Source organism: Physella acuta, unplaced genomic scaffold, assembly GCF_028476545.2.
Source record: "Physella acuta isolate Inbredline_101_S28 unplaced genomic scaffold, ASM2847654v3 ptg000214l, whole genome shotgun sequence".
Classification (NCBI taxonomy): Eukaryota; Metazoa; Mollusca; class Gastropoda; family Physidae; genus Physella; species Physella acuta.
Window position 1 is genome coordinate 34,777 of NW_026731733.1, and position 143,091 is coordinate 177,867.

The 143,091-nt window shown below is 39.3% G+C and overlaps 9 protein-coding genes and 2 long non-coding RNA genes across 11 annotated transcripts; 9 read left to right on the top strand and 2 right to left on the bottom strand.

Moving 5' to 3' along the window:
• The first annotated feature begins 1,030 nt into the window (after positions 1-1,030).
• Positions 1,031-15,799, top strand: LOC131937608 (temptin-like). The gene is made up of 4 exons (XM_059295162.1): positions 1,031-1,145; positions 14,036-14,225; positions 14,698-14,830; positions 15,480-15,799. Exons 1-4 carry the CDS (start codon positions 1,138-1,140, stop codon positions 15,596-15,598), a joined length of 450 nt encoding a protein of 149 aa, XP_059151145.1. The 5' UTR covers positions 1,031-1,137; the 3' UTR covers positions 15,599-15,799.
• On the bottom strand, positions 6,687-7,791 carry LOC131937609 (uncharacterized). The gene is made up of 3 exons (XR_009386240.1): positions 7,768-7,791; positions 7,423-7,480; positions 6,687-7,185 (listed from the first exon to the last, which is right to left on the bottom strand). It is a non-coding gene; the product is annotated as an uncharacterized LOC131937609 (long non-coding RNA).
• LOC131937610 (uncharacterized) lies at positions 7,781-13,621 on the bottom strand. The gene is made up of 3 exons (XR_009386241.1): positions 13,336-13,621; positions 8,287-8,430; positions 7,781-7,868 (listed from the first exon to the last, which is right to left on the bottom strand). It is a non-coding gene; the product is annotated as an uncharacterized LOC131937610 (long non-coding RNA).
• Positions 15,800-17,595: 1,796 nt separating the features above from the next.
• LOC131937612 (Na(+)/citrate cotransporter-like) lies at positions 17,596-30,722 on the top strand. The gene is made up of 14 exons (XM_059295165.1): positions 17,596-17,694; positions 18,547-18,696; positions 19,927-20,042; positions 20,852-21,003; positions 23,286-23,394; positions 23,720-23,950; positions 24,296-24,424; positions 25,319-25,420; positions 26,083-26,187; positions 27,006-27,157; positions 27,811-27,923; positions 28,640-28,801; positions 29,944-30,081; positions 30,506-30,722. Exons 1-14 carry the CDS (start codon positions 17,596-17,598, stop codon positions 30,662-30,664), a joined length of 1,917 nt encoding a protein of 638 aa, XP_059151148.1. The 3' UTR covers positions 30,665-30,722.
• A 5,523-nt stretch (positions 30,723-36,245) lies between these two features.
• Positions 36,246-50,734, top strand: LOC131937613 (Na(+)/citrate cotransporter-like). Its single transcript, XM_059295166.1, has 13 exons — positions 36,246-36,383; positions 36,599-36,714; positions 39,681-39,832; positions 44,147-44,237; positions 45,105-45,314; positions 45,752-45,880; positions 46,029-46,118; positions 46,312-46,416; positions 47,007-47,158; positions 47,986-48,095; positions 48,765-48,926; positions 49,302-49,439; positions 50,528-50,734. The coding sequence occupies exons 1-13, from the start codon at positions 36,264-36,266 to the stop codon at positions 50,675-50,677; spliced, it is 1,725 nt and encodes a 574-aa protein (XP_059151149.1). The 5' UTR covers positions 36,246-36,263; the 3' UTR covers positions 50,678-50,734.
• A 3,234-nt stretch (positions 50,735-53,968) lies between these two features.
• Positions 53,969-73,397, top strand: LOC131937595 (solute carrier family 13 member 2-like). Its single transcript, XM_059295147.1, has 14 exons — positions 53,969-54,064; positions 55,046-55,195; positions 55,832-55,947; positions 58,820-58,971; positions 59,738-59,825; positions 61,359-61,613; positions 62,233-62,361; positions 63,635-63,736; positions 64,676-64,807; positions 65,261-65,412; positions 65,793-65,905; positions 66,672-66,833; positions 71,416-71,553; positions 73,239-73,397. Exons 1-14 carry the CDS (start codon positions 53,969-53,971, stop codon positions 73,395-73,397), a joined length of 1,944 nt encoding a protein of 647 aa, XP_059151130.1.
• A 3,574-nt stretch (positions 73,398-76,971) lies between these two features.
• Positions 76,972-79,942, top strand: LOC131937596 (fibrinolytic enzyme, isozyme C-like). The gene is made up of 4 exons (XM_059295148.1): positions 76,972-76,998; positions 77,389-77,614; positions 78,618-78,731; positions 79,804-79,942. Exons 1-4 carry the CDS (start codon positions 76,972-76,974, stop codon positions 79,872-79,874), a joined length of 438 nt encoding a protein of 145 aa, XP_059151131.1. The 3' UTR covers positions 79,875-79,942.
• A 2,585-nt stretch (positions 79,943-82,527) lies between these two features.
• LOC131937597 (fibrinolytic enzyme, isozyme C-like) lies at positions 82,528-85,693 on the top strand. The gene is made up of 6 exons (XM_059295150.1): positions 82,528-82,564; positions 83,338-83,501; positions 83,836-84,054; positions 84,574-84,799; positions 85,205-85,324; positions 85,674-85,693. The coding sequence occupies exons 1-6, from the start codon at positions 82,528-82,530 to the stop codon at positions 85,691-85,693; spliced, it is 786 nt and encodes a 261-aa protein (XP_059151133.1).
• Positions 85,694-91,832: 6,139 nt separating this feature from the next.
• Positions 91,833-95,009, top strand: LOC131937611 (fibrinolytic enzyme, isozyme C-like). Its single transcript, XM_059295164.1, has 6 exons — positions 91,833-91,902; positions 92,038-92,207; positions 92,462-92,680; positions 93,279-93,495; positions 94,428-94,541; positions 94,866-95,009. The coding sequence occupies exons 1-6, from the start codon at positions 91,869-91,871 to the stop codon at positions 94,940-94,942; spliced, it is 831 nt and encodes a 276-aa protein (XP_059151147.1). The 5' UTR covers positions 91,833-91,868; the 3' UTR covers positions 94,943-95,009.
• A 4,920-nt stretch (positions 95,010-99,929) lies between these two features.
• On the top strand, positions 99,930-102,319 carry LOC131937607 (uncharacterized). Its single transcript, XM_059295161.1, has 5 exons — positions 99,930-100,064; positions 100,394-100,521; positions 100,937-101,106; positions 101,720-101,854; positions 102,105-102,319. The coding sequence occupies exons 1-5, from the start codon at positions 100,001-100,003 to the stop codon at positions 102,262-102,264; spliced, it is 657 nt and encodes a 218-aa protein (XP_059151144.1). The 5' UTR covers positions 99,930-100,000; the 3' UTR covers positions 102,265-102,319.
• Positions 102,320-118,864: 16,545 nt separating this feature from the next.
• On the top strand, positions 118,865-139,041 carry LOC131937598 (solute carrier family 13 member 2-like). Its single transcript, XM_059295151.1, has 13 exons — positions 118,865-119,024; positions 121,631-121,780; positions 123,289-123,404; positions 123,886-124,028; positions 124,474-124,543; positions 125,079-125,297; positions 126,751-126,879; positions 127,860-127,964; positions 128,268-128,419; positions 128,803-128,915; positions 129,235-129,396; positions 137,708-137,845; positions 138,861-139,041. Exons 1-13 carry the CDS (start codon positions 118,920-118,922, stop codon positions 138,993-138,995), a joined length of 1,737 nt encoding a protein of 578 aa, XP_059151134.1. The 5' UTR covers positions 118,865-118,919; the 3' UTR covers positions 138,996-139,041.
• Positions 139,042-143,091: the final 4,050 nt, after the last annotated feature.

Below are 143,091 nucleotides of genomic sequence, written 5' to 3' on the forward strand. Positions count from 1 at the left end.
AGAACATCCGCACTATTGTAACAGTACGAACAACAGGTGCTGACTGGCAGTAACCAAGTATATTGCATTGGCAAGGTGTTACAAGCGACTCCTGCAGGAACACGGTCATCAGGTGTTAACTGACAGTAGCTAGGTAGGCTAAATTAGCAAGGTGTTACAAACTTCTGTAAAAACACGGTCACTAGTATTTAGTTGACTGACAATTTACCGGTCATACGTCCTTAGATCCAGTGGCGTAGGGAGGGGGGGGGGGGTGCGGACCGCACCGGGTGACACCATTTAGGGGGGGTGGGGGTGACACCAAGCCAAAAAATAGCAAAATATATAGAAAAATGATAATTCCACTAAATTAAGTGATTAATTCGAGTGTTAAATAGTCTTTTTAAGAGGTGCAAACGGAAAGTTTGAAGGGGGGTGCAAATCGAAAGTTTGAAGGGGCGTGGGATGCAAATCGAAAATTGAAAGTTTGTCCCCGGGAAGGGTCGATACGCCTCTGGGGGGTGACACCATTAAGTGCTGCACCCGACCTCGCTACGCCACTGCTTAGATCTCAACCCGTCTCTCATTTCTTTACATCAGTTGCATAAGGACGAGGAGGGGGAGTTAGTGACCCCCTCTACTCGCCACCCCATTTCCCATCATGTACTTTTATAACAGCTGTATTTCGTTAGTAAGAACACAGGTGGTGGTACATTTATGTTAAAAAACAAATGAGATCGGAATGTAAACATACCGTTCCTACAGCAAAAGCCTCGCTACGCCACAGTTCAATAATATACTCAACTGAGGCATAAATAAATGATTGTGGGAAAAATCGGGCTACTATATTATAATGATCAAAATATTTCTATAGATGATTCTAAGATTTTTAGAACATTAGCATTACACAATGATATTAAATTTTTGCCAAGCGGTTTCTTACAAAATAGCTCACACCTGCCTCGCTACAATCGATTATAGTTAATTATCGTATGTCCTTTAAACTACTTACTGTTAGCTAAACATAGAGAAAAAAAGTTCACAAAAATCGAACCATCAGCATAGAATATAGGTTAGCGTTTTCTGTGAGTTAATTAATTAATCTTCATTACAGAACGGTCACTGCAGCACGCACAAGGTGTCCAGTCAGCTACCAGTATGTTACGGTAAGTAATTATATACTATATATATATGTAATATAGCCTACATATGTTATATATATATATATAGGCCTATATATACATAATATATATGTCTCTCTCTCTCTCTCTCTCTATCTCTCTCTCTCCAGCCGATCAAACACTATTTTCTATGAAAGACTCAATGAAATTTTCAATGACAGAGTCAATGATAACTACCGCTCTCCTGTATTTTTCTCTTAAGAAACTCAATGATAAAGCGTTAGTAGTTATAAAGAGAGAGAGAGTTTATCAAAACGGAAATAATTCAACTCGTTTAATTAATAAAGCGTTAAACGTAATTATTAATTCTTAATTTCTCAGCGATTGATACAATTGTTTAGGGACAGTTAAACTATTTTTTTAAAATATAGATCCTCGATCTTCATTTATAATTTATTAATTAAAATAAGATTTTTAAAAATAATTAAAACAGGTCTTTGTACTATATTATTAAAAAAAAAACTAATGAATATAATAAATAATTTTGACTATTTCTCATTCTAAACCTATCGAATATCTTTTTTTTTTTAAATGCAAGGTAATCTTTTATAGAACCTACATGTTTAACTTTTCTTCTAATAATAAAAAAAACTCTAAATAAAAACTATAATTCCTACAAATATTAGAGTAGTCTCCCTTGACAGTTTCTATTCGAATGTATTTTGTGTTAATTTTCGTTATGAAATACAGTTGACTTTTTAAATAAATTATATAAGAAAACAATCTATCTCTGTGTATATTTATTTTTAAAAAAATTTATTACAATAATTAGAATAGGTGTTACTGGTTAAATAGCAATTATTCTCATTCTAAATCTTTGGCTATCGAGTTTCATGGGTTTTTAAATTTAAGATTATGAACACATTGGCTTGACGAAAATGATTATATACACTTAAATACATACTAAAATTTACTTTTGTTAATAAACCTACACTATTTTATGCACACATACAAAAAAGAATATTTTAGCGGCAGTTACAACGTCAAAAAAAAAAAAGGAAACTCCTTTATACTGAATAGTTCTACGTAACAACAAAAATGTAAAAATACATAGTCCTAGAGCACACTAACACATACATATATACATACGAAGATATGTGTGTGTGTGTGTGTAAGTAGGATGTGAGGTGTGTAGACAGGCGGGGTGGAAGGAAAGCAGTTTGGCAGGAATAACGGTAGGTAGGAAAGTAGGTAGGCAGACAGCAGCGCAGGCAGGTTAGTAGATAGGTAGGTACGTAGGCAGGGAGTTAGGTATGTAGGTAGGTGGGCGTAGGTAGGAAGGCGCCTCACTCGGTATAGTGAGCGATTATAGTAGCTCATCATATTCATAGCGTTTCGCAATTATTAAAACGAACAAAGGTACCATAGTACTCACGGGAAAACCCGGGGAGCTAAATGGAACCCTGCCAGGGCGCCACCAAATCGAATTTTTTTCGTAGAAACCACCACAGGGGTATTAGCATTAACTTCTCAAATTTGAATGACAAACGAATGAAATCTTTGATAATGCTTAAACAAACAAACCCACATATTCGTTTTTGGGGCGCGGGTTTGTCCACACTGCCGCCTAGACGCACCAAGGCTCACTGTATGAAAGCCTTGAGTGTACGTTAATCAACCTCTGTAATAGTGAGGTAGAACACACATTGGCGACCGCCCATGTGTTAGAGACGCGTCCCTTGGCGCTCCAGGGAGCCACTGGTTATATTTCCGCAGGGGCGCCCCTAATTCGGTTTAATTATAAAATGTCGTGTGCCACCGTGTCCCTATTGTAGGGTGCTCTTTAAGGAGGCACTCTCTGTAGAGCCAGGGGCGCTCGCTGTCGCCAACTGCCGGGGCGCTCGCTGTCGCCAACTGCCAGGGCGCCGGCGGGCGCTCATTATTCTACTTAGTGAACATTTATAGTAGCCCATCTAAACCGTAGGGTCGCCCGAGATGGGTCGTGGCCGCTCTGGGCCACTCAACCGCCGGGGAGCTGGCGGATGAACCTGGTGTAGTTTTATCACTGAATCTCAGAGGCGTAGCACCATTCCTGGCGCCTGGGGACAAATTTTCAATTTGGCGCCCCCCCCCCCTCCCGCCGGAGACAAACTTTCAATTTGGCGCCCCCCCCCCCCCCGTATTTTTTAAATATTTATAATGCAAAACTATAGCTAAAATGAGCTTTTAAATTTTTCCAACCATTTTGGCGCCCCTAGGGTTGGCTCCCGGGGACATATGTACCCCCCGCCCCCCTCGCTGCGCCTCTGCTGAATCTAGTATTACCTATGACCGCAATTGATGAGATAGCCCCTCTGGATTCCCCTCTGGATTCTGAGCTCATAATCGTATAATTAGAAAAATCGAACCCTCCCAGGGTGCCACACTTAAGAATTTTTTTCTTTCTCGAAACCCTTTTCACCAACTACCCAAAATTTTATGACTCTCGTACGAACAGTGTCAAATTGCATCTGGCTTTTATTTTTATGGAGAAAAATTGCATTGCTTCCTGTCAGAGACCCCAGATCGAATGGGGCGCCAAAAGGGGTAGACAATTTTTTAAAAAATCCTCATTCTTCAGTAAAATTTAAGAAAACAGAATTATACATGGCTGATATCCTCAATTATTTTATATAGGGGAGTGTATGTAGGGATGGGCGCCTTTTTGCCAGCGTTTGAATAGGGTTGGCACATAATTGATAGTTCGCCACGGGCGCCGGAATAGGTTGCTACGCTTCTGCTTCCTGCTAGGGTGCCGTCCTGGCGAAATCTTTCGGGGGGGGGGGCGTGCGGACACTGTTAAAATTTTTTTTTTCTATATAAATTCCGTTTCGTTCGGGGGTGGGGGGGGGGTCGGTAGACTTTCTTCGGGGGGTGGGGGGGGGGCTCTGCTTTCCCCCCCCCCCCCTCCGAATAGATTCCTGGAAAAACCTCTGTTCACATAGTTTTATGGCGATCCGATGAAAAAGATGTAGTAATTCATATAGGACAAACAGATAACTACATACTTTCATTTCTATAAAAATAAATAGATATATAGGGCCTACTTTAACTAGTGTCCGCATACCCGCACCCGGAAACTTAGTCACAATTTTCTTTGTTACATTTGAACCCTTTAGGTTAATCAATATTAACAAAATTGAACAAGATGCAACAAATACAGTTAACCAAGAAATTGAAAAAATAAAATTCACGTTATCTTTTTTATTGTTTTTAGATATAGAGTAGTAACAGACTACCTACAGGTCCTAACTCGCGACGAGGTACACATTTGTATTAAAACACACATCTAAGACATTTTCCATTTAGGTGGGTTTTGCAGTACAGTGGTTTCTTAAGTCGTGGACAAGTGATTGCGCTTATCTCTGTTGAGTAGCTATGTATTCTGTCCTATATTAGACACATTTGTAAATATCTGTCACAATATGGGAATAGAGATGATATAACGATAGCTTATCTTTGCGGACGACGCTAAACTTTGGCATCGACACCACGGCCTACAAGTTCAAATTCGGTCCTTCAGAAATGTTTGAAGTCTCTAGATTAAAACTACTTTTCTCTTTTATGTGCCTACTGACCACATCACATGCATTTGTTCTGAAAGTCTAAAAACAGAGGCACAAATATATCGTCTAGACTTGTGAGGTCTACAGATTAGGTATTTTGGCAGTTATCTAAGCCCTTGCCTGTTCTGACTCAAAGCCTTATTCTTTCTCTATCGACGCCTTGCGTAACATGGGATTGGGTTTTTAAGGCGGCATAAAGCTTTATGTTGTTCCTTTTTGAGTACACTAGATTAAAAACTAACGTTTTCAGATGCCTAAAGATGTTTAACCACTAATTAATCAGAATAATGGGTCAAGATTTCAATTCTTGGTTTTGGGACACGTTAGTTGCCGGGGTTGAGCTAATGTCGATAGCATAAGGACTGTACCTTGATGCGGGCGTTTTATTTGTTGCCCGTCGTAATAATTGAATGGTTGATGGGGCTTCTTCAAGGGTTTGATTTGCCGTAATGTTAATGATATCATGTATGTGCGGCTTTTCTAAGAAGAAAATGCGTTTAAACACTTTTTAGTTATGCTTTTTTTAAATAGGCCTATATTTTACGACATTATAATCGTAATGAACAATAAAATGAATTTAAACAACTTTAGAATACACCTGTTTCGGCTAACATGAATGTTATTCTTCAAACTAGTAATGTTAAACGTGTCTTTTTCGCATTTTCGACTTATAAGCAATACAGTAAATTCCGATAACGTCCATATGCATACAAGCAATGGCGTAGGCGAGGAGGGGTTTAATAGTGATTTAATAATGATACTTTCTTAACCCTCTACTGGACATCATGTTTGGTACCTTGCCCCCGGCAACTGGGTGGATTTGGATTACACCCAAGTTTTACTTCATAGTAAATGGCTTCAGTTTTAATTATTGGAGTTGGTAGCAACATTGACACAGTTGAAGGTATTCAGAACAAGGTGGCCAGGAGAAATCACATTAATTAGTATAAAATTTACCATTACTAACAATAGGCCCTACTTAATTGTTTAATGTTGCTGGATATTAAGCCTGGTAGGTATTTATGTTTATTAATTTGTACAGAAACAAAAAAAGGATTCCCAAACAAAGTTTTATTTTTCAGAAATAAAGAAAATGATACAAATCAATAAAGAACAGTTTTCAAAAGAATTTGTATAAAAGTAATTATTATAAAATAAGAATATAGCATTGCATAGATAAAAATAAAATACTTGACACAAACAATATGAGGAATATTTTTTATCAGAGAAGAGAAAAATATATGATGTAGTTTGAAAATAATAATGTACAGAATGTAGCTTTTGCAAATTAAAATGAAAATTCTCATGCCTATATAATTTATTGAGTAAATGAAGCAAGGCCCAAAACAATAGGCTAAATAATATGCATGGGACAGGCATTGAATTCTACAAATTGCATATAGTGAAGGTTACCCTATTTATTGGCTATATCCACAGTAAAGATTTATGGCTTTATTACCTGCTTGTAAAATTGTTAAGGAAAAAGTAAAGTATTGTTAACTTTTTATGGCAGACCAACTACGGCTGTGTTCTGGGAACATGTCATCTGTAAGGGGCATTGTTTTCGGCACATGTTTTCATTTTTTGTGTTCTCGGCACATGTTGCCATTTTGTGTGTTCTGGGCACATAATGACATTTTGTGTGTTCTGGGAACATGTTGTCATTTTGTGTGTTCTGGGCACATAATGCCATTTTGTATGTTCTGGGCACATAATGCCATTTTGTGAGTTCATGAAACATGTTAACATTATCTGGCTGTGTTCTGGGAACATGTTGCCATTTTGTGTGTTCTGGGAACATGTTGACATTATGTGTGTTCTGGGAACATGTTGTCATTTTGTGTGTTCTGGGCACATAATGCCATTTTGTATGTTCTGGGCACATAATGCCATTTTGTGAGCTCTGGGAACATGTTGCCATTTTGTGAGTTCATGAAACATGTTAACATTATCTGGCTGTGTTCTGGGAACATGTTGCCATTTTGTGTGTTCTGGGAACATGTTGACATTATGTGGCTGTGTTCTGGGAACATGTTGACATTATGTGGCTGTGTTCTGGGAACATGTTGACATTATGTGGCTGTGTTCTGGGAACATGTTGACATTATGTGGCTGTGTTCTGGGAACATGTTGACATTATGTGGCTGTGTTCTGGGAACATGTTTGTTTCATTTTTAAATATTATAATAAAACATTTTTAGAAATTCTATATAAGGAATTGTGTATATATATAAATTTATATATTTAATAAGACAATTGGATGAATTATAATAAACAGCAAAAATGATTCAAATAAGTTTAGAAGTATTTGGCTTGCTGTCCTAAAAGTGAACTGTATTCCGAGCTTGTTTCCCTAGTGATAATCCATGTTTTTTGTGCCACCCTTCCAATCAAGTATCCAGCTTTTTCTTGGCCTGTATCAAAATGCTGGTCATAGACTTGCTTGACTTGTGTATCACAATATGATTTTGAATGTTTTTCTGTAAATGAAATAAAGGCAAAATATTTTGATACTTTCTTTTGTGGAACTTGCAAGAGAAATAAATTTCAAATTTATATTACTATCTCTAATATTTCTTTACTATGACTAATTACTTTGAAAATTAAAGCACTGAACATGATGAATAACAAGAAACAATCATTATCAGAAAAGATTATAGATTTAAAATTGTGTTCATTCATATTGAAGATTAATGAAGTAGACTATCAATATTTACCCTCTTGATGGCTGATACTTTGATTTGATGTCTTTACTTTAAGCTTACACATCAGTCTCTGTGTGGTAAAATATGAAATAATATGCTTCAATAAAACTGTTTCAGTATATTAATTACATTAGATAAGTACATAGTTTTGAGCTCTGTAACAATATGTGTTTCAATTATCATTCAAATATAATACCCTCTATGTTATACAACTCACTGATTTATTAGAATTTAAGAAAAGACAATAATTAATACAATATTTTGGATTAAAATCCATTATATTTATTATAACATATAATGCTATCTCTTGCTATAATAATTACTTTAAAAAATGGGTTATGCCTATAGTACAGTTACCTGAGGATGAAACTAGGCACAGTGAGACTGATTAATATCCATTGTAATTGAACATCAGTTGTAGTTATGAAATCTGGATGGCCAAACACACACTCATAGTCCTGAAAAGCAATTTACACATAGATTAGCAAGAATATCTCACTAATTATTAAATTAAAGCTATATATATATATATATTCAGTGTAAATTTGTAAAATTTAGTTATGTCTTGTTGTTATTAAATTTATTTACTCGACTGATCTAAACTCACTTTATTTAAACATAATATAGAGGATAAGTATAGTGATTTTATTATTCAGCAATAAAAAGCAGGCCTAAAATTTTTTAAATAGTAACGTTTGCGAATGAACACATTAAATTCTATGTATTTCAATTTCTATGTCTTTCCCAACTTGATGCATATTACTAACCAAGCACTAAACTATAGTCCTAAATAACCTTGACTCTAATTACTATTTATCGGACAACCTGAATCTTTGCGATACCATGTTATAATATATTATTTTAAAAAGAGCTTACCACTAATTACTAAAATCAATTGTTTTTAGTATTAACTGAGCCGCATACTATCTGCTGCTATTGTCATCACCAGAAATCCAGTATGCTGGCAAGGTTTAGTCTCTAAGTTCCCTGCAACCTCTTTCCTCTCGAGTGCGGAAAACACTGAAATCATTAATCATTATTTCATTATGCCTAATAGTTTAAAGGTAGTATTAAAGTAGTACTAAATAGTACGAGTCTTAGTTACTGTAACTATGGGTCTAATGAATATTATTATTGCGTATGCTTACATGCTTTAAGTTTTATGCACAATATTGGTATATAATATATAGTATATAGCCTAAACTATAGAGTATATATAGGCCTATAAGCCTAAATATAACAGCAGCTTGAATAATGCTCATTAGCATGCATTCACTATAAACTATAAAGATAAACAAATATTTCAATTCAATTTAATTCTAACTTATAATAGTAAATAGTAAATAGGCCTTTTTCTTGTGGTAACAAATTTAAAGTATAGGGCAGTATAGTTGTAGTATAGGGGGTGTGGGGAAATTGCGAGACGCGAAAAGCGAAATGGCGAGGCGGGAAAATGCGAGAACGTAATGCGAGACATACCTGCGGAATTAAGGGGAAATAGCGAGACACTATTTGCGAAAAAAAAAATTTCATGCTTTTTTCATCTTTATTTATTTAAATTATTTTTTGTTTTGTTTTAAAATAAACAAGCATTTAGCCATACCCTTTAACACGAGTGTTGTATGTTGTTATTTTTTATCTAGATTTTATTATTATCGTTATTTATTTAAATTATGTTTATTATTATAGATAGATACTAAGAAGATAGATAGATCTATATCTAGATCTATCTATTTAAAATTCCTAACATCGTTGCTGTGCTACTGTCATCGCCCGCTCTCGTTAGCGAGAGGAAAATCCCGTCTCAGTCGGCATTAATTTTAAAAATCTAGTCCGCTCATGTTTATACAAACGTGAGCTGTGTCATTGTGAATTGGTATAATCTTGTCAGCAGGAGAGATATTCTGCAACATGTATTTATGGATTTTTGTGTAAAAATATAATCAATTCTAAAAAGTGCAATTTATTTTTTTATTATGTAATTTTAATTACAAACAAAATTTACATACAAAATCTTCTGAAACAGTCCTCAAACACACCTCGTGACACCATCTTTCACACATAGTACACCCAACCCAGTTCATTAGACTCCCATTTATACATTTATCTTTTGCTACTTCTTCCAATCCACATTCACAACATTTCACATTCTCCTCGTTCATCCCACAAACAACACTGGCACCCATGTTCTCATCATCATCATCCGCACGCTCAACATCTGTTTTCCGTTTTTTATAATTTGTATTTTTTATCATTTCGGTAATTTTTGCAATTTCTTGATCATTGTGGTCACCAGCCGGATCAACGTCAGCGGGGCGTGGACGTTTACGCCCTGAAGTTTTATCCTGGCGCTTCTTTGCAGCTTTTCTTAGTTGTGTTAGATTTATTGATTTCTTGTTGCTGACTGTTGATAATCCAACTGCCTGTCTGGCCGCCACGATGTGATAGCAATTACCAACGGCCGGACAGGAGCATGTTTCCCTTGGAAACAGGGTGACCACCCTGGGGTCTGTTGACCCTTTAATAGTGAATGTACCAAGTTTATTATTTAAACTTATCAGTTTCATTGTCAATCACGAATTGTGCCCTTTCGGCAACAGTTGAACAAACAGGCAAACAGTCCTTCCCTAAGGGTGCAGTAACTAAAACTGCTTCTTGTAAATTCTCTCGAATTCTTTCCACTATCTCTTCGGGGTTAACTGCAGGTGGAATGACTGTATGCTCCTCCCTATACAGGTGAACAAGATCATCCTTAAGCACCCAATTTCCTCTATACGTTTCTGTGACGTAGAACTGTCCAAGCCTGAAGAGGCTCAGGACCATTGCGTCAACGGGCGCTTCCTTCCAGTTATTCATTCTTTTAAGAACTGCATTGAACGATTCACTTTGGTTCGCTGATATTTCGGAAAGGCCGTAATCTGCTAAGACCCAAGAACCCAGTTTGTTCATTGATGGGTGAACATTTTTGCTGAAATACTCTGTAAAAGGTAAGCTCCATCTGGAAATAAGAGATATGAAGTTATCCTTGTATTCTTCTTCACTTGTTGCCTGCAGAAGGGATTTTACAGTGTCAATATAATATGCCATTTCATCAGATGACTGTACCCCATGGGACCTAAGCCATCGCTTGCAGTCCTGCAGTACATGGTTCCAACACATAAAACGCTGCAGATTTGGAAAACTGCCCTGGATTGCATCAATTATAGACTTTTCCTGGTCTGTGACTATAATGACTTGCTTAGAGGTATTTGTTGTTTTCCTTTCATGAATCATGAAGGCAAGTGGTATAACTGGTTCACTCGTGAATTCCGTTTCACGAAACAAAAGCACGGAGACGTAAAAGTCCCCTAGGCAGAATGTCGTGTCATATGACAACTGTTGGACGCAATTTGTTTTCTTTAAAGTGTCCCGAAATACTTGAATGGTCTCATCCATCCACATTACAAGAGTTAGGTCTGGGTGGGACGTGATGTGGCGTACAAAATTGGTATCCAAGGCAATTTCATGCAAATTATACAAGGCATCCCTTGATAGTCTAAATTTTCTGCTACTTGCCTTCCATGCACAACGGACTTGCTCTTGATCACGAGGGACTGATGTAGAGCTTGACGGGTTTCCTTCCTCTACCAGCGTTTGATAGACCTCACGAGCTGTTCCACTACCCCAGCTTTCTTTGATTTTGTTCAGAACGGCAGGTTGTGTTCTAACATAATTTTTGGTCGATTTGCTGGCATTGCCATGTGCAAAGTCCCTAGCCACTGTTTCGTCGCCCAAGTACTGTATCAGAACAGCTTTTGGATGGTCAGGGTGAAAATGGGCTATTCTAGTGAAGCCTTTGCTCCATTGACCTGGACCGGTGTATATCTTGAAATACTTTTTGGTTATTGTGCTTCGAGTACACGAGCCACCTTGTCTCCATCTGTAACCATCGGCTCTCCAGTCATCTGACAATTACAAGAAATTTATAAGTTAGATACGACAAATAGGTAAGTTAATTTGATACACGGGTGTGTGAAATGGGATAGTGAGGGTTCTATTCTGGACGTCATGAATGAATGTTGTCTGGAATTGAATACATAGATTACTCACCTTTGTTTTTATCTTCTGTCCACGTATAAATATAGGTGGTTCCACTTGGGGGTCTATGTCTTACCAAAAATTCAACAGGTAATGAGTTAAATAACTCTTCCATTTTTCTGAGGAAAAAGATAAACTAAGTTACTGATGTTAATTTATAGCAAAAATACCATTTAATAGCTAAAAGGGGTCATCTATAAATGATGTCACGCTTTTTTGACGATTTTTACCCCCCCCCCCCCCACCTCCGTCACACATCATCACAAAAAACCAGACCCCCTCCCCCCCCCCCCCCCACTAAAATGACACCTCAGCCGACAACCCCTCTCAAAATTGCAGTTGAGTTTTTTAAAACATCGATATTTTCCCACAATCTTGTCTAATTTCGGTCAAAATAGAGTATTTTACTCAATTCCTATTACAATGTATTAAAACAGTTTTATAAAACGCTTTTTTATAGTGTGACTTCAAAAAATCTAACCCCCCTCCTCCCCCTCATCACACATCGTCATAAAATTACAGACCCCCCTCACCCCCCCCCCCTTACGAGTGTGACGTCATTTCTGGAAGACCCCCAAACACCACCACCACCAAAACCAAAAAATTCAGATAAGTTCAACTTGGTTTTAAAAAATATTTGAAGTAGGCCCATAGCTTAAGATATAGCACGAGCAACTGATAATATCGGTGACGTCACTTTTTCCCCCAAACAGTAAGTAAGAGAAAAAAAAACTGGGACATTGAGAGTTCATAAAAGCTTAGGAATAAGCAACACATAAGGGAGGGTTAATCTAGTCCTCACCTTCACATAGGGCAGTAATCGCATACTTAATTTGAGATTATATTATGGAAATAATAAATAATAAATTTTATATATATATATATATATATATATATATATATATATATATATATATATATATATATATATATATATATATATATATATTTATATATATATTTATATATATATATATACAATTAATTAATAAATAATAATATAACATTTATGGGAAAATTCGGAAAAGTCACAACCGTGATATAAAATCTAATATAAATTAGTGTAAAGGAACATTGGAAGAGAAAACACACAGTAAGTAGTTCTTACCTCCAGAATAGTTGAATCCAAATGATGTAGGCATTCCCTTGAGCTTAGATTTATATGGTAAAAAAAAGCTAGAAAAAATCGTAGGCGGCGCGGCGGCTATAATACAAAATTTCTATGCAACAATAGAAAATATGTTTGCGGCGGCAGCGGATCAGGGCACGGCGATCTTCAAAGACGGTGAATCAGGCGGCCTCGGCGTTCTACACAAAAGACAGAAGTTGATCTATCGTCGGCGGTATTTCCGTCGGTTTCGAACAAGGTGATAATCTAAGTCGACACAAAAGATGGGGGAGTTGACAAATCATCAGTATGTCTAGCGACGGAAAAATCGGAAGTTTTAACAATGTAAACGAAACGTCTTTGAAGTCTGGACCAAATACCACTAAAAATCGGGTGCGGTAAATTTTTCGCAGAAATCTTCGCATTTCTTCACCACCCAGCGTAAGTATCGGGTTGTGGGAAAATGCGAGACAAAAAAAGTCACGTGACAGACCGTTTTCGCGCCCTTCTCGCATTTTCCCGCCTCGCCATTTCGCTTTTCGCGTCTCGCAATTTCCCCACACCCTAGTATAGGCATAGTCGATTCTATATTTAAGTATGTGGGCTTTTCATTCCAATGCACCACAATAGATACCACACATGATCAAGCTTGACCTCTGATCTAAAGATTTAATAATTGGGCCTGGCAAACAGTGAAACTACAATAAAAATCATGTAAATTACTAATCTAACCTTCTTACCTCCGCTTCTGCAGATTCCTATTCTATTTCCTTCAAACTTTCTTTTTATGCAGCCGTATGATTAGATTCTAGACTATATTCTAAACTAACCAGAACACTAGATCTAAATTTCTAGATTCTATGCAGTATGTATTAAACCTATAGGCCTAATATTTATTTTAAATTCCTATGCGATGTGTCGTGAACTGTAGGTTTCATGTTATTTTTTAATGGCGGAAATCAGTTTAAAATTTCGTTTCCTTCGCTTTGTCATTCTATTTATAGATTCTATTTATAGAGTCGGAGCAAAGAAAAGATAGGCTTATTAAATTATCATTGAATTAGTCGGGCGATCCACACAGGAAGTGCCCGTATATCTATTAGTTACTCAGTGATCTGATCATTGACAGATACAGAGATAGCCATTCGCATGGGGTGCTCTCTCTCTCTCTCTCTCTCTCTCTCTCTCTCTCTCTCTCTCTCTATATATATATATATATATATATATATATATATATATATATATATATATATATATATATATATATATATATATGCCTATAATACACACACATATATATATATATATATATATATATATATATATATATATATATATATATATATATATATATATATATATATATATATATATATATATATATATATATATATATATATATAACAGGACATTAACATTGTGTTGTGCTCCACGTTAAAGATTGACCCTTGCTGTAGCCCTTCTGGGGTGTGTGACGGCGTTCCCAAACTTCAGGGACGAGATCCCTAATGGACACAACGTCCCCATACCCTGCAAGCCAACTGAGAAGTGGCCGGGGGTTGGTCACTTCAACTTCTACGGCACCAGGGCACAAAACCAGTTTGGACTGGACTTCAAGGCGGCAGGAAATGTAAGTTTTCCAGGAAGTGTTGCATGTGTGAATCTGTTGGGGCTAACCATTAGCTAGAATTTTTCTACCGATAAGGCGATTTTAAGCTGGAATGGTAAAAAAAATTTGTGCACACAGGTACAAAAAATAAATCTTTGACTATATGGATCAGACATGTTTATAGTCATTGAAATATATATTAAAAAGTTTAAAAAAAAAAAGAGTTACACTTTCGAACTTGACGGTCCATAAGGTATGAGAAGCAGAGTTTTTCGGTTTCTGAGATCTCGGCATAAAAAAAGGTAATGTCTGACGTTGAGCTCCGTTTAATCAAGACATTAAATTTACACTTCACTGCAATATGTGTAATAGAGCGAATGTACGTCTTGTTTTAAGAGCTGAGCAACACACACTTAACATACTCATGTTTCCATACACACGCCATTCACTATCGGCTACAGTACATTGAGTAACTCTAGTGTGCACATTTCAGAAATGGACCAAAGAGCTCTGTCAAAAAGATTCCGACAACGACGGGGTGACCAACGGAAACGAACTGGGTGACCCCGATTGTATCTGGACGCCAGGAAAGGAACCCACTCGACGTGACCAAATCACACATCCGGGTACGTGCAGAGTTTCTTTGAGGCAAATATTGGGGGAAACACTTCTGCCTACCCCTCGAAATACATCTAATGCCTCTTCCCCCCCCCCCCCCGGAACGAAATATAATTTATAAAGAAAATATATACTTTTATCAATGTTACCCCCCCCCCCCCTCCCATTTTAGAAAATTGAGTCTCCTCCTGCATACAAAAGTCTGAAAGAAACACTGGGTATGTGTTATTAGTACCTAAAGTAAAAACACTTGACAAGCACTTCCCAATCTGCTAAGTACACGTCTCTAAAACAAATATACTCGTTATACTGAGTAAATAAAAAAAAAATCAGCTTACATTTTTTAAGAGGCTGCAGGTGGACGAGTATATTACATTTGATAAGAATAACATTAATGTTTTATATTTAAAGTTTTAAAATTGTCTTTCCTTATTAAATTAATCTAAATTCTTGATTGCAGCAGTAGGTGTGTATATATATATATATATATATATATATATATATATATATATATATATATATATATATATATATATATATATATATATATATATATTCAAAAATAGATATGTAGATCTATTTATGTAGATAAATTCGGATTTCCATCAAACAATGGCTACTGTGTTCTACTACTGTTGCCCCTCCCCTCACCTCCAGGTATCTGTGACCCCTGGTACTCGCCCACATGTTTCAGCACGGTGCTACCTAGCCAGCTCTACAAGACCCAGGAGGATTGGATGAGGGTCGTCTGCATAGGTGACCCGAGAATCGCCTGACCTCCAAGGCGGCTGACCCCAGTGGCGACTGACCCCAGTGGCAACTGACCCCAGTAGTCTAGTAAGAGGTGGCTGGGCGCTAAGACCTCTGGCGTTGAGGGGTCCACGCATTTTCTCTTATTAACGATAGTAAAAAAATACTTTTCCTAACAATTTCTTGTTGCTTTTTTTACATGTTGAATACATGTCGTAATGTTCAAATCATGGTCTTATTTTTTTTTCTAAATTTAAAAATAAGTATATATTTGTTGTTCTTTTCATGACAAATACACTGTTGTTTCTTAACGGACACGCGCGCGGGTCGTTTAGTTTGAAGTTAAGTTGTCATCGCTTCCTGTAAGACATTGTTTATTTAAAATGACATCTCTTTAAAATAATAAAACGTGAGTCAATGTCAACCAGCACACGTGTTTTGATTGACCCACTTTTGAAAATCTCAAACAGTGAGTAGATTGTATTGGAATTATTGCCTAAATTATCGTACTCCGTCAAAGCAACCAGGATTAAGTGGACAGAGAAATAATTCTACTGTATGCATGGACGGCGTAGGTAAATGGTAGAGCGTTTGGCTGCTTGCTCGAAAGTATAGAGATCGGATCCATGTTCGGATTTGTGATAGTTGGGCGTCTTTGAGTCAACCCAGCTCTGATGGGTACCTGACTTATGTTGGAAAAGTAAAGGCGGTTGGGCATAGTGATGATCGCAATTTCCCTATATAATTATATGCCGAAGTCAAGCAACCTATGAACTTATTTGCCCAATGGATAGCTAGGTCTTAAGAGGAGCTTTACTTTCATTGGATTCGGAGAAGCGCGATATAATCCTTACATAATACACAAGGTCTTAACCTACAGACTGGACCTAGTTTACACCAGTACTTAAAAGGTAGCCTACAATTCAGGAATGGCCCTGATGTAGAGATGCTTGAATAAGATGCACGGAAAAAAATGTTAACACAAATGACGTAATCAAAGTTTACCATTATTGCAGTGTATTCCAATATTAAAACACAGACTCAAGTAAAATGGCGGCAAAGATAAATACAAGATTACAATTCTTAAATTTTTTTTCGAATGTTTTATTTGGTCTTGGTTAAATCAAGTTGATAGAATACTTGACTCAGTAATTAATTGGCGAAGGATAAGTAAATTAATTAGTGGAGGTAATTATTTATGTAACAGGTTATTAGTGTATTGCTGGTTATTGACGAATAAGAAATCTGTTGTTCTAGCTTGTTAATGTTAGGTTTAGCTTAAGGCTTAAGTTAAGGTTTGGTTTGTTTTTAATTTTTTATTTAAGCACGGCAATGCCTTATTTTAGGACTAGGGTTAGGGCAAATATTTGATTTAGAATTCATCGTCTCAGCTTATGTTCTGGGTTGAATTAGTTTGTTTTTGTCAATATTAGATATAACATATAAAATTGTGCGGATATGTTTAACATTCTTGTCTAGGATGACATACGATTGAAATCTCGTATTGTTTGCTAATGACTAAGTGATAGCTTAGGCCAGAGGCGTAGCGAGGGGGGGGGGGGGGCGGGGGTGCGGATCGCACCGGGTGACACCATTTAGTGGGTGACACCAAGGCAAAAAATAGCAAAATATATAGAGAAAAACTTGAAGGGGGGGGGGGGTGCAAATTGAAAGTTTGAGGGGGGTGCAAATCAAAAACTTGAATGGGGGGGGGGGGTGCAAATCGAAAATTTGAAAGTTTGTCCCCGGGAAGGGTCGCTACGCCTCTGGGGGGGGGGGGGGGTGACACCATTAAGTGCCGCACGGGTGACCCCCGACCTGGTTACGCCACTGGCTTAGGCAGACATTATTTCAAATCAGTTTCCTGTAGAAAAAGGCTACATTGTAGTTGTACGAACAATACAAGAATACATAGCCTTATTGTTTATAATATTTGAATCGTAACATATTTCAAGCCCTTTCGGGAGTCTAAGTGGACTGACGCCATTAATTTCGAGCCCGCGTCAGTGGGACCAGTGACTCCATGGCTATCCTCTCCCGTTTGCTACTGTGGAGGCGAGTCATTATACTAATTGCCACACCCATTGCTCTACTGCCCCTGATTACAGTTTTCGACAGCAGCGTAAGTGGTGTAATCATATGCATTAGGTTAATTGGGTGTCTGATGATGATTTTTTTTTATTTTAATTAATTAATTTTAGTATGTCTCATGATTATGAAAATAATTTAAAATGTTCAATCGACTGAAATGTGCCTACTTACTTTTTTTTCCTGAATCATGTTCCCTGAATTATCTTGTCCTGAAATAATTTGTCAAGTAACCAGCGTCCTACCCTATGATCTTGTTGACCGTGAACAACAGATATTAATTCAAGAATACTAACACTGAATGTTAAAAATCAATGTTAACATACAATGCTAAAACCGAACGTTAACAATCAATGTCAACACCTAACCAGAAAACCAAATTCTCCTACATTGTCATTTTGTTCAAATGTTAACATAAAAATAGAATGCTAACAACGAAGGTTAACAATAAATGTTAACATAAAATGCTAACACCGAATGTTAACAAGAAATGCTAACAAAAAGTGCTAAAATGCTAACACCGAATGTTAACAACCAATGTTAACACCTGCCCCAGGAAACCAAATTCACCCACCTTGTGATCTTGTCTAAATGTTAACATAAAATAGAATGCTAACACCGAATGTTAACAATAAATGTTAACAAAAAGTGCTAACACCAAAAGTTAACAATAAATGTTACCATAAAGAGTTAACACCAAATGTTAACAACTTGCTAACACCTGCCCCAGGAAACCTAATTCTCCTACATTGTCATTTTGTTGGCCATCTAACAATAAATATTAACATAAAATGCTAACACCGAATATTAACAATCAATGTCAACAATAAATGTTAGCATAGAATACTAACACTGAATGCTAACAACCTGTTAACACCTGCCGCAGGAAACCAAATGCTCCTACCTGCTGATCCTGATGGCCGTCTACTGGGTGACCGAGACACTACCCGTGGGGGTCACATCCCTCCTGCCCGTCGTCTTCTTCCCATTCTTTGAGATCGTATCGTCTGCCGAGATTTCTGCTCAGTATGTCAACGTACGTACCTGTATATGTACGTATGTATGTGTGATTTTGTGGTGTATTATGATGATAGTATAGTTACGCGGTATGGCTAATCAACAGCCCTAAGTAATCCTACTCAAAGTTTTCTGACCTTTAGATATTAGATCGTGTAATCTAATTTTAGATTACACCCAGTGGTGTCCCAAGGTGAACACCGGGTGACGCCCACTAAGGGGATGAAACCAAAACGAACAAACGTAAAACATACTATCAATACAATTATCCAGTTAAATTAATTATTATAGTAGGGGAAAGGGGTGGCACGAATTAGAAAATGCTAAATGATTGGAAGGACGGGGGGGGGGGGTTATGACACCATCATTCCCCGCACTGGATGACATCCCGGCATAGTGACAAGGCTGAGCACCCAGAAGACTGTTTTAAAATTTTGATAAATACAAGTGGCCATCAGATATAAGCTGCCACAGTTAATTTATTCCCTGTTTTTCTAATTCCGGGAGGGTTTGTTTGAATATTGATACTTTACTAATCTGTTTAATATCCAGAAAAAAACATTAATTCCAAATGAATTGGGTTCAGTTGATTAAAGACGTTGTAGGTTTAATTTAAGACGTTCTAGGCAGAGACGTAGCGAGGGTGGGGCGGGGGGGGGGATATGCGGACGGCACCGGGTGACACCATTTAGGGGGGGGGGTGACACCATGGCAAAAAATTGCAAAATTTACAGAAGAAACATTGATGATTAATGAAAGTTAATTAGTCTTTTAAGTACAAATCGACAATTATTACAAGAGGGAGGGGGTGACACCATGACGTAGACGTGCTAACTATAGAGAAAACAATGCTACATACTATAGATTAACATCGCCACTGCAGTGGTTAAAGCTTATGTACATACATGTACGTGTATGCGGCATATATTTAAATTATAAGCCTATGTAGGCCGAAACACACACACACACACACACACACACACACACACACACATATATATATATATATATATATATATATATATATATATATATATATATATATATATATATATATATTTATTTTGGGGGGGGGGTGACACCACGAAGTGCCGCACCCAGTGACACCCGGCCTAGCTTCGCCACTGGTTCTAGGTTTAGGTAAAGAGTTGTAGGTTTAGTTTGCAGACATTGTGTGAACTAATCTCGCAATGCTGACCTGACAGTTGTACGTCGTCTGGCAATCTGCTGCTTGTGTTGTTTCTTTCAGGACGCCAACATGTTGTTTCTGGGCGGGCTCTTGATGTCTGCTGCCATCGAGTACTGGCAGCTCCACAAGAGGACGGCTCTCAGTATTCTGAGATATGTGGGACCCGAGCCCCGATGGTCAGAAGATTGTCTTGTCTTTTGGTGTACATTTGTAGACTTTCCGCATTAGATGGTCGAAAGATTGTGGTGTCTTTTCTCCAAAAAATTTAAAACTTTCTGCATGGGATGGTCAGAGGATTGTCTTGTCTTTTGGTGTACATTTGTAAACTTTCAGCATTGAGTGGTCAAAAGATTGTGGTGTCGTTTGTATGAAATGTTAAAAATTTCTTAATTAAATCAGAAGATTGTATTTTAATATTTCTTTGATTGTTAGACTTTATGCACAAAGACTGCCTAGTAATTTGTCGTCGATTTGTAAACTTTCTTCATGCGGGGATAAACAACTAAAATAGATCGTCATAACTGAATTTCAATTTTTGTATTATCAAAACACATGTGGGCTTGGTTTAGATTTTAAAACAAGAGATAGGCAGGACAAAGATGGACATAATATTTGTATGGGGTAATTAAAAGTTATTAATTAACATAAATCAATCTATAAATGCACTACCTATGACATTATTCAGCATGTCAAATATTCATGTATTAAAATCGTGAGTTTTAAACCACGCCTGACTTTCAAACACATAATTGTAAATATTATTTTCATCGCCGTTTGAAACATGCATTTCTAGCATCTGCTGACAGAAATGTTTTTGACATTAACCAGAAATATATAGGCCTATTTGGAAAAGAACATTACAAAATATGTGCCCTATCCGAGTGGCCCTAATTTAATTAATTTAATTAAAACAGTTCCCCCTTGTTAGTTAAACTAAGTTATGAAATACATTTTTTGAATGTGTAGTTGTCCAGCTTTTGTACAGGTTACTGCTGGGCATCATGCTGACCACGTGGTTCACGTCCATGTGGATCTCCAACACCGCGGCCACGGCCATGATGGTGCCCATCGTGGAGGCCATACTCATCCAGTTCAAGGACTCGGACATCGAGAGGTCATTGTTCTCGCCCACTCGAGGTCAGTACAGGTAGTAGAACTGTGGGGTTTAACATAGCTGAGGTCAGTACAGGTAGTAGAACTGTGTGGTTTAACATAGCTGAGGTTAGTACAGGTAGTAGAACTGTGTGGTTTAACATAGCCGAGGTCAGTACAGGTAGTATAACTGTGTGGTTTAACATAGCTGAGGTTAGTACAGGTAGTAGAACTGTGTGGTTTAACATAGCCGAGGTCAGTACAGGTAGTAGAACTGTGTGGTTTAACATAGCTGAGGTCAGTACAGGTAGTAGAACTGTGTGGTTTAACATAGCTGAGGTCAGTACAGGTAGTAGAACTGTGTGGTTTAACATAGCCGAGGTCAGTACAGGTAGTAGAACTGTGTGGTTTAACATAGCTGAGGTCAGTACAGGTAGTAGAGCTGTGTGGTTTAACATAGCTGAGGTCAGTACAGGTAGTAGAACTGTGTGGTTTAACATAGCTGAGGTCAGTACAGGTAGTAGAACTGTGTGGTTTAACATAGCTGAGGTCAGTACAGGTAGCATAGCTGTGTGGTTTAACATAGCTGAGGTCAGTACAGGTAGTAGAACTGTGTGGTTTAACATAGCTGAGGTCAGTACAGGTAGTAGAACTGTGTGGTTTAACATAGCTGAGGTTAGTACAGGTAGTAGAGCTGTGTGGTTTAACATAGCTGAGGTCAGTACAGGTAGCAGAACTGTGTGGTTTAACATAGCTGAGTTCAGTACACAAATCAGAACTGTGTGGTTTAACATAGCTGAGGTCAGTACAGGTAGTAGAACTGTGTGGTTTAACATAGCCGAGGTCAGTACAGGTAGTAGAACTGTGTGGTTTAACATAGCTGAGGTCAGTACAGGTAGTAGAACTGTGTGGTTTAACATAGCTGAGGTTAGTACAGGTAGTAGAACTGTGTGGTTTAACATAGCTGAAGTTAGTACAGGTAGTAGAGCTGTGTGGTTTAACATAGCTGAGGTCAGTACAGGTAGCAGAACTGTGTGGTTTAACATAGCCGAGGTCAGTACAGGTAGTAGAACTGTGTGGTTTAACATAGCTGAGGTCAGTACAGGTAGTAGAACTGTGTGGTTTAACATAGCTGAGGTCAGTACAGGTAGTAGAACTGTGTGGTTTAACATAGCTGAGGTTAGTACAGGTAGTAGAGCTGTGTGGTTTAACATAGCTGAGGTCAGTACAGGTAGTAGAACTGTGTGGTTTAACATAGCTGAGGTCAGTACAGGTAGTAGAACTGTGTGGTTTAACATAGCCGAGGTCAGTACAGGTAGTAGAACTGTGTGGTTTAACATAGCTGAGGTTAGTACAGGTAGTAGAGCTGTGTGGTTTAACATAGCTGAGGTCAGTACAGGTAGCAGAACTGTGTGGTTTAACATAGCCGAGGTCAGTACAGGTAGTAGAACTGTGTGGTTTAACATAGCTGAGGTCAGTACAGGTAGTAGAGCTGTGTGGTTTAACATAGCTGAGGTTAGTACAGGTAGTAGAGCTGTGTGGTTTAACATAGCTGAGGTCAGTACAGGTAGCAGAACTGTGTGGTTTAACATAGCTGAGGTTAGTATAGGTAGCAGAACTGTGTGGTTTAACATAGCTGAGTTCAGTACACATATCAGAACTGTGTGGTTTAACATAGCTGAGGTCAGTACAGGTAGTATAGCTGTGTGGTTTAACATAGCTGAGGTCAGTACAGGTAGTAGAACTGTGTGGTTTAACATAGCTGAGGCCAGTACAGGTAGTAGAACTGTGTGGTTTAACATAGCTGAGGTTAGTACAGGTAGTAGAGCTGTGTGGTTTAACATAGCTGAGGTCAGTACAGGTAGCAGAACTGTGTGGTTTAACATAGCTGAGTTCAGTACACATATCAGAACTGTGTGGTTTAACATAGCTGAGGTCAGTACACATATCAGAACTGTGTGGTTTAACATAGCTGAGTTCAGTACACATATCAGAACTGTGTGGTTTAACATAGCTGAGGTCAGTACAGGTAGCAGAACTGTGTGGTTTAACATAGCCGAGGTCAGTACAGGTATTAGAACTGTGTGGTTTAACATAGCTCAGTTCAGTACACATATCAGAACTGTGTGGTTTAACATAGCTGAGGTCAGTCCAGATATCAGAACCGCCTGGTCAAAATTACCTGGTTTAAGATTATGTGTACACCACAGACAGTGTACTGTACAACATCATACGATGAAAGATTGTGTACAGTACAACATCAAATGATGACAGAATGTGATGTGTACGACATCAAACGATGACAGAATGTTTTTTTTTGTTGCCAGATGTTCTAAAGACTCTAAAGGGCGCGTTATCGGGTGACGTCATAACGGTTGGTGACGTGACCGCGTCGACGTCATTCACCACAGCGACACAGACGACATCTACAGGGCAGTAAGTCACGATTTGTTTTACTCATACACCGCTGAGACCCACGTTTTACCGACATTTTCGGGGCTGTCCCGGAACTTCGCAAGTGACAAAATAAGCTGACAGAAAAACATGGGGAATAAAAATGTTGCCCACCTCGACAGTTAAACAGATTATCTACGGTTCTGTGAGTGTGGGAGTGGTAATTTTACCTAACGGAACAATTATTTACTTATTTAGAATAAAATTACCTGTTATAAATCTTTAACGATTGTAGCGTATAAGGATTACAAAGTTTTAGAACACAATTAGCTGTCCTGAGATTTTGAATACATGTAATGTCCCCTAGGTCCAGCGGGGAGAGCGAGGACATTCAAGAAGGGAATGTCCAACAGCTTAGGAATGTCCTACAGGACGTCATACAGAAAGACACACTGTCGGAACCGCCGGAGGAGGACGAAAATTTTGTCCGCTTCGGGAAGGCGTTGTCGCTGTGTGTCTGCTACTCGGCCACGTGCGGTGGTATCGCCTGCATCACGGGGACTGGCACCAACCTGGCACTGAAGGCCTACACAGATGTGTGAGTAGGGGAGGGGGTGGGGGGTAGCGCTGGTGAGGGATCAGGGAGTTTTAGGGAGGTGTGTTACGATTTGTGTTACGATTTGGGGAGGTATAGTGTATTTGGGGGATGTGAGGTTTTTGTGGGGGTTGTAAGAGGTTGAATATGTTGTGTAAATGGGACGTGTGGAATGTGTGTTCGTGTGTGTGTGTGTGATGTGTTGAGTGTTGGATATGCGGTATATTTTTTCCAACTGCTCTGGTTATATGGAAAGTACCCCAAGTGTGTTTTGTAGGTTTAGAAATGTAATGTTTTATTTCATCTACACGCATCAACATTCCATTGCACCTATTTCAACCGTTTCAGACTCTACGCAGCCCACGACCTTGAAAACCCCCTGACCTTCAACACCTGGCTGTGGTTTGGCGTACCCCTGTCGCTGATGGTGCTGTTGATCTGCTGGGCGTGGCTTCAGATGTACTACATCAGCGATAGGTATGTTAATCCAGATGTAATACAAAAGCGATAAGTATGTTAATCCACATGTACTACATCAGCGATAGGTATGGTAATCCAGATGTACTACATCAGCGATAGGTATGTTAATCCAGATGTACTACCTCAGCGATAAGTATGTTAGTCCTCCGCTACATCAGCTTTAGGTTTGTTAGTCCTACGCTACATCAGCTCTAGGTATGTTAGTCCTACGCTACATCAGCTCTAGGTATGTTAGTCCTACGCTACATCAGCTCTAGGTATGTTAGTCCTCCGCTACATCAGCTCTAGGTATGTTAGTCCTACACGTTCTACACAAGCTGTTGTTTCAAGAACATCCATTCGGCCGCTGATGTAATATTTGTTAGATCAAAAGTGTTAGACCACAGCAGGATGAAGAGTCTCACTACTGTTGCAATAGATCAAAGCTGTTTATCAAGGTACACCAGGGCAGAATGAGGAATCTCACTATTGTTGCAAGCCGCTAGAGCTGTGGGTTTACATCAGTCTTTTTTTTCTCCCTGATGCTTCTTACCACCTGGTACGGATATAGGGCTGTTTTATGGAGGGCCCTAAAGACAAGGGTACAAAACAGGTCACCAGCTCGCTTCCTAACGCTGCTACAACTTCCCTGTTCTATTGGTCTTGATTCAAATTAGCGGTTTATAACGCAAAGTCATGTACTGTCCGAATTTCATAACAATTTCTCGAATCTCAGTGAGTCTTGCCAAATCTTCACTCACTCAGCGACTCATCTTCGAGGTGTAAAACGTTCTGATATGGCTGAGACGCATCCAGGACTCAATCGTCGAAGGCGTTGTCCAGGGCTAAGGAAGTGAATAGCATAGTTTACTAAATGTGTGTCCCGTCTCTATTTATAGCACATTGTTTCAGGGAGAACACGAGTGACCTGTCACACGAGCAGTACTACACCAATAAGCTGAAGACGATCAAAGACATCATAGAGAGCGAATACCAAAAGCTGGGCTCTCTCTTGTAAGTTGTCTCTCAATGGGAAACTTTAATTTTCTGAACTTTCTCATTGAAGTCTCATGAAACTGTTGGTAGTTAAAAATGTATCATGCAAAAGTATTTTGTACACAATAGGGCTAGTAAGTAGGTCACCAACCAGTTATATGGCTCATGCAGGTTTTATTGAGCCGAAGAATTGGTTGGTGATCTACTTACCTGCCATATTAGAAAGAAACTTTTTAAAAAAAAAATAAATTTGTAAAGCAACTCTGTTTCATAGAAATAGGACGGCCTAGCCTAGAGGTTGAGAGATAGATTGCTAACCCGAAAGTCCTGAGTTCGAATCCGGGTTCAATTGAGTAGAATTTCCCTGAGTCAACCCAGCTCTAATGAGTACCTAATTCTTGTTAGGGAAAGCAAATCGGCTGGGCATAATGCTGAACACACTATCACTTCATATGCAGAGGTCACTGAAACAGATGAACTCTACTTCATCTGCCCCATGTGTCTTGCGCACAAACTGGCAAAAGAAGAGAGAGAAATGTATGGAGTATTTTTAGAAATCGGAAATATTGATTGTTAAATCATGACTTTGTACAGAAATGTATAGAGAAAATTAGATGTGTTAGAATGTTGGAGAATACAATATTTTAAAATGAAAATTAAAGACACGCTTTTTATTCCAGATTTGGCCAAGTCATGGTGATTGGTCTGTTTCTGATGCTGGTGCTCTTATGGGTGACACGTGATCTAGGAGGCGTGGTCGGTTGGGGAGATTACTTCGATCCACCGTGAGTTATCAACTGGCTAAAGTCAGGTGTGCGGGTGGTTAAAAATTGACTGAGGCTTGTGTGAGACAAACCTATTTCATACCTCAGAAAAGTAATAGCCTGAGATAGTTGAGTTTAAGAAATCGTGTAGGGACATCGTTGTTACGTCCCTTACGTGTAGTGTGTTGTGTGCTCGAACGACAGGTACCCTCTTTTTGTATATAGCTGTAGCCCTTGGTTGAGTGTGTTTACATGGAGTGAGAAGTGTTCACGTAAGTTTGTCAGTTGACAGGTGACAGAGCGTGTGCTAGTGTGTGTGGCATATTGTTGGCGTGTGGTTTTGAAGGAGGACGTGGAGTGTGTTAAGTATTGGGTATCGTTATTTGTGTCGTGAACCTTTTATTATATTATAGGGCTGGTAAGTAGGTCACCAACCAGTTCTACGGCTCAATAAAACCTGCAGGAGCCATAGAACTGTTTATTGACCTACTTACCAGCCCCATTGTAGTATTGTTTATGGGTAATCTACCGTTTTAGGTGCGAAAAATCGGCCGAGGTGAAAAAAAATTGCCTCATTTTTATGGCTTTAATACAAGTATATTGTGATATATTTGTGTCAAATATTATAGATAACTGAATAATAAACCAAAAGCAATGGCTAAATATATCAATATAGGCCAGAAATTAACTTTGAACAGCAGTGTTTGTAAGCAAAATTTAAAAAAAAAAAACAAACAAAAAAAACAACTATTTAACTACTACAGCCGTAAAAAAAAACTTTAGTTAACAATAAGGTATATTTAGGCGTAGAAATGACAATTGACAACCCCAAATTCTAGTGTGAAGGACAGCGCCCCAGCTATTTTTATAGCCGTGTTGTTGTTTTGCCTGCCGTGTACGGCTCCGTGGCTCAAGGCTTACAACGACCCCAACCACCCGGGCAGGTGGAACCGCAGCAAGGGACATTCTAGACACAGGAAGGCGACCAAAAGTAAGTCCACTTGTTGTCCACTAGCGGTGTGGACAGTCGTTTAGTATTAACAGCGTGCCAGATATCTCACGCTCGTAATAGGGCTTGTAAGTAGGTCACAACTTCTCGTTCACGTACTTGCCAGCTAGTAGATTTCGAGAACGTTGACTTACAAGCCCTATACACAACGATGCTAGATTCTATATTATGTTGACCTCAATCAACCAAGTAGAACCGTACATAGGCAGCGTGCGTGTAGTAGATTGGTTCACTTCAACGTTCATGCAACACGCCTCTCTGATGCCCTTTATAGCTCACTGAATCTGTTGTTGTCTATAAAGAGCTAAACATAACTATGGCCATATAACACCTCCTCCAGATATCGTGAAGGCTATACATCACTCCCCTGCTGTATGATAGATACATGGTCCTAATTATTTCTGTCTTCATTAAGTTGTTTATAACTTCATTAAGTTGTTTTTGTCTTCATTATCTTATTTTTGTCTTCAGTAAGTTATTTCTGTGTTCGTTAACTTATTTCTGTGTTCATTAACTTATTTCTGTGTTCATTAACTTATTTCTGTCTTCAATAAGTTATTTCTCTCTTCGTTAACTTATATCTGTCTTCTTTAAGTTATTTCCGTGTTCATTAACTTATTTCTGTCTTCATTAAGTTGGTACGTGGGTGATTCGCCCTTTGTTAACATGGGATGTGGCACAACAAAAAGTGCCCTGGCATATATTCTTGTTGCTGGGTGGAGGATATGCCCTGTCAAAGGGCAGTGAGGTAACAGTACTTTTCAAACTTGATTATTAACTAAATAAGTTTTTTTTACAACTCAAATCGACTGCCTTCTTTATGATTCCGACTTAAGAGTACTGTTTAGTTACATTATAAACCATTCAGAAGCGAACATTCATGGAAATAATTGTGCGTGATGTTAGGCATACATTGAAATTGTATTGTGTAAGGATACGCCTTTAGTAAAATGGCTTTGTTTGAAGCTACGTCTACAGGGCTTGTAAGTCTCTTTGCTTTTCTTACTTAAAATTTGAAATATTGTTAGCCAGGGTCAGGTGAATTCTCAACCTATCATTACGATTTTAAATAACTTAAAAATAGTGTAAGTAACTTTTATTTTTTTTTTACCAATTTAATAAACATATTATGATAAGTATGATAGTATGATAAGAAGTTGGTGACCTACTTACAAGCCCTATAGTGAAAAGGTTTTGTTAGGCTACAACTATGAATCGTAGGGTTGCTCTATACTAAACACATCATGCTCAAATTCGTCAAATGGCGATCACGCAGTATATTTTGTACCCAGCCTAATTCACGTCAGCATTAGCGACTGCAGCAAACATAGCGTAGTCTATAAAATCGGGGTGGGGGGGGGGTTTAGCGATGGGGTGGGTCTACATAACCCCTTTTAGTCCAACTTGCCCCCCCCCCCCCCCCTCCCATGTTGTGCACTGTCTGAGCATTGTTTGCTTCAGCAGAAGTCTGGCCTGTCTACCTGGATCGGCCTTCACCTTGAGAGCCTCAAGGGCTGGAATGAGTGGGGGATGCTCATCCTCATCTGCTACGTCACAGCGGCGTCGACGGAGTTCACGTCCAACGCTGCGGTGGCCACACTTCTGCTGCCCATCATGGCCCAGCTGGTAGGTGCAGAATTCATGGCCCAGCTGGTAGGTGCAGAATTCATGGCCCAGCTGGTAGGTGCAGAATTCATGGCCTAGCTGGTAGGTGCAGAATTCATGGCCCAGCTGGTAGGTGCAGAATTCATGGCCTAGCTGGTAGGTGCAGAATTCATGGCCCAGCTGGTAGGTGCAGAATTCATGGCCTAGCTGGTAGGTGCAGAATTCATGGCCCAGCTGGTAGGTGCAGAATTCATGGCCCAGCTGGTAGGTGCAGAATTCATGGCCTAGCTGGTAGGTGCAGAATTCATGGCCCAGCTGGTAGGTGCAGAATTCATGGCCCAGCTGGTAGGTGCAGAATTCATGGCCTAGCTGGTAGGTGCAGAATTCATGGCCCAGCTGGTAGGTGCAGAATTCATGGCCCAGCTGGTAGGTGCAGAATTCATGGCCCAGCTGGTAGTTGCAGAATTTTAACACGAGCATGGCCCAGCTGGTAGGTGCAGAATTCATGGCCCAGTTGGTAGGTGCAGAATTCATGGCCCAGCTGGTAGGTGCAGAATTCATGGCCCAGCTGGTAGGTGCAGAATTTTAACACGAACATGGCCTAGCTGGTAGTTGCAGAATTTTAACACGATCATGGCACAGCTGGTAGGTGTTAAAACCAGTGTTTCTTCCAGACTTTTTTCTCCGGGGGGGGGGGGGGGGCACTTAAAATTTTCGGGGGGGGGGGGGGGGCGGTAGACTTTCTTCGGGGGGGGGGGCGGACACTGTTAAAAGTATATATTTTCTATATAAATTATAGAAATTTCATTTCGTTCGGGGGGGGGGGGGGGGCGGTAAAAATTTCCGAAGAGATGCCTGGAAGAAACTCTGGTTAAAACGAGCATGGCCCAGTTGGTAGGTGCAGAGTTTGTGTTAACTTGCGAGTTTAAGACAGAATTAATTCCTTTGAAATAAGTTGTGATATTCATCTCTACTGGTATCATATGGTCTCCGAATAAAAAAAGTTTTAAAACTTAGATGCTAAAAAGAAAAATGGTTTTTCCTAAAACCTCATGAACAAAGTTTCTTTTCTTGTAATAGTTTAATTGATGCAATTAATGTGATTATTAATTAAATGCTATTTAATGCCAACTGTAGTTATTTTAATGCTGTGGTCTCTACAGGCCCTGAACACTGGGGTCCACCCCCTCTACTACATGCTGCCCTGTACTCACGCCTGCTCGTTTGCTTTCATGTTACCTGTGGCCACGCCCCCTAACGCCATTGTCTTCTCGTACGGGAGAGTCAAAATATCGGACATGGTAAGTGAGAGATTGAGTGAGCACTTCCTATAAAATGGAACTGTAGTGTATGGGGTACACGTGTAAGCGCCTCTTTCAAAATGTGTATTTTGCTAAAAAATATTACTTGACATTTTTCAATAATAATTTGCCGTATTCCAGACGCCATTTTAACGGTGATATTAAATAAAAAAATACTCAAATTTTACTGAGAAAACGATGCGGGATCTAGTAAATTTAATAAATAATTAGAATTAACGAGAACTTTTCACTCAGAATGGGATGGCACAGTTTATATTTAAAAACAGGTAGTCGCCAAAAGACAGACACAGGGAATTTGGGATATGATATATATATATATATATATATATATATATATATATATTCTGTGGGGGACACCCGACTACCTGGATTTTGCTGACAGCAGTTAAAACTTATTCCCCAGGTGAGAACAGGCCTGGTGCTAAACATCGTGGCGGTGCCAATCCTGATAGCTGTGACAGGGACCATCGGGAACGCTATCTTCGACTTTGACGAGATCCCGCTCGCATTTTACAACGAGAGTTTACTGAGACAAGAGATTCTCAATGACGACACCGCCTGAATGGCTCCTTAGGGCACTCACATACAACAGACGTGTAACAGGGATGGTGTATGGTTTTTGTATTGCATGCTAATTAAAATGAAGTGTAAAATAGATAGTGAATGATATTTATATTGCATGCATATTGAAATGATGTGTAACAAAGAGGATGGATGATTTTTATATTGCATGTATATTGAAATGATGTATAACAAAGAGAGTGAATGTTTTTGTATTGCACGTATTACAAATTGATGTACCACGGAGGGTAGATAATTAAAATTGTTTATTGAGTGAAAGGTTGGAATGTTGGCCTCCTGTCTATACTAGAGCAAAGTATAGCGTTTATGTTTTTGTCCATTTCATGATTATAATGAAATTAAACATGTATTTCTATTGCTATGGTGTGATCATAGATTAAAGCTCAGTTATTTAATTAATAGACTTTTTGAACTCTAACAAAACTTAAGAACGTAGATCACCCACTTATTACTTGCAACTTATAAATTGAAAAAATATTATTTGTAAAAAATGTTTATAAATTTTGCTGTCGTAAAATAAAATGTGTTTATAAATTAGTGCCTCACTTTTAGCTTGCAACCTGACATGTCTTCTGTCTCTGGAACTTGCTGACCACTACGCACAAGACATCAATACAAAACCAGAGGCGTAGCGACCCTTCCCGGCGCCCGGGGACAAACTTTTCAATTTGCACCCCCCCCTCAAGATTTCGATTTGCACCCCCCCCTCGAGATTTCGATTTGCACCCCCTCAAACTTCCGATTTGCGACCCCCCCCCCCTCGAGATTTCCATTTGCACCCCCCTCAACCTTTCAATTTATTTTTCCAACCCATTTTGGCGCCCCCTAAGGTCGGCGCCCGGGGACATATGTCCCCCCCGCCCCCCCCCCTCGCTACGCTACTGTACAAAATTCCTCTAAAGTGTGTCTTAAATGTTTTCGACACTAGATACAAATATAAATACATAGACCCCAACGCAACACACACTACTGCAGTTATCAAATCCAAGGCTCTTTATTTACAAACTAGAAAGAGGACCTTTATGTTTATTCTTCTAAATATGTGATAATAATTTTTATCTAATCACATCATTAAATATCACACAATATGAAAACTCTTATTTGAAAAAGTAGCAATATTTTTTTACCAATGACGTAATCAAAAATTGCGTCTTTGTGCTGTCTTCTGCTAGAAGAAATATTACATACAAATGGCGGCAATTCACTCTCTGCAAAGATTCGCACATTTCATTTTTCTCTTGCGTTAAGTTGTTGCACTAGAGATTTTGAAACAACGTATTTATTGTAACAGGCAAAACAGTTATTATTATTATAAAGATGTTTTAGGTAAATATTATATAGGTTTTCGGTTTAATCGGCTCCTTACAGATCTATAATATTGATCTTGATTCTAATTTCTTTATTTATCTAGATCTAGATCTAGATGCTGCATTCATCTAGTATCTAGATATTAGCTAGATTTTCTAGATGTATATTGTAGATTTAACGAAATCCAGATTCTAGATTTGCCTAGATCTATCAGCATCTAGAATCTAGGTATAAAATTGTGTCTTTATTCTAGAGTTTAATAGTTTAATTCTTCTACAAGATAGTATGAAAATTGTATCGTTTAAATAATTTACTGATCTAACCGTCACGAAAAAAGTGGTTAGATCTAGAAATCTATATCTTTATCGAGAATAAATTATCTTAGTAGGCCTATACTACTAGGCGGCCTTTGTTTAAAGTTTAAAAGCAGAGTTGATATTTGAGCATTGTCTTGCCTCATCTATTGAATGATAAAGACAGAGTTGATATTTTGAGCATTATCTCATCTATTGTGTGAGAACTCTTCAAGTGATACCAAGAAATAAACCCACTTAAAGAAATAATTAAAATGACGTCATTGAAACTACGTTGATAGCTGCGGAAGGCATACAGATCTATTTTACCCCTATAATTTAGTTCAATTTTTTTTTTCAGTGAATGCGAACAACTATTGCATGCTAGAAAAGTCGAGTTAAATTCACTTGAATATTCTATTCATACAAGACTAGACATTTTATAAATAAAATATTTGAAACTCAAAAAATATTCAAATCCTTTTATCAATTAAACTTTGGCTAAATATTACAAATGATGGGTTACTGAAGAAAAAGAACGGATCAACGAATGACTGAAAGGACTGAGAAGAGCCACTGAAAGGACTGAGACGTGCCTCTTAAGGGACTGAGACGCGCCACTAAAGGGACTGAGACGGGCCACTAAAGGGACTGAGACGGGCCACTGAAGGGACTGAGACGCGCCGCTAAAGGGACTGAGACGGGCCACTAAAGGGACTGAGACGCGCCACTAAAGGGACTGAGACGGGCCACTAAAGGGACTGAGACGGGCCACTAAAGGGACTGAAGCCATGAACTTGATCGACCACTTACTTCTTTGGCGAAGGGTTCTAATTTTAGCCATCACGCCTATTGCTGCATCACCGTTGATAATCATATACACCTCAAAGGTGAGTTCAGTTGTAACCCTAGTTAGCTGTAGCATTACAAAAACGTTAGCAATATATATATATATATATATATATATATATATATATATATATATATATATATATATATATATATATATATATATATACAACTGCTTATTGTAGTATTATTAAAGTCGAACGGGGTTAAAAGTTTGACATGATAGTAGATGTGAACACGATCTTATAAAAAATGTCTACGTGAAGCAGGAAAAAAAGGTTTGTCACAGCATGCAGTAAACACGTACGTCATTTTCGTGTGTAAAATCTAACATATTTTGTTTCTTTCCAAAAACACTAAAGCTAGTAACCAAAGACATGTACATTGTTTATCTTCCATATAATAATCCCAAAATGTCATATATGTTTTATGTTCAGCCAAATTATCAAGGGGCAACATGTCCTATGTTTAGGCCCACGAATTTTTTGCAGTTTAAATTTCTTGTCAGTCATCATTTTATATTACTAAGCATTCACTGTTGTTATTATATCACACGCTTTAGTTGTACCCAGCTGGTTCTTTGGTTAGTTGGCTTTAAATTGTGATACTAGGATGCTAGAAATAGTTTTATATTCTGAAGAAATGTTTTATTGTCGAACATTTCGGTGCATGTTTTTAAATATTGGTTGCCTAAAGATTTGAGCATGTTTTTAAATATTGGTTGCCTAAAGATTTGAGCATGTTTTGAAATATTGGTTGCCTAAAGATTTGAGCATGTTTTGAAATATTGGTTGCCTAAAGATTTGAGCATGTTTTGAAATATTGGTTGCCTAAAGATTTGAGCATGTTTTGAAATATTGGTTGCCTAAAGATTTGAGCATGTTTTTAAATATTGGTTGCCTAAAGATTTGAGCATGTTTTGAAATATTGGTTGCCTAAAGATTTGAGCATGTTTTGAAATATTGGTTGCCTAAAGATTTGAGCATGTTTTGAAATGTTCATTGACTAAAGATTTGAGCATGTTTCTAAATGTTCAATAACCAACTATTTGGTGCATTTTTTGAAATGTTTGTTAACTAACAATTGGGTGCATGTTGCAGGTAGCCAAATGCTCATTAACGAACAATTTGTTGCATGTTGAAGGTAGCCAAATGCTCATTAACAAACAATTTGTTGCATGTTGAAGGTAGCCAAATGTTCGTTAACCAACAATTTGTTGCATGTTGCAGGTGGCCAATGCTCATTAACAAACAATTTGTTGCATGTTGAAGGTAGCCAAATGTTCGTTAACCAACAATTTGTTGCATGTTGCAGGTGGCCAATGCTCATTAACCAACAATTTGTTGCATGTTGCAGGTGGCCAAATGTTCGTTAACCAACAATTTGTTGTATGTAGCAGATAGTCCAATGCTCATTAACTAACAATTTGTTGCATGTGTCCAAATGCTCATCAACCAACAATTTGTTGCATGTTGCAGGTGGCCAAATGCTCATCAACCAACAATTTGTTGCATGTGGCCAAATGCTCATTAACCAACAATTTGTTGCATGTTGCAGGTAGCCAAATGTTCATTAACCAACAATTTGTTGCATGTTGCAGGTGGCCAAATGCTCATCAACCAACAATTTGTTGCATGTGGCCAAATGCTCATTAACCAACAATTTGTTGCATGTTGCAGGTGGCCAAATGCTCATTAACCAACAATTTGTTGCATGTTGCAGGTGGCCAAATGCTCATTAACCAACAATTTGTTGCATGTTGCAGGTGGCCAAATGCTCATCAACCAACAATTTGTTGCATGTGGCCAAATGCTCATTAACCAACAATTTGTTGCATGTTGCAGGTGGCCAAATGCTCATTAACCAACAATTTGTTGCATGTTGCAGGTGGCCAAATGCTCATTAACAAACAATTTGTTGCATGTTGAAGGTAGCCAAATGTTCGTTAACCAACAATTTGTTGCATGTTGCAGGTGGCCAAATGCTCATTAACCAACAATTTGTTGCATGTTGCAGGTGGCCAAATGTTCGTTAACCAACAATTTGTTGTATGTAGCAGATAGTCCAATGCTCATTAACTAACAATTTGTTGCATGTGTCCAAATGCTCATCAACCAACAATTTGTTGCATGTTGCAGGTGGCCAAATGCTCATCAACCAACAATTTGTTGCATGTGGCCAAATGCTCATTAACCAACAATTTGTTGCATGTTGCAGGTAGCCAAATGTTCATTAACCAACAATTTGTTGCATGTTGCAGGTGGCCAAATGCTCATCAACCAACAATTTGTTGCATGTGGCCAAATGCTCATTAACCAACAATTTGTTGCATGTTGCAGGTGGCCAAATGCTCATTAACCAACAATTTGTTGCATGTTGCAGGTGGCCAAATGCTCATTAACCAACAATTTGTTGCATGTTGCAGGTGGCCAAATGCTCATCAACCAACAATTTGTTGCATGTGGCCAAATGCTCATTAACCAACAATTTGTTGCATGTTGCAGGTGGCCAAATGCTCATTAACCAACAATTTGTTGCATGTTGCAGGTGGCCAAATGCTCATTAACCAACAATTTGTTGCATGTTGCAGGTGGCCAAATGCTCATTAACCAACAATTTGTTGCATGTTGCAGGTGGCCAAATGCTCATTAACCAACCATTTGTTGCATGTTGCAGGTGGCCAAATGCTCATTAACCAACAATTTGTTGCATGTTGCAGGTGGCCAAATGCTCATTAACCAACCATTTGTTGCATGTTGCAGGTGGCCAAATGTTCATTAACGAACAATTTGTTGCATGTTGCAGGTGGCCAAATGCTCATCAACCAACAATTTGTTGCATGTGGCCAAATGCTCATTAACCAACAATTTGTTGCATGTTGCAGGTAGCCAAATGCTCATTAACCAAAAATTTGTTGCATGTTGCAGGTTGCCAAATGCTCATTAACCAACAATTTGTTGCATGTTGCAGGTAGCCAAATGCTCATTAACCAAAAATTTGTTGCATGTTGCAGGTAGCCAAATGCTCATTAACCAACAATTTGTTGCATGTTGCAGGTGGCCAAATGCTCATTAACCAACAATTTGTTGCATGTTGCAGGTGGCCAGATGCTCCTACGTGCTGGTGCTGATGAGCGTCTTCTGGCTGACCGAATGTCTCCCCGTGGGGATGACGGCACTGTTTCCGGTCTTCCTGTTTCCGGTGTTCGAAATTGTTCCGTCATCGGAAATCGCATCACAATACGTCAACGTGAGTGGGTTTTGTTTACCTGTGTTTACCTGTGTTTACCTGTGTTTACCTGTTTACCTGTGTTTACCTGTGTTTACCTGTGTTTACCTGTGTTTACCTGTGTTTACCTGTGTTTACCTGTGTTTACCTGTGTTTACCTGTGTTTACCTGTATTCACCTGTGTTGATGAAACGTGTAACAACAGAAGATGTTGAAACAGTTTGTCTCTTGTCCAGGACGCTAACATGCTGTTTATTGGGGGTCTGTTGATGGCTGCTGCCGTCGAATACTGGCAGATACACAAGCGGATTGCTCTGAAAATGTTGAGAGGGGTGGGGGCAGAGCCCAAATGGTAAGTGTAAAATGTTGAAAGGGGTGGGGGGTAGAGCCCAAATGGTAAGTGTAAAATGTTGAGAGGGGTGGGGGTAAGCTTAAAATGTGACATTTGTCGTAGTTTTTAACTGATTTGGGGATTTGTAATAAATAAAAGTATTCGTCTTTTAGGGTTCGATTAATCGGGATTTGTATGTCTTGGCGAATAGCAAGACCTAAATTCTCGTATTTTATCATATGATGTTAACATATGACTATTAATATTTAATTTTTTGGGACAGGGTAGTCTTGATATATTTTTTACTTGGGATAAATGTTGGTTAATCTTGGAAATTTTGAGACTTACCATGGTCTAAATATGAGAAGTGCATAGATAATTTCTTAATTGTTTCTGGTAATTGGCGAATATTTGAAATCAATCTAGAAAATTAATGATGGATTAGTCTTAAAAAATTGGAACGTATATGTATACATGTTTTGGTATCTAAATAAGTCGGGAATCTTAAGTAAATTAAAGCTGTAGCTTGTTGTTTGTTTACTCGCCTCTACCCCCATGTGTGATCCATTGTCAGGCTGATGCTGGGCATGATGTTTGTGTCTTGTACCATGTAGGTTGATGCTGGGCATGATTTTTGTGTCTTGTACCCTGTAGGTTGATGTTGGGCATGATGTTTGTGTCTTGTACCCTGTAGGTTGATGCTGGACATGATGTTTGTGTCTTGTACCCTGTAGGCTGATGCTGGGTATGATGTTTGTGTCTTGTACCCTGTAGGTTGATGCTGGACATGATGTTTGTGTCTTGTACCCTGTAGGTTGATGTTGGGCATGATGTTTGTGTCTTGTACCCTCTAGGCTGGGTATGATGTTTGTGTCTTGTACCCTGTAGGTTGATGCTGGACATGATGTTTGTGTCTTGTATTTTGTAGGCTGATGTTGGGTATGATGTTTGTGTCTTGTACCCTGTAGGCTGATGTTGGGTATGATGTTTGTGTCTTGTATTTTGTAGGCTGATGTTGGGCATGATGTTTGTGTCTTGTACCCTGTAGGCTGATGTTGGTTATGATGTTTGTGTCTTGTACCCTGTAGGCTGATGCTGGACATGATGTTTGTGTCTTGTATTTTGTAGGCTGATGCTGGACATGATGTTTGTGTCTTGTATTTTGTAGGCTGATGTTGGGTATGATGTTTGTGTCTTGTATTTTGTAGGCTGATGTTGGGTATGATGTTTGTGTCTTGTACCCTCTAGGCTGATGTTGGGCATGATGTTTGTGTCTTGTATTTTGTAGGCTGATGTTGGTTATGATGTTTGTGTCTTGTACCCTGTAGGCTGATGTTGGGCATGATGTTTGTGTCTTGTACCCTGTAGGCTGATGTTGGTTATGATGTTTGTGTCTTGTACCCTGTAGGCTGATGCTGGACATGATGTTTGTGTCTTGTACCCTGTAGGTGGATGTTGGGTATGATGTTTGTGTCTTGTACCCTGTAGGCTGATGTTGGGTATGATGTTTGTGTCTTGTACCCTGTAGGCTGATGTTGGGCATGATGTTTGTGTCTTGTACCCTGTAGGCTGATGTTGGTTATGATGTTTGTGTCTTGTACCCTGTAGGCTGATGCTGGACATGATGTTTGTGTCTTGTACCCTGTAGGCTGATGCTGGACATGATGTTTGTGTCTTGTATTTTGTAGGCTGATGCTGGACATGATGTTTGTGTCTTGTATTTTGTAGGCTGATGTTGGTTATTATGTTTGTGTCTTGTACCCTGTAGGCTGATGCTGGACATGATGTTTGTGTCTTGTATTTTGTAGGCTGATGCTGGACATGATGTTTGTGTCTTGTATTTTGTAGGCTGATGTTGGGTATGATGTTTGTGTCTTGTACCCTCTAGCTGGGTATGATGTTTGTGTCTTGTACCCTGTAGGCTGATGTTGGGCATGATGTTTGTGTCTTGTACCCTGTAGGCTGATGTTGGTTATGATGTTTGTGTCTTGTACCCTGTAGGCTGATGTTGGTTATGATGTTTGTGTCTTGTACCCTGTAGGTGGATGTTGGGTATGATGTTTGTGTCTTGTACCCTGTAGGCTGATGTTGGGTATGATGTTTGTGTCTTGTACCCTGTAGGCTGATGTTGGGCATGATGTTTGTGTCTTGTACCCTGTAGGCTGATGTTGGTTATGATGTTTGTGTCTTGTACCCTGTAGGTGGATGTTGGGTATGATGTTTGTGTCTTGTACCCTGTAGGCTGATGTTGGGTATGATGTTTGTGTCTTGTACCCTGTAGGTGGATGTTGGGCATGATGTTTGTGTCTTGTACCCTGTAGGCTGATGCTGGACATGATGTTTGTGTCTTGTATTTTGTAGGCTGATGCTGGACATGATGTTTGTGTCTTGTATTTTGTAGGCTGATGTTGGGTATGATGTTTGTGTCTTGCACCCTCTAGCTGGGTATGATGTTTGTGTCTTGTATTTTGTAGGCTGATGTTGGTTATGATGTTTGTGTCTTGTATTTTGTAGTTTGATGTTGGGTATGATGTTTGTGTCTTGTACCCTGTAGGCTGATGTTGGGCATGATGTTTGTGTCTTGTACCCTGTAGGCTGATGTTGGTTATGATGTTTGTGTCTTGTACCCTGTAGGCTGATGTTGGTTATGATGTTTGTGTCTTGTACCCTGTAGGTGGATGTTGGGCATGATGTTTGTGTCTTGTACCCTGTAGGCTGATGTTGGGTATGATGTTTGTGTCTTGTACCCTGTAGGCTGATGCTGGACATGATGTTTGTGTCTTGTACCCTGTAGGCTGATGTTGGTTATGATGTTTGTGTCTTGTACCCTGTAGGCTGATGCTGGACATGATGTTTGTGTCTTGTATTTTGTAGGCTGATGCTGGACATGATGTTTGTGTCTTGTATTTTGTAGGCTGATGTTGGGTATGATGTTTGTGTCTTGTACCCTCTAGCTGGGTATGATGTTTGTGTCTTGTACCCTGTAGGTTGATGTTGGGCATGATGTTGGCCACCTGGTTCCTGTCCATGTGGATCTCCAACACCGCGGCCACGGCCATGATGATTCCTGTAGTCGAGGCCATCTTGAAGAGGTTGAAGGAATCAGAGATAGAGAACAAGATTTTTAGCCCTAGCCTTGGTCAGTTGGTGGTGTAGTGTTTTGGTCAGTTGATGTTGTAGGTTGTAGTGTCTTCATCAGTTGATGTTGTAGTGTCTTGGTCAGTTGTTGCTGTCGTGTCTTTGTTAGTTGTTGCTGTCGTGTCTTTGTCAGTTGATGTTGTAGTTTCGGTCAGGTGATGTTGTAGTGTTTTGGTCAGTTGATGTTGTAGTGTCTTCATCAGTTGATGTTGTCGTGTCTTTGTCGGTTGATGTTGTAGTTTCTTGGTCAGTTGATGTTGTAGTATTTTGGTCAGGTGATGTTGTAGTGTCTTCATCACTTGATGTTGTCGTGTCTTGGTCAGTTGATGTAGTAGTGTTTTGGTCAGTTGATGTTGTAGTGTTTTGGTCAGTTGATGTAGTAGTGTTTTGGTCAGTTGATGTTGTAGTGTTTTGGTCAGTTGATGTAGTAGTGTTTTGGTCAGTTGATGTTGTAGTGTCTTCATCAGTTGGTGTTGTCGTGTCGTGTTACGATACTTACTAAATCTCTTTGTTGCTGTTTTGCAAGAGCTGTAACTCTAATTCAATATTTCTCCTACAGCCTATCTCTGTGTCTGGTTGGTGTAAAACCGGTCACTCAGACTTGACTAGTAGTTCACGAGTTTTTTCAAACTTTCTAGATATGCACTAATCATTGCCGATTACAGAGGAAAAAACCTCCTTTATTCAATCTACTCTGAAATTGAATTAGCCTATTAAGATTTTGCAATCTAATCAGATATAAAAGTAGTCATTAAAATTTATATTAGCGATTCCTATTTCCAACTACAAAAGGGGAGATAATTGTCTTATAAAGATCACCCGCGCAGTCATACGAGACGGACGTTAATAAAGGGCAGTAACTGCTTGTGTACAGTAATTTTTATAAGGACGTTTTACAAATTAATATTGCAGCTAATGAAAATAAATTCATTTTTATTTCCTTTGTTTTTGTGCATTTAGTATTTGCTATTTATTAATTTGTTTTAACCAATAAAATAGATACATATCAAGTAACAATATCATTCAATTAAAATTTTAATTTTATGTTTTACTTCAGGAAAATTTTTCGTGACATAAAAAAAAACAACCTTTTTACTTTCTCGTTTATACGAAGTATAGCAGGGGTCGGCAACCTACGGCTCGCGAGCCGCATGCGGCTCCTTTGATATCAAGATGCGGCTCTCCAGCTCATTGAACAAATACTAATAATCTTAACCAAAAAATAAAATATTTGAAATAAAAATAATGTTATTGGCTCATTAAAACCAGGGAAATTTTGAAAATTGTAACTTTTGGCTCTTCCGCTTCAAAAGGTTGCCGACCCCTGGAAGTATAGAGAAAGTCTTGTAATCGTGCAAAAAAAAAATCGATATTTTTACAAATCTCGACGTTTTACACCTCACTGATACGGAAAAACATAATTTTGCAATCTTGTCCGTATGTCTGTGTGTCTGTCTGTGTGTCTGTCTGTCCGTGTGTAAACACGATAACTTGAGTACCGTTACAGCTAGGTTGATGAAATTTCATATATAAGTATTTTATCAAAATCGTAGATCCGTATCAACTTTTGAGCGATTTCCGATAACCGGAAGTGGTACTTTTCCTACTTTGAATTTTTCAAAAGCCTATAACTTGAGTACTATTTCAGATAGATAAATGAAATTTCACATGTAAGTAAAAGATCTAATTCTCTACCTTCTGTTAAATTTTGAGTAATTTCCGTTGACTGGAAGTAGTACTTTACGCTACTTCCGATTTCTCAAAAAACTAATGTAAATTTTAAAAGTACTAATAATATTGCGCACTATTATGCGCTTTTTTATTTGGCGTTCACTTGGTGTGCAATTAATTTGTCTACGAGATTTTATTCTATTTTTAAAACTTTAAGTATTTAAAATGGATTAAAAATCATGTTTAACCCATATTCTGCTAGCGTCCCACGTCCCACTTATGGGACGCTTGTAAAAAAAATTGCTAAAATTTATTAAAAACTAGTTAAAACACAAATTATGTTTCATTGTATTTGAAAATGGCTAGACTATTGAATTTGTGTGTGTTTTGTGAAAAAAATTAATTTAGAAAAATGTTATAGTGCCGGATTTGTAGGACTTGTCAAAATGGCGGAAAAAAGAAAACATGCGCACAGGAAAATGCATATCTTCTAAAATATTAACATTTTAAGTGCAAAATACATTTGAAACTTGTAGCAGTACCATATTTCTATCTGATAAAAATTTAAGAATAAAAATTGTTTTTTACTACTTGGTTATATCAAGTGTACAACAAGCGTCCCATAAGTGGGACGCTAGCAACGAATGGCCCCATGTAGATTGTTACACAAACGTCACATTTATTTGACACTAGCGAGAAACACATATGCAAATGTTTATGTTAAATTGTTATTTATGGTGAAACAATTGTTGACTATGTTAACTGCTGACTTTGGGGTGTTAAGTACTATTTATAGATATTTAATTATGACCTTGACCTATATTTATGCAGATTGTTACACAAACGTCACATTTATTGGATACTAGCGAGAAACACAGATGCAAATATTTATGTTAAATGGTTAATTATGGTGAAACAATTGTTGACTTTGTTAACTGTTGACTTTAGAGTGTTAAGTAGTATTTATAGATATTTAATTATGACCTTGAGCAATATTTTCTTATATATTATTGTATTAAAACATTGCAAATATTGAAAAACTTACATTTTATTTTTCAGTTTTCAGAATTACGCTTACTGAAGTATTTAATACCATTGAATACAAACTAATTTAGTATTGCTGTAAATTTACTAGCGCGTGATATTAAAATTATAACAAACCAGATTAATAACAATGGCCACTATTGAGGTGAAATGATTCAGTCAAGGGGGTTGGTTAACTCTCTTCATATAAGAGCTCAAGAGCAGAAATTTGAATTAGCTGTGTACTAGTGTCATGCCCCAATAATATTCCCATCCAAAGGTTCCCGATACTAGTTTTACTTCGTTAACTTTTTAAGGAGGTTCCTGGTGTTAGATTGGGAGCTGTTCGCATAGTGAAGTGCATACATGGATGAGAGCCATGAACACTCAATACAAGCCCCCAGAGACGGATCCGTGCCCTTGAAACAAGATGTATGATGTCCTAATGTACGCCTGTGAGGGGGGGGGGGGGAGATAGCGAAGGTAACAAAAGAGAAGATGGCTAGATGACATCTGGGACTGGACCGGATCGTCTTTTGCAAATTCACTGAGGGCAGAGTTTCTTTCAGGCACCATTTCGGATGGGGGGGGGGGGGGGGGGGCTCTGCCCCCAGAACAAAATGGAATTTATATACAAAACATACTTTTACCAATGTCCACCCTTCCCATGAAATTTAAGTCCCCCCCCCCCTGAAAATTTCAAGTACGCCCCCCAAAAAATCAATTATTTATATTTAATTATATTACAGTTTCGATGAATAATAACAATATTTGTGATCATGTGTGTATAATTAGATGTACTAGTCACAGCTTTACTTATTTCCAAGTGTTGTTCACTTTGATGGATGCTAGATTGATAGAAAACTAGACTTTTGAACACAATTTTTGCATTTTAGACCATGGTATGGCTAACCCAATTGATCATTATCATTATTTTTAGCTGTCCTTAACAATGTAATCATTGGTCTAACAATACAAAATCAGTATACAGCTTAATTTTCGCGTGATTAGCCATATGTCGTGATAAATGATTTTATTTTTCAATAAATGTACATGGGGCCGTTCGTTGCTAGCGTCCCATTTATGGGACGTTTTTTAAAAAATCGATATTTAAAAAAGTATTGATTTTAAAAAAATCCATAGCCATTCCTTCATTCAGTGCCCAAAAGCTAAACCATATCAAAAAATTATAAAAATTTGAGACCTTGGGATAATATGGGCTATAGCCCGAGTTCCCATCCCCTGTTATTTTATATAAGAATATTCGAGAAAGTTTAGGGGAGATCACTCCCGGTTTATTTAATAACTATCATGTAATGTTTTCCAGATACCTTTCTCCAATAGTTTGTAAATGCAAAAAATATTAGGTCAGTTTGTGATATGATCTTGGTCTATTTATCAACAAATGTACCTGATCTACGATGTTAGTTATTTTTTAAAAACAAGAATAAACTTCAAAAATCTTTAAAAAAAAAAAAAAAATTAATATCGCAGTGGTGTTCCATTTAGTTTTTAGCGCAATTTCCTTACAGGTCCTTACTAGTCATTTCTGGTTTTGTTTAAAAGTCGTCTCACTAAGTGTGTTGCCTAATCATCAATTTTGTTTTAAATTTACACACAGGTGACCTAACGACCTCGGCAACCGCTGTCATGTCCGTTGAAGAGGGGTCACCAAAAACATCAATTGAGTCCTTAACAACAGTGACTGCAAGGTGGGTTAACTAACAGTTAGCTGGGTAAACTTACCGCTAGGTGGGTAAACTAAAAGTTAGGTGGTTAAACTGACCGCTAGGTGGGTAAACTGACGGGGGGGGGGGAAGATAAACTGACCGATAGGGGGGTAAACTGACGGGGGGGGGGGGTAAACTGACCGCTAGGTGGGTAAACTGACGGGGTGTGGGGGGAAGTAAACTGACCGCTAGGTGGGTAAACTAACAGTTAGGTGGTTAAACCGACAGCTAGGTGGGTAAGCTAACAGTTAGGTGGTTAAACTGACCGCTAGGTGGGTAAACTGACGGGGGGGGGGTGGGTGGTAAACTGACCGCTAGGTGGGTAAACTGACGGGGGGGGGGGAAGTAAACTGACCGCTAGGTGGGTAAACTGACGGGGGGGGGGGAGAAGTAAACTGACCGCTAGGTGGGTAAACTTCTTGGGGGGGGGGGGGGTAAACTGACGGGGGGGGGGGGGGGGGGTTAAACTGAAAGGGGGGAGGTAAACTGACTTATTTTAGGGAAAACTGAAGTCACTACACGCCGGATCAACTGACCGCAAGGGGATAAACTAACAGTTAGGTGGGTAAACTGATCGCTAGGTGGGTAAACCGACGGGGAGGGGATAAACTAATCTCAAGGGGGCTAAACTCACTACAAGGTGGGTAAACATTGAGAGCTAGGTGGGTAAACTTACGGCGTAGGGGGGGGGGGGTAAACTGACCGCAACGAGGGTAAACGACCGCCAGGTTGGTAAACTCACTACAAGGTGGGTAAATTAGCAAATAGGTGGGTAAAGTAAGCGATGTCTCAAATTTTTTCATGTCAGTCAGACTAAAACTGAGCCTTGAATACTTGTCATTTGGTCAGGATAACAGAAGAGTACAAGGAGAGCGAGTTCCCGTCGGTTCTCCTAAAGGAGGAGACGGCGGCTGACGTGGGGCCCGAGGTGGAGGACGAAAACTACGTCAACTTCGGCAAGGCCATCTCCCTCAGCATCTGCTACTCGGCCACCTGCGGGGGCGTGGCCAACCTGACCGGGACGGATCCGAACCTGGTACTCAAGTCCTTCACAGATGCGTAAGGTCATATGTAAAGTGGAGTTATGTGAAGTGTTTTATACGACGTTTTTTTCAGAAAGGTTTTCTTTATTTTCTTTAAGACGTCACATACATTTAAGCTAGCCACCAACACACCGAGTCACCCAACTCATACACACATACAAGTACACACAAGCACACACACACACACACACACACATACATATATATATATATATATATATATATATATATATATATATATATATATATATATATATATATATATATATATATATTTATATATTTATATGCAAAGATATACAAAGACTGAGATCTGTCCTTGGTTCTGATAGAAATTAATTAATCATTCATTATGTCGCATTTGATTTTCAAGTATAAATATTAGCACCATGCCCCTCCCCCCATTGTGTATTTAAACACCGTCTCTCCCCCCCCCCCCCCCCCCCCACCCAGCATCTATTCATCACGTAACCTGAACAACCCAGTGACCTTCTCTACGTGGTTCGCCTACGGTTTTCCCATGTCAGTCGTTATGATGGTCATTACATGGGCGTGGCTACAGGTCACCTATCTTAGCTACAGGTCAGTTCAATTAGTTAATTAGGTTTTTTCAGGTCAGTTCAATTACTTAATTAGTCGCATGCTTCAGACGTCGAGTAATTGGTCAATTCATTTAATATGTGTTGTTTGTGTCTCAAAATTAAAAAGTAATGTAAATTGTTCGTCACAGCGACATTGGCAATGAAAAATACTACAAGATGCGGATGAAGAAAGTGAAAAAGATCCTCGATGATGAATACGATGCTTTGGGATCTATGGTGTAAGCTTGTAGTCTGTATTCATGGTTTATAACTTTATATATTGTATATCAAAGTAGTATACACACTTCATTTACGTATGATTTATAGGATTTATGTCGAATACACATGTAACATATATAAATATTTAGGTCTATTTAATTTTATATTACATGTATCTACACGATTGTACATGTGTTGTATTTATTCACACAGGTTTGGCCAAATTTTGATCATTATTTTATTCGTTTCCCTGGTTCTACTCTGGATGACACGTGATATGGGTGGAGAGATGGGGTGGGGTCATATGTTTTACCCTCCGTAAGTTCCTTAGTGATGTTTTACCCTTCGTAAGTTTTTTAGTGATGTTTTATCCTCCGTAATTGGTCTAGCGGTAGATCGCTGGACTGCTAACCCGTAAGTCTCGAGTTCGAAACCGAGTTCAAGTCAGTAGACCGTCCCTGAGTCCACCCAACTCTGATGGGTACATAACTCACGTTAGGGAAAGTAAAGGCGGCTGGGCATAGTGCTGACCACACTATCTCTTCATATGCCGAGGTCACAGAAACAAGTGAACTCTATTTCACTTGCCCTATATACGGTCAGGTTTGAAAGAGAACTTACCCTCCATAAGTTTCTTTGTGATGTTTTGCCCTCCGTAAGTTTACCTACTCGTGATGTTTCACTCTCCGTAAGTGTCTTTGTGATGTTTTGCCCTTCATAAATTTACCTACTCGTGATGTGATGTTTCACCCTCCGTAAGTTTCTTAGTGATGTTTACCCTCCGTTAGTTATCCTACTAGTTATTGTTTTAATTGTGAGAGAATATTTTTCTTTTGAATACAACTGTAATCATGATGTCGGTAACATTAAGGAACAATAAAAGAAAGATTTGAACCCGTCACTTTCAGCGTGAAAGAAGGTGCTGTGGCTATTTTTGTCGCCGTGTTGCTGTTTGGTCTACCCGCCACACCTCCCTGGGGTAAAGCACCACAACGCACGGCAGCCGACCCGGACAAAAATCTGGACAAAAATAATTCACATAAGAGAGACAAGAAAAAAGGTAAATATTGCTTAATCTGGTGAAAATTCTCACTTAAATACTTTAAATACAATTACATATAGATCTACTTGAAATTTTAAATCGGAAAAAAATAAATTAGGGGTAGGTTGGACGAAGTAGAATTTTTTAGGTACGGTTATGTATCTAGTCTAGACCTACATTAAGGGCGTAACCCCCCTGGCAGGGACGGAGTGGTCTAACGGTAGAGAGCTAGGAATCCGGGTTCAAGCTAGTAGATCGTCCCTGAGGCCACCCAGCTCTGATGGGTACCCAACTCACGTTAGGGAAAGCAAAGATGGCGGGGCATAGTGCTGACCACACTATCCCTTCATATGCCCAGGTAATAGAAACAAGTGAACTCTAATTGCCCCATAGACCTTCAGTTTTGGAAGGGGAACTTAACCTTCACCTGTCAGCAGTGGCGTAGCAAGGTCGGGTGTCACCCGGTGCGGCACTTTATGGTGTCACCCCTACCCCCAGAGGCGTAGCGACCCTTCCCGGGAACAAACTTTCAAATTTTCGATTTGCACCCGCCCCCCCCCCCCCACTCAAACTTTCGATTTGCACCCTCCCTCAAGTTTTTCTCTATATATTTTGCTATTTTTTGCGTTGGTGTCACCCCCCCCCCCCCTAAATGGTGTCACCCGGTGCGGTCCGCACCCCCCCTCGCTACGCCCCTGCCTGGCAGGGATAGTTAGGCTCCATAGTTGTCACTACTTGTAGTGGTGTGTCTTTGTAGTTACCGATTATGGACCAAACTTCAAGGTAAACTTATTTCATTGGAATGTGGTGGTAACTAGTCCTTGACCTTTGACTTGACCTTGCAGGGAACCTGGTGATTCGACCTTTACTCACCTGGTCCATCGCCAACGAGAGGGTGCCGTGGCAGATCTTTTTCCTGTTGGGTGGAGGCTACGCCTTGTCACGTGGTTGTGAGGTAAGGTCTAAATATAGAAACACTGGTTAAATTGTATACAGGCCTACACGGTAACATTGGTTAGGGAAGGTTTTATTACAGGATAATGTTTTGGCTTTAGTTTTTACACACGCATTTACTTTGATAAAGGTAGATTTTGATATAGAAGAATGTCTAGGCTCAGAAGGTTTTGTTATACACGCATATCGATCATAGAAAGTCACGTGGTTGTGAAGTATGTTCTAAATATAGAAACACTGGTTACATTTCATACAGGCTTAAACAGTTACATTGGTTAGGGAAGGTTTTAGTACAGGAATATGTTTTGGCTTTAGTTTTTACACACGCATTTACTTTGATAAAGGTAGATTTTAATACAGAAGATTGTCTAAGCTTAGAAGGTTTTGTTATACATGCATATAGATCATAGACAGTTCTAATACAAATATGAAATGTTTGAATATTATTAAGTTTGTATGAATGTTTGCTTGTTAGCAGAATCGATTAGTTGGCTGAAGTTGCATTATGTTTACATTTGTATGAGACTCTTTGTTAGCAGAATTGTGACTATGATAGTGTTGATTATGTATTTGTTGGCAGACGTCTTACTTTGATTACATTTGTTGACTGACGTCTTACTTTGATTACATTTGTTGACTGACGTCTTACTTTGATTACATTTGTTGGTAGAGATCCGGCCTCTCCCTCTGGGTAGGGCAGCAGCTCGAGACCCTGGGGGAGTTCAACCAGTGGGGGATACTCATCATCATCTGCTACGTCACGGCCGCGGCGACAGAAGTGACGTCAAACAACACAATCGCTACTCTACTCCTCCCCATTCTCGGCCAGCTGGTTAGCAGAATATTTTTTTGGTTGTTTACAGTAAAACTAAAATATTCAAATCACATTTCTTTTTTAGTTTACAATGAAACTAAAATATTCGAATCGATTTTTTGGTTGTTTACATCAAAACTAAATTGTTTAAATCATTTCTTTAGTTTACATTAAAACTTAATTACACAAATCAAATTTTTTGGTAGTTTACAGCAAAATTAAAATATTTAACCCATACACATAGACTTTCCAAATGGGACAAGTGATGTAGGTCTCTAGTCTCTAGGCAATCTAACATTTGATGTCCAAATTTCAACAAGTCAGTCATTTGACAAGGGTCAACCTGAAAGTAGCTGTGGTAGATCTGATTGGTTGATTTTGCTTGTCCCACAGGCCCTGAACACCGGTGCCCACCCCCTCTACTACATGCTTCCCTGTACGTTCGCCTGCTCGTTTGCTTTCATGTTACCCGTGGCCACGCCCCCTAACGCCATTGTGTTTGCATATGGACGAGTCAAAATCACGGACATGGTGAGTGGATTTGCTTTCATGACTTTAGTGTAAAGGACAAGGTGACTTGATGTAAAGAGGACTTTAGTCTATAGGAGATGGTGAGTGCATTTGTTTGCAGAGTTTTAGTCTATAGGAGATGGTGAGTGCATTTGTTTGCAGAGTTTTAGTCTATAGGAGATGGTGAGTGCATTTGTTTGCAGAGCTTTAGTCTATAGGAGATGGTGAGTGCATTTGTTTGCAGAGCTTTAGTCTATAGGAGATGGTGAGTGCATTTGTTTGCAGAGCTTTAGTCTATAGGAGATGGTGAGTGCATTTGTTTGCAGAGCTTTAGTCTATAGGAGATGGTGAGTGGATTTGTTTGCAGAGCTTTAGTCTATATAACATGGTGAGTGCATTTGTTTGCAGAGCTTTAGTCTATAGGAGATGGTGAGTGCATTTGTTTGCAGAGCTTTAGTCTATATAACATGGTGAGTGCATTTGTTTGCAGAGCTTTAGTCTATATAACATGGTGAGTGCATTTGTTTGCAGAGCTTTAGTCTATATAACATGGTGAGTGCATTTGTTTGCAGAGCTTTAGTTTATATAACATGGTGAGTGCATTTGTTTGCAGAGCTTTAGTCTATAGGAGATGGTGACTCGATTTCGGAAGGAGTCTACTTTATAGAAGTTAGTGACTTGATTTAGGATGACTTTGGCTAGATTTGGTCAGTACTTTAGCCTATACAAAATTGCAAGTAACTATAATAGTCAAAGATGAAAACAATAGGATTAGGTTTGTAACTGATTTTGAATGATTTTATAGCATTATGTATGTAGACCACAATTACTTAATGCGTCTTTTTTTAAAAAAAAATCACTAAATGAAACAAATTTAATCTTAATCTTAAACTAAAGGCTTTTGTTACCTTACTAGTAGCCATAAATGCATTATTTATTCTAAACTTTATGTTATTAAAAAACAATACTTGGAAACGTTACTCCAAATTTCTCTTATTTTAACTATCTGCCTGGCAAAGTAGTAATTACATCTTTTTTAAAGAATAAGTTTGTGATTTGTATGTTTTATGTCAATCACCTTATCAACGTATGACTCACCTTGGTCTCAGGCAAGGACAGGTCTGGCGCTCAACATCCTGTCCGTTCCCTGCCTGGTCGCCATGACGGGAACCATCGGGAACATCGTGTTCGACTTTGACGAAGTTCCTGAAGCCTTCTTGAACCGGACCCTGACTGAGGTTTTCTTTGAACACGAATAATTTTTTCGCTGTCTGTGTGGGACTTTCAGGAGCTCAGACTGTTGCTTAACTACTCATCTAGGCGTCCTAGAGGGAATAGACTATGTTGCTTACCGTATATATATATATATATATATATATATATATATATATATATATATATATATATATATATATATATATATATATATATATTCTAGCAGCACGATGAAAGTGATGTAAATATTTGCTTTAGTTGTAAAAGTCGAACGAACGTGATGTGAACTTGCTACAAAGCATGATGTGAAGATTAAATTAGATGTTTTTCTTTGAATGTATCACACTAATTCATTCCTTACCAATTAAAACTTAGTACTGCCATCTTTGTTTTGGTTACATTATTTGATTTTAAATTGAAACTTAATTAGCGACATTACATTATTTGATTTTTAATTAAAACTTAATTAGCGACATTACAGTACGTATTTTGAAACAAAGTATTGTACTATAGGTTACGCTAAAATATAAAAATTAGTATTTAAGTCAAGTCTTGTATAAACTGTTAGAAAGATCAATGACAAATAAATAAAACATGTCAGATCTCCTTGGTACAAGGGTGTATGGCTTTGTTTGTACACGTCATGCCACTGTTTTATATTGTGTCATGCTACTGTCTCATGCCACTGTCTCATGCCACTGTCTCATGCCACTGTCTTATGTTGTCTCATGTCACTGTCTTATGTCACTGTCTCATGCCACTGTCTCACTCCACTGTCTCATGCCACTGTCTCATATTGTCTCATGCCACTGTCTCATGCCACTGTCTCATGCCACTGTCTCATGCCACTGTCTCATGCCACTGTCTTATGGCACTGTCTCATATTGTCTCATGGCACTGTCTCATGGCACTGTCTCATGGCACTGTCTCATGCCACTGTCTCATGCCACTGTCTCATGCCACTGTCTTATGGCACTGTCTCATATTGTCTCATGGCACTGTCTCATGGCACTGTCTCATGGCACTGTCTCATGCCACTGTCTCATGCCACTGTCTCATGCCACTGTCTCATGCCACTGTCTCATGCCACTGTCTCATGCCACTGTCTCATGGCACTGTCTTACTCCACTGTCTCATGCCACTGTCTCATGCCACTGTCTCATGCCACTGTCTCATGCCACTGTCTCATGGCACTGTCTTACTCCACTGTATCACGCCACTGTCTCATGCCACTGTCTCATGCCACTGTCTCATGCCACTGTCTCATGCTACTGTCTCATGCCACTGTCTCATGCCACTGTCTCATGCCACTGTCTCATGGCACTGTCTTACTCCACTGTCTCATGCCACTGTCTCATGCCACTGTCTCATGCCACTGTCTCATGCCACTGTCTCATGGCACTGTCTTACTCCACTGTCTCATGCCACTGTCTCATGCCACTGTCTCATGCCACTGTCTCATGTCACTTTCTCATGCCACTGTCTCATGCCACTGTCTCATGGCACTGTCTTACTCCACTGTCTCATGCCACTGTCTCATGCCACTGTCTCATGCCACTGTCTCATGCCACTGTCTCATGGCACTGTCTTACTCCACTGTCTCATGCCACTGTCTCATGCCACTGTCTCATGCCACTGTCTCATGCCACTGTCTCATGCCACTGTCTCATGCCACTGTCTCATGGCACTGTCTTACTCCACTGTATGATGCCACTGTCTCAAGCCACTGTCTCATGCCACTGTCTCATGCCACTGTCTCATGGCACTGTCTTATGCTACTGTCTCATGCCACTGTCTTATATTGTCTCATGCCACTGTCTCATGCTAATACTTCACACTGCCTTTTCAAGAATAAACACTAACAATGACGTCATGGAAATGTGTGTAGTATTTTTGTGTGGGTAAAACAGAAATGTGTTTCGACTAATGGCGTCTAGTGAGTCTAGCACATTTTCTCTACAAGGATGACTTAAAATGATTATAAAGTTCTATCGCATCAGGGACAGTTATACCTAGACATTTGACTGTTGGCAGCATCTTTAAATACCTCTGTGTGAGTTGTTTTTAAACACGTCAGTTCAGTGGTTAGTTAAAGAAAAGGTGTAAAGTGAATCATCTTTAACGTCAACACATTGTCATGTAAGTTCCTTGTTATTTTGTGTGCAAACGTCAAAAGATTCAGTGCATCCTCGTAGCACATTTATATTCTAATTAAGGACTTAAGTATTTGGCGTAGGTTGTTGTATGTTAAGGACTTCGGTTATACTAAATGCTGTGATATGAAAAACCAATGTTCTATAACGTTCCTGTATCTTCATAACTAACAATAGTTTACAATAGTAGGATACTTCATAGCAACAAGGTTTGATAAACGATGTAAAAATGGCTTTTGGATGCGTAAATCATTCTGGTGTGTGTGTGAGGGTGTGTGTGTGTGAGAGACAGAGGGTGTGTGTGTGGTGGATAGGAAGTAGTTGTAGAACCAAGCGTCACAAAACGCGCGCTCATCAGAATGAGTTTAAGACAAAAGCTGTTCCATTGCGTAAGGATTATTAATTCCCATCCCCTCTCGCACCATCTAACTAGCTTCTGGTATAAAGTTATAAGCGAACTTTTAGTAAAATATTGTGTCAATAGCTGACTGATGTTTCACTAGCTGAATGATGTTTCAATAGCTGACTGATGTTTCACGACTGATGTGTCAATAGCTGACTGATGTGTCAATAGCTGACTGATGTTTCAATAGCTGACTGATGTTTCAATAGCTGACTGATGTTTCAATAACTGACTGACGTGTCAATAGCTGACTAATGTTTCACAACTGATGTTTCAATTACTGACTGATGTTTCAATAGCTGATTGATGTTTCAATAGCTGACTAATGTGTCAATAGCTGACTGATGTGTCAATAGCTGACTGATGTTCCAATAGCTGACTGATGTTTCAATAGCTGAGTGATGTTTCAATAACTGACTGATGTTTCAATAGCTGACTGATGTTTCAATAGCTGAGTGATGTTTCAATAGCTGACTGATGTGTCAATAGCTGACTGATGTTTCACGACTGATGTTTCAATAGCTGAGTGATGTTTCAATAGCTGAGTGATGTTCCAATAGCTGACTGATGTTTCAATAGCTGACTGATGTTTCAATAGCTGACTGATGTTTCACTAGCTGACTAATGTTTCAATAGCTGACTGATGTTTCAATAGCTGACTGATGTTTCAATAGCTGACTGATGTTTCAATAACTGACTGACGTGTCAATAGCTGACTAATGTTTCACAACTGATGTTTCAATAGCTGACTGACACACTGACAACTTTCCCTGTACATGATGGATGTCAATTGTCTGCTACTGTGGAGGCGGGTCATCATCCTGGTCGTTACCCCAATCTCTCTCCTGCCACTCATTACCTTGTTTGATAGTAAGGTAAGTCTAGGTAACTCCTGATTTAGATGATTGTTAGAAAGGTAACTCAGGTAACTCCTGATTACGTTTTTCAATAGTAAATAGATTGCGTTACTTAAGAGTAACTTAAGAATAGGTACATGACTCTTTATATAAAAGCTGTGTCGCTGTATTAGGTTTTGACATTGAATGTTAACAGTTAATTAATGAGAAAACTTTATGAAGTGTTAACAATAAATTATGAGAACTTGTCACTAACATCAACATGATCATATGCTGTGTTCGAACATGAATTCTAACATTGAATGTTGTCATTTAATTATGACAGTTGACATTGAATGTTAACACCGTCAGTTTACATTGAATGTCAACACCGTCAGTTTACATTGAATGTCGTTGAATGTTAACTTTAAATGTTAACACTGAATGTTAACACTGAATGATAACACTGAATGTTAACACCGAATGTTAACACCGAATGTTAACACTGAATGCTAACACTGAATGCTAACACTAAATGCTAACACTAAATGTTAACATTAAATATTGCCACTGAATGTTAACACTGAATGTTGCCACTGAATGTTAACACTAAATGTTAACTAAATGTTAACACTAAATGTTAACTAAATGTTAACACTAAATGTTGCCACTGAATGTTGCCACTAAATGTTAACACTAAATGTTAACTAAATGTTAACACTAAATGTTAACTAAATGTTAACACTAAATGTTGCCACTGAATGTTGCCACTAAATGTTAACACTAAATGTTAACTAAATGTTAACACTAAATGTTAACTAAATGTTAACACTAAATGTTGCCACTGAATGTTGCCACTAAATGTTAACACTAAATGTTGCCACTGAATATTGCCACTGAATGTTAACACCAAATGTTAACTAAATGTTAACACTAAATGTTAACTAAATGTTAACACTAAATGTTGCCACTGAATATTGCCACTGAATGTTAACACTGAATGTTGCCCCCCTGCCCCAGGAAAGCAAGTGCTCCTATGTGGTGATCCTGATGGCAGTCTACTGGCTGACCGAGGCTCTACCTGTTGGCATTACGTCACTCCTGCCCATCTTCCTCTTCCCGATGTTTGAGATTGTGTCGTCTGGCGACATCGCCTCCATGTACGTCAATGTAAGTACATAACCTGACATTACGCAATGATGTCATGTTTGCCGTCATTTGTCATATGTTTGACCATCGATCAATCATACAATCTCCTGCACAATTTGGCAACCAATGATTTAAAGAAATGCAATTTTTTTTTTTTTTGTTGTATTTTAATATGATTATAATAAGTTTTAAATCGATTTAATTAGCAACGAGCTTTTATGTGAACTAAAGCAACATAGAACCTTACCTTCTTTATTATTTGATCTCACATTAAAATCGTCGGTGGCGACACTATGTAGTGAAGTGGGTCAAAATTAAGATCTGCATGATTTATCACAAACCCACCCAATCTTAAGGAAAGTCGGTTTATTCAGCTTGATATTACTAAGTGCTCTAACAGTTTTCCTCTGAGTTTAACGTTAAAGTGCCGAAAGTGGTGTACAGTTTTCACTAGAGTTTACGTTAAATTACCAACAGTGGTGTTCAGTTTTCCCTAGGGTTTACGTTAAATTACCAACAGTGGTGTACAGTTTTCCCTAGAGTTTACGTTAAATTACCAACAGTGGTGTTCAGTTTTCCCTAGGGTTTAACGTTAAAGTACCAACATAGCTGCGACTTTAACATGACCCTAACGTCCCACGTTTTGTGATGTTCCAGGACGCCAACATGCTCTTTCTGGGCGGGCTCTTGATGTCTGCGGCCATCGAGTACTGGCAGCTCCACAAGAGGATAGCGCTGGGCGTGTTGAGATATGTGGGGGCGGAGCCAAGATGGTTTGTACATTTAGTTTGATTAAGATATGTGGGGGCGGAGCCAAGATGGTTAGTACATTTAGTTTGATTAAGATATGTGGGGGCGGAGCCAAGATGGTTAGTACATTTAGTTTGATTAAGATATGTGGGGGCGGAGCCAAGATGGTTAGTACATTTAGTTTGATTAAGATATGTGGGGGCGGAGCCAAGATGGTTTGTACATTTAGTTTGATTAAGATATGTGAGGGCGGAGCCAAGATGGTTAGTACATTTAGTTTGATTAAGATATGTGAGGGCGGAGCCAAGATGGTTAGTACATTTAGTTTGATTAAGATATGTGAGGGCGGAGCCAAGATGGTTAGTACATTTAGTTTGATTAAGATATGTGGGGGCGGAGCCAAGATGGTTTGTACATTTAGTTTGATTAAGATATGTGAGGGCGGAGCCAAGATGGTTAGTACATTTAGTTTGATTAAGATATGTGGGGGCGGAGCCAAGATGGTTTGTACATTTAGTTTGATTAAGATATGTGGGGGCGGAGCCAAGATGGTTAGTACATTTTGTTTGATTAAGATATGTGAGGGCGGAGCCAAGATGGTTAGTACATTTTGTTTGATTAAGATATGTGAGGGCGGAGCCAAGATGGTTAGTACATTTAGTTAGATTAAGATATGTGGGGGCGGAGCCAAGATGGTTAGTACATTTTGTTTGATTAAGATATGTGGGGGCGGAGCCAAGATGGTTAGTACATTTTGTTTGATTAAGATATGTGAGGGCGGAGCCAAGATGGTTAGTACATTTAGTTAGATTAAGATATGTGGGGGCGGAGCCAAGATGGTTAGTACATTTAGTTTGATTAAGATATGTGGGGGCGGAGCCAAGATGGTTAGTACATTTTGTTTGATTAAGATATGTGAGGGCGGAGCCAAGATGGTTAGTACATTTTGTTTGATTAAGATATGTGAGGGCGGAGCCAAGATGGTTAGTACATTTTGTTTGATTAAGATATGTGAGGGCGGAGCCAAGATGGTTAGTACATTTTGTTTGATTAAGATATGTGAGGGCGGAGCCAAGATGGTTAGTACATTTAGTTAGATTAAGATATGTGGGGGCGGAGCCAAGATGGTTAGTACATTTTGTTTGATTAAGATATGTGGGGGCGGAGCCAAGATGGTTAGTACATTTTGTTTGATTAAGATATGTGAGGGCGGAGCCAAGATGGTTAGTACATTTAGTTAGATTAAGATATGTGGGGGCGGAGCCAAGATGGTTAGTACATTTAGTTTGATTAAGATATGTGGGGGCGGAGCCAAGATAGTTAGTACATTTTGTTTGATTAAGATATGTGAGGGCGGAGCCAAGATGGTTAGTACATTTTGTTTGATTAAGATATGTGAGGGCGGAGCCAAGATGGTTAGTACATTTTGTTTGATTAAGATATGTGAGGGCGGAGCCAAGATGGTTAGTACATTTTGTTTGATTAAGATATGTGGGGGCGGAGCCAAGATGGTTAGTACATTTTGTTTGATTAAGATATGTGAGGGCGGAGCCAAGATGGTTAGTACATTTTGTTTGATTAAGATATGTGAGGGCGGAGCCAAGATGGTTAGTACATTTTGTTTGATTAAGATATGTGAGGGCGGAGCCAAGATGGTTAGTACATTTTGTTTGATTAAGATATGTGAGGGCGGAGCCAAGATGGTTAGTACATTTAGTTTGATTAAGATATGTGGGGGCGGAGCCAAGATGGTTAGTACATTTTGTTAGATTAAGATATGTGAGGGCGGAGCCAAGATGGTTAGTACATTTTGTTTGATTAAGATATGTGGGGGCGGAGCCAAGATGGTTAGTACATTTTGTTAGATTAAGATATGTGAGGGCGGAGCCAAGATGGTTAGTACATTTTGTTTGATTAAGATATGTGAGGGCGGAGCCAAGATGGTTAGTACATTTTGTTTGATTAAGATATGTTGGAGCCATGTGGGTTTTTTAATTTGTTTAATTAATTTTTTTTTGTGCGGAGCTGAGCCTATATGGTTGGAATAATAGTTTTTTAATTGGAATATGTTGTAGATAGGATCTAAAGGTTAGTTACAATTTTAATTTAAAATTAAAGACGTACAATTGAGATATTAAATTTTAATTAAGTAACTTGTGAGATAAAAAATTACATTGATAAGACTCATAATTAAATTGATAGAACGTTATATTAAGCTGATACTTAATTTTAAAATTATTACGTTTTTAAGTTTAATCACATGCAAAGTCTTATGTCTGATACTGCTAAGCTTCTAATCACATGCAAAGTCTTATGTCTGATACTGCTAAGCTTCTAATCACAAACAAAGTCTTATGTCTGATACTGCTAAGCTTCTAATCACAAATAAAGTCTTATGTCTGATACTGCTAAGCTTCTAATCACATGTAAAATCTGATACTGCTAAGCTTCTAATCACAAATAAAGTCTTATGTCTGATACTGCTAAGCTTCTAATCACATGTAAAGTCTTATGTCTGATACTGCTAAGCTTCTAATCACATGCAAAGTCTTATGTCTGATACTGCTAAGCTTCTAATCACATGCAAAGTCTTATGTCTGATACTGCTAAGCTTCTAATCACATGCAAAGTCTTATGTCTGATACTGCTAAGCTTCTAATCACATGCAAAGTCTTATGTCTGATACTGCTAAGCTTCTAATCACATGCAAAGTCTTATGTCTGATACTGCTAAGCTTCTAATCACATGTAAAGTCTTATGTCTGATACTGCTAAGCTTCTAATCACATGCAAAGTCTTATATCTGATACTGCTAAGCTTCTAATCACATGTAAAGTCTGAGACTGCTAAGCTTCTAATCACAAGTAAAGTCTTGTTTCGTATTTCCTACTCCCAGGCTCCTCCTGGGCATGATGCTGATCACGTGGTTCACGTCCATGTGGATCTCCAACACCGCCACCACCGCCATGATGGTGCCCATCGTCGAAGCCATCCTCAACCAGTTCAAGGCCTCGGACATCGAGCACAAGCTGTTCAACACTAGCCCTGGTCAGTTTGAGAACCGCTCGAGTGTTTTTTGTTGTGATTTGTCTGCAGAACATTGCGAGACATAAAGGTTAAATAACAAATCATTAACAATATTGGTCTTTGGGAATGTTATGTAGCGTTATATCTTGTAGTGTTGATGTAGATGTTTTGAATGACAGAATATGCTATCTCTACCAGCAATACATTAGGTTTCAGTGCAGTTCATAATGACGGGTATCGTATGATGGATGTCGTATGATGGATGTCGTATGATAGGTGTCGAAGATGAACATCGTATGTTGGATGCCTATAATGGATGACGGATGTCGTATGATAAACGTAGTATGTTGGCTGCCTATGATGGATGTCGTATAACGGACGTCGTATGATAGATGTATGATGGATGTCGTATAATGAATGTCGTATGACGGATGTCGAATGATGAACATAATATGTTGGATGCCTATGACGGATGTCGTACGAGGTCGTCCTGTGATGGATTTCGTATGATGAACATAGCATGTTGGATGCCTATGATGGACGTTGTATGACATATGTCGTATAATTGATGTCGAATGATAAACGTCGTATGTTGGATATATGACGGATTTCGTATGATGGATGTCGAATGATGGATGTCGAATGATGGATGTCAAATGATGAACATAATATGTTCGATGCCTATGATGGATGTCGTATGAGGTCGTATGATGGATGTCGTATGATGAACATAGTATGACGGATGCCTATGACGGATGTCGTATGACGGACGTCGTATATCCAACAGATAACATGAGCGGAGATGTGGTGATGTCGGCCGGGGATCTGACAGTCTCCACGTCCAGCTCCTCACAGTCAACAGAAGCCACCGGCAAGTATGTCGCCATCTTTCTAAATTCTTCCTGTCTCTGGCAGGTACGTCGTCATTTTTCTAAATTCTTCCTGTCACTGGCAGGTACGTCATCATCTTTCTAAATTCTTCCTGTCTCTGGCAGGTACGTCGTCATTTTTCTAAATTCTTCCTGTCTCTGGCAAGTACGTCGTCATTTTTCTAAATTCTTCCTGTCTCTGGCAAGTACGTCGTCATTTTTCTAAATTCTTCCTGTCTCTGGCAAGTACGTCGTCATTTTTCTAAATTCTTCCTGTTTCTGGCAAGTACGTCGTCATTTTTCTAAATTCTTCCCATCTCTGGCAAGTACGTCGTCATCTTTTAAAATTCTTCCTGTCTCTGGCAGGTACGTCGTCATTTTTCTAAATTCTTCCTGTCTCTGGCAGGTACGTCGTCATTTTTCTAAATTCTTCCTGTCTCTGGCAAGTACGTCGTCATCTTTCTAAATTCTTCCTGCCACTGGCAAGTACGTCGTCATTTTTCTAAATTCTTCCTGTCTCTGGCAGGTACGTCGTTATTTTTCTAAATTCTTCCTGTCTGGTCCGTGTTGTCTGACAGGAATTAAACAGCAAACAAAACTACCTGCATAACTTCTTGGATGACGGGCAAAATTAAAAAAAATGTTCTGATAGTTTTTCAGTTGTCTAGTTCTCTCTCTAAGGACAACATTTCACGGAAGCATCATGGAATGACCAATGATGAAATTTTATCTTTGACACTATAACTTTCTTAGTTGAGAAGTGGTATAAATGTTACTTTCTCGTATATACGAAGTATAGAGAAAGTAGTGTAATCGTGCAAAAAAATAACATGAAATTTTGACAATTTTCACCGTTTTACTCCTCAGTCCTTCATCACATCCGGAGTATAGAGGACTTATTTTAATCAGGCAAAAATTTTATATAAAATACAAATATATAAACATTTTGGCGTTTTATGCGTTATCGAGTCGTAAAAACTGGACTTTGCAATTCTGTCCGTTGTCTGTGTGTGTGTGTGTGTGTCTGTGTGTAAACACGATTACTTGAGTACCGTTACAGCTAGGTTAATGAAATTTCTTATATATGTATTTTATCAAAATCGTCGATCCTGATAAACTTTTGAGCGATTTCCGATAACCGATGGGGCTACTTTTTCTTTTTTTGAATTTTTAAAAAGCCTATAACTTGAGTACTATTTCAGATAGATAAATGAAATTTCACATGTAAGTAAAAGATCTAATTCTCTACCTTCTGTCAAATTTTGAGTAATTTCCGTTGACCGGAAGTACTAATTTACTAATAATATTCCGCACTATGCACGTTTTATTTGGCGTTCACAGGTGTGCAATTCTTTTTTCTACGAGATTTTATTCTATTTTTAAAAGTTTAAGTATTTAAAATGGATTAAAATTCATGTCTATATCCCGAGTTCCCATCCCCTGTTTTTTTATAAAAGAATATTCGAGAAAGTTTAGGGGAGATTGCTCCCGGTTTAAAATATACAACCATTGTTTTGATGACCTACCCATTTCCTGCAGGGCGGAAGAAGGGCCTCTGGAGAAGCAGAAGTCAAGCATGCATGAAGCAGACAAGCAGAACCAGGCAGAGACAGACAAGCAGCAGTCTGGTCTGCTCTCAGACTCTCACATACACACGGACGCTGAGGAGGACAACGACTTCACGCGGTTCGGGAAAGCCCTCTCGCTGAGCGTCTGCTACTCGGCCACCTGTGGGGGGATCGCCTGCCTCACGGGGACCGACCCCAACCTGGTGCTCAAGTCCTACACTGATGCGTATGTGGTAATAGTTGTGTGGACGTGTGGTTGTGTGGGGTGATATGTCGGAGGTGGGATGTGTGAGGTAGAATCTGAATGGGTTCTGCGTTTGGTGGGTTTTCGTGTGGAGTGAGATCTGTGTGGGTGGGTGTTTGTGTGTGGTTGTCTATGAGGTGTGGGATTTTGGTGTGCCGTGGGCACCATTTGGGCTGGATTTTTGTGAAATGTGATTTGGATTCATATTAAAACTTTGGAAGCACAATGTAGCAATACTAGGGTTAATATTTGGGTTAAGAAGAGGAGGAATATACCCATCAGAGCTGGATTCGAACTTCAGACTCAGATTAACAGTCTAGCACTCTAGCTCATTACCGTCTCATACACCCAGACGTAACATCGCTAAATTGTCTGAGAGAAAGAAAGATGATTGGTCTAGTTTAGTTTTTAAATCGCCAGCTTTAAAAATGTAGCAAAATACTGAATGCTGCAATAAAATGGGAGCTGGGAATGGGTGACACCCGACCTAGAGACGCCCCTAGAGTACTGACTATCACCAAAGAGACGTATGCCGGGTGACTGGGGTGTATGACATCAGAGTACTCAGTGACCCCATGCGTTACCATGGCAACATCCCCAGGCTGTACTCGGCCCACCATCTGGACAACCCGGTGACCTTCATCACGTGGATGGCGTTCGGCCTCCCCATCTCCGTCACGGTGCTGCTCGTGTGCTGGGCGTGGCTACAGGTCACCTACATCAACTCCAGGTAGGCTGGTTTGGTGGGCGTGGCTGCAGGTCACCTACATCAACTCCAGGTAGGCTGGTTTGGTGGGCGTGGCTACAGGTCTCCACATCAACTCCAGGTAGGTTGGTTTGGTGGGCGTGGCTGCAGGTCACCTACATCAACTCCAGGTAGGCTGGTTTGGTGGGCGTGGCTACACGTCACCTACATCAACTCCAGGTAGGTTGGTTTGGTGGGCGTGGCTACAGGTCTCCACATCAACTCCAGGTAGGTTGGTTTGGTGGGCGTGGCTACAGGTCTCCACATCAACTCCAGGTAGGTTGGTTTGGTGGGCGTGGCTACAGGTCACCTACATCAACTCCAGGTAGGTTGGTTTGGTGGGCGTGGCTACAGGTCACCTACATCAACTCCAGGTAGGTTGGTTTGGTGGGCGTGGCTTCAGGTCACCTACATCAACTCCAGGTAGGCTGGTTTGGTGGGCGTGGCTGCAGGTCAACTACATCAACTCCAGGTAGGTTGGTTTGGTGGGCGTGGCTACAGGTCACCTACATCAACTCCAGGTAGGCTGGTTTGGTGGGCGTGGCTACAGGTCACCTACATCAACTCCAGGTAGGTTGGTTTGGTGGGCGTGGCTACAGGTCACCTACATCAACTCCAGGTAGGTTGGTTTGGTGGGCGTGGCTACAGGTCACCTACATCAACTCCAGGTAGGTTGGTTTGGTGGGCGTGGCTTCAGGTCACCTACATCAACTCCAGGTAGGTTGGTTTGGTGGGCGTGGCTACAGGTCACCTACATCAACTCCAGGTAGGTTGGTTTGGTGGGCGTGGTTTCAGATTGACTCAAGGTTGTTACATTCGATGGGCGCGGTTTCATGTAGACTCGATGCAGTAACATTTGGTGGGCGTGGTTTTATGTAGACTCATTTGGTGGGCGTGGTTGAATATAAGATAAAAGTTGGTTTAATTAATGGGTGTAGCCAAGGTATGAGCATATTTGCTCCTTTAAAACAATGTTATGGGTTGGTCTAGAAATTTCTGTTTCTTCTATTAATCCATATTCAATTGGTATAACTGTCAAATGAAATTAAACATTTATCAATATCAAGTTTATGCAACTTATGTGTACAGAATTCGTTAGTTTTTAATTTTTTCTTGAAATAAAGTACCTTTTAACCTTACACGCGATCACGATTAAACTTTGCCACCCAATGAAAAATAAAAAGGCTACCTTACTATAGACTATAGACCAAGAGATATCTATTACAAATCCAATTTTTTACTTTCTCGCCCCGTCCAGCGCTAGCCCTGGAGATTTCAAACGAGACGAATTTTACAATACCCAAATGCCCCTCATCAAGCAGATTCTAGAAGACGAGTACCAGAAACTAGGACCATTAGTGTGAGTGGTCAGTGGTCAGTGGTCAGTGTTGTGTTGAATGTCTTTGTGTGGTACCTACTAGGACCATTAGTGTCAGTGGTCAGTGGTGTGTGAAGTGTCTGTCTGAGGTACCTAGTAGGACCATTAGTGTCAGTGGTCAGTGTTGTGTGGAATGTCGGACTGGTGTAGGCCTCCCTGTTGTTAAGTTATGTCATGTTTTTATTGTTAAAGTAAGTAAAGTTCCCTTTTCAAACCTGACGGTCTATGTGGCAAGTGAAATAGCGTTCACTTGTTTCTGTGACCTCGGCATATGAAGAGATAGTGTGGTCAGCACTATGCCGAGCCGCCTTTATTTTCCCTAACGTGAGTTAGGTACCCATCAGAGCTGGGTGGACTCAGGGACTGTCTACTGACTTGAACCCGGATTCGAACTCGAGACTTACGGGTTAGCAGTCCAGCTCTCTACCGCTAGACCACTCCGTCCCATTTTATTGTTACGTCCCTTGTATTATATATAATCTATACTTTAGTTATGTCCCTTGAATGTCTCGTCTCTGTGAAGCTACTCCTGTACCGTGTTGATGTATCGTGTGTTACGTCAGTGATTTGGCTAAAAATGAAGCCAGGGAGAAGACGTGTTGTCAGAGCTGTATTGTATAAATAAATTGTTGAAGCTAACTTAAAGAAGTCTCCTGTTTACTTAAAGTGACAGGAAACAAGTAATATATGTATTTGTTATTTGATAGCATACATACAACACAATCAAAGGATGTTAAGACAACATATAAGTGAATCAGCAGTATGAAAGTTTGTTTTACAAATCATTTTTATTTCCAATGTTATCTAGATCTAGCTTAACAATGCTGACGTAGTCAGTTATGCGATTCGGGAAAAAATTAAAAAAAATTTCTAACTGATCGTTTTCAAGACATTCTAAGAACACTATTGTTATTTTTATAGTCGTGTCACTGTGTTTCGATCCTACAGGTTCGGCCAAGTACTCATGATCATTCTGTTCGTGTTGCTTGTCTTGCTATGGGTGACACGTGACATGGGTGGTTTGACCGGATGGGGAGTGTTTTTTGATCCTCCGTGAGAATTTTTTCTACTTTTAAGAAATCAGCTTTTTTTTTTTTTTTTTTTTTGATTTTTTTTTTTTGATTTTTTTACTAATAAAATAAAAACAAAAAAGAAAAAAAAAATGTCTGCCATTTTAAACTTTTAATCCCACGGCTTTGAGTAAGCTACAAGCAGGAAATTAACACAGTTTTAGAGCTGTTATCAGGTTTAATTGGAAACTAACGTTGGCAGAAGTATAACAAAAATAAATAATTAAATACATAAAATTGTTTTAGAGGGAATATTTTTGTGACGCTAACAACCCGTTTGAATATAAATCCTATTCTACAACGTACTATTAATAAATGAGTCAAAGTATTTAAGTAGTGCTAATTAAACTAAGTAGTATAGAGCTAGAGTTTTTGAATATTAATTCTGTGTGGATAGAGTGAAGGCTAAAGTTTAAAATATTTGTTGTGTGTACAGAGTGAAGGATGGAGCTCCCGCCATTTTCATGGCCGTGTTGTTGTTTTGTCTGCCCTCTACTGCCCCCTGGTTGACCTCCTATAATGACCCTAAACATCCCGAACAGTGGAAGAGGAAGAAGGGTCATCACAAGCACAAACAGGCGGCAAGAGGTAAGTGCTGTGGTGGTGGTGGTGGTGGTAGGTGTTGTGATCTGTGGTGGTGGTGGTGGTGGTGGTAGGTGTTGTGATCTGTGGTGGTGGTGGTGGTGGTGGTAGGTGTTGTGATCTGTGGTGGTGGTGGTGGTGGTAGGTGCTGTGGTCTGTGATGGTGGTGGTGGTGTGGTCTAAAGTGGTGGTGGGTGGTAGCGAAATTCGTGATTTGTGTTAGTGGTTGGTGGTGTTGTTTTTGGTAAATGATGTGGTTTATAGTAGTGTTCTGTGAAACTAGCTAAATGTTATGGTCTGCATTAGATGTAGTTAGTTGGTGTGATCTATCTTGGTAGCTATTGATACCGCTATACAACTTGCCATTGTGTTTTGTCCCTCTTTAGTTGGAAGCTTAGTTATTCGACCTTTGCTGACTTGGAATGTAGCACAACAGAAAGTGCCCTGGCATATTTTCTTGTTGCTGGGTGGCGGATATGCCCTGTCTAAAGGCAGTGAGGTAAGACTTTTTATTATAGGCCCTATAGACTCACAAAAGTATAATGGTTTGTTAAACTTCCATAGATAGGTGAACTTGGTGTTTAAAAAGCTGAGCTAATGAGCTCTAGATGAGTGAAAATGTGAGCTGCAGTCTCATGTCAACCTGATATAAAACAGAGAAGTGATATGTCTTGTGTGAATGTATTCACACATTTCTGGTCAATATGTATTAAACTTCTGGTCTGTAGGTTTTTATTTTAAAAAGTATGGTCTGTCTGTATTTAAAAAATCGTATTTGTCTCTCTGTATTAAAAAGGAATCTATTTTGCCTGTTCCACCAGTCTGTTTTATATAAAGGATCTCATGTCGGTGTGAGCAATTGTCTATTTGTGCTAACAAAGTCTGTTCTGTCTGTGTTAATTAACAAAGTCTGGTCAGTTCTAACAAAGTCTTGTCTATCTATACAATCAGAAGTCTGGTCTGTCTGTACTAAATAAAGTCTGGTCTGTCTGTGTTAACAAAGTCTTATCTATCTATGCTATCAGAAGTCTGGTCTGTCTATGTTAACAAAGTCTGGTCTGTGTGTACTAAATAAAGTCTTGTCTATCTATGCTATCAGAAGTCTGGTCTGTCTGTGTTAACAAAGTCTTGTCTATCTATGCTAACAAAGTCTGGTCTGTCTGTGTTAATTAACAAATTCTGGTCAGTTCTAACAAAGTCTTGTCTATCTACGCTATCAGAAGTCTGGTCAGTTCTAACAAAGTCTTGTCTATCTATGCTATCAGAAGTCTGGTCTGTCTACCCTGATCGGCAATCAGCTTGTGATCCTGAACGGCTGGAACCAGTGGGGGATCCTGATCGTCATCTGCTACCTAACGGCAGCCACCACAGAGATCACCTCCAACATCACGGTGGCCACACTTCTGCTGCCCATCATGGCCCAGCTGGTTAGTCACTCCATCCTTACCATGGCCCAGCTGGTTAGTCACTCCATGGCCCAGCTGGTTAGTCACTCCATCCTTACCATGGCCGAGCTGGTTAGTCACTCCATGGCCCAGCTGGTTAGTCACTTCATCCTTACCATGGCCCAGCTGGTTAGTCACTCCATGGCCCAGCTGGTTAGTCACTCCATGGCCCAGCTGGTTAGTCACTTCATCCTTACCATGGCCCAGCTGGTTAGTCACTCCATCCTTACCATGGCCCTTACCATGGCCCAGCTGGTTAGTCACTCCTTGGCCCAGCTGGTTAGTCACTCCATGGCCCAGCTGGTTAGTCACTTCATCCTTACCATGGCCCAGCTGGTTAGTCACTCCATCCTTACCATGGCCCAGCTGGTTAGTCACTCCATCCTTACCATGGCCCAGCTGGTTAGTCACTCCATCCTTACCATGGCCCAGTTAGTCACTCCATCCTTACCATGGCCCAGCTAGTTAGTCACTCCATCCTTACCATGGCCCAGCTGGTTAGTCACTCCATCCTTACCATGGCCCAGTTAGTCACTCCATCCTTACCATGGCCCAGCTGGTTAGTCACTCCATCCTTACCATGGCCCAGCTGGTTAGTCACTCCATCCTTACCATGGCCCAGTTAGTCACTCCATCCTTACCATGGCCCAGTTAGTCACTCCATCCTTACCATGGCCCAGTTAGTCACTCCATCCTTACCATGGCCCAGCTGGTTAGTCACTCCATCCTTACCATGGCCCAGCTGGCTAGTCACTCCATCCTTACCATGGCCCAGTTAGTCACTCCATCCTTACCATGGCCCAGTTAGTCACTCCATCCTTACCATGGCCCAGCTGGTTAGTCACTCCATCCTTACCATGGCCCAGCTGGTTAGTCACTCCATCCTTACCATGGCCCAGCTAGTTAGTCACTCCATGCTTACCATGGCCCAGCTGGTTAGTCACTCCATGCTTACCATGGCCCAGCTGGTTAGTCACTCCATCCTTACCATGGCCCAGCTGGTTAGTCAGTCCATCCTTACCCATGGCCCAGCTGGTTAGTCACTCCATCCTTACCATGGCCCAGCTGGTTAGTCAGTCCATCCTTACCATGGCCCAGCTGGTTAGTCACTCCATCCTTACCATGCCTTACCATGGCCCAGCTGGTTAGTCCATCCTTACCATGGCTCAGCTGGTTAGTCACTCCATCCTTACCATGGCCCAACTGGTTAGTCAGTCCATCCTTACCATGGCCCAGCTGGTTAATCAATCCATCCTTACCATGGCTCAGCTGGTTAGTCACTCCATCCTTACCATGGCTCAGCTGGTTAGTCACTCCATCCTTACCATGGCCCAGCTGGTTAGTCACTCCATCCTTACCATGGCCCAGCTGGTTAGTCAGTCCATCCTTACCATGGTCCAGCTGGTTAGTCACTCCATCCTTACCATGGCCCAGCTGGTTAGTCAGTCCATTCTTACCATGGCCCAGCTGGTTAGTCACTCCATCCTTACCATGGCCCAGCTAGTTAGTCACTCCATCCTTACCATGGCCCAGCTGGTCAGTTCATCCTTACCATGGCCCAGCTGGTTAGTCACTCCATCCTTACCATGGCCCAGCTGGTTAGTCACTCCATCCTTACCATGGCCCTGGTTAGTCACTCCATCCTTACCATGGCCCAGCTGGTTAGTCACTCCATCCTTACCATGGCCCAGCTGGTTAGTCACTCCATCCTTACCATGGCCCAGCTGGTTAGTCACTCCATCCTTACCATGGCCCAGCTAGTTAGTCACTCCATCCTTACCATGGCCCAGCTGGTTAGTCACTCCATCCTTACCATGGCCCAGCTGGTTAGTCAGTCCATTCTTATCATGGCCCAGCTGGTTAGTCACTTCATCCTTACCATGGCCCAGCTAGTTAGTCACTGCATCCTTACCATGGCCCAGCTGGTTAGTCACTCCATCCTTACCATGGCCCAGCTGGTTAGTCACTCCATCCTTACCATGGCCCTGGTTAGTCACTCCATCCTTACCATGGCCCTGGTTAGTCACTCCATCCTTACCATGGCCCAGCTGGTTAGTCACTCCATCCTTACCATGCCCAGCTGGTTAGTCACTCCATCCTTACCATGGCCCAGCTGGTTAGTCACTCCATCCTTACCATGGCCCAGCTAGTTAGTCACTCCATCCTTACCATGGCCCAGCTGGTTAGTCACTCCATCCTTACCATGGCCCAGCTGGTTAGTCACTCCATCCTTACCATGGCCCAGCTAGTTAGTCACTCCATCCTTACCATGGCCCAGCTGGTTAGTCACTCCATCCTTACCATGGCCCAGCTGGTTAGTCACTCCATCCTTACCATGGCCCAGCTGGTTAGTCACTCCATCCTTACCATGGCCCAGCTGGTTAGTCACTCCATCCTTACCATGGCCCAGCTAGTTAGTCACTCCATCCTTACCATGGCCCAGCTAGTTAGTCACTCCATCCTTACCATGGCCCAGCTGGTTAGTCACTCCATGGCTCAGCTGGTTAGTCACTCCATCCTTACCATGGCCCAGCTGGTTAGTCACTCCATCCTTACCATGGCCCAGCTGGCTAGTCACTCCATCCTTACCATGGCCCAGCTGGTTAGTCACTCCATCCTTACCATGGCCCAGCTGGTTAGTCACTCCATCCTTACCATGGCCCTGGTTAGTCACTCCATCCTTACCATGGCCCAGCTGGTTAGTCACTCCATCCTTACCATGGCCCAGCTGGTTAGTCACTCCATCCTTACCATGGCCCAGCTAGTTAGTCACTCCATCCTTACCATGGCCCAGCTAGTTAGTCAGTCCATCCTTACCATGGCCCAGCTGGTTAGTCACTCCATCCTTAATATGACCCAGCTAGTTAGTCACTCCATCCTTACCATAGCCCAGCTAGTTAGTCACTCCATCCTTACCATGGCCCAGCTGGTTAGTCACTCCATCCTTACCATGGCCCAGCTAGTTAGTCACTCCATCCTTACCATGGCCCAGCTAGTTAGTCAGTCCATCCTTACCATGGCCCAGCTGGTTAGTCACTCCATCCTTACCATGGCCCAGCTGGTTAGTCACTCCATCCTTACCATGGCCCAGCTGGTTAGTCACTCCATCCTTACCATGGCCCAGCTGGCTAGTCACTCCATCCTTACCATGCCTTACCATGGCCCAGCTGGTTAGTCACTCCATCCTTACCATGCCTTACCATGGCCCAGCTGGTTAGTCACTCCATCCTTACCATGGCCCAGCTGGTTAGTCACTCCATCCTTACCATGGCCCAGCTGGTTAGTCAGTCCATCCTTACCATGGCCCAGCTAGTTAGTCACTCCATCCTTACCATGGCCCAGCTGGTTAGTCACTCCATCCTTACCATGGCCCAGCTAGTTAGTCACTCCATCCTTACCATGGCCCAGCTGGTTAGTCACTCCATCCTTACCATGGCCCAGCTGGTTAGTCACTCCATCCTTACCATGGCCCAGCTGGTTAGTCACTCCATCCTTACCATGGCCCAGCTAGTTAGTCACTCCATCCTTACCATGGCCCAGCTAGTTAGTCAGTCCATCCTTACCATGGCCAAGCTGGTTAGTCACTCCATCCTTACTATGGCCCAGCTGGTTAGTCACTCCATCCTTACCATGGCCCAGCTGGTTAGTCACTCCATCCTTACCATGGCCCAGCTGGTTAGTCACTCCATCCTTACCATGGCCCAGCTGGTTAGTCACTCCATCCTTACCATGGCCCAGCTGGTTAGTCACTCCATCCTTACCATGGCCCAACTGGTTATTTACTCCATCCTTACCATGGCCCAGCTAGTCAGTCCATCCTTACCATGGCCCAGCTGGTTAGTCACTCCATCCTTACCATGGCCCAGCTGGTTAGTCACTCCTTCCTTACCATGGCTCAGCTAGTCAGTCCATCCTTACCATGGCCCAGCTGGTTAGTCACTCCATCCTTACCATGGCCCAGCTGGTTAGTCACTCCATGCTTACCATGGCCCAGTTGGTTAGTCACTCCATCCTTACCATGGCCCAGTTGGTTAGTCACTCCATCCTTACCATGGCCCAGCTGGTCAGCCAGTCCATGCTTACCCAGCTACCTCGTGATGTAATCAGTTCCATTCACACAGCTTTACGCTGTGTTTGAGGGCTAAAACCCCTGTAAATTAATTAATTCAACTAGCTTATTTAAAATTTATATTTTTGTATTGGATTAATTTTAGCTTTAAGCGTACAACACGGCAAAAGATGAGACAGTATATTACCCCCCCCCCCCCCCCAAATTACCTCCGGTATATTTCTGCAGTAAGTAGGACAATGTGACGTCGTTGTCAAACGGTAGAGCGTTTGGCTGCTAGCCCCAAGGTCTCAAGTTTGGATTTCAGTTCGGACTTGTGACTGTAGGACGTTCCTTAGTCTAACCAGCTCTGATAGGTACCTGACGTACGCTGGGGAAAGTAAAAGCGGCTGAAGTATTGTGCTGACTACACTATCCCAAACATATGAACTCTACTTCATCTGCCCAAGCACTGAATACATGCGGCCATGTACTCAATCTTTTGGTCCCTTGCAGGCACTGAACACCGGCGTCCACCCCCTCTACTACATGCTGCCCTGTACTCACGCCTGCTCGTTTGCTTTCATGTTACCCGTGGCCACGCCCCCTAACGCCATTGTCTTCTCGTACGGTCGCGTTCAAATCTCGGACATGGTGAGTGAGATATTGAGTGAGATATTGAGTGATATTGAGTGATATTGATTGAGATTTGATATTGAACGATAATGTAAGTGAGGGTTTCTCGTCTAGTGTAAGATAGCAAATGTTCCTTCAAACCCTGACCCCTCCCCCCCCCCCAAGGTTAATTACCCCTTGTATATTACTCCCTGACCGAAAACAAACGTGAGGGCATTATCCCCTCATCGATTACTAATTGACCCACATCTTTATCGTAGACCCGCAACACGAATAGACCAGAACTAGTAATTAGGACTAGAGGGTGTGTGAGAGGGTGTGTGAGAGGGTGTGTGAGAGGGTGTGTGAGAGGCTGTGTGAGAGGGTGTGTGAGAGGGTGTGTGAGAGGGTGTGTGAGAGGCTGTGTGAGAGGGTGTGTGAGAGGCTGTGTGAGAGGGTGTGTGAGAGGGTGTGTGAGAGGGTGTGTGAGAGGGTGTGTGAGAGGGTGTGTGAGAGGGTGTGTGAGAGGCTGTGTGAGAGGGTGTGTGAGAGGGTGTGTGAGAGGGTGTGTGAGAGGGTGTGTGAGAGGCTGTGTGAGAGGGTGTGTGAGAGGGTGTGTGAGAGGGTGTGTGAGAGGGTGTGTGAGAGGGTGTGTGAGAGGGTGTGTGAGAGGCTGTGTGAGAGGGTGTGTGAGAGGGTGTGTGAGAGGGTGTGTGAGAGGGTGTGTGAGAGGGTGTGTGAGAGGGTGTGTGAGAGGGTGTGTGAGAGGCTGTGTGAGAGGGTGTGTGAGAGGGTGTGTGAGAGGGTGTGTGAGAGGGTGTGTGAGAGGGTGTGTGAGAGGGTGTGTGAGAGGCTGTGTGAGAGGGTGTGTGAGAGGGTGTGTGAGAGGGTGTGTGAGAGGGTGTGTGAGAGGGTGTGTGAGAGGCTGTGTGAGAGGGTGTGTGAGTGTGTTTAGCCACTTCATCCTTTACAATAGCTGAAGTTTGTCCGAGTAAATCGATTTGTATCGAACTGTATTGATTATCTCGTGCTATGCCGCTGTACAAGCTATTGACAATCACACGTCAACTTCAGCCATACAATGACGTAAACGTCCTGACGTCCTCCAATGTGTGCATCTATTGACGTCTTCTTTACACCTACACCCATAAGTCTCGAGTTTGAACCCGGGTTCAAGTCAGTAGACCGTCCCTGAGTCCACCCAGTTCTGTTGGGTACCTAACTCACGTTAGGGAAAGTAAAGGCTGCACGGCATAATGCTGACCACACTATCCCTTCATATGCCGAGGTCACAGCAACAGTTGAACTCTACTTCACTTGCCCCATAGACCGTCATTAACTTATCATCTCGTCCTTAAGTTCGAGCAGGCCTGATGCTAAATGTCCTGTCAGTTCCTATCCTGACCCCCCCCACGCTCCGCCCACCCACCCACCCTAAAAACCTCTCGTCCCAAGGTTCGAACTGGCCTGGTGCTAAATGTCCTCATCACCCACCCATCCCCACCCACCAACCCACCCACACTAACAAAACCTCTCGTCCCAAGGTTCGAACCGGTCTGGTGCTAAATGTCCTGACCACCCACCCATCTCCAACCACAAACCCACATTAACATAACCTCTCGTCCCAAGGTTCGAACCGGCCTGGTGCTAAATTTTCTGACCCCCCCCCCCCCCGCGACCATCCCCACCCACCCACCCACACTAACTTAACCTCTCGTCCCAAGGTTCGAACCGGCCTGGTGCTAAATGTCCTGTCAGTTCCCATCCTGATAGCCATCACGGGCACCATCGGGACAGCACTCTTCGACTTTGACGAGATGCCCATAGCTTTTCTCAATGAAAGTCTCCTGCGGGAAAACATTGACACAAAAAACTTTGCATAGAAATACTATTTGACACATGTTGGTAGAAACTCTATTGATGTATTGGAAGCGTTGTTGCATCTTAGCTACATTGTACTGCTTGTTTATGGATTTTTCATGTCCATTTCAGTCTTTGATTCAAATAAAGAAAAGATAAAAACAAACCTAACGTTTTTTGTCTTTTTGCTTTACAAATTAATAAAAATGAATTTAACTGAATTGATTGCAGATTTGAATTATATATATATATATATATATATATATATATATATATATATATATATATATATATAGACTGCTACCTTTATATCAATTCCCTCCTTTAACTGCCACACGACAACAGATCAACGCCCTCTATAAAAGTGTTGGTGTGACTGTAGGCACGTCGCCCAGGTCATCAACTAAACGACATCAGTACATTGATGTAGTAAACAACACCTGGACCGCCGCTACCTTCAAGCACCAATAAAACCCGACGTTTAATGAAAAACAGGACAATTAGAAATGGTGTAGATTAAGTACATATAATTCATAAATTACGTAGGTTAACAACAAAAGATTCGCAAAATGAATCTTTTTTTATTGATGGGTAAATTGTAAGGCAGATTTTAAATTGGGTTTATTAAAGCCTTCCAATTGTAGCAAGGCTCTCGTCAGGATGCTTTTATAAAGAAACTCCAACGATGAAATAAAAAACGAATGATGGCACAGAAACTCGGCACAACATGCGTGGCACTCAAACGTTTTGTTAGTTAGATAATCGTAAACAAAAAATCATTTGGTCATTTTGCTAGAATTATAAAATGCAAAAACAAAAAAAGCTAAACATTTTTGCATTTCGCTAGAATAAGACAATGCAAAAACAAAACGCATATGGGCATGTCGCGAGAATTAGACAATGCAAAGACAAAAGTCGGGATTTTTTAAAACTAGAATTAAAGAATGCAGAAAGGAGATGTTCATAGCGGTTGTTTTAGTGCTGGCAGATGCCATAATAATAATCTTATGGACACTGTGCTTGAATAAACCTGGAAAATAACAAACAAAAAAACAACGCCTGAACTACATTTATAAAACTGAAATCTCTAAACCACCAATAGCCTAGACAACGCTTACGACCTATTTACAAAAAAAAAAAAAAAGAAATAAAAACTTCATTCTTTCATGACATAAAGCGTTACAAAACGAATCAACACGTGTGACGTGTACATCTTGAGCACCACCTCTTGTCGTTAGTTTTCATTGACCTTGAAGAAAACAAGCACGTGTTCGACTCACACACATATCCCCACTCCTAAAGGACTCCGGAGTTGTAAAATAGCTCTTGGCGTTGTTAACCAACTACTTAAACAGTATTTCGTTCTAAAAGTTCGGTCAAATAACTTTTATTACCCAACGTAAAATTTTGTATAAAACAAAACAAAAAATGGAATAAAAAACACACAAGACGAAGGTACCATTGACTGCTGTGGTAGACGTCAGGATGTGGAAGGTTTTTTTGTTAGCGTGTCTGATTGGTAAGTAGATTTTCTGCTTGGTAAGTACATTGTCTGATCGGTAAGTACATTGTCTGCTTGGTAAGTACATTGTGGTGTATGCTTTCTAAGTATATTGTTATGTTTGATTAGCAGATGTAGTAATAATGCATAAAATATTAATAGACATACATTCAAGAAACGGACACATTCATTTTATATAAATGTATATCTTTGTTTTTCTTCAATATTTCATTTTCCTTTTACATCAGCTTTCTGTTTCTTGTCAGCGTCGGCCTCTGGGGACCAAATAGAAGATGAGTTGAAAGAAAGGAGCACAAGAATCGTCAATGGTAACGAGGCTGCGACAGGGGCGTATCCCTACCAGGGTTCCTTCCAAATAGAATACTTGGGCAACTGGTACCACATCTGTGGGGCAACGTTGGTCTCTCGTAACAAGGTGATGCATGGTCCACTACACGCGAAAATATGAGCTTTAAAACTCACATTATCATAGGGATTAAGTAAACTTTAAATTAATTTTGATATTTTTAAGTCGCTACGTAAAAAGGTTTTGTCTATTTGATCTAGAGTTACAGAAATTAGTTTTAAACACTTGTAATATATACAAGTTATTATAATGTTATTCAAAATAAGATTATAAAGTTCCAAGAACTGACGATAAATAGGGCAGATCAAGTAGAGTTTATTTGTTTTTGTTCACAGTATATGAAGGCTATCGTGTTATGAGCACTATACCCAGCTCAATTTACTTTCCATTATGGTAAATAGGTACTTATCAGAGCTGAGTAGACTCAAAAATGTTCTACAGAATCTTTTCCAGGGTCCGAACTCGAAAACTTTCATGTTTGCAGTGGTGTTCTCTACAATCCAACCACTCCATTACATATAGCAATATTAGTTTTTTTTTCATAATTTTTGTCATTAGTTTTAAAAATATTTTACACACCAAGGTAGTGACAGCCGCCCATTGTGCCGTGGCGTTCCCAGAGCTGCAGTGGAGGGTAGAGCTTGGCACCGTTGTCATCAATGACGAGACCAACCCCAACAGACAGGCCATCGCTGTGGCCTCCTATGAAGTCCACGAAGGATACAAGCCCGAGGACAACTATCCCAACGACATCGCCATCCTGACGCTGGCCAGTAAAGCCAGGATCTCAAGATTCGTTCAGGTGTGTAGCCTGCCACACCTGCATAGCCACACCTGGTTGGTCACTACTGTATGGCAACATCTGCATAGTCACACCTGTATAACCACACCAGTATAGCCACACCTGCATAGCCACACCCAATAGCCGCACCTGCATAGCTACACCTGTATAACCACACCAGTATAGCCACACCTGCATAGCCACACCCAATAGCCACACCTGCATAGCCACACCTGGTTGGTCACTACTGTATGGCAACATCTGCATAGTCACACCTGTATAACCACACCAGTATAGCCACACCTGCATAGCCACACCCAATAGCCGCACCTGCATAGCTACACCTGTATAACCACACCAGTATAGCCACACCTGCATAGCCACACCCAATAGCCGCACCTGCATAGCTACACCTGTATAACCACACCAGTATAGCCACACCTGCATAGCCACACCCAATAGCCGCACCTGCATAGCTACACCTGTATAACCACACCAGTATAGCCACACCTGCATAGCCACACCCAATAGCCGCACCTGCATAGCTACACTTGTATAACCACACCAGTATAGCCACACCTGCATAGCCACACCTGCATAGCCACACCCAATAGCCGCACCTGCATAGCTACACCTGTATAAACACACCTGTATAGAGCGCCGGCATAGCCATCCAAGCAAAGCCAGACACATCTTCAGAGCTACACGTGAATAGCTTTCCACTATGTGATAATCATAATTGAAAAATACAGTAAACACGTATATCCACACACAGACATACATAAAGACACGTAACGATATTCCCCAATACACGACCACGGTTTATATAGATCTATTCGATAATTTAGAATTATTGAATACTGTAGTCCACCTTTAGTATTTGGTTTTAAAAAAATACGTAATTATAGTTATGTAGGTGTTAAATTTAAATCTACTTGAAATGGCAAAATGCATAAATATAGCTCTATTATTCGTGCGAGTCGGTAAAGCTCATGGTTGCAAAACCAAAAAGTCTCGAGTTCGAACCCTCGGGCTCGTTAGCTGGGGACAGCCACTCTTCTAGGAGAGACAACTCCAAAAGCAAACAACTGCTGCCTTATAGACAAAGGCTGAAATCGAAGTCAATGCAATGGCGCATCACCAGTTGACACGTATCCTAAATTGTGATGGAGGTGTGGTCGAGTCTGCAAAAGGTCATGGTTGATAAATTCGAAAAATCCCGAGTTCAAACCCTCTGGCTGATAAAGCTCGATCCCTTTAAACACTAAAAATTAAGAACGAAGAAGAAGAAGATTCGTATTGTAAGCGTTGCAATATGATAAACATGTTTTAATCATTGAAACTTAATTGTGTTCCCCGGCCCAGCCCGCTCTCCTGCCGTCCAACAGAGACCAGTTTGTCGACCAGCCCTGCGTCCTCACCGGGTTCGGCTACGTCAACGCCACCAGCGGGGCGTCCCCCGTGCTAAGGGAGACGACCACCCGGGCCATCTCCACCGACGCCTGCAACTACTACTTCAAGACCTTTACCGACCCCCCAGATCCCAGTGCCCACGTGTGGGAGGGACAGATTTGTGTCTTTGACTCAAGACGTGAGTAACTACATCAGATAAAATGTTTTTGTTTTATTGTCTCATTTTAGGATGATAGTATTTTTAAAATTTAGTATTAAACTAGACTACCCGTCATCCCTTGGATAAATGTGGGTTTCGGGGGTCATCCATAAAAAGAAACATCACGTGTGTCACTTATCGTCACAAAAAACCAGATCCAACTTTCAAAAATATATTTTTTTATCTTTTAAAAACACCGATTTCGGACTATCCCTTCATATACTGACGTCACAGGTGACCTACTCAACTCTACTTCACCTGCCCAGTGTCCCGCCAAGTCTCAGACAACATGTTTTTATCGTTTTAAAAAAACTATTCCAGCCAAGCATGTCTCTGACCACACTATCCCTTCATATGCTTAGGACAAAGAAACAGATGAACACTACTTCACCTTCCCTGTATCCCGCCAAGTTCAGATAGGCAACTTTATCATTCACATCTCAAAAATAAAAAAAAAAATGAAAAAAAAAAGAATTAACATTGACGTGTCTAGAACCCGTGCCACCCGCATGAAAGCCGATTACACTAACAACTTAGCTATTTAACTCGTGACGTCACTCATGTTTTTTATAGTATAGTTTAATACTTTGCGTCTCCTTATGCAACTTAATTTACGTGCGTAGATAAAGATCTAAGTCTAGTAGTAGTAACTTTCAAATTAAATTTTATCTTAAATTAGCCAATTACATAGCTAAACAAACAAAGATTTATATAAAATAATGAAGGTCTGAAATTATCTAGATCTAGATAGAATTATCTAGATCTAGATTCTACGACTCGTTTGCTTAAGTCTAGTTTTTGCGTAACTCTTGCTAGATCTAGATTTTTCTAGATCTAATCATTAGACCTATTCTAGCTAGATAGATCTAGATCTTTTTTTATGGGCCTCTCAAAAGTATGAACATTTGCACATCAGTTATAAATCACATAATGTTATACTAGGCTGGTCATCTGGTGACCTTGACCTCCGTCTATCCCCCAGGTCCAGCAGGTCACAGACCAGGCGCGTGTTTCGGCGACAGCGGCGGCCCCGCCATGTGTGGTAGACACTTCAAGTTCTTCGCTGGCATCACATCCTGGAGCGTCAGCTGTGACGGTCAGTCTTGTCGTCTGCTCATGTCTGTTCCAGTTTATTCTGCGAGATTTAGAAACGTGTTAATCTCAGATTTATCTGCCAAAAATATTACGGCATTGAAAAATAATCTTAACATACTGAAAAGTACGACAACGACAATATAAAAGACAGTAAATGTTTGACTGGAGAAACAAAAAAATATTTTTAAAATATAAAATCAGCAAGATTCTCATAACAAACTTTCTTGTACTAAAGAGCTCAGATTTCAATACATTTTAAAGCTAAGATATAAATAGATATCATGTGACCACTACAGTCCCGGCGAATCCTGACCTCTGAGATATTCCTTTGGTCTAATTGGATAGCTAAGTCTCTTCCATAGTGGTCGACAGTGTTTCTTCCAGATTTATTTCTCCGGGGGGGGGGGGGGGGGGGGGTTGTACGGACTTGAAAATCTCGGGAAAAGGAACTAAAATTTCCAGGAGGGGGGGGGGGGACACGATTAAAAGTATATATTTTCTATATAAATTACCTTTGGTTCGGTAGATTCTCTTCGGTGGTGGTGGTGGGGGGGAGCCCTTCCGAAGAGATGCCTGGAAGAAACACAGGTGATCAAATGTTACAGCATGCGGCTTGAAACATTCGTCAATTCGAATTATGACTCAGCCAAGTTATCATTTAAAAGATTTTGTAAAGATAAATATTTAAAATAGATATAATCGTCATTGTAAAGTTTTGTTTGTGAGGTTGTAAGATCAAGTCATCTACGTAAACTTGTGTTTGTAAGATCTAACCGTCAGTGTAAAATTGTGTTTCTTAGATGTAACTGTCAGTGTAAAATTGTGCTTGGGAGATCTAACCGTCAATGTAAACTTTTGTTTGTAAGATCCAACCGTCAGTGTAAACTTGTGTATGTATGATCTAACCGTCAGTGTAAACTTGTGTATGTATGATCTAACCGTCAGTGTAAAATTGTGTATGTATGATCTAGCCGTCAGTGTAAACTTGTGTGCGTAAGATCTAAACGTCAATGTAAAAGTTTGTTTGTAAGATCTAACCGTCAGTGTAAAATTGTGTATGTATCTGAACCCAGGTGACACACCGATCACATACACTCGAGTCAGTTATTACCTGGACTGGATCAGAGCCAGAATACACAACTAACAGCGAACACATCTACTTCAGAAACTTTGTTATATCATCAAACAAACGAAATAAATGAAGCTATAAAAATTGAACTTTATACTTGTTTTTTTTTGTCAGACAAGCGTCACTTTGTGGCTTAATTAACGTATGTCCTGTATGTCATATAAACCAATTTTTCTATTGCAAATGTAATTTAATTGGTTGAAGGTTTTTTTATGTAAGATGTATTAGATACATCCAGTGGTTACATGTTACTTAAACTCATGATTACATAAATTGATTGCAAAATTTAATTTCATAATTTGGTTATATTAGGTGGTTATATACATAAATTACGTTCGTTACTTATATTCGTTAATTGCATCAGTAGATTATATATGTTGATCAATTCTATTAATGATATCGGTTAATTACATCAGTTAATTATATAAGTTGGCTACAACAGCTGCGTCCATTTTTGACTACATCGTTTTATTACATCAGTTGATTACACCACTTGATTACATTTTTATTACGTCACATAATATCATCAACTGATTACACCGGCTGACTACATCAGCTGATTACATTGACTGCTTACTTACAGAGTACATTTGATCGAATCAGTGGGCTACATCAGTTTATTAGCTGTTTACTTTCTATCCCATGGGCCGGCGTGGCCTAGCGCTAGAGCGCGAGACTGCTATCTCAAAAGTGTCAAGTTCGAATCCGGGTTCAAGTTTGTAAAGAAAAACGGTTGGGCATATAGCTAGCAACATTATCCCTTCATCTACCCCAGGGGTCTCCAAACTACGGCCCGCGGACGAATGCGGCCCGCGAAGTCCTCTTATCTGGCCCGCGGAGATTTTATTGTCCAAGGAAAAATCGTTTGTTGGTGATGGCTGAGAAACTTTGCCAAGAAAAATCAAAGACATGCCCTGAAGAAACTGGCCCCCGAACTGAAATTTGATAGTTAATGCGGCCCTCGGACTGAAAAGTTTGGAGACCCCTGATCTACCCAATGGATCGCTAGATCTAAAGAAGAATCTTTTTCTACATAACTTTCTATCTCACCTACTATGTAACACACCTAGGGGAATCTGACCTCCTGCTAATAAAATATCCTAACCATTTGAAGTTTGCACGGCTACATTCAAATACAAATCCAATGAATTAGAAGTGGGAAATTTAAAAACAAAATAGTTTAACATTGGGAGCAACAATGTTCTCTAAAGTCATATTACACTTAGACCACACAAATGTCATTTTATTAGTAAACCTACAGTTCATAACATCAGCACTATTCATAACCAAAAGCTTAGTTAAATGGAATTTTAAAAAAAAAGTGTTGTTTTTTTTTAAATTAAGACTTTTACTGCTTAGAAACTAGTTTTTATACACATTTTAAAATTATCCTTTTATTTAAAAAAACACAAATAGTAATAAAAAGGTATTTTTACCGAAGCTTGCAGTTGGGTAAATGAAGCAGAGTTCGCGAGTATCATTTAATTTTCTTAGTTTAGTCATCTTAACTTCTTGCAGAGAATATATACACCTTAAACTACCAATGTCCTGTACCCCTACTCCCAAGATATTTGTGAGGTGTTTAGTTCTACTAGAAGACTCCGACACTACTTTAGTCTTGTAAGCCCCCTGAGTATCGTTAATGGAGGTTTATAGGGCTGGTAAGTAGGTCACCAACAAGTTCTACGACTCAATAAAACCTGTATGAGCCATGGAACTGTTTATTGACTTACTTACCAGCCCTATATGATGAGTAAACCATCGCAAAGTATATGAACCAGTGACAGGCTATTCGATGTTAATAAGATGATATCCTAGGTAGATATAAAGGAAATAATGAATTACTTTAGACATTGGAACCATGTATGATGGCCGTACCACAAGACAGGAAATACCACATGACGAGTCCAAACCGCAAGACGGTCCATCCTGGATGACGGCCAATAGAACAACAAGAATAGCAAAAACAAAATATTTGACCTAATGAATCCCTAATTGGTTACGTTTACTTTTATCAATTGTAGAAATGCATTCTAAAAACACAGTCGACAACTAAACCACAAAAACTAAAATACGAAGAGATTTCATGAGCGACAAGTGCTTTTATTAAAAGCGAGCAGGTTTGTGTTAATTTTTTTCAGCGCATTAAAAACTGATTATTTTACAGTTTTTTTTAATATTTGTTAGTTTAAAAATATACTTGTTATTTTAAAAACTTGAGAAATTACCTAAAAACCAAACACCTTTTTCTTTAGGAAATAATTGTATTATGACACTTTCCCATATTAAAAAATAATGTATTAAAATAAAAACATAAACAAGTTATTATATAAATTGATTTTTGAGCACTTTGTTAAGTTGGCGACTTAAGTTGGTAGGCCACTTTAACTACTACAATACAAATAAAATGGCTTACCTTTCAAAGGAATCCGTTTTGATCGTAAATAAAATTTGGACAAAATCTATTCGGCATACAACTTTTGGTCATATTGCTTTCAACTGGATAGTTTTCGCATTCTTGCAAACTTCCAATCGTGGGAAAAAACATTATACATAAAACTGCTTTTCAAAACCCCTGCCCACGTCACTTAATGTTACTTGCAAATGCAACCTGTAAAAAAACTGTAAAGGAACCTGCTAGCAAAATGAAGCTTAAGATATCGGTTAAATGAGAACTTACGATGATGGCATGCTTGGCCACTTCTGTAAACTGTATAAAAATTCTGTTTTGATAAACGTAAAAGGGCATGAAACAAACCTTTTAGGGTGTCTAATAGGAAAAATAAATTGTCTAAATATACAGTAGTTTTTTCTTTAATTGTACATTATAAAACGAACGTCATTATGCCATTAATTGTATATAATTAACATAATTTACAAGTACAAGTTTTTAAAACGGTTACGAAAGCTTAAGCATATGTTCGTGTTAACTTTTTGTTGATACCGTTAATTTTTTAACCATTTAAAACATATCCATGTGTTCGGTTCTCACGTGCATGCATCTGCACTTGATGGAGTGGAGAGTGCTGTGGCTGGTGTCTAAACAACCCTAATCCAGCCAAATTTGGCATGTTAGCTGATGTTGTGTTTGTTTTTACATGTTTATTACACCATCTAGACCCGTATAAAACCACGGACTGTCTGCGACAATGTTGCGTGTTCACTAAGACATACCTCAATAATGTTTGTGTTTCTGCTGCTTTCCTGTTTGGTTGGTGAGTTGCTGTTCACATTTTGTCTGGCTATCTAATACCGGTAGGGTAGATGAAGTAGAGTTCATCTGTTTATTAGACTCAGCACTATGCCCAGAAGACTTGAAGTTTTCTCTCTTGAGTTAGGAACACATTGAACTCCACAATTTTGGTTTGAGAATCGTTTAGTCTACCACTAAACTGAGTTGTGTTACCATTCAATCATAAATGATTCCTTCTCCTTTACTGTATAATTTCCTAATACGAAGGTTATTTATTTCTCTCAGCCACGTCCCTGGGTGACCCTGTTGCAGGTGAGCACAAGGCTTCTAGAATCGTCCACGGAACTCCGTCAGTACCTGGTGCACGCCCGTACCAGGTATCTTTCCAGGTGAATTCCAAAGGCGTATGGCGCCACATTTGTGGAGGGACGTTGGTCACTCTCAACAAGGTCAGTAATTGTCGTCGTTCGGCCACTTTTTACTCCAAAGCTTTATTTTTAATTTCGATAGCGGGACAACTATAAATGTCAACATGAATTTTTTTTTTCAGTTCCAGTGAGGTAGAATGTAATACTCTATTATTACAGTATATTTCCCCTTATTACGCTTCATTTTAAATGCAATACATATAAAAATTGGGACGGCTTGGCCTAGCAATAGAGCGATAGACTGCTAACCCGAAGATTTCAAGTTCAAATCCGGATTCAAGTCAGGTTTGGAAGGAAACTTAACATGTGAAAACATGATTAAATTTTGTCAATTAATTACTTACACCATCTACAGATAGTCACGGCGGCACACTGCGCCGTGGCGTACCCCCAGCTCCCCTGGAGGGTGGAGCTGGGCACTGTGGTCAAGTATGACGAGACCAATCCCTACAGACAGGCCATCAACGTGTCGTCGTATGTGGTCCACGAGGACTACAGCCCACTGGACAACTTGCCCAACGACATCGCCATCTTGACGCTAGTCCAGAACGCTGAGCTTTCTCCATACGTTCTAGTGAGTAGCATACCTGTCTATATGCATTGTATTAGAACATGTGCTTAAGAGGAATAGTATCGTACAGTAGTTTACGCACAAAATTATATATATATATATATATATATATATATATATATATATATATATATATATATATATATATAATATATATATATATATTTCACAATATAGACGCACATATATATGTGTGTATATAAAATGACCCCATATATATATATATATATATATATATATATATATATATATATATATATATATGTGTGTGTGTGTGTGTGTGTGTGTGTTTGTGTGTATTAATACAAAAAGCATTTAATTCATATATATATATATATATATATATATATATATATATATATATATATATATATGGATTAAATACTTTTAGTATATATATATATATATATATATATATATATACTTTATATATATATATATATATATATATATATATATATATATATATATATATATATATATATATATATATATATATATATATATATTCTGATATATCAGCCTGCCATACTGCCTGTCACTGGAGAGGATTTTCTCGACAAGCCCTGTATACTCAGCGGTTTTGGTAACACCAACTGGACCAGTGGAGGATCCCCCATTCTGAGAGAGACGACCTCCAGAGTTATTGCTAATGACGACTGCACTAATTACTACCAAACTATCCCAGAGGACCCCTCGCCTGACGAACATGTGGGGGACGGACACATTTGCATGTTTGACCTGAGCAGTGAGTAGTGTGGGAAATATGTGGGAGGGACAGATTTGCATGTTTGATTGAGTGTGGGGAAATGTGTGGATGAGGTAGTGATAACTTCATTAAACATTAAAAAACCTAATTAAAAATAAAACATCTTTAAAAATGTAACTGGATATAAACATCAAACATCACTAATCAATCAATCAGAAAACATATAATATAGTTTAGCCATCATATATCATACGCTTGTCACCAAGCGAACAACAAATATAAAAAAAACGAACATCACACGTCATCAAACATACATGAAATTTCATTCATTAACAAATTTTTGGCTCATAACGTTACATTGATCTGTTAACAGCAACATATCCCCTGGTCAGTGGTCTGAAGTAGTTTTATCTAGTCTCACCTTGACCTTTGATTTACTTCCAGAACCTGCCGGTGAACGACCTGGGGTTTGTTTCGGCGACAGTGGTAGCCCAGCACTCTGCGAGGGCGCCTTCAACATCAAATATTTCGCTGGCATCGCTTCTTGGATTCACGCATGCGATGGTAGGCGTCCATGTTGTATGTTGTCTTATGCTGGGTGATGGTAGGCGTCCATGTTGAATGTTGTCTTATGCTGGCTGGGCGATGGTAGGCGTCCATGTTGAATGTTATCTTATGCTGGTTGGGCAACGGTAGGCGTCCATGTTGAATGTTGTCTTATGCTGGCTGGGCGATGGTAGGCGTCCATGTTGAATGTTGTCTTATGCTGGGTGGGTGATGGTAGGCGTCCATGTTGAATGTTGTCTTATGCTGGCTGGGCGATGGTAGGCGTCCATGTTGAATGTTGTCTTATGCTGGGTGGGTGATGGTAGGCGTCCATGTTGAATGTTGTCTAGCTGTTCGTTGTTTGCAGCTTCAGTGTCAACTTCTTAGGCCAGGGGTAGGTCGCCTGAGTCAAGTTTACTTCCTGACGCAAAAGAAGCCGTACGCCTCTATTTCATTAGGAATGGTGAGGCTTATCAGTAGAGTGCTGGACCGCTAACCGGAAATTCGCGAGTTTGGATCCCGGACTTGAGTCTGTAGAATGCCCTTGAGCCACCCCAACTCTGATGGGTACCTGACTCACGTTAAGGAAACAAAGGCGGCTGACCACATTATCTCATTGTATGCCGAGGTCATTGTAACAGATGAGCTCTACTTCATCTGCCCCATGTGTCTTGGGCTCGAATGGAACAAGACGATGATTTCGTCGAATGTCAGGATCTTAAATCCGAAGACAAGAATCTTACAGCAAGAGTATTACAAAAATATTTGCTAGGTAATAACATTATTAACTCATTGTGGTGTATTAGTTATTCGCATCTTACACGCAATACATTTGTATTCATAAGTAACGTAAAGTAACGTACATAGTATTTCTATTTTATTCTCATATCATTATCTCTTTGGAATCTCAAATGTGCACTTTTTAAAAACAAATCATTAAGTCACGTCAAGTATTTATTAAGTCGACCAGCAAACCATTACGTAACAATAATTAAAAGAACCCCTAAGATCAGGCCTAGATGTCTTGACCGTCATGTAGATTTATGTTTTGTTTCTTCACCTCAGGCGAAACTCCTGTAACGTACACTCGGGTCAGCTATTTCCTGAACTGGATAGTAGAAAGACTGTAAGATTCCTGTTCGTCTGAGAGACTGTCTTGTGTAACAGATTAAAACTAATCTACTTTGGCACAACAACAATCAATAAAATATTTAAACAGATAAACGCCCTACGTCTCTTAGTTTGAATGTTTAATTCATCCACAGGTTATTTTCATTTTATTTTTCGTGTCTTTATTATGGAACTTATTATATTGTATTTATGGGAAGAAGTGACCTAGCAGTAGAGATATAGACTACTAAATTAAAAGTCTCGAGTTCGAAGCCAGATTCAAGTCAGTAAAATTTCTTTGAGTCCACCCAGCTATGGTGGGTACCTAACTCACGTTAGGGAATGTGAATGCAACTGGGTATTGTGCTGACCAGACTAAAGAGGAATGTTTATTTTTGAATTATATCTATTTGAGGACCAAATGAAAAGTAAATGTAATAAATCACCAACAAACTACATAATTTAGTGTGTATTTCTGATGACGATGTATAATCGGCTGTCTGGCACTCACATTTCTAGCTCACCCCCCATCAACTCGAGACAGCAACACGTCTAATGTCAACACAGAGCCAGACGTCAGCCAGGGCTAGTAAGACGGTCACCAACTCCTTTTTATCATACTAGCCAGCTAGTATTTTTCAAACCAAATGTGAATATTTTTTATTAATCGTTACAAATAAATTACAAAAATTAAAAAGTTACTTCCGCTCATTATCATTTAAAAAATTAAACAATGAATGAAAATGACAGACTACAATGTGGCAAATGAGCTCCATCAAGGTATACCGCACATATATGTACTAGCTGCATACCCGTGCTCCGACACGGTAAATATTTTTTAAATGTACCAACTTGGGAACAGAACAAAACTAAACACAACACAAACACAACACAAACATAACACAAACACAAAAGAAAACACAAATTCAAATAAAAACAAAAATGACAACACCAACACAATGCAAACACAAACGCAAATAAACGAACGATAAAACAAACACAACACTCATAACATAAACACAACTTAAATGCAAACATAAACGTATAGTGCTCACAGTTTAGCCCGTGGCGCCAAATCGTACCCTGTCCAAGCGCCGGCAGACGCGCCTGATTCAGTGAATGACTATAAAAAAACCCAGCTTGTCCGCAAACGGAAAGTTAGATTAATAATTAGTAAACAGTACGTTCAGTGTATAAAATAAATAAAAGGCAGTATTTAAAATATCCGTGTGTTACCTATTGCATTTTATCAATTCATGCTTTTTTTTTCAGTACTTTAAATTTAAAAAAATTACAATAGAGTTTCATGACTAAAACCATTGCGCACCTAATGAACGTGATGACGCATCTATAACAGTGCGGAATAGTTTATTAAAAATTATAATTAGTAAACAGGTCGTTTAGTGAATAAAAAAAAAAAGATAGCCTTTTATCAATCCATGCTAATTACAATATTCCAACAATAATGTCCTCTTACAATAATGTCCTCTGCAGATTTGCATTCACATTTTGCTAATTATATTATTCCAACATTTTGTATTAGCGAAAGTTTAATTTATTTTTAAATTACCTCCCTTGGCAAAATTACAAAACAGTTTAATTAATTAGTTTTTTTACCCTATTATTATTAAAATGTATCCACTTTTCTAGTAATCAAAACAAAAATATTTGACATTGATCCGTTTAATATGTTTTAGCAATTTGCGTGTATTCAATATTTTCTTTACCTTATGCGAAAGGGCAAAAACTGTAGCAACTATAAAATAAATATAAATCGTTATATAAACAAACCTTACTCTATTTCTTACAATAAGACACTGCGACTGCGATGCAAGTAAAAAGCACGACATGTGATGTGTTTACTTTTCTGGTTCCAAAATCTATAGCGATGACGGAAGGCAGAAAGGAAGGACTGACACACTGCCAGCCCGTTTATATTATAGATAGCCGCAACAACAGAATTACTTGTTTGTCTAGGGGATATCTCGTTGAAGTTCCCCTAATAATAATAATTTAATAATAAACAGTGTGTTTTATCCATGTTTTATCTATACCTCATTTAATTAACAACTACAGTACACTAGTTTACAAGAGGCTTTAATAGCAATAATTAGTACAATTAAAACAGTTATATTAAAAAATGGCAGCTGGGGTGATGAGCTACAGGTCGTCGTGGGATGTGGTCAGACTTGTTCCACACACGAACCTCTGTATCTTCTAGCCCCAAGTAGGCTGGATGTAAAATACGTTTTACAAACTTCCTAACATTTGTGTGAAATACATATTCATTCAGACAATACAATGTTACATATATCACCATACATTTACTATATCAAATTAACCTGACATACAATAAAAATGTTACAAAAATATCCTTATGATTAATACCTGGGTTTACATACTTTCCATAATAAGAGAGTGATTAACATAAAAGTACATCAATAAAATAAAGTTTTCAATTATTTTTAAATGAAGCCACATCCTCCTCTACACATGTTGCAAAATAAGTAAAATACGTTTCTCCATGACGAACAAGTGCCATAACTCCAGATTAATTTTAATTTTATCTTGGCAAGTACCGTAGATCTCCGTAGATATTTTGATGGAGTAAATTACAGCAGGGGCGTAGCGAGGGGGGGGGCGGGGGTGCGGACCGCACCGGGTGACACCATTTAGGGGGGTGACACCAAGGCAAAAAATAGCAAAATATATAGAGAAAAACTCGAGGGGGGGGGGTGCAAATCGAAAGTTTGAGGGGGGGGGTGCAAATTGAAAACTCGAGGGGGGGTGCAAATCGAAAGTTTGAGGGGGGGGGGGGGTGCAAATCGAAAACTCGAGGGGGGGTGCAAATCGAAAGTTTGAGGGGGGGGGGGGTGCAAATCGAAAATTTGAAAGTTTGTCCCTGGGAAGGGTCTCTATTAACAACTACAGTACACTAGTTTACAAGAGGCTTTAATAGCAATAATTAGTACAATTAAAACAGTTATATTAAAAAATGGCAGCTGGGGTGATGAGCTACAGGTCGTCGTGGGATGTGGTCAGACTTGTTCCACACACGAACCTCTGTATCTTCTAGCCCCAAGTAGGCTGGATGTAAAATACGTTTTACAAACTTCCTAACATTTGTGTGAAATACATATTCATTCAGACAATACAATGTTACATATATCACCATACATTTACTATATCAAATTAACCTGACATACAATAAAAATGTTACAAAAATATCCTTATGATTAATACCTGGGTTTACATACTTTCCATAATAAGAGAGTGATTAACATAAAAGTACATCAATAAAATAAAGTTTTCAATTATTTTTAAATGAAGCCACATCCTCCTCTACACATGTTGCAAAATAAGTAAAATACGTTTCTCCATGACGAACAAGTGCCATAACTCCAGATTAATTTTAATTTTATCTTGGCAAGTACCGTAGATCTCCGTAGATATTTTGATGGAGTAAATTACAGCAGGGGCGTAGCGAGGGGGGGGGGGGCGGGGGTGCGGACCGCACCGGGTGACACCATTTAGGGGGGTGACACCAAGGCAAAAAATAGCAAAATATATAGAGAAAAACTCGAGGGGGGGGGGGGTGCAAATCGAAAGTTTGAGGGGGGGGGGGTGCAAATTGAAAACTCGAGGGGGGGTGCAAATCGAAAGTTTGAGGGGGGGGGGGGTGCAAATCGAAAACTCGAGGGGGGGTGCAAATCGAAAGTTTGAGGGGGGGGGGTGCAAATCGAAAATTTGAAAGTTTGTCCCTGGGAAGGGTCTCTATTAACAACTACAGTACACTAGTTTACAAGAGGCTTTAATAGCAATAATTAGTACAATTAAAACAGTTATATTAAAAAATGGCAGCTGGGGTGATGAGCTACAGGTCGTCGTGGGATGTGGTCAGACTTGTTCCACACACGAACCTCTGTATCTTCTAGCCCCAAGTAGGCTGGATGTAAAATACGTTTTACAAACTTCCTAACATTTGTGTGAAATACATATTCATTCAGACAATACAATGTTACATATATCACCATACATTTACTATATCAAATTAACCTGACATACAATAAAAATGTTACAAAAATATCCTTATGATTAATACCTGGGTTTACATACTTTCCATAATAAGAGAGTGATTAACATAAAAGTACATCAATAAAATAAAGTTTTCAATTATTTTTAAATGAAGCCACATCCTCCTCTACACATGTTGCAAAATAAGTAAAATACGTTTCTCCATGACGAACAAGTGCCATAACTCCAGATTAATTTTAATTTTATCTTGGCAAGTACCGTAGATCTCCGTAGATATTTTGATGGAGTAAATTACAGCAGGGGCGTAGCGAGGGGGGGGGGGGGGCGGGGGTGCGGACCGCACCGGGTGACACCATTTAGGGGGGTGACACCAAGGCAAAAAATAGCAAAATATATAGAGAAAAACTCGAGGGGGGGGGTGCAAATCGAAAGTTTGAGGGGGGGGGGGGGTGCAAATTGAAAACTCGAGGGGGGGTGCAAATCGAAAGTTTGAGGGGGGGGGGGTGCAAATCGAAAACTCGAGGGGGGGGTGCAAATCGAAAGTTTGAGGGGGGGGGGTGCAAATCGAAAATTTGAAAGTTTGTCCCTGGGAAGGGTCTCTATGCCTCTGGGGGGGGGTGACACCATTAAGTGCCGCACCGGGTGACACCCGACCTCGCTACGCCACTGAATTACAGTAGATATTTTGGTGGAGTAGACCTCCGTAAATATTTTGGTGGAGTAAACCTCCGTAGATATTTTGGTGGAGTAGACAGAAATAAAAGGTAATCGGAAATTTTAGTGGAGTAGACAATGCGGAAATAAAAGGTATTCGGACACTTTGATAGAGTAGACAATGCAGAAATAAAAGGTAGTCGGAAATTTTGGTGGAGTAGACTTTGCGGAAATAAATGATAATCGGAGATTTTGATAGAATAGACAATGTTGAAATAAAAGGTTGTCGGAAATTTTGATATAGTAGACTATGCAGAATAAAAAGCTTATGGACATTTGAGTTAGAAAATAAAATAAAAAACAAACAACTCCTGATTTTAAACTAAAATCCCTATAGTATTAGCAGCAGCAACACCTACCGCATTCTCACAGACCAAACCCAGGTGTTCAATAAAACGTTGCGTCACAAAATCAATATCAAACAGCAGTACATTTTCCTGACGTGTACATCTCAAGTTTTTTCCTGTGTTTTTTGGCTGTAGAAAGTGCATGCACCTGTTTGACTCACACGCTCAGCCCAAACACTTGAAGCACTCAGGTCTTTCGAAATAATACTTGTAATTGTAAACCAGCTTCTTTAATAGTTTATCCATCTAATTATTAACTTTTATTACACAACATAAAATTGTGTATAAAACCGCAGCAAAATCCCTTTAAAGACAAGTAGCCGGAGCTGCAATCGACTGCTGTGGTACACAAGAAGATGTGGAGCACTGTGCTGTTATCGTGTTTACTTGGTGAGTAGATTAACGTTGTAGTATAGTAATTATAAAAACTTGTGGCATTTATAAAATGTTTGATTTGATAAGTGTCTCTTAATTAATTAAATTTATTTTTGATTCATGTTTACGTAGTTTTGTTTATCTTTTCAGCCACGGCATTTGGAGATCAAATCGAAGAAGAACTGAAAGAAAGGAGTACCAGAATCGTCAATGGTAACGAGGCGTCCACAGGAGCTTATCCATACCAGGTTTCCTTCCAAGTGGAATACTTGGGCCACTGGTACCACATCTGTGGGGGGACAATCGTCACTCGTAACAAGGTGATGCATCGTCCACTTCGCACCTTAAAATAAGCATTTTAATAAACAATTAACATATGAAGCTTTATTATAAATTAAATTAGCTTTAAATTATTTTTAGATTCGACATCTATTTAAAGTTAAGTTATGCTATATAGTTAGTTACAGCAATTAATTTACAACGCTTTTAACCTAATAATAAATACTGTTTCAAATATATAGACAAAACTAATATAAGAACATATTGATAACACTTATATTTATACACACAAAAGATTGTGACAGCCGCCCATTGTGCAGTGGCGTACCCACAGTTCCCGTGGAGGGTGGAGCTGGGCACCGTGGTCATCAACGACGTGACCAACCCCAACAGACAGGCCATCGATGTGGCCTCTTACGAGATCCACGAAGGATACACGCCCCTGGACAACCTACCCAATGACATTGCTATCTTGACACTGGCCAGTAAAGCCAGGATCACGAGATTCGTTCAGGTGTGTAGTCTGCCGCACCTGCATAGTCACACCTGGTTGGACTCTACTGTATGGCAACACCTGCATAGCCACACCTGTATAGCCACACCTGTATAACCACACCAGTATAGCCACACCTCCATAGCCACAACTTCAGAGCCACACCTTCAGAGCCTCACCTGCAAAGCCACATTTGATTAGCTATACCTGCTTACCATTTGATATTCATACATGAAAAAGACTCAACGAAACAATTGCATTTAGAAAGAAACAGATACATTTACATACACATTTTTGTATATATATATATATATATATATATATATATATATATATATATATATATATAGCTTCATCAAGTACTAGATGATATCAAACAACTCCCCTCACAAAAACAATACTTAAAATAACTTCATTGTGTCTAATTATCAACATGTCGACTATTTTATGTACAATAACTGAGCACAGTTGTCTGCCTTTTGTATTATTTGGTTTTAAATATACCTAAATAAAGCTCTATTATTCGCATTTAGATACCGTTAAAGCAGAGTGGAAACCTTACTGGAATATTACAATTTTTTGTAATCTTCAAAACCTGATTCTGTTTTTGTTCCCGTAGCCCGCTTTACTGCCGTCCAACAGAGACCAGTTTGTTGACCAGCCCTGCGTCATCACCGGGTTCGGCTACGTCAACGCCACCAGCGGGGCGTCCCCTGTGTTGAGGGAGACCACCACCCGGGCCATGTCTAACGACGCCTGCAACGCCCACTACAGGGCGGTTGCAGAGGACAGAGCTTACGTGTTGGACGGGCAGATATGTGTGTTAGACTTGAATCGTGAGTAGTTCACCCCTTTTAGAAATGTTACGTTCGTTTTGTCAGGGTAGAACTAGAATTGTAATTTTAATCTAAATAGCAAAATCTTTACAGCACTGTTTAATATTAAACAAGTTTTCACGAAAATTTCGCTTTAAACTAATATTCTGGAGAAATTGGGACGTTTTTTAAAGGTTGCGCGAGGCGTTATAATATTAAACGTTGTGAAAAGTAAACAAGAATATGTATTAACTAAAATTTGAGGATGATTTGAAAACAAGTTAAAAAAAAGTCTAGTGACAATTTAAGCGCAATTTCCTTATGTTATCCATAACAATTTTTAATTTTTTGTGACCGAACGAAAGGATATTTTTTTGCGCTAAAAAAAGACAACTATATTAACCTATATCAACGGAAATAGTTTTATTTTAATGAGTAGGCCTACACGATGCTCAAGTCGTATCTCCTCCTCAACAAAGCAATATCGAGGACTAGTTTCAAAAGCAAATATGTAAAGCAAGTTCCGAGGATGATTGTGGGCCAAAAAAATTCCCGGAATTTCCTCCTGGATTTCCCGGAAAAGCCAAAAAAACTCGAAAAATGCAGTTTTTGGCCCATATCTCGGCAACCAGACCACTTAGCGACTTGAAACATTTACCAATCGATTCCTGTCATAATTTAAAACAATGTTGCCGAAGAAAGTTTTCAAAAATATCCATTCGTTCGGTCACAAAAAATTAATTAAGGAAATTGCGCTTAAATTGTCACTAGACTTTTTATTAACTTGTTTAGCTTTACATAGCACATTGAGTGCTCTTTTCAATATGGCTAAGAAATTAAATGATTTGACTCAATTCGCTTCGAAATTTCGACATAGGTGAATTATTTTGTCATCACAGTGTGTAATACCAGGCTGCTCATCTAGTGACCTTGACCTCTGTTTAATCCCCCAGGTCCAGTAGGTCACAGACCTGGCGCGTGCTACGGCGACAGCGGCGGCCCCGCCATGTGTGGCAGACACTTCAAGTTCTTCGCTGGCATCGCTTCCTGGCTCGTCAGCTGTGATGGTCAGTCTTGTCGTCTGCTCTTGTTTATTTCAGAAAATTTGTTAAGGACTTTACTAATACTTACTAAAACATTTTGGAAAAAAAAAACTACAATAATTAGACAAAAGTACGACTATAAATAGTTGTCAAGTAAAAGAAAAAATATAGAAAATATGACAACAGTAAGATTCTCATCACTATACATGTGTGCTTAGATTTCATGTTCTCAAGTTTAGAGAAAAAAAGGTCAACGTAACGGTTCGTTTGTAGGAACTTATGGTCGGTGTAACGTTTTGCTTGTAAGATCCAAAGGTCAAGGTAATGTTTTGTTGTATCTTCACGCAGGTGAGCATCCAGTCACCTACACTCGAGTCAGTTATTACCTGGACTGGATCAGGGCCAGACTACACGACAAACAGTGAATACAGTTTGAACTAAAACTTGACATATCAGAGAGATGATAAAATAAAACAAGCTATAACAATGAAATATTGTTCTTGTTTTTTTACCTGTTATTTGACAATCGTGTGCAGAAAAAAGTGTCCTATTTACAAATTATCCATAGCAAATTTGATTTCATTCTTTGAAGGTTTATTTGTGTGAAACAAGAACAAAAATAAGTCACTTGGGTTCTATTAAAACCTTAGTCAATCTACAGAACCTGCAAGGCGATATGTAAGACACCGGCCTATAAAAGATGTTTGTGGTCAGTGCCATTCAGCCCACAAACTGAGCTCGAAACTTAATGTGAGCGGGTGAATGGATTATTTATTTTGTATTAATTTATTTGGTTCGAATCTGTGAGTGCATGGTGTTCCAATGGGGAACGGCCACGGGGTCCCCCTTCCGTCCGAAGCGGTCAGTATAAATTGACCGGTCGGATGATTTTCTTCCTTTTTTTTGACCCGAGGCGAGATGTAGGTCGGGTCAGGTTTCGGTGTCTGTGTGGGCGCGTGGCGCACCTCACGCGTGGAGGTATTTTTTTTTTTGACCCACAAAGAGGGCTACTGGACACCCGCCCCACAGGTGTGTCGAGTCGGACACACGATCATTGGAGGCGGGCAACAGCACGAGAGCCAGTGGGGCAAGGCGGTTGCGTCACCACCTGGCCCAACCAAGCGGACGCTCCCCACCAACGAGAGGCCTATGACGTCAATTCCTTGACCCACAAAGAGGGCTACTGGACACCCGCCCCACAGGTGTGTCGAAACGGAGGCACGATCATTGGGGGCGGGTAACAGTCGGAGAGCCAGTGGTTCAAGGCGGTTGCGTCATCTCCGGACCAACCAAGCGGACGCTGCCCCGGTGGGCGTACGATTTTACGCAAGACCAGAATGCCGTCCAGCAAACTTTGTTTTATGAGCAAGTCGGGGCACCTGTGCCTCGCTCCACCGGTTGTCTAGATGGTCAGCACGGCGCTAGCTTCACCCTCACTCAGATAGGGGTAGCTACTCTACATGAAAAGAGGGGTGGACCATCTGGTTTTAATCGAGTAGCTGGAACTTTGATGTATACATTGTTGTATATATTTTTTGTATATTTATTTGAATGTCTTACAGGGACTGTAAGTTTTTAAAAAGGGGTGAATGTGAGCGGGTGAATGGATTATTTATTTTGTATTAATTTACTTGGTTCGAATCTGTGAGTGCATGGTGTTCCAATGGGGAACGGCCACGGCCACGGGGTCCCCCTTCCGTCCGAAGCGGTCAGTATAAATTGACCGGTCGGATGATTTTCTTCCTTTTTTTTTGACCCGAGGCGAGATGTAGGTCGGGTCAGGTGTCTGTGTGGGCGCGTGGCGCACCTCACGCGTGGAGGTATTTTTTTTTTTATACTTTATCTTTATGTGATTTGTATGAATGCGACTGCCGATGTTTCTCGTTTTCTTTCATTTTCGTCTAAAACGAGATAGTGAGCATCGGCATGTCTGGTATGCACGTGGTGTGTTATTTTGTTATTTTTTAAAAATGTATTATTGTGTTTTCTAAACCCGTGGCGTGTGTTTCGGACCACGTGGTTTAGGTCAGTGTGTTTAGGAGTGTTTCCTAAACTGGTGTGAATGCGTGTGTGCATTTACCTGATTGTTTTATGATGTGTTATTGACTAGGATTGGCTTAGTCAATAGTCCGTTGTTTTAGACAGTAATTAGAGTAGTATATTTTTGTTGCCTCGAGTTTTAGGTTGTTTAAAATTAATGTGTGTGCTGTTTCGTGCAGCGTCATGTTGAGTATCGCTTGCTTTGTGTCTGCCTTCATTGGGGCCTTAGCGGAGTGTGTTAACTTTAATGTTGTCAATATGGATATTGTTTATGTAGACCAATGGCTTCGGGCTGCTCCTTGTGTAGGAAAGATTGGTTCTACAATGAATTTGTTTACACGTTATTTTTAAGTTGCTAGTTCTTCTTTAGACAGTGGTTAGTTGTTTTTGAGAATTGCTTTTAGAATTGTATAGTAAGGATTAGTTTTACTCGAGGCTTTAGCTAGATAGAAGTAGTAGGTAGCATTTTGAACTTGTGTATATATTTATGTATATATCTGCCATTACCATGCACTTTTCTTATGTTTTCCTTTTCTTTTTCTCTCCCCCCCCCCTTCCAGTGAGGTTGCTTGGGCAACTTGGCTGGGTGTTTTGTTATATATGACTTGTTTTGTTTGGTGTAAAAAGTTTGTTGTGTACGTATTGTTTTCTACGTAATGTATTGTACGTAACGTATTGTACGTAGTGGTTTTACGTAGTGTTTTGTTTGGTGTGGACTTTTGGATGTCGAGAATGGATGAAGGGAGGTTTCTGTGTGTCAGGGCCTGGACCATCCTAGACATAAGTCGGTGCAACACCAGCAAATGGTCGAACGTAATGTTTTGTTGTATATAAACTGTTTTGTTTGGTTTTGTTTTGTCTGTTTTGTTTCAGTTTTTATCTATTCTTTTTCTGTAATTTTTCCATTGGTACCTTATTTTTGATAAATAAATTTTATTAAATTGTTAAAAGTTTTTTTGTTTTTATTTAGACTAAGGTTAGGTTATTAACCAGTCTGGGTTTATCCGGGCTTGCACTGACCGGACAGTAGTTGGTTAGATAAGCCTGAAGGGTAGATTCTATGTATCCCCCCCCCCTAGCAGGGCTTACATTAATAAATCATTTTATTTCATTAATTGATTACACCACTTAATTAAATTTTGTTTATATCAAATTATTGTAACTATTGTAATTAAATGGTAACATAATCTGATTTCAGATAGGTCTACATTTGATCGAATCAGTTGTCTATATCTGTTTATCATGCTACTTCGATCTCACCTCAGATAAACTGACCAGCTGGTATAAAACACACCTCAGATAAATTTACCAGCTGGTATAAAACACCTCAGATAAACTGACCACCTGGTATAAAACACACATCAGATAAACAGAACAGCTACTATTAAAATATCCTAAACATTTGAAGTTGGCATCGCTACTTTTCAATACATACCTAAAGAAACGAATTTCAGAAAATATTTAAAATATAGTATAAAATCGGGACAACAGTTTTTTAAAGTAATACTACACTTAACAACATCCCCACCTAAAATTGGAATCTAAGTGACATAATAAAATGTCATTTTTAAATTAAAAGTATTGCTGCTTAGCAAATCAGGTTTAAAAAAACATTTCCAAATTATTATTTATTTTTAATAATATTAAAAACCAACCCCTAAATTTCTCGAATATTCTTATATTACACTACGGGGGCTGGCAACTCGGGATATAAACATGATTTTAATCCATTTTTAATTGTTTAAACTTTTAAAAATAAAATAGAATCTCGTAGAAAAAAGAATTGCGCACCAAGTGAACGCCAAACAATATGTGTATAATAGTGCAGAATATTATTAGTACTTTATGAATTCACATGCGTTTTTTTTTAGTAATCGGTAATAGCGTAAATTACTACTTCCGGTCAATCAATGGAAATTACTCAAAATTTAACAGAAGACAGAGAATTAGATCTTTTACTTTTAAAAGAAATTTCATTGATCTATCTGAAACAGAACACAAGTTATAGGATTTTTAAAAATTGGAAATATAAAAAGTTCCACTTCCGGTTACCGGAAATCGCTGAAAAGTTGATACAGAACAACAAATTTGATATAATACTTCTATTAAAAATATCATCAACCTAGATGTAACGATACTCAAGTTATAGTTCACAGCCACACATACATACACATAAACATACGGGCACAATTGCAAATCTATGTTTTTCCGACTCAGGAAGGGGTAAAACGTCGAGATTTGTAAAAAGCATATTTTTTACAATACTTCTTGTATACTTTGTATACGAGAAAAATAAACAACATCACAAATAGTAGGGAATAGGTATTTTCCTTTGAGCTTACACTTAGGTAGGTGTAGGTGTAGGTGTAGGTGTAGGTGTAGGTGTAGGTGTAGGCGTAGGCGTAGGTGTAGGTGTAGGTGTAGGTGTAGGTGTAGGTGTAGGTGTAGGTGTAGGTGTAGGTGTAGGTGTAGGTGTAGGTGTAGGTGTAGGTGTAGGTGTAGGTGTAGGTGTAGGTGTAGGTGTAGGTGTAGGTGTAGGTGTAGGTGTAGGTGTAGGTGTAGGTGTAGGTGTAGGTGTAGGTGTAGGTGTAGGTGTAGGTGTAGGTGTAGGTGTAGGTGTAGGTGTAGGTGTAGGTGTAGGTGTAGGTGTAGGTGTAGGTGTAGGTGTAGGTGTAGGTGTAGGTGTAGGTGTAGGCGTATGTGTGGGCTTGGGTGTGAGTGTGGATGTGGATGTGGAGGTGGACGTGGATGTGGATGTGGATGTGGATGTGGATGTGGACGTGGACGTGGGTGTGGATGTGGATGTGGATGTGGATGTGGACGTGGATGTGGATGTAAATGTGAATGTGGATGTGGGTGTTGGTTTGGGAGTCATTGTAGCTGTAGCTGTTATTAACTTTTATTTTTTGTGCCTTATCATTGCGGGCTGTACACAGACAAACGCCAACAGATTAATATTAATAATCCGTTACACACTGTATTTTTTAACACAGTCAAACAGTGAAACATCAATGTTGCCCAGCGAATAATCAATCGTGAAGGCCATATTGATGTAGGTAAAGCCACGCCTTCTCCTCCCCCTCATTCATCTGATTGACTGCCTCTTCCTAAGTGATGTTGCCTATCAAATCAAAGCCTAGTACTCAAGGTGGTTTTTTTTATATACATGAAAACTGGATATTACTTTGTGACGTAAAGGGTTGGTTATTGGTATTATGTCAGGTTGAACAGGCAAAATATTCAGCCATTCATCAACCTGATCTCGACCAATTGTTTTCAAGGACGTAAACTAAACTCAAAACAAATTCTATTCGCGTGTTCTGATTGGTTACGATAGGACACTCCTTTAAAATTGAGTCTTTATAACAAGTAAATCAGTACAGTCTACTCAACAGACGAGTACCACAAAAGGAAGACTAATCCAAATCTCCGAAGACTCCACAATGCTGGGATCAGTTTTCATCTTTGTACTAGCGTTGCTAGAGCTGACTGCCGCACAAATCACGGGTAAGTGTTAATTAATTAATAAATGGATAAATTAATTAATTATAATTTTTAAAATTCTAGTTCACAGAAATAGTAACGAGATATGATATAAGTTGAAAGGATGGATCCAGTTACTTATGATTTCCAACTAAAGAACTTGACGCAGCGTAGCATTAATTTACATCAAAATGAAAGTGTAACGTAGATTATATCACAGTTCACAGTGAAAGTCTCAAAACGTGGCTTTAGAACATCTTCAAAAGAATCGAAAGTGTTAAATTAAAAACCATATTAATTCACTGTTTTTGCATTTGTTTACTTTGAAAAAAAAATGCATTTTTTCTATTTAGCTAATTGTGCTCAACTGGAGCCCATTTCTGTTGGTGAAGTAGAGTTTGTCGAGAAGAAAGACGATGACTTTGATCAGGTTATATTATCAAGTGTCGCCCGCCCCTCCACTAGTCCCACTCAGACCGAGGTGAGTCTCATTTCTTTTTCTCTTCGTTGTTTCAATTACTATACTTCATTTAGACACTTGTTAAAGAAATGAAATTGAGAGCTATGTTATTTATTCGATTAAACTAAATGTTATGCCATTAGTATGTATATTTTGATACTATTCATATAAACTTATATTGAAATTAGTTACAAAAGTTAAATATTTAACCAATTCTGATTCCCTTTGTGGAGTTGATTGGTGCTATATAGTGTTATGACGACTATATTGATATGTCGGCACGGCATGGTTTCTAAAATGTAATAGCGCTTAACAGAAATGTATAAAGTTGAAAAACATTCCGTTCTGTATAAGCACAAACGTTTTAAAAACACTCATGCTATTTTCTTCTGTTCCGTTGCTTGAATTCAATTTTTAACAATCGTTAAATGGACAGGCGGCCAGCTTGTATTATGACTCATTTAAAGCTGGCACCATTGTACCCGTCGTGGAACCGTTATCAGGATGTCAAGGTGACACTGGAACTCCTGGCTTCACCCAGCTAGCAGAAGTGAACCTGTATGTGCGGTACTTGCTGTATCAAGACTGGTACATTAATTACATAAAGTAGGTCAAACATTTTAATATATAAATATATATATATATATATATATATGCATTTTTGACTGGGTAATATTTTTTATTATGTGTGTTGTATGTAATTAATACTTTGAGCGATACTTCATAAAAATATAACTTGGCTGCTCTCTAATTAAATATGTAATCGGTTTAATCATTTCTTCCAGACACCCCCATCTAACTCCCCGCCTACGTGAGAGCAAATGAGCATGGTTTCTTGGGTTCATTTATAGTTGGAAAAATTGGTTTGAGTAAATGCTGTGTGCGCTGTTTTAAAATAAGAAAAAAAAACTCGATACTCACCTTATGTGGGACGACGTGGCCTAAGCAGTAGAGCGCTAGGCTTCTAACCCGAGTCTCGAGTTCGAATCCTGGTCAAAATCACTAGAACGTCCCTCGGCTATGATGGGTACTGAAGTCGCGTTAGGGGAAGTAACGGAGGCTGGGCATAGTGTTTTATATGCCGGTCAAGAAACATATGAACTCTACTTCATTTGCCCAATGGATCGCTAGGGAAATTTTTTTTAGTCGCCTCTTAAACTCTTGTTGAAATCAGTCGTTATGATGCCCTAGTGCAACCCTACTCACCGTCCACTTCCAGATGCTGCCCCGCCTCCCAGAACTATGGCTGCCGTGGCGTCAAGACACCGCATCCATGTTTTTACACCTCCATCAAAGGCATGTTCGCCTGGTGCTGCCCCCTACAGAGGGTCGCCATCACCAACTGCAACTGTGGGTAAGTGGTCTCAGGAAAGATGACACGACCTCTGCTTTATTTTCACTAAATGTAGTAGTCATTGGCGTCGCCTCTAGGGTGGGAAGTGGGTACTCCAAATAATGGAGTGTCACCCCACCTGCAAGTTTAACTATTTATTTTATTTGACAACATCTGGTTGTATCTGCGTGTTTTGGTGTCCATTACAAAATATGCAGATTGATTTATCTGTTTAAAAATTAAGCTAAACATCCATTTCAATTACTTGCAGGAAATGTCTAATGTTCTGCAACGATTGTTTCTACCTTGGCCAATGCAAAAGGCGCTACACCTACACCAAGTTTGCCGCCGTCTGCTTCATCAGATGGTGGGGTACTGTCATCAATGTGGCCAGTTACCTGCCCACCAGCTGCTACTGTAGGCAGACTTAGGAGCAGACGATCTGCAGAAGTCCTTATCCCAAGAGCTACGACAAGCATGCATTTTAATTTTTTCCAAAACAAAATTATATTTTTAAAAACATAAACGAATAACAACATCATGGCTTTCTCAAATTAAACAGTAACATGCTTTTAAATAAATTCTCATTCAAGAAATAATATATTTCGTTATTTTGTATTAATTATCTCTGACAATTTATAGCTACAGAAATAAAAGCTCTTTAAAAAGTTTAAAACGCTTTCTTGTATAAATCAACGTAATGTGCTTGCTTGAATGTCGTAATATTGGTGTTTGCCTGATGGTATAAAGATCACACTGTGGCATTATTTATTGTTAAGGGTTTGCTTGATCATCGTTAAATTGCTGTCTACTTTACTGTAGTGTGTTTGTTTGGTCATCGTTATATTGCTATCTCCTATAGTCTAGTGCGTAGCTTGATCGAAGTTACGTTTTAACACAAGAAAATGGCCGTGGGTATATTTCTATCTTCCTATTTAAAGACTTAGTCTACCTGTAACCTGTGGGTCATTATAAATACGCAGCAACAGATATTCCTTTTAAATAACAGAATTGCCATTTCTAGTTTTGCCGATGTTATAAAATTCATAGCTTTATTAAAAATATTTAAATATATACTTTTATAACAGTTAAATGTATATTAATGTATGTTGCGAGCGTGTGTATTAAAAAGGCGAGATAAAATATAAAATATAGTGTGGGTGTGCGGATGCGCGAAAAAAAGGAAGCGAGAGGTAGATAGCGCGCGAACAACATGGCGATGTCTGGAAGTTGAAGGCGAAGCTCTTATGAACCAATAAATTATGGAAATTACAGGAACAATGGTTGGTTTTTGTTTTTGAGTGTGTGCCATGAAATAGATAGGAGAAAAGCCTGTGACATTTTGGTGGCAGAAGTGAGCGGTGCTCCGCACCGCAAAGGAACGAATTACATCTAGTCTAGATTCTAGATTGAGTATTGTTGACATTCTAGTGATTTTATTAACTGAATAATTTTTTTGGGACCAATAAGATGGAGGACTATGCCAAATTCAATGAGTTGGCTGATTCGTTAGGATACACTGGGGCAGAAAAAGCTAAATGGGTTGAAAAGAAGATAGCTGATGCAATTGAAAGGGAAGACAGCTTTAGAGAGGGAATTAGCTAAAGCTAAAATAGAGGCTGAGAAGGAAAAAGTTAAAATAGAGGCTGATAAGGAACTAGATCTAGCTAAAATAAAGGCTGAGAAGGAAAAAGTTAAAATGAAGGCTGAGAAGGAAAAAGTTAAAATAGAGGCCGAAGACAAAGAAAAACAGAGACAATTAGATCGAGAAGATAGAGAAAAACAGAGGCGACATGAGTTAGAATTAGCCAAAATTAAAAGTAACCAATCTCAAGACAGCAATATTAACAGAACGGACAATTGGAAGCCTAAATTCAGAGCATTTAAGCCACAGGAAGAAAGTGTGGAAACTTACTTAATACACTTTGGGCAAACATGTAAGAGTTTTAATTATTCATCTGCTGGGAAGGGACATGCTTTATTGACTAATTTGACAGGAGAGACTATTGCCATAATAGCAAGTATGTCTGAGGCTGAAAAAGAAGACTATGACCTAGTAAAAGAAAGATTGATGAAACATTTTGGAAAGACAGAAGACTATTACAGGAAGACTATACGAGATGCTAGAATTAACAACACTGGTGAAATAAACCAGATCATTTTTGATATTCGCAAACACATGAATAAAAGGCTAGAATTGGCAGAAATAGATTTAAAGAATCCTGAGGCAATTATTGAACTTAACCTGATAGATCATGTTTTAAATAATGCAACAGATAATTTATTCACTTTTTTGAGTGAAAGAAAAGTTAGGACACAGAAACAATTAATAGAGCACATTAATATTTATAAGGATGCACATCCAGGGGCTATTTTGGACAAAAGAGAGCAGGAAGAGATTTCAGCAGCATTCTGCAGTAGAAACTCTGGCAGGGATCAAAGAAGGTATGGCAACAACAATAGAGATAGAAGTAATAGTGCACCTACCAGATGGAACCCAGACAGATATAAATATAGCAGAAGCACAGAGTGTTACCACTGTGGGAAAACAGGCCATGTAAAGTCTGAGTGTTTCAGTTTACAAAATAGAGATACATATCTCAGCAATAATGACAGAGGAGGTTATGCACCTAATAATAATTACAGAAATCAAAGTAATTATTACAGACAAGGACAGTATAGTGGACAAAGTAGAAATGAATTCCACAATCAAAGTAGACAGCCAAGAATTGGACCAGACAACAGGGGAGAAAATAGAAATACTAGAAATAACAATCAAGAGACATCAGCAGGGGTAGAAGGGTCAGAGACAGTGGTATCTGTTACACAAAGCAATACAACACTGAAGATGTTCCCAGCTATAGTAAACAACACCAGAGTAATGTGTCTGAGAGATTCAGGTTGCACATGCATTATTGTTAAGAAAAGTCTTGTAAGACCAGAACAGTACATTCCTGGCATAATGAAAATGACATATGCTAACAAGAAATTTAAGGATGAGTGTGAGATAGCAGTAGTTGATATAGATTCTGCTTGGCTGAAAGGTAAATATAAAGTGGCGGTCATGGAAGAACCAATAGCAGACATGATTATTGGGAATGTAAAGGAGGTGAAAGAAAGTAATGAGGAAGATATAGATAGATGGAAAGTCAAATTGGAGCAGCGGTTGAGACAAGAACACATATAAACACTAAAAGAACTACTAGAAAGAATAAGGACAGAAACTGCATGTGGGAGTACATACAGTAGAATTCTTAGGATTTAAGGTTGGAAATAAAGAAATTAGACCTACTGAAGAAACAGGGACAAAATATTAAATATCAAAACTCCTAGTACAAAGAAAGAAGTGAAATATTTTTGTAGATGAATATGCTGAACTTACTAATCCTTTAAGATTTTACTTTCATGCCTTAATATTTAACATCAGTTATCATGCATATATAACCTGGTTTAGTGGATGTAACAATATAATTTTTAACCACTTCAGCTGTATCACCAACCTCAGCAGTTTAAAAAAAAACATTATTTCATTGATTAGCTCTACACATTCCTTTGTGGCTAACAAAATCTGTTACTTTATATGTTGTGTGCATTGGTACTTAAGCAATGGTCATATAAAGTATAGCTACCACCACTGAGGACTACTAACATACATCATTTTACATGTTATTGACTTAAAAAAACTTGTAAGTTAGAAAACCAATTAAATTAAAGCATGGAGTTTGTTATCATAATTTGTTAACAAATGTTTAGTTTGTTATTGGGCCTTGTATTTTGTTAACTGATGTTTATGAACATAACAGTTGTGTATTTCTTTTACACTTTATATGATAATGCTAATGGATCCTATTGTTGTTTAAAGTTATATTCAATTAACAGAGCTTAACTATGTGTTTGGAATTTTGACTTGGTAAATATTGCTTTCATAAGGAAAATGGATTTGTCTAGAAAAATTATGTCAAGGAAAGCTAACCTGTAAAGGGACAGCACAATACACTAGTTGATTTCTTATCAAGACAGATTGAAGATGAAAAAACAAACATGGAACCGACTAAAGAAAATAATGACCTGAGACATATCAGCCAATCCTTATAAGGAAATTTTGAATAATGTAGTATGTGATGTGTACTTCCAGAGAATATTAACATTTTAAAAATGTGAGCAAGATAGGAACTAGTCATAACATGGCTTGTATAAATATGTTTTACTACTATTTTAATTTAGTAATGAAAATGAACATTTTGTTGTATTTCTGTGATTTGTATGTATACTGTATATCTTGTTGAGTAATAAACATGATTATGGCAGTATGAGTTGACAGATGTGGTAAGTTACATATGTTATGATGATGAGTTGACCTCAGCCATTGAAGTAGGGAAATCAAGGGTGTGATTTACCCAGGGGAGCTATTACATAGCTATGATTTTGTTCTACTAAGAAATGTTCCTTAGTTAGATTCATATGTTATTTTTAAACTAAGAAGGTTTACCTTAGTTACAATTTTTTTAAGGGCTATACTTATAAGATAAGTGAATCTTTGCATTTTGCCATGCATTTTATGAATATTATTGTTTTAATTTGGTAAGTGTACATATAAAATAATGTAGGATGTTCATTAGCAAGTTTCTTTTTCAACATGATTTTCATTTAACTGTTGCATGCATAATGAAGATTTTATAGTGAATGTGATGTATATAACAAAAACAAATTAATCAATTAATTTTTTTTAAACGGGAGAAAGGGCGTATAACAGTTAAATGTATATGAATGTATGTTGCGAGTGTGTGTATTAAAAAGGCGAGATAAAATATAAAATATAGTGTGGGTGTGCGGATGCGCGAAAAAAAGGAAGCGAGAGGTAGATAGCGCGCGAACAACATGGCGATGTCTGGGAGTTGAAGGCGAAGCTCTTATGAACCAATAAATTATGGAAATTACAGGAACAATGGTTGGTTTTTGTTTTTGAGTGTGTGCCATGAAATAGATAGGAGAAAAGCCTGTGACAACTTTAAATAAAAATAATAAAAATAATAGATATAAATAAGTATTATTTTAAATATATGCATTTTTTAATTATGGGATCAGTTGATCAAACTATAAATCGTTTTTATTTATCCAATTGTGTAGATTTTTAAGGTGGGTTTTTTTTCGAGTTGAGACCACCCCATCCCAACCCCAATATTCTCCCGAACCGTGAAAAAAAGGTAACAAAAATATTCGCAATTTTAAATACACAAGTATTTCGCCATAACAAAAGCAGTTAAGTCCCAGAATCCACCAATTGGTTGAGGGTCAGGTCGGTAAGAAGTTCACTAGACCATACTACACCGACGGATACCTGAAATATGTCTGGGAAATTAAATGCGCCTGGGGTTGAAGCTGACAACACCATCCTTTGATATGGAGAGGCTAGAAAAATCAGATGAACTATCTAATCAGTTCCACGGTTTGCTCAAGTTTCAGAGTGTCAATGTAACATAAGATTATAAGTGAATTTAATAACTGGGCATATTATGAACAATAATTAGTGGTCATAAGCAAGCACGGCATGTTTTAGGGATGATAAAAGAGGTAAAAAAATGGCCCTCGTTGAGTTTCTAGAGTTGTAAATATCCACCAGCGAGGGGCCAAGCGCCTTGGCCACCTGACTCGTTCACCCGTTTGTTTACATAACAGTGTCCACCCAAAACTAATGGCGCCTGACTTGATCACTCGTCTGCTTACGTCACAGTGTCCAGCCAACACTATGCCGTAAAAAGAAATGGCAAATGGGCATCAATGCTAACCAAACAATCCCTTCAAATGCTAAGGACAAAGAAAGACGTAGATCAGCTTTGCTTAATCTTTTCCGTGTGCTGAAATAACAGAAACTGTTGTGTGGTGGGCGTATTGCAAACAAAAATTACATTATTATTGTGAAATAATGGATAAACTTCAAACAACGAAAGTCATTTAGCCTAAACTCGATGACTGCGTTTAAGCTCCTTGGTTGTAGTTATGTCCCCAGGGTCGATCAAAGTTCGATCGAGTAGACCGCGAAGGGTCAGTCGATATTTGTACGAACAATAATTTATTCCACATACCTGACTTGTCTATTTCCTTATAAGGAGATATTTTTAGAAGAAAATTAAATCAATTAATTCGAGTACAGAGCTCTAAGATCATAGACAAGGTCGTGGAACAGATGTAGAAATCTAGTGTGACCGTTGGACGGTTGGTTGATGTGAGGGTTGGACGGCTGGATCATGTGAGGGTTGGACGGTTGGCTGATGTGAGGGTTGGACGGTTGGATCATGTGAGGGTTGGACGGTTGGATCATGTGATGGTTGGATGGTTGGCTCATGTGAGGGTTGGACGGTTGGATCATGTGAGGGTTGGACGGTTGGCTGATGTGAGGGTTGGACGGTTGGATCATGTGAGGGTTAGATTACCGGCTGATGTGAGGGTTGGACGGTTGGATCATGTGAGCGTTGGACGGTTGGCTGATGTGAGGGTTGGACGGTTGGATCATGTGAGGGTTGGACGGTTAGCTGATGTGAGGGTTGGACGGTTGGATCATGTGAGGGTTGGACGGTTAGCTGATGTGAGGGTTGGACGGCTGGATCATGTGAGGGTTGGACGGTTGGATCATGTGATGGTTGGATGGTTGGCTCATGTGAGGGTTGGACGGTTGGATCATGTGAGGGTTGGACGGTTGGCTGATGTGAGGGTTGGACGGTTAGCTGATGTGAGGGTTGGACGGCTGGCTGATGTGAGGGTTAGATTACCGGCTGATGTGAGGGTTGGACGGTTGGATCATGTGAGGGTTGGACGGTTGGCTGATGTGAGGATTGGACGGTTGGATTATGTGATGGTTGGACGGCCTTGATGATGTGAGGGTTGGACTACTGGATGATGTGAGGGTTGGACGGTTGGCTGATGTGAGGGTTGGACGGTTGGCTGATGTGAGGATTGGACGGTTGGATTATGTGATGGTTGGACGGCCTTGATGATGTGATGGTTGGACGGTTGGCTGATGTGAGGTTTGGACGGTTGGCTGATGTGAGGGTTGGACGGTTGGATTATGTGATGGTTGGACGGCTGGATCATGTGACGATTGGACGGTTGGCTGATGTGAGGGTTGGACGGTTGGCTGATAAGAGGTGTGGACGGTTGGCTGATGTGAGGGTTGGACGGCTGGATGATGTGAGGGTTGGGCGGCTGGATCATGTGATGTGTGGACGGTTGGCTGATGTGAGGGTTGGACGGTTGGATTATGTGATGGTTGGACGGTTGGATCATGTGATGGTTGGACGGCTGGATCATGTGAGGATTGGACGGTTGGATAATGTGAGCGTTGGATAGTTGGCTGATTTGAGGGTTGGACGGTTGGATCATGTGATGGTTGGATGGTTGGCTGATGTGAGGGTTTGTCGGCTGGTTTAAAACCAGACCTTTGTAAAGAAAACATTTGATCAACTACACTTAAAACTATATTAAAGCATAGGCAAATTGATCTACATCAACACAATCTAATCAATAAGATTAGACCACATTGTTCATTATTTAAAGTTTTAGATGACTTCAAAGAAAGAAAGCTTAGAAAGATCGATGTATCTAAAGTAAAATAACAATAATTAAATCTATTTATCTAGCTAAGGCGAACAGCGAAGTTTGTGTTGAAATGAAACATATGTCTATAGTGAAAACACGGATGACAATGGGCTTGTTCAAAACTTGAAAGGAAAAAAATCTAATAAAAAACCCTTAAATTGTTCTATTACATCCTTTAACTACTGTTAGGGAGGAGGGACTATTGATATATAAGTAACGTGGATGGTAAAATCGATAGTACCGCCCCTAAGTGTGTACCGCCCCCTAATTGTATACCGCCCCTAAGTATGTACCGCCCCCTTAGAGTACACCACCACTATGTGTATTCGTGTTGTACCGTCTCCATCTGTGTTCACTATGTACCGACACCATCTGTGTTCATGTTGTACCGTCACCATCTGTGTTTATACCGTCACCATCTGTGTTCATGTTGTACCGTCACCATCTGTGTTCATGTTGTACCGTCACCATCTGTGTTTATACCGTCACCATCTGTGTTCATGTTGTACCGTCACCATCTGTGTTCAAGTTGTACGTCACCATCTGCGTTCATGTTGTACCGTCACCATCTGCGTTCATGTTGTACCGTCACCATCTGTGTTCATGTTGTACCGTCACCATCTGTGTTCATGTTGTACCGTCACCATCTGTGTTTATACCGTCACCATCTGTGTTCATGTTGTACCGTCACCATCTGTGTTCATACCGTCACCATCTGTGTTCATGTTGTACCGTCACCATCTGTGTTCATGTTGTACCGTCACCATCTGTGTTCATGTTGTACCGTCACCATCTGTGTTCATGTTGTACCGTCACCATCTGTGTTCATGTTGTACCGTCACCATCTGTGTTCATGTTGTACCGTCACCATCTGTGTTCATGTTGTACCGTCACCATCTGTGTTCATGTTGTATCGTCACCATTTGTTTTCATGTTGTACCGTCACCATCTGTGTTCGTGTTGTACCGTCTCCATCTGTGTTCATGTTGTACCGTCACCATCTGTGTTCATGTTGTATCGTCACCATTTGTTTTCATGTTGTACCGTCACTATCTGTGTTCATGTTGTACTGTCACCATCTGTGTTCATGTTGTACTGTCACCATCTGTGTTCATGTTGTACCGTCTCCCTCTGTGTTCATGTTGTACCGTCACCATCTGTGTTCATGTTGTACCGTCACCATCTGTGTTCATGTTGTTTGTCACTATCTGTGTTCATGTTGTACCGTCACCATCTGTGTTCATGTTGTTTGTCACTATCTGTGTTCATGTTGTACCGTCACCTTCTGTGTTCATGTTGTACCGTCACCTTCTGTGTTCATGTTGTACCGTCACCATCTGTGTTCATGTTGTACCGTCACCATCTGTGTTCATGTTGTACCGTCACCATCTGTGTTCATGTTGTTTGTCACTATCTGTGTTCATGTTGTACCGTCAACTTCTGTGTTCATGTTGTACCGTCACCATCTGTGTTCATGTTGTACCGTCACCTTCTGTGTTCATGTTGTACCGTCACCATCTGTGTTCGTGTTGTACCGTCACCATCTGTGTTCATGTTGTACCGTCACCATCTGTGTTCATGTTGTACCGTCACCATCTGTGTTCATGTTGTACCGTCACCATCTGTGTTCATATTGTACCGTCACCATCTGTGTTCATGTTGTACCGTCTCCATCTGTGTTTATGTTGTACCGTCACCATCTGTGTTCATATTGTACCATCACTATTTGTGTTCATGTTGTACCACCACTATGTTTGAAACTATGTAAAACGATATTTAAACACCATTCTGAGGTACTAAATACTCCTTTATAAATAAAATCGTTAGCTCTATGTTTACAGGGGGCCCTCAACAAAGTCCGTTAAATAAATGTAGTTACAGCCCTTTGCTCCATAATGAGCAGTACATGATGAAGTCAAGTAAGTCAATAAAAAAAAAAAAAAAAAAAAACAACTAATTCTGCCACTTAAATGTTTTAATTAATGCTGCACTCTGTTTCACGTGTGTCTAGTCCCGTTTCATCATAAATTAAAAACCGGTATAAGGGGTTTTTGGAAATATAGCAGAAATAACATACATAAAACGGCGTAGACGATGTAAAACTTCAGCTGGACAATGTAAGACTTCAGTGTAAGACAGTGTAAGACTTACCAAATAAACACGCTAACACTAGTGGTTATCTATCTATCCATATACTACTAAAACTCAAGTTTGTTTACATGTTTGAATATTTTTTTGTTTTTGTTTTTTTGTTTGTTTGTTTTTTTGTTTGGCTGATTGACTATTGTACATGGTTGCACTCATCGTGGACAGCTGTAAAATAGTATGTAGGTAGAGAAAATTTTTGTTTTAAGACAGACTGTTAATCACACATTTATTTAAAGACGTTAATTAATTTATTGATTTATTCATAGGTACATTAACCCTATTTTTTAAAAAAGATAAGAACGACCACTACACTCGGCGGGACCGTGACGTCACAGTTTTTTGTTTACTCTTTAGTACAATAAAATGGCGGCGTCTATCGAAGAAAATTGTGTTCCCATTCAAAAGTTTAACGCGTTCTAAATCTAATTTTCTGTCGGTCATAACTGTAACAATACGTCCGTTTGCTGTATTTATTACGTTCCAACACTTATATCAATTTTCAACTGTCTTTTTCATTTAGTTTTACGATAAATTTCTCTAGATCTACAATCTGTCCAAGAAAGTTATTTATAGATCTAGATCTAGAATCTAGAATCTAGATCTAGGTCAAATCAAAGATTTATTAGTTATAAATACAATCCAAAAAAAAACGAGACTAAAATATTTTAGACCTTTATTCTAAATATAGCTCAGTCGTAGATCTAAAATATAGATAATTTTCTATCTAGATTTAGTTAATAATGATTTTCTATATACTAAACTATTTTAGACCTTTATTATTTTATATAAATCTTTGTTTGGAATATGGTAATTTTGAAATGCTCGCTCCGGGCCTAGATCTATTAGCGTAGCTAATGATTAGATCTAGATTCTAGATCTAGCAAGAAAAACTAAACTTAAGACTTAAGCAAACGAGTCGTAGAATCTAGATCTAGATAATTCTATCTAGATCTAGATAATTTCAGACCTTCTTTATTTTATATAAATCTTTGTTTGGCTAATTTAAGATAAAATTTAATTTGAAAGTTACTGCTACTAGACTTAGTTCTAGATCTTTGCGCGTAAATCAAGTTGCATAAGGAGACTCAAAGTATAGTATAAAAATTCACTTGTGACGACATGAGTAAATAGGTAAGTTGGTAGTGTAATCGGCTCTCATGCGGGTGGCACAGGTTCTAGACCAATATGTCAATTATATATTTTTTTTTTTTCCATTTTCTTTTTTTAGATGTGAATGATAAAGTTGCCTATCTGAACTTGGCGGGACACTGGGCAGGTGAAGTAGAGTTGAATAGGTCACCTGTGACGTCAGTATATGAAGGGATAGTACGAAATCGGTGTTTTCGGTGTTTTTAAAAGATAAAAAACATATTTTGGAATGTGGGGTATGTTTTTTGTGACGATAAGTGACACTGCAGTAGCGTAGCGAGGAAGGGGGGGGGGGGAACATATGTCCCCGGGCGCCGACCTTAGGGGGCGCCAAAATGGGTTGGAAAAATAAATTGAAAGGTTGAGGGGGGTGCAAATCGAAAGTTTGAGTGGGGGGGGGGTTCAAATCGAAATCTTGAGGGGGGGGGTGCACATCAAAAATTTGGGGGGGGGGGTTGCAAATCGAAATCCTGCGGGGGGGGGGGGGGGTTCAAATCGAAAAGTTTGTCCCCGGGCGCCGGGAAGGGTTGCTATGCCTCTGAGTGACAGACGTGATGTTTTTTTATGGATGACCCCCGAAACCCACAGTTATCCAAGGGATGACGGGTAGTCTAGTTTACAATAAAATTCGACTTTTCTCGAGATTAGGTGTTCTACGGTTAATATAATCAATTATTTTAATTTATTCTTTCCCTGGTTAAGTAAATTCTTCGTTTGATTTTAGCAGCAAATACATTTTGAATCCAGCACATTTGTTCCTTATGTCCTTCAATATAAAAGTGATTTTTAAGAGTTCCATTGTTATAAACAATTACTACTATTTTGTTGTCTAAGCTAAACAGCTCTGTAAAACGTTTTCAAAAACCACGAAGTCAGCGAATGGAAGGCTTGATACGGCACGGTCCTAGCTGCACTTTTACATAAACATTGAACAAACACCTGGACTTTTCACATAGCTTTAAAGTACTCCCAAATCATAAAGTTAATGGGTTCTGTCTTAAGTGGAGACTGAACGACTTTTCGTCCAGGGGGTTTATCTTGGGAGCGGGAGTTGTAAAGGTATATTTGTACAAGAGCTGTATATTGATCTAGGTTAGTTTTTCTGTGTACTAGTAGGATACGTTAGTTTGGTAATTATAAAATATCACGTGAATGTTTTCTAACGCCCGAAGTACCACGACAAAATTTTCACACGTCAATGTGTCCGGGCCGTGAGCTAAATATAGACCAGTGTCCGCTGTGGCAAATACTGGTCAACAACAAGGTAAGGAAATCTGGTTTGAGATGGGAGAGATTGGGCTAACGTGACTAGTGGTCAAAAAATATCCACAAAACGTATATTCTCAGTACTGGGGGGGGGGAGGGTGGGGTGGGGTGAATAAATAATAAAATGTTAGTAGCAAAGTTAGTTCAATCAACACAGGTTGATTTCTCGTCAGTCTTTAAGTATGCTGTTGATGGTTAGTGTGGTGTTACACGAACTGAGTTAAAGTAAAATTGTAACAATTTCACCTTAGTACTTCATTTATTCTTAGGAATCCAAAAATTGTTGAAGCGATTTTGGCTCAAACTTAAAGTACTAAGTTTGTATACATTAAAAAATTAAAAATATTAAACATGTTATTTTATATATTTGTAAACTATTACGTTTTCGTCCGTAAGCTTAGCAGATTGCATTTACTAACAATTAAAATCGAAATTTATACAAAACAATTTATTTCTATTTCTACTTCCTTTTTTTTTTAGAGATTACTTTTAAAGTTTTTTTTCAATAGGCAGTCGTTTTCGTTTGAAATGGGAAATTTTTCATTGATTAAAAACATTTAGACAAAACATATGTAACCCTCACTCAGTGGGGATGCTTTTACCCACTGAGGTGTTGTGGTTAAGACGGGCTGACCCTGAGATTAAGTACACACCGACGCCGACAGTTGTTGTCAAGTACTCGTTTATTTACAGCATCGAGCCATGACGGCGATGCAACACAGTAGTACAAACGAACTAGCCAAGATAGACCAAACAATCCAAAAAGGAAAGAAAGAAACTGTAGCCCTAAAACAAATGTAAAATAAAAAAGTTACATTCAGGACAACACCACGTGTAAGCTACAATATACACGGGTACAATAAATTATGTTTTCGGCCAGTACACAGTACTGCCAACAAGTACCAATAAGTAGTACTACAAAATAAATACTTAATTTAATACATCACCCTAACTAGTGTGCACATGCAGCACTAGCAGGAATACATAAATAAGTATTTTAACAAACATAATTTAAATATCTACACTACCTTCATTAGGTCTACATCTTGGTCCACAGACAGCAGCCTTGCGTGTGCGACACGGCTAGGCATGAAACTACCCACAATCCCATGTCACATGACATGGAACACAGGTAATTTCGCTCACAAAAGCATAAAAAAAACGTCAACAGTTCAGTTGCAGTCCCACAGGGGCCGCAACCCAATGAATAAAAACTTCATATTTTTATCCCCCTTTGGCTGTTAACCATATGTGTTACACAGCCCCCCTCACAAATAAATGTACAATGGAATTCACATTTACATTTACATTTACAACTCATACATAATAGTACTTAAAAAAAGTTCAGTACACAAGTACACAGACATTAAGTCCTTTCAACTCAAATAGATTATTCCCGGCAAACCGGTAGAGGCTCCAGTGCTGGTACTGGTCACCACTTGATGCGCCAGGTTGAGTCGCTCGACGGGTCGTCGTTGACGGGTTGACCTCCGCAGCTCCGCTGGTGGTTCTGGGTTGATCCAAGAGTCATCCTCGTCCGATGCCTCGTCCCTCGCATTCACCTCATCCAGATGTGGGGCTGGCCTGACCATCACCTTGTCTTGTCCGTCCCGGGCGACAACCTCTGGCACGAAAGGCATTGCCTCCGGCCGAAGTCTAGCTGGGACTATTTTGACTGTCAGTTCCTCACCTTCATCTGCCTCACTGGTTGGTATGACCACTCTCCGTCGCTCCCCCTCCGCCACAGTGGGTTCAGCACTCGACATTGTATAGTCGGGTCGCTGCCAACCACGGCGGCGTCCACCACGTCGTCGGCCTCTCCTCCGGCGGCGTCTCCGACCTCTGCTTGTGTCATGTCTGTCTCCCAAGCGACGATCTTGCTCGCGCTGAGACTGACATTCATAGTGTGGCTGTCTACCCTCCTCACGCGCACCCTCCGGCTGCAACCCTCCTCCACGGCGGAACACCTGACAGCCGTACCTCCAGCCGCTAGGCGAGGTAACCTGAGCTGTGGTTGCTCGACACTGTGATGATCTCGGTGGCGTAAACTTGGGCTGGGAGCTTGGCAGAACACGCATCAGCATCCGCTCCCCGACGCTGATAGACTGGCATTTACCCTGCTGCTGACTCCGTTGCCTAGCTGCTTTCCTCGGACAGTCGCGGACGAAGTGCTTCCTGGACCCGCACCCGTAACAAGCTCCTCTGCAAGGCCGTTGTTTCCGGGCTAGGATAGCTGCTGCCACCTTCTCCGCCAGACGGTCAAGTTGTTCCTCCGTGAGTATCAGCGGCGTAGTCTCCTGGCGAACAGCTGCCGTTAGTGAGTCTACCTGGATAGTCCTGTTAGCTGCTGCCGTGGCTACGACTGGGGACTCAGTTGTCCCGTCCAGCCTTTTAACAGCTTTCAGGACGGACTCCATCTTCGGGCTAGCTTCCCCTGCAACCCCGCCCGTGGGTAGAACGTCGGTGAACTCGTCCTCATCGCTGTGTACTGGAGCACACACCTTCACCGTCACGGGCCGCTGCGCACTTGCCTGTTGTAGATCAGCCATCGTAGCCCTCAACTTGGCCAGCTGCTGCGACAACTTCTCCAACGTCGGATTTCTGCTTTCCATCCTACCTCCCAAGGTCAAGCCCCACGTTGGGCGCCAAATGTAACCCTCACTCAGTGGGGATGCTTTTACCCACTGAGGTGTTGTGGTTAAGACGGGCTGACCCTGAGATTAAGTACACACCGACGCCGACAGTTGTTGTCAAGTACTCGTTTATTTACAGCATCGAGCCATGACGGCGATGCAACACAGTAGTACAAACGAACTAGCCAAGATAGACCAAACAATCCAAAAAGGAAAGAAAGAAACTGTAGCCCTAAAACAAATGTAAAATAAAAAAGTTACATTCAGGACAACACCACGTGTAAGCTACAATATACACGGGTACAATAAATTATGTTTTCGGCCAGTACACAGTACTGCCAACAAGTACCAATAAGTAGTACTACAAAATAAATACTTAATTTAATACATCACCCTAACTAGTGTGCACATGCAGCACTAGCAGGAATACATAAATAAGTATTTTAACAAACATAATTTAAATATCTACACTACCTTCATTAGGTCTACATCTTGGTCCACAGACAGCAGCCTTGCGTGTGCGACACGGCTAGGCATGAAACTACCCACAATCCCATGTCACATGACATGGAACACAGGTAATTTCGCTCACAAAAGCATAAAAAAAACGTCAACAGTTCAGTTGCAGTCCCACAGGGGCCGCAACCCAATGAATAAAAACTTCATATTTTTATCCCCCTTTGGCTGTTAACCATATGTGTTACACATACATACATATCTGACAAAAGTACCGCAGTTACGGCAGGTGTTTAATTTTTTTCTATTACTTTATTTTCGCAATAATTTTGATCGTTCAGAATAAAAAAGCTCAAGTTTTTATTCACGGCTGCTAACGTACTTTAGATATTACATGCTCTGATGCTCGTTAATGCACATGGTTTGCTAATAATCTTTTAAGGCTGATACAATCTTTGGACTAGCTTAGCCAACTACTGTTTGATCATTTTTAAAGTAATATTTTGATATTTGAAAGCACATAGAAACCATCGACTACAGCCAGCATATCAAATTAACCATCAAACTAACCTTAATTTAAATAAACTTATCACCGTGGAATTAATATTAAATAAAATCTTTGTGTATTTTAAATTCAAAGATAGTCGTTTACTAAGATATTCTAAACTCATTATTCCATTTGAGTTCAAAATTATTTCGATTTTTTTTACACTTAATTCAATTTTATACCTTGAATGTCGTGGATATGCGTGTATGTGTGTGGTGAGGAGGGTGGGGGTGAGGTGTCAAGACTAAGAGTAGCATCATAGAAAGGCGCTACCTGCTGTGTCGCCCTTGGTCTAACTTCACTGTACGAGCCAGAACAGCACTTATTGTCACTGTAATTATATTTCTATTATAAAAACATTATATGTGCATTTGTTTAATTGGATGTATTATTCAAGTGCGAATAGAAATTAACTTGATATGGAGCTTTTGAAGCAATTACATAACTAATGACAGCAAGTACTAATAGGTTAAATTACTATGAAGCTACCGAATTAGTTAATTAATTAGCCACAGCTTGTGTACAATTAATTACATAATTCCAGCGTTGCCAAGTACCCTACATCCTAGAACCAGAGAATGCAAGGATTTACATTTTAATATTTAATAGAAGTAATATATTTAAAATATGAATAAATAATGACAAGTTATAGATTTAAAAAAAAAAGCCAAGTACCCTCACTGTGAAGCAGGTGTATCTTAGTATAACGTGTGTTCTAATTTAGAGAGCACGCTGTCTACTATCTGGACATAAGGTGGTGTATCACAATATAAGGTGCGTCCTGATTTAGAGAGCACGCTGTCTACTATCTGGACATAAGGTGGTGTATCACAATATAAGGTGCGTCCTGATTTAGAGAGCACGCTGTCTACTATCTGGACATAAGGTGGTGTATCACAATATAAGGTGCGTCCTGATTTAGAGAGCACGCTGTTTACTATCAGGAGACGAGCAAATTTTCGCAGTATAGTGCCCTGGTTTAGAGAGCACGCAGTCTACCATCACCATATAGTGCCCAGGTTTAGAGAGCACGCTGTCTACTATCATAGTATATTGTCCAGGTTTAGAGAGCACGCAGTCTACCATCACAGTATAGTGTCCAGGTTTAGAGAGCACGCTGTCTACTATCACAGTATATTGTCCAGGTTTAGAGAGCACGCAGTCTACCATCACCATATAGTGTCCAGGTTTAGAGAGCACGCTGTCTACTATCACAGTATAGTGCCCAGGTTTAGAGAGCACGCAGTCTACCATCACAGTATAGTGCCCAGGTTTAGAGAGCACGCCGTTGACAATGAGGACCTGTCTACTCAATCATCTGTGGGCATGGCGTACCGTGTTTATTTTAATTTTTACACCGTTTTTGTTGCTACCACTGATTCTAATCGCTGGAACAAAGGTAGGTGGTTACGCTTACTTTTGGTTTTAGTATCGTACCAAGACCATAATTTGTGTAAAGGGGATTAAATTCATTAAAGTATTTTTTTTAATTCAATATTTAAAAAATACCCTAGATACACCGGGATGTAGGGGAGGATAGGGTGAAAAGTCACAAATTTCACTTTTTAGGATCTGGAGACAAGAATTGTGAACCTTTAACAATGCCAATGCACCAGATAATAGTTCCACATTTCAGATAACTGTATGCGGAATCATTTGGAATAGCTGTTCACGGTATACCCATGACAGAATAGTGACATTTTACCCCAGTGCAGGGTCAAAAAGTCACATGCTTGGGGTGAAAAGTCACACATTTTTAAATGTTATATGGTTAATTCTATTTGATCCCCAAAAACATTTTTTTCAATTGAAAATAATTTCCCTAAACAATTATGAATATTATTGAATGTTTAGATGATATAGGCCTATACTTATACATATGTAAATGAGGAACAGATTTGTAATTATTACAAAATTTACATAATATTGAAATAGTAAAAGATTATTTTTTTTTATTGTGGACACGCGAAGAGCCGCAGACAGAACACATGGCCATAAAGAGGACAGTAGCCAAAGATATTAATACAGGACTGTACTAAAATTGAAAAGAAATGTAAGGTTGTCTGATGTAGTCCAGCAAAACGTGTTCTTGCTCATCTGAGAAGTAGCGCTTCTTCTGCGTACTGTAGCCAAAAGTTGCCTTCTCAATGTTGCCGTCTGTTTTGTGCAGCTTTACATTGAGTTGAAGGGTCTTATACTTAACCCACAGTCGGATGCATCTTTACGGGGCGACTTTACTTCAAAATGGGCTGCAAATGCCATCTGAATGGCATGTTTCGTAAATGTTCCTCGTGTTGTATTGCGCCTTGGTATTGTCTTGGCATGATTCTGTGAAGAAAAAAAGCAAGTTGAACGCCTTAGACTAAATTTTAAGATACAATTTAAACAAACAAAATTCAGTGATTGCATATGTAATGATTGGACTATTAAGGTTATTATTACTGAGTAAAATTATATATTTACTACTATTACTACTTGACTTGCCTATTATTATCCTATTCACTGTATACATGCTAGGGGAATATAATTATATTAATCATTTGGATATTCAAGAAAGAAAAAAAAAGAAAAAAAAATATTTTGCATGTTTTGTACCAAGTAGTCTTCTTTTTTAATGGCCGGGGTGAAAAGTCACACGAAAGAAAAAGTGTGACTTTTCACCCCCAGCTGGGGGTTGTCATACAAAATGATCGAAACTTTCAAATCAATTTCTCAGAAGTAAAAACAATCCAGACTGACGTTATTATGGTTTGAGAAAACAAACATTGCATGAAAACACAACATTAATGAAAGACGCTAGCAAACTTAAAAAGATTCCGTTGATTAAATTTCCCACTTTGTCAATGAAAACAAGTACATGAGGCTCTGAACTCAGTTGCGGTTCAGAGAGTTAAAACAGAATGTTAACTCCAAGCAGGGTTAACGTCTAAAAACCGTAATTTTCTTGATGAAGGAATGAAAAAGGGTGCTCTTCAAGGCAGAAAATTGCTGTGACTTTTCGCCCCTGTGACTTTTCACCCACACCTACCCTATATCATAATAGCAAGTGTTAACATTCTTTATTTAGAGTTCAGGGTAGAATGAAGATTAGGTTTAAAGCAATAAAGCATTTGGTATTATTGATATAGGACGTGGTGATTTGGCCTAGCGGTAGAGAAATAGAATGCTAACCCGAAAGTCTCGAGTCCGATTTCGGGTTGAAAGAACTTTCACGTTAGGGCAACAAAGGCGGCTGGGCATTGTGCTGACCCCAGCATCCCCTTGTATTCGATGGAATTGAAACAGATGAACTATACATCATCGCCCCAAGTGTCTTGGGCACAAAAAGGAAAAGATGATGAAGATATAAAAAGTTTTGGTTAAACAATCGTTTGTTTTGGGAAAGTTCACAATGTTTTTACCAGCTTTTATTTAACTCACTGTCCATGTCGTCTGTCTGTTTAGATCGAAACGCCGAAGCGAAAATTCGGGCACTGCTAACTGACAGATTCGGTTCATGGTTGGTACGTGGGTGAAGACTTGAAGACAATGCAATATGACCTTAAATTGGACTTAATTAAATGCCTAATTATTTTTTTATGAACGAATTAAAATTTTGATAAAATTAGTACCCAATTATTCCGCACTATTACACACGCGTCTTCACGTTCATTATGTGCACAACGGTGTTTAGTCATGCAACTCTATTGTAAATTTTAAAAATTAAAGAACTGAAAAAACTTCATAAAAAACTTTTTAATCACAAGCTTTTAAGTAATAACGCACTAAAAAGTAGAAAATAAATCATACACTACTATTTAAATAACTAAAAGAAAAGCGTGAGTCTCTTGCGAAATATTACCAAAAATCCACTACTAACTAAAGTTTAAGTTTTGATTAAGTTTAAAATGAAGGTTTAAGGTTAGATTAGAATGAAGGTTTAACATCAAATAAGAAAGACGGTTTAATTATAATATTTGCTACATTACATGGTTATGCTAATGTAATTCACCCTTTCTACCCCAGGAATCCAAATGTGGCTACGTGCTGATCTTGATGGGAATCTACTGGATCACCGAGTCCCTGCCTGTTGGAGTTACCGCCCTTATCCCCGTGTTTCTCTTCCCCTTCTTTGAGATCCTCTCGTCCAATGAAATCTCAGCTCAGTACATGAATGTAAGCTGGTGGCATGTGGGGGGGGGGGGGGGTGTAAGTACATGAATGTAAGCAGCTGGCTATGTGGGGGAGGGGATGGAGTGGGGTGGGGTTTAAGTACATGAATGTAAGTTGCTGGCTATGTACAACAATTCAAACATTGTCTATAAATGGCGTCACACACTTCAGGGGGTTAAGGGGTGGGATGGGGTGTAAGTACATGAATGTAAGCTGCTGGCTATGCACAACAATTCAAATATTGTCTATACATGGCGTCACACACTTCAGTGGGCTAAGTGGGGGTGGGGAAGGGTGATGGGGTGTAAGTACATGAATGTAAGTTGCTGGCTATGTACAACAATTCAAACATTCTATAAATAGTGTCACACACTTCATGGGGTTAAGGGGTGATGAGGTGTAAGTACATGAAAGAAAGCTGGCGGCTTATCATAATAACAGTTAAACATCGTCTAGAAATTGTGTTACACAAAAAGAGGAAGTGGGTGGAGCTCAGTACAAGAACGTAAGATGGCGGCTTTTTACATGAAACATGGTGTACATATGGCGTCACACACCAGGGTTAGGGGGTCAGTGGGAATTATATGAACGTTATCTTAGATTAATAGAGACCAAGTAGTTAAATTTAAGCTGGTGTCTATTTGTAACAAAAGTAAAAAGTCCTCTATAAATGACGTCACACGCGGGTGGGGCAGTGGATTGTTTTACTCACGATTTGCCGGTGTCTGTTAGCGATGATTAAAGAATAAATATGGTGAAAGTGGGAGCTGGATGTTTTCCGAATGCCATCTGCCCGAATTCGACAAACGCCCGATAGGACAATTGCCCGAATGGGACACATGACCACATGGACATTCTAAAGGCATAGCCACATTTGTTTCCATGTAGGGGGTCGGCGTGGTCGAGTCGGTAAAGCTCATGGTTGCTAAACCGAAAAGTCTCGAGTTCGAACCCTCGGGCAGATGAGGCTCGTTAGCTGGGGACAGCCACTCTTCTAGGAGAGACAACTCCAAAATTAAACAACTGCTGCCTTGTAGTTTGTTCTTGGTTGGACAAAGGCTATGGAAGCAAATCCAAAAAGAAAAGCAGGCTGAAATCGGAGTCAATGGCCTCAATGGCGCATAACCACTTGACACTTAACGCTTAATTGTGTTGGAGGCGTGGTCGAGTCGGCAAAAAGCTCATGGTTGATAAATTCGAACAGTCTCGATCCCCTTCAACACTAATAATTAAGAACGAAGAAGAAGAAGTTTCCATGTGTTTCTTATTCCTTCGAATAAGTTAATGTTTCAAGATGGCCGCCGTTGTCATAGTTACCTATATTTTCCCACATTTTTTTAAAAATGGAAGCACATATGCGGAAGTACCTTATAAAGCTACAGAGAAATAATTGTTTCCTTAAAGAGTTTTTAAAAAAGTATTTCTTTATCAGTCTATCCCCTTAAATGGATGTCTAGCATTTTCTCCCTCCCTCCCTCCCTCCCACCCTCCCTCCCTCCCTTCATCCCCAGGACTTGAACATGCTGAACCTCGGGTGTCTGGTCATGGCCGTGGCTATAGAGGAGTGGGAGCTACACAAGAGGGTGGCGCTCAGGGTTCTGATGTGTGTGGGGACGGAGCCGAGGTGGTAAGTAGGGTTTGTGTGGGGAGTTGGGGTTTGTGTGGGGAAGTGTACGGAAGTGGTGGGTGTGGGGAAGTGGGGGAAGAGTAAGGAAGTGTGGTTTGTGGCAAAGTGGAGTTTGTGTGGGGAATTGGGGTTTATGAGGGAAGTGGGGGGAAATGTATGGAAGTAGGGTTTGTGTGGGGAAGTGGGGGGAGGGGGAGTGGGTTTGTGTGGGATTCGGGATTTGTACATTCATTGATAAAGGCCTACGTGTCCTGAACTAATTCTGTTGTTACAGTTGGATCATCTGTTCTGCAAAGTCATGTCTACGACTATATTAACGATTATTTATTGCCTTTAGACTGATGTTAGCATGATACTAGCTAATAGCTATACTAACAATTATTTCTTCTATCTAGACTGATGTTGGGGTGATGTTATCCCTTAGCCATAACGTTAGAATAATGTTAGCCTTACGGCTTTACTAACCGTTCCCCTACTATAGGCTGATGTTGGGGATGATGTTAGCCACATGGTTCCTATCGATGTGGATGTCTAACTTAGCCACCACAGCGATGATGATACCTATAGCTGAAGCCATACTCTATCAGCTGCGGAGTGCTAAGGATGCCTATAAAACCCCTGAAAGTACGAATTTTTAAAAATCTCTTTTCAACCCACATTAATTTTTTTTTCATTCCTTAATTTATAATATGATAATTTATAAATAATATTTCTATTAAAATAAAACAAAATCCACCTCTAAAATTGCTTTCTTTAATCACTTATCATCATAAATTACAATTACTTTCATCATTTTGTATATTAAATTATTACATGTTCTTTAATAACTTCTCATTAAAATTATATTTCTATAATCACGTCACATCATCAATCGGGTAGTTGATGCTGGGTCTAAAATTAAACACAATTTCTCTCTCATCAATAGTCTTTCGCGGCCATAAACAGAGAAGTAAGGTTCAAATTTGGCTAATAACTAAACTGTAAGCCGACGGTTCTTAAATTGTTTCGTAGGACCCGGTGCTTTTATTCCGATTTGCCGTGGACGTTTTGTTTAATTTTTCATCTGCAGATGAAAATGGTATTTTTGGTGCGGATACCGAGGAGACAGCTATAGACCTAGCGGATTTAAATTCAGAAATGTAAGATCTTTAATCCATAATCTTTAATACGAGTGTTGTTAATGTTAAGACTTTTAGTGTTATTATTTATATACTTGAATAGGTGACATCAAGGTATATACTTACTACAGGGCCATGCAGACATAGTTTAATCATCATGTAGGCATAGGTTTACCATAAGGGTAATCATGTATTACACTCACCGCATGTATATTGAATCGCAATAATCTGTTCTACAACACTCTAATCTTGGTAATTATCAACAAAATATAAGATGCTATTTAGGTTTCCAAAATTGGGTGTTTGTATTTTTTAAAGAGTGTAGTCACTCTTACAGTGTCAAAATATTTTCTGTTTATTGATAATATTTTTTTTTTTCAATTTAGTTGAGATACGAGGAAATGACCAGAAGTTGTTATACCTTTTTTATTTAACAGTTTTTAAAAAGAATTTGATGAGTATTATTAAAAATATTAAAATATAGTTTCAAATTTTTAAAGTTTTCAGTAGTATGCACTTCCTATTTTGTAAAAACAATCCTTATATGATATTCCAGTCATCACGAAAATGGAGAAAACGTAAATGACAAAGAAAATGACAGGAAACAGAAATCGTCAGAAAGACAAAACATTAGGACCTCCAGTGACACGGACGACGGGTTGACGGGGTTCGCTAAGGGGATCTCACTCGGTATCTGCTACTCCGCCACGGCCGGGGGCACAGCCACACTGACAGGCACGGGGACAACTCTCATCCTCAAGGCTCTCACAGATGCGTAGGTGCAGTTGATTTACACTGGTGCATGTTTGTTATGTAGTACATCGTAAACCACAGTGCACTGTAAACCGCAGTCGAAGGCCGACTTAGTCACTCACGTAAGCAGGCTAAACTGTGAGCATTATGCGTTTATGTTTGCATTTAAGCTATGTTTATGTTATGAGTATTGTGTTTGTTTTTTCGTTTTTTTTTTTTTGCGTTTGTGTTTGTGTTTGCATTGTATTGGTGTTTTCATTTGTGTTTTTATTTGCGTTTGTTTTTTCTTTTATGGTTGTGAGCTGCATTTGTGTTTTTGTTTGTGTTTGCATTGTGTTTGTGTTTTCTTTTTTGGTTGTGTTGTGTTTGTGTTTGCATTGTATTGGTGTTTTCATTTGTGTTTTTATTTGCGTTTGTTTTTTCTTTTATGGTTGTGAGCTGCATTTGTGTTTTTGTTTGTGTTTGCATTGTGTTTGTGTTTTCTTTTTTGGTTGTGTTGTGTTTGTGTTTCGTTTGTATTGTGTTTGTGTTTGTGTTTGTGTTGTGTTTAGTTTTGTTCTGTTCTGTTCCCAAGTTACATTTATAAAAGATTTACCGTGGCGGAGTACTGGTATGCAGCTAGTATATATGTATATATATATATATATATATATATATATATATATATATATATATATATATATATATATATATATATATATATATATATATATATATATAGTTTTAAGTATACTCGAGACACCTGTCATTTTGTGAGTCCATAGAGGGCAGCTCCAGCTCCATTATAACCTCAACAGCCTATATTATTGTCGTTCACATTCATACCATTGTTAGCTGTATAAATAAGCCATCTGGTGTAAGTCATTTTGTTCTAAAATCATAATGCCACAGAATCACTCAGTTACAATTAAGCATATTGATACACCAACACCACACACAACAAATTTCAATTATGGGAGTTATGTGTGTAATGCAATGATAATATTCTGTCTGATTCGGTTTGATTCGAAACAATTAAAACAACAAACAACACTGTCTAGCCGTTGAATCTCACAAGGATCATTAAGTAAAAAAACAATCAAACATAACATCATATCAGAACCACAAATACTTACCGAGAACAAAGTATATCATAGTAACACCACAACAGCTTGAAAAAATTACACAAACATCTTAACCGACACATTCTTAAAGCTTTATTAAACAATAAGAATATAACCAAAACATAAAAAAAAAAATTAAACAATAGCTCTACAACTACATTTACACAACACCATGAGCCAACATCTCTGTAAGTGTATGACCATAATACCATAACACCCTCCCAACACAGTCACTAACTCATGTTTTAGTAACTAACTCATGTTTCAGTAACTGTCTCATATTTCAGCCACTACCTCACACTAGCTCATTTTCAGCCACTACCTCACACTACCTCATTTTCAGCCACTACCTCACACTACCTCATGTTTCAGCCACTACGCCAAGCTGGGACTTAAGAACCCCATCAACTACGCCTCCTGGATGGGCCTGGGCTTGCCTGTCGCCTTTATTGTACTTATGTTGTGTTGGTGCTGGCTGCAGGTGTTTTTCTTATCGTGCAGGTAAGTTGGACTTAATTTACCTCCCCATTGGCATTAAATTAATTGTTAAAAATTAATGAAATGTTAATCCGATTACTAAACCATTTGTTTAACATAAAAGAATATGTAAAAAGATCAAATAAATTGCCCATGTTTAGGCGGCGTCCTACCAACGCAGCCCAGGCCGAAAGAATAAAACTCTACATACACAACGAATACAAGAAACTGGGACCGCTTGTGTAAGTGTGAGGTTTGTTGCATCAGATACAGATATTGAGTTGGGACCACTTGTGTGTGGGGCTGTTGCATTAGATACATATATTGGGTTGGGGCCACTGGAGTAAGTCTGTGGCTAATTGTATCAGATACAGATATTCGGTTGGGACCACTGGTGTGTGGGGCTGCTGCATGAGCCCACAGTTTTAGATGAGCTTACAGATTTAGATATTTTTTTGTAGGATTATGCGCTTGAAAAAACCCATCTCGACAAACGGTGTAGGACGAAGAAGATGGCAAAACGCGCATGAAAAAAACAGTAACGAAATAATTTCATAGCCTGAGCACGTCGTTCTTGGGAATCGTCAGATGACCAAAATTTTAATTAAAATTCTGACGGGGGATGGTGGAGTGTGTATGTGGGAGTGGGGTGGAGTGGTGTGGTGTTAGGAGAATGTAGAATAGCATCCCTTATTTTAATGCCCTGTGTACTTCCATTAAAATTATTGTTGTGAAAACCATTAGGAAAAGTAGCAGATATTAATACAACTGTATCTGTGTTGGAAAATAGGTCTGCTTCATTTGCCAGTTGAAAGCTTTAGCTGAAGTAACATATTTTAAACTACACTTTTTGGTGTTCTCAAGTTTATATGTGTGCTGTAATATACAGTAACACGATTGAAATGTGGCTGTTTGGTTGGCTCTAGGTTTGGCCAGGGTGTCATTGTGTTCCTCCTCCATGTGCTGTAACATAGAGTAACACTCTGCTCTTTGATTGGCTCTAGGTTTGGCCAGGGTGTCATTGTGTTCCTCTTTGGTGTGCTGGTGGTGCTGTGGATAACACGTGACATGGGGGGCGTGGCCGGATGGGGAAGGATGTTTCAACTACCGTAAGTTGAAGATGCTAGTCACTTTCTCTGGATCCAAAAGTTGACATGACATAGCAACAAACATAGATAATACGCGGCCAACCACACAGACTGGCTCTATAGTCTCTCAAATTAACTGGAAATAACTGAATTTAAAAGACACAAAAAACAACAAATTAATATAATCATGGAGGTTAACGTCATTCTTGAAAGAAAACGCATGTTACATTCCTATTAAGAACGAAGAAGAAGAAAATGATTTGTCTTTCTAATCAGCTTAGTTGTGAGTTGTGACAATATTGGATCGCTGTGTGCGTATTTCAGAGTCCAAGATGGCGCCGCAGCTATATTTATAGCGGTCCTACTTTTCGCCTTCCCATCCAGTCTACCATGTATCAAATCTAAGCAAGATCCTAAGCAGCCTATCAAAACTACAGACAATCAAACAGATCCGATCAATGTTGAAGTCGGCAATAGTAAGTTCTTATAAAACTTAAACCATCATTTTTATGTTTGAAACTTATAAAACTAGGAAGGTATTCATAAAGCGGATATCGTAGAATACATGTTCATTTTACCCCAGAGTATAAAAGTTTTTTGTGGTTGTTCCTATTCAGTCTAATTCACTTTCACAGAACAATTTACTTTATCGTTAAAGGTGAAGACAGGGAAGTGAACTCGACACTTTTATGTTGGTATTCATGTACTCTACCACTTGACTCCCACAATTCACTGTAATCACCAATGGCGTGAATGAAAGCTAATTACTTGATCTAACCTGTCCCAAAGTTTTGAAGGCCTGTAAATTAATTTGATAAGATTGGTTAATGTATTGTGAAAACATGTTTGTTTTCCTCAGTCGGAGCGCCAGAAATTCGACCACTGCTCAGCTGGCGAGCTGCCCAAGAAAAAATACCCTGGCAGTTATTCTTTTTGCTGGGTGGAGGGTTTGCCTTGTCTAAAGGTAGTGAGGTAAGCAAACATTGGTGGTTAATGTTTTTGAAGATACTGAAGATGAGACTGAAGATAATTAAAATAACTCTATTTGGGTGGGATAGGTTGGCTGAATGTTGTGAAATATTTGCTATAAAAATAAAATAAAACTCAATTCACATTTATACCCATTACATTTATTCTTAAAACTTTGAAGCAAAGCATCATACTTTTTTTTTAAATCGGTGCATGATTTTGTTTTCACATTTTAATTTCCAGATAGAAGTTTGTACTTAAAACAACAAATTGTTCAGTGACAATTTACAGTAACTGTCATTTACGTTTTTTTTACGTGAAGAAATCTGGTCTCTCTGCTTGGATTGGTCAAGAACTTGAAGTGTTTAGCAGCTGGAACCAATGGGGAATATTGTTCATGATCTGTTACATCACAGCTGCTGCCACGGAAGTGACGTCAAACATGGCCATCGCTAATCTATTTTTACCCATCGTGTCACAGTTGGTAGGTTGGGATGCGGACACTGGGTCAACCCCTCAACATCATTCCTCCCCCCCCCCCCCACGTCACACAAATCTGAATCACCCCAACACAACATACTTTCTCCCACTCGCACGATGTACTGTCATCACTCCTTTTTTTTTTAAAGTATGAAATTTTTATTTGAAATATTAGAAGAAAGAAAATATAATTAATACAAAGACTTACAATGCTGGATCACATATGCTCAGCCAACAGAAAAGTTTCCATTCTTTTAGTACTCCCAAATATAGTATCTAATACTCCACAATTAAAGAATTAAGTGCTTTGTAAAACAAATTTCTTATTAAAAACTATTTCAACAATAGGTATACAGTGTTCTTTTTGCTAAATACTCTGCAACCAGTCAAAGTGATGTGACCTACTTAGGTCTAGTGATGTTTTATTTTGACATTGTTATAATACCATATATGGTTGATGGTGCAACAACCGGGTTTTTTCCACTGTCTTACTAAGAGTGTCTAAGACTAAGAAATTTTCCATCAAGATCTGATTGATTGATTCAGATCAGATGACCACCCCAACCAATGGCCACATGAGTTGAGGATAACCTCCCCTGTTGCCTAAGTCTATAACTAGATCGCCCACAGGCAGCACGCGGCAGTCCGTTCTGACCAAGCAGTCCATCTTGACCAGGCCGTCCATCTTGTCCGGCAATCCATTCTGACCATTTGAACGTGAGAGAGTTTAAGTCCTGAGTGTGCTATGCATTCTTAAGTTGTTTAAGTATTCTAGTATTATATTACTTGAGGCCAAGTGATTCTTGATGCTATAGCAGTGTTGTGTGACCTGTGGCTATTTTTATACAGTGTTAGAATCTGTGATAGTATTTTTTCTTACGCTTTGTAAGTTGGGTTTTGTTATTTTCTAAACTAAATATTTTATCTTGTTTAACCTTGTGATCTGCCACAACTGTGTTCGCTTATTAAAGGTTGTATGCAGATTGGATGAGTTGTTAACTTCAATAGTATCACTAGTTTTCCCTAGACATCGAAATCGAGCCCTAGTGTGTTGTTGAGTTAGTGTTCATTCATTTAGGCTTTAAGCCATTTGCATATAACCCCAAGAAAGAATCCGGGGGCGTTCACCATCTATCTGGCTGGTAGATAGGTAAACGTTACAAAGTGGGGGCTCGTCCGTGATTTAATCTGTCGTTCCAGTTGTTGGTTGTATCAGTTAAACACTAAGTTTAGTTTGATTTAGTTGTTTTTCTATCCAGTGGAGCCGTGTTATTAAAACGCGCGCAAGGCTAGGAGTTATCTAGGTCAAAAGCCAGACGTGTCACGTCCTAGATTGAAGAGGTCAAGTCCATAACGCAGCGTTGGGCCGTGTTAATTTAGAGAATCTAGGCTTGTTGTGATTTTGAAGTTAGTGTTATGGAGTCTTTCTTATCTAATCCCACTGTTGAGGAGGTAGAAAAGTTGAGTAGGAAAGTTTTGATTAGTGTTGTTAAGGAATTGAAATTGGATTATTCTGTTACGCAGAAATCAGAGGTGTTGAGAGATAAAATTGTTGTTCATTTTATTAATGAAGGTGTATTTGATGAAAGTTTGTTGGCTGGTGTGATACTCCGTGAGGAGAAACCTCTAGAAGAGAGGGAGCTTTTATTAAAAGAAAAGGAGTTAGAGGCTAAAATTGCTTTAGATAAGAGGAGGTTGGAATTAGAATTTGGTAAAGTTAATGGAGATGTCACTTCTCTGATAGATCCAAAAAAGTTGTCGGTGGGGCAAGTGATTGCCAAATTTGGGAAATTAGTTCCTAAATTTGATGAAACAGATTTGGTCGTTTTCTTTAACTCATTTGAGAGTTTAGCGAAGACATGTGAATGGACCGAAACTTCCATTACTGCTTTATTGAGCATGGTCCTTACAGGGAAAGCTGCAAAAACATACCAGGCACTCTCTCACGACGTTCAAAATAACTATAGTTTGGTCAAGACTGCCATTTTGAAGGCCTATGAACTGACGCCCGAGGCCTATCGGATAAAATTCCGAGCACTCCGCAAGTTACCCACTCAATCATATGTGGAATTTCTCTTTGAAAAAGAGAAAATTTTCTCAAGGTGGCTACACTCTGAGGAAGTTTCTGAGTTTGAGAGGCTCAGATCACTTATCCTGAGGGAAGAATTCCTAAAGTCCCTGCCTGAAGATATACGACTACACATACTGGATAACAAGATAATTGACATCCAGAAGGCTGCTGAGTCGGCTGACACATATATGTTGGTGCATAAGAAACCACCAGTGTCAGGAAACCGCCTCAACCCCGTGCTTCCCCTTTTTGGCAGCAATCCTCCTGTTGGTCAACACTTGAAGGCATCACAGTCCAGAGAGAAACCAAGATCAACTCTCAATCGTCGAGCAGTATGTCAGTTCTGCAAAAGACCTGGTCATCTTGTCAAGGACTGCTACAAACGTCTTCAATTTAACAGAGAGGTGGTGCGTACTTCTGCGCACTATGCTCTATCCCCTCAAGCAACCGGTTCAAATATGAACTCTAGAATTCTAAGGGACGCTAACCCTAAGTGTCCGCAAGAAGGCAGTCAAGTCTCCACACATTATGTGCAGTCACATTTTGATTGTTCACGCCACCATCCAGTTTCTTCCGAGTCTACCGATCTCGAGGGATCGAGAAAGGTTGACTTTTCATCTTTCATTACCGAAGCTATCATTAGCAAACCAGGTGATCCGTTGTCTCAGCGGAATATCACCGTCCTAAGAGACACAGGAGCGTCACAGTCACTTCTTTTGAAAAGTTCAATGAACATTACACCGGAGACGAACACCGGAAATGTTTCCATTATCCAGGGAGTGGGGACAAAATCTACTGTAGTCCCTCTACACAAGTTTGCCCTGAAACATCATCTCGTCGAAGGCGAAGTCATTTTAGGTGTGATAGATAGTATTCCTGTCCCAGGAGTACACCTACTTCTAGGGAATGACCTTGCGGGAAGCAAAGTATACCCCTGTACGGTTCTAAACCCTTTGTCAACAGTTCCAGATAATGATAATGAACTGTATCCTGCATGTGTGGTGACAAGAAGCCAGACCAAACAATTGGCTGACACAACGTCTGAACCACACCTACCATCATCGTCAAGAAATTCGACTCCCAAACTGGAGTCTACGCTTCCAGAAAACACAAGCCTGGGCTTACCCCTGAGGATATCTCAGGAAGACATCATTAAAGCTCAACAAGTCAACGCGGAACTCAAAGCAATGGTCGAAAAATCTCTCTCATCTGACGATGGGGAATATTTCTCCGAGAACGGCCTCTTCTTTCGTCGCTCTGTACCAGTGGATGCCTCACCAGCCGAACCATGGTTGGGTAAAAACCAGCTGTGGGTCCCTCCACCTTATCGGCATGAAATACTGAAACTGGCACATGACCATCCAATGTCAGCGCACCCAGGAGTCACTAAAACGACGGCGAAGATCAAAGAACTGTTCTTTTGGCCCAAAATGAGAAATGATGTGTCGCGTTACTGCAAAAGTTGCACGAACTGTCTGTTGGCCGGAAAGCCAAACCAGAAAATTCCTAAGGCCCCATTGAGTCCGATTCCTGTATTAGAAGAACCCTTTTCTAAAATCATCATGGACTGTGTAGGTCCCTTGCCTAAAACCAAGGCGGGCAACGAGTACCTACTTACCTTTATGTGTTCAAGTACCCGTTTTCCCGAGGCGTTCCCCTTACGGAACATTAAGGCAAAGACTGTAGTCAAAGCCATGACCCGGTTCTTCACTACCTTTGGATTACTTAGAATCGTTCAAACAGACCAAGGCAGCAACTTCACCAGTCACCATTTTCAGGAAGCGCTAACCAAGCTAGGCGTTACCCACATCACCAGCTCAGCCTACCAACCTCAGTCTCAAGGCGTACTTGAGAGGTTCCACCAGACCCTAAAATCCATGCTAAGAACATTCGCTAAAAGTAACACCCAATGGGATGAGAATGTTCCATGGATTATTTTCGCCGCTAGGGACTGTGTCCAGGAAGCTTTAGGTTACTCTCCTTTTCAACTTGTGTTTGGACATTCTGTCCGTGGTCCCCTGAAGCTGATCCACGAGCGTTGGACAGGTACCAGTGATCATCCAGTGGAAAACTTTGACGATTTTCACGTTCGACTGAAAGCCGTGTGCGAAATGGCTCACAAGAACTTAAGAAAGGCCCAAGTGAGAATGAAAGGACTGTATGATAAGAGTTCTCGTAAACGAACATTCAATCCAGGCGAGAAAGTTCTTGTGCTAGTGCCTAATCTGAACAATGCGTTATCCTTAAGATATTGTGGACCCTTTACTGTGCATTCAAAATTAAGTGATTTGAACTATGTTGTCAATACGCCTGACAGAAGAAAGAAACAGACAGTGTATCATGTTAACTCACTGAAAAAGTATTATGATAATTGTAACAATTTTCATTCCACAGCTAAAATTACTTTACCTGTATGTTCAAATGTTTCTGATGATGTGATACATGATAAATTGAAACCCCCAAAATTGGTAAATTCTTCCTTTTTAGATCATCTAAATGACCACCTTATGCATTTGTCCACAGAGGAAAGCCATAAATTGTCTCAGTTATTTGAGACATTTCCCTCTATTTTTGGGGATGTCCCCAAAGAAGCGAAGGTTCCACCTCATGATGTAGACGTAGGTGATGCAAAACCCATCAAACAACACCCCTATAGAGTTAACCCGGAAAAAGCTGTTTTGATAAAAGAGGAAATTGATTATATGCTCAGGAATGATATCATTGAACCCAGTTTCAGCAACTGGAGTTCCCCATGTCTTCTAGTCCCGAAAGACGGTGGATCTTTCAGGTTTGTGACCGACTTTAGGAAGGTAGATGCGCTCACCAAAGCTGATTCCTATCCATTACCTCGAATAAAAGACGTTATTGATAAAGTTGGTCAAGCTAAGATAATTTCCAAAATTGATTTACTTTCAGGATACTGGCAAATCCCCTTATCTGACCGTGCAAAAGAAATATCTGCTTTTGTAACCCCTAATGGTTTTTATAGATACAAACGTATGCCCTTTGGTATGCGAAATGCTGGTCAAACTTTCCAGCGGGTCATTAACTCTGTCATTGCTGACATAGACCAATGTGAGGCCTACATAGATGATATAGTTGTATTTTCCAATACTTTTGAAGAACATATTATTCAGTTGACTAACCTTTTTAGAAAATTGTCTGAAGTTAATTTTACTGTAAACCTGCATAAAAGTGATTTCTGTAAAGGTTCAATTACCTATTTGGGTTATCAAGTGGGAACGAACCAAGTTAGGCCCATTGAAGCTAAAGTAGATGCTATTGTAAAGTTGCCTCCTCCCAAAAATTGTAAAGAAATCAAAAAGTTCCTTGGGATGGCTGGTTACTATAGGCGGTTCTGTCAAAACTTTTCAGCTGTTGCTGAACCTCTTACTGCATTATTGAAAAAGGGTGTTGAGTTTGAATGGTCAAATAAATGTCATGAAGCTTTTTTAAGTCATTTTTATCTAATGCTCCTGTTATGGCTGCCCAAGATTTCAGCAAGCCCTTTAAACTTGCCATTGATGCTAGCAACTTAGCCATTGGCTCAGTCTTATTTCAAGAAGACAACATGGGGATTGACCATCCAATTGCTTTTTTTTCCAGGAAGTTAAATGAGAACCAAAAGAATTACTCTACTATTGAAAAAGAAGCTTTAGCTTTGGTTTTGTCCTTACAACATTTTGAAGTCTATGTCACTTCTTCAACCAATCCAGTCAGAGTGTTTTCTGACCATGATCCCCTGAAATTTACCTCTAAGTTAGGACAGAAGAATCAAAGAATATTGAGATGGTGTTTATATTTCCAAAATTTTAATCTGGAAATTTCCCACATTAAGGGTATTGATAATGTTGTGGCTGATTGTTTGTCAAGGATGTAAAATCTTATTACACACATTGATCATGTGACATGTTTTGTGGTTCATTAGGACCATACACAAGAGTTTTGTTTGGGTGACACTCACATGAATGTGAGTGGTATGAGTTTTGAATTTTTCAAAATATCAATCCTGTTGAATATTTTGTTTATTTTTAGGTGAACCTTAATTAAAGGTGGTTTTTGATTATATGTAATCTTCTATGATAATATGTCTCATATGACTCAGTTGATATTGTAGCTAGTCATTGAAATAAAGGTTTTACCCTGTCGGGTTTACCGCTTTTAATATCCACATGGAAATATTGTAATACCCTTTTTTGAGGGATTTGGATGTATAATTATTGTTTTGAAGGGTTACTCCCCTTTCACAAATTGTAAAAGTTTGAGTTACTTCCCTTTTGTTTCCAGTGATGTTTTCATCTGGTATTAAGATTTTGATTGACTACATTTGTAGAACATTTTTTTTTATTTCATTGCCAGATTGGTTCCTTATGTATGTTTTTGTGGAACCTATCTGTCACTTCCAAAAAGGGAGGGGATGTGACCTACTTAGGTCTAGTGATGTTTTATTTTGACATTGTTATAATACCATATATGGTTGATGGTGCAACAACCGGGTTTTTTCCACTGTCTTACTAAGAGTGTCTAAGACTAAGAAATTTTCCATCAAGATCTGATTGATTGATTCAGATCAGATGACCACCCCAACCAATGGCCACATGAGTTGAGGATAACCTCCCCTGTTGCCTAAGTCTATAACTAGATCGCCCACAGGCAGCACGCGGCAGTCCGTTCTGACCAAGCAGTCCATCTTGACCAGGCCGTCCATCTTGTCCGGCAATCCATTCTGACCATTTGAACGTGAGAGAGTTTAAGTCCTGAGTGTGCTATGCATTCTTAAGTTGTTTAAGTATTCTAGTATTATATTACTTGAGGCCAAGTGATTCTTGATGCTATAGCAGTGTTGTGTGACCTGTGGCTATTTTTATACAGTGTTAGAATCTGTGATAGTATTTTTTCTTACGCTTTGTAAGTTGGGTTTTGTTATTTTCTAAACTAAATATTTTATCTTGTTTAACCTTGTGATCTGCCACAACTGTGTTCGCTTATTAAAGGTTGTATGCAGATTGGATGAGTTGTTAACTTCAATAGTATCACTAGTTTTCCCTAGACATCGAAATCGAGCCCTAGTGTGTTGTTGAGTTAGTGTTCATTCATTTAGGCTTTAAGTCATTTGCATATAACCCCAAGAAAGAATCCGGGGGCGTTCACCATCTATCTGGCTGGTAGATAGGTAAACGTTACAGTGACAATGTTTCAATTTTTTTTAAAGTTTCATATGCAATATATATATATATATATATATATATATATATATATATATATATATATATATATATATATATATATATGCCCCAGACACGTAATTTACAGCATCAGTTGTGTGTATTCGCTTTATTATTACAGTTTTCATCACCGCCTTGTGAGGACTGATACAGATTTACAATAGTAATATTTCTTTCTTACTTGTAGCCTATTTTCATTCATTTAAGACGGTTTAAATCAGGAGTGGCAATTTTTCTGGTGGTACTCTGTGAGGTATCATCTATCTCTACCAACTCTATAACATGTACACAAAACTATATCCATTAGGTTTTATCCGTTGGAGTGTTGGAGGGCATTTCCTCCACTACAACACAATTACGAATTACATTTCAACATGTTATGTGCCATATAGTCTGTAGACTCATATTTCATCCTGCCTTTCTTTCTGGATGAGATTCAATAACCTCAGTCCAACGAAGAACAAACCACAAGGGAGCAGTTATTGTTTAATTTTGGAGTTGTTTCCCTTATATGGGACTCTGTCCCCAACTGTCGAGTCTCACCTGAACGTGGGTTTAAAATGGACCCCATCCCGATTTCTATGTCATCAAGATTGTAAAAATAAATCTACATAGCAGTAAAAAGCTGCTTAATGAATTGAGAAATGCATGTTGCCTTGGTAAATTCGGCTTATTTTCGTTTTAGTCTAACTTTTTGAGTTAGCGTAACTCGGCGAGAGAGCGATCACATTATCCTACCTGTGACGTTGCTGCTTCAAATCTTTACAACAATTTTAATCAGGCTATCACCACTCCCCCATCATTTCGATGCTTCTACTTCAAATCTTCACAAAACCTATCACCACTCCTCTCCTTGTAACACCACTATTTTAAACATTCACAAAACCTTTCACCAGTATATCACACCTCCCACTTGTAACGCCACTACTTTAAAGTCTACAGGAAAATTATCATAGTCTGTCTCCCCTCCACTCCTTTGTGACGCCACTGCTTAAAACATTCACAAAACCTATCCCCAGGCAATCAACACTGGCGTCCACCCTCTGTACTACATGCTGCCCACCACACTGGCCTGCACATTCGCCTTCATGCTGCCCGTAGCTACAGCACCCAACGCCCTTGTCTTCTCGTACGGCAGGCTTAGTATGAGGGATATGGTGAGTACCTAGTTCATTTGGGATATGGTGAGTGCATTGTTAATTTGGGATATGGTGAGTACATAGTTCATTTAGTGTATGGTGAGTACATAGTTTATTTGGGATATGGTGAGTGCATAGTTTATGAGGGATATGGTGAGTGTATAGTTCATTTACTATATGGTGAGTACATAGTTCATTTGGGGTATGGTGAGTACATAGCTCACTTGGGATATGGTGAGTACATAGCTCACTTGGGATATTGTGAGGACAAAGCATATTTGGGATATGGTGAGTACATAGTTCGTTTAGGATATGGTACGTACATAGTTCATTTGGGATATGGTGAGAAAATAGTCCATTTGGGATATGGTGACTACATAGTTCATTTGGGATATGGTGAGTGCATAGTTTGATGGATATGTTGAGTACATGGCTTCATGTTTTTTATCGTTTACTACATTTGTCTTCTTGTTTCCAAAACTAACTATGCTTTACATAATAAACATACACACGTATGAACAAATGGAAATATAATGCACGTTTCAATCAATAAGAGATGAACCGCAATGTCTTGGGCATTTAATGATGAATAGTATTTATAACATAGATTTTCCTTTCATTTTGTGCTTGAGGCGACATAGGCCTTGGTGTACTCGCAATGTCAAGGCACACCGCTTTTTTTCATTGGTCTTATATTCCCTGCACAATCGTACATATGTGTCTTACATTACCGGCATACCCTTAGCTGTGAATCTTACTTTACTTGCGCAAACGTACATTGTGTCTTATATAACCTGTGTTACACCCTAGGCCGTCCTCATTCCCAAATGTTACACACCCGGGTAGTGCCCCTACCCAAATGTCTTATACCAACTATTTTACACCCCAGGCTTTTCCCCCACTCCCAATGTCTTATACCATCTACATGACAACCCCAGTCAGTGTCCCACTATTGATGTCTTATACCACCTATATTACACCCCAGGCTGTCCCCCCACCCCCAATGTCTTATACCACCTATATTACACCCTAGGCACAGACTGGTCTAATGTTGAACCTACTGGCCGTGCCGTGCTCCATCGCAGTGACCTCCACAATTGGTGACCTTTTGTTTGACTTCGCTAATGTACCTGTAGAGTTTCTAAACTCCACTGCAAGAGAAGAATAACAGACAGGTGTAGAAGCCAGGTGTGGCACACAGGTCTCGCAGATGCTACCCCACACAGTTATGACTGCTAATCTACACTGAACTCTTGGAATGTTGATATATTGTAAATAAAGACATGAATATCTTGTGTTTCTCGTTTTTTTTTTCTCACCTAAATTGAGAAATAATTTTTTGCGAATAAAGTAACAAAATCGCTAAAAAAAAAACAACTAAGATTTGTCTTGATGCTCAATTTTCAATACGTTTACAAGTGTTGGTCAATCACTTGTTACATCGGAGACTCTAGATCCAGCGGGATGACACTGACATTTCTGAACTCTTGGCTTTTTTGTCTTACACACACAAGCAATAGCAAGACAAGACTAACAGTGCTGCTAATTTTTCTACATGTCTGGGTCTGTTCATCTAGAGAGGGACAAGTCATCGATATCATTTTACAGCATTCCTATAACATTGGTCTAAGTAGTCCTAGAAAAAGTGGAAAGATTCATTTACATTGGAGGCATTGCTGAAAAGCCAGGAGAGACAGAAGAAGATATTAACTTTTCGTAGTTGGATTAGATATTTTATTGATTATTGTAGGTGCATGAGGTTTATGTTAGGTCCAGGTGTATAGCATATATGCAAGATGTAGTTGCATGAGGGGGTCGTCGTGGTCGAGTCGGTAAAGCTCATGGTTGCTAAACAAAAAAGTCTCGAGTTTGAACCCTGGGTACAGCCACTCTTCTAGGAGAGACAACTCCAAAAAAGAAAAGCAGGCTGAAATCGGAGTCAATTGCCTCAATGGCGCATAACCAGTTGACACGTATCCTTAATTATGATGGAGGTGTGGTCGAGTCGGCAAAAGCTCATGGTAGATAAATTCGAAAAAAAGTTTCGAGTTCAAACCCTCTGACAGATAAGGCTCGATCCCTTCCAACACTAAAAATTAAGAACGAAGAAGAAGAAGAAGTTGCAAGAGGTATGTTCAGGGTTAAATGCAAAGTTAATCTTAGGGTTCTATAATCTGTAGGCGTATCTTTCGTTCACATTTTTACTGTGCTATGAATTAAATATTTTTGATGTTTATCGAGAACGGATCGTCAGGTCTCGTGGGTTAAGGTTGTCGTCTTTATTTTAAAATTATCAAAAATGGTACACAGCGTATTTATTGACTAACTTGCTTGCAATATCAATATTAAAAGGTTGTGTCAACTATTCCAGCAATGACAAAATTTGTGAAAATTATCTCAGAAGTGATGTATTTGACATTAGCTGACAACTATGTTAGTAATATCGAACTCTACTGCCCTTTACATCTATAATAATAGTTTCCCTGTCTGTGTATCTGTGTCTCTATCTATATATGTATCTGTTGGGTACGCTTTTACTATAGAGGAAACGCAAGCAGAGCATTACCGACTAACTCATTTGTCTAATCTTAAAAGTGGTTTGTGTGAAGAATTTCTTTCATGCATCTCTTCGAGTAGGGTATTTTGTGACTACCATGCTTGCAATGAAAACAGCTGATTGTTTAACGGCAGTGTTCACCACCGTGGCGGCGGACGTAGGTATCACGTGATTTAGATCACGTGTTTGCAAGGAATACGAATTCTACAGCTAATATTACGATTTAACTCTGTGTCTCGTGGCTAATTTCAATTAGCCTTTTTTAAAAGTGTAGTCCTTGGTCACATTTAATGTTAATTGTACATTACAATTTTCAAATTTGGTGTGTTTAACTAAATGCTTGTATGAAAATGTATTCATTTTAAATCTGATGTGTTTTATTTAAATTAGAAATGCGTTTACGTTTGTAATAGTGTCGGGTTTATGAAATTAATTTATTTTAAAATACAAGTCTATCTGAAAGTAACATGTTTAGGATTTTATCACCCAAACCTTTAAAATTAAAGGCTATAAATTACACAGGAACTATGGTCACAAGAACGAAAGTAAAGGTACTCAACAAATACACAGTGATAAGAACATGAACAAAATAAATACACGAAGCACCTATAATTTGTAGTTTATGTTATGCATGTGAATGCACGATTTTTACGCCAGTAATATCATTACATAAAACATAATTGTTCAGTTCACACGTCGTGCGTTGCATAAAGTTAACAGCGTCAACCACTTCTACACCGACCCCTTCAGTTCCGCTAGAGATAACCAAGTTAGAGACAATGTCGCGCACTAAGTCGCTTGACATGTAAGGCCATCTAAGGGTCCTGGGGATTTTCCCGAAAACCCGTGTAGTACAACAGAGATTGTGGGAATTTCCCATAGTCCAGGACCTACTCAAGAGTTTAAAACTCTATTTTTTTTCACACTGCAATAAATAAATAAATAAATAAAAAGAATCTTGGTATGAAACAAAGATCACACAAGAGTTCTAAAATAGTTTGACTATCTAAGGCTTCTAGTGCTTTAAGATCAATATGTTGTTTCAGATCAATACGGACATTTTAATTTCGGAATAATTATTTGTTAGCATGAACATCTCAATTTCATTATTAATATTACACATTTTTCTACTTCAATAGAATCACCATTTCAAAGAAATATTGGTTTATATATATATATATATATATATATATATATATATATATATATATATATATATATATATATATATATATACATATACATATACATATACATATACATATACATATACATATACATATATATATATATATATATATATATATATATATATATATATTTTTTAACGGTGATTTTTTTTCTAGCATAGTATACTACGTAGTAATTGGCCATATTTCCGTTAAGTAGCAAGGATACAATATGCTTAGATACTATATTCAGACGCATTTTTGTTTTAATAATATAAAAACTGAATTATTTTAAGATAGTAGCAAGGATTCTGTGTAGGCCTATGCTTAGATAGAAAATTCATTTCGCAATGGTGTTTTTTTTTACATAGAATATGAAATTTTAATAAGCTACCATAGTGATAAAAAAAAAAAGAAGTAGTTATTTGAAAAAATCAATCCGAGCTGAACTGCACGAGGTTTGTTTTCCCCCAGCAAACCATGTTTTCAATATTTTGATATTTTGAAAGCACAAAGAAATCATCGGCTTTAGTCAGTAAATAAAATTTTAAACGTTTTGTTTTATTATGAGAAACTGAGACCATCAAACTAGCCTTTATTTAAATAAACTTATCACATCAGACTTAATATTAAATAAACCTTTGCATGCTTTAAATTCAAAGATAGTCTTTTACTAAGATAATCTAAGCTCTATATTTTATTTAAGTTAAACATTATCTCCGATTTTTTAAAACATTTACTTCAACTTCCTCCTTGAATGTCGTGGATGGGTGTGGTGGGGATGGCAGGGGTGAGGTGGGGGAGGCTACACGAGTGTCAAGACTAAGAGTAGTATAATCGAAAGGTTCTATCGGTTGTGTCGCCCCTGGTCTAACGTCATTATACGAGCCGGTGAACCACATACAGTCACACCGCGGCCTACTTTCTTTAGGAAAATTTGCTGTCAACAGATCCGGGTACAAACTTCCGAACTTTTAATTTTAAATCCGTTTTCTAATTTGTTATCTAATGGGTCGCTCTTAAAATACACTGGACATTTAATTACTTTACTTAAGGGGAATTTTGTATTAGTCATTTCAATTTTCAGGAAAAAGCAACTCTCCAACGTACACACGTTATTTACTTATTATTTATCTTATATATCAACCTATAAACGTATATATATATATATATATATATATATATATATATATATATATATATATATATATATATATATATATATATATATATATATGTACAAACACATACACAACACACACACATACGTAATATACATATATATATATATATATATATATATATATATATATATATATATATATATATACAAACACACACACACACACACACACATATATATATATATATATATATATATATATATATATATATATACCGTACAAAATATGCATTTAACTTTTTTGTTTACAATATTTGTTATAAAAATATAAAAGGATAAACCCACAAGGTCAGCAGGAAAACCCGACTGACAATGTGACACGGATAATCCCAACTTTTCCTAAGGATAAAACCCC

What these genes read in the sequence shown, in the direction of transcription:
- LOC131937608 (XM_059295162.1), top strand. An exon ending in ACTTCAAGGCGGCAGGAAAT is followed by an intron (nt 14,226 to 14,697) that starts GTAAGTTTTCCA and finishes TGCACATTTCAG; the next exon opens with AAATGGACCAAAGAGCTCTG. An exon ending in TGACCAAATCACACATCCGG is followed by an intron (nt 14,831 to 15,479) that starts GTACGTGCAGAG and finishes CCTCACCTCCAG; the next exon opens with GTATCTGTGACCCCTGGTAC.
- LOC131937612 (XM_059295165.1), top strand. Translation starts at nt 17,596, where the DNA reads ATGGCTATCCTCTCCCGTTTGCTACTGTGGAGGCGAGTCATTATACTA. An exon ending in ACACAGGAAGGCGACCAAAA is followed by an intron (nt 27,158 to 27,810) that starts GTAAGTCCACTT and finishes GTCTTCATTAAG; the next exon opens with TTGGTACGTGGGTGATTCGC. An exon ending in CCCTGTCAAAGGGCAGTGAG is followed by an intron (nt 27,924 to 28,639) that starts GTAACAGTACTT and finishes TTGCTTCAGCAG; the next exon opens with AAGTCTGGCCTGTCTACCTG.
- LOC131937613 (XM_059295166.1), top strand. Translation starts at nt 36,264, where the DNA reads ATGAGCGTCTTCTGGCTGACCGAATGTCTCCCCGTGGGGATGACGGCA. An exon ending in GATGCTTTGGGATCTATGGT is followed by an intron (nt 46,119 to 46,311) that starts GTAAGCTTGTAG and finishes TTATTCACACAG; the next exon opens with GTTTGGCCAAATTTTGATCA. An exon ending in GAGTCAAAATCACGGACATG is followed by an intron (nt 49,440 to 50,527) that starts GTGAGTGGATTT and finishes CCTTGGTCTCAG; the next exon opens with GCAAGGACAGGTCTGGCGCT.
- LOC131937595 (XM_059295147.1), top strand. Translation starts at nt 53,969, where the DNA reads ATGGATGTCAATTGTCTGCTACTGTGGAGGCGGGTCATCATCCTGGTC. An exon ending in TCAACAGAAGCCACCGGCAA is followed by an intron (nt 59,826 to 61,358) that starts GTATGTCGCCAT and finishes CATTTCCTGCAG; the next exon opens with GGCGGAAGAAGGGCCTCTGG. An exon ending in GCACAAACAGGCGGCAAGAG is followed by an intron (nt 65,413 to 65,792) that starts GTAAGTGCTGTG and finishes GTCCCTCTTTAG; the next exon opens with TTGGAAGCTTAGTTATTCGA.
- LOC131937596 (XM_059295148.1), top strand. Translation starts at nt 76,972, where the DNA reads ATGCATAAATATAGCTCTATTATTCGT. An exon ending in TTGTGTCTTTGACTCAAGAC is followed by an intron (nt 77,615 to 78,617) that starts GTGAGTAACTAC and finishes TCTATCCCCCAG; the next exon opens with GTCCAGCAGGTCACAGACCA. An exon ending in CTGGAGCGTCAGCTGTGACG is followed by an intron (nt 78,732 to 79,803) that starts GTCAGTCTTGTC and finishes ATCTGAACCCAG; the next exon opens with GTGACACACCGATCACATAC.
- LOC131937597 (XM_059295150.1), top strand. Translation starts at nt 82,528, where the DNA reads ATGAGAACTTACGATGATGGCATGCTTGGCCACTTCT. An exon ending in TTGCATGTTTGACCTGAGCA is followed by an intron (nt 84,800 to 85,204) that starts GTGAGTAGTGTG and finishes ATTTACTTCCAG; the next exon opens with AACCTGCCGGTGAACGACCT. An exon ending in TTGGATTCACGCATGCGATG is followed by an intron (nt 85,325 to 85,673) that starts GTAGGCGTCCAT and finishes CGTTGTTTGCAG; the next exon opens with CTTCAGTGTCAACTTCTTAG.
- LOC131937611 (XM_059295164.1), top strand. Translation starts at nt 91,869, where the DNA reads ATGTGGAGCACTGTGCTGTTATCGTGTTTACTTG. An exon ending in CAATCGTCACTCGTAACAAG is followed by an intron (nt 92,208 to 92,461) that starts GTGATGCATCGT and finishes TACACACAAAAG; the next exon opens with ATTGTGACAGCCGCCCATTG. An exon ending in CTGGCTCGTCAGCTGTGATG is followed by an intron (nt 94,542 to 94,865) that starts GTCAGTCTTGTC and finishes ATCTTCACGCAG; the next exon opens with GTGAGCATCCAGTCACCTAC.
- LOC131937607 (XM_059295161.1), top strand. Translation starts at nt 100,001, where the DNA reads ATGCTGGGATCAGTTTTCATCTTTGTACTAGCGTTGCTAGAGCTGACT. An exon ending in GACTGCCGCACAAATCACGG is followed by an intron (nt 100,065 to 100,393) that starts GTAAGTGTTAAT and finishes TTTTCTATTTAG; the next exon opens with CTAATTGTGCTCAACTGGAG. An exon ending in ATCACCAACTGCAACTGTGG is followed by an intron (nt 101,855 to 102,104) that starts GTAAGTGGTCTC and finishes AATTACTTGCAG; the next exon opens with GAAATGTCTAATGTTCTGCA.
- LOC131937598 (XM_059295151.1), top strand. Translation starts at nt 118,920, where the DNA reads ATGAGGACCTGTCTACTCAATCATCTGTGGGCATGGCGTACCGTGTTT. An exon ending in TGCCTATAAAACCCCTGAAA is followed by an intron (nt 124,029 to 124,473) that starts GTACGAATTTTT and finishes TTTCATCTGCAG; the next exon opens with ATGAAAATGGTATTTTTGGT. An exon ending in TACCCATCGTGTCACAGTTG is followed by an intron (nt 129,397 to 137,707) that starts GTAGGTTGGGAT and finishes ACCTATCCCCAG; the next exon opens with GCAATCAACACTGGCGTCCA.